Raw genomic sequence first — 131472 nt, 5'->3', positions numbered from 1 at the left:
ATAATGTTATTAATTTGAGATTGTGTTTTATTTCTGCCTAGTTTAATAATCTGAGTTCTTGATCCACTCCTGGACATAACATAATAAAGTTCTAGGACTCAAATGTCCTTAAATGCTCCCTGGTTTAGTACCGGCTTTGCAACAATGTTTTGATCTAAGCATATCCATTTTCAGTTCAGCCCCTGAGGGCAGCCATTGTTGAACATAGATTCTGATGGATGCACAGTGACATTGGAATAAACAGCAGCCGTGGCTGGTGATGACCCTTTATTGAAGCCAGGGGCACGCCTACCCATGGCATTACTCGAGTCAAATAGGAAGAAAAACAGTACAGTGAAAGCAAGCCTTATCTGCAGAGCAGGTCACTGAGTGCAAGAAAGCCAGGCAAGAAGAGTGATACTATCTGATCCATCGTGTGACTAAGATCTTTCCCAGGAGACCATTTCTGGATGCAAGCAGATGCTGTTGCTTTTGCTTGGAGTGTTGGTCGGCCCGTGGAGGATGTTATGTTTTCACATTGTCCCGCTCCTTTATTGTGCAGCTGGTAATGTGTGAAGTGTGATTTTCTCAACTTTTGACAACATTCCCATGCACAGTTTACTGGCAGACCAGCAAACAACCCCTGCTCAGCCTTGTTTAAGCTGCCCAACCCCCCATCCACACCAACCCCCTTCAATTTAAATCCTGCAGCGAGAGGGACCCCACCCCAAAATGTGGAGGCAGAGATCAGATGGCGGTTGTTTTTCTAAACATTTAAGCATTGTATTTATAGAAATGATCGAAAACAAACACACATTTTAGTTATTTTGCTAAATCTCCCTAACCCTCACTTTAGTTTTTAAACTAATTATGGGAAATTAGATAAACTGACGTATTGCTAATATAATTATTGCTACCTCTGAAACCAACATTTTAACCTTCTATTAAAACTGATAGTGTGTTTGTATTCATAGCTGGGGGAAAACTAGGAAATGTCTACTTAGTCATTTAGACCAACGCAAGATTCATGTTGCCATCAAGTATTAAACTTTCTTTCTGGTGATATATTTGTAATTTGAAGGACACAGACGTGCTATGTGAATAATAAGTAATTAATTCTGCCTCTTTTAAGCTTTGTTTTTTAAAGAATAAATAGATGACTGGAGCTGTATGAAAAAAGTCAGAGAAATTAAAAAGTTAAAAACATCAGTTGATGTTGTATTCAGTCATTTAATTCTACTTTAAAAATTAATTAGTGCGCTGTGTGCTGCATTTGGAAAACAGCGGTGAAAAAAACAAATCGCCCACAAGCATTTCATTGCTTTTTTCCCTCCCCTGAGTTCCCTTTATCAATAACTAATTAATGTTTCCAAACAATAGCTCCAGGAATAGTGCGTTTCAATCACAGTCAGTCCCTATTGTCAATGGACTCTGGGGTATACAGTAGTTTTTCATCAGTTAAACTGCAGTTTGGTGAAGTCTTGTTGTCTCTTTGAACACTGAGCTGTTAGCTGTTGTGTTGCAAATCAGATTTTTTCCCTGTTTTGGCAGAGAACATAACATGATGCGCTGTCAATGCAAGAGATTCAGAAACACAAACGTCACGCATTGTGCAATCTCATCTACTGTTTTAAGTCATTTGCATTCTTTTACTTTCAAGCGTGTGGCTTCAACCTCTTTGAAGAGGGAAAACAGTCTTTGTGCTGGCGCTGAACTCAGTACTTGTCATCTAAATTGAAACTTCCAGTACCTCTAATGTGTCAGGTGCAGCGGCAGACAATGTGTCCCAGCCCATTTTTATTCGAGCAATTTCCCCAGTGAGGCAGTCAAAAATTATCTTCAGTGAGTTATTTCTGACTGCGCGCTGCCAGCAGAGGTGATAAGGCTCTGGATGTTGAAATACTTCAAGTTCACTGCATAATGATACAATTTGCTTTGTGTCTTTTTCCCTAATGGTGCCTGACGTCCAGACGCTTTGTCTTCAATCTTCAATCCGTTCCACACCCAAACAACTCCATCAGTGTTTGTACTTGTACTCCATGCACTTCCGAATCACAATTTTATAGTTTCATTCCCGCTGCCATTTAATTATCTACCTAAATCCCTATTTTCGGGGGCTGTTTTGTCACATAAATTGATTGTGAAAATACGTGACAGAGATGCCAAGTTTTCACAGGTTATTGGAAACCACTGTCCTCCTCCTCCTACCCCTCCTCTTTCTGTATTTTCTCTTGATTTTAACCACAGGTACAGCAGGGGCTCAGCCAATGAACATGGCTCCCCCAGAGTTCACCTAAAGGTAACTCATTTGAAGCCCATACCACCCGAGGGAAAGCTTCCTCACCATTATGCGTATTTTGACACCACTTTAACCAATATAGTAATAATAGTGGGCATGTTTTGGATGAGGTGCTGTGTGGAAATACATGTGTTGCATTGTGTCTTTCAGTTTGTCTCATGTTCCAAGCTGCGATGGCGAGTTGAAGTAAATGAGCGCTTAATGATTACTGAGCGGCAGCATCAGCTCAGGAGGTAAACAAACCATTTGTCAGGCAGACTGGCAGCCTGGTGACACCTGCCCAACAACTAAAACAGCTCCTTGATCATATTTTCCAGGTGTCCTTGCTTTTTTGTATAGCCATATTTTATCATTTTTACCTCACAGTTAAATATTACTTGCCGATTTTATTCATTTATATCCAAAGTGGTTTTACTTTTGCCGATAGATCATTAAACAACATTTGTGAGTCAAGAGCAACCACATTTATTTTGTGTTGATTTTAAAACACTAGACCAACAGGGTGCGACACTTTATTTGTTAAATCTGATTGATTTACTACCATGTATTATGAATAAGACTACTAGAATTCTTCACCATTTCTGCTCATCATACTTGCTCTGAGGCATGTTTAGGGTTGCCTTGCTGTTAAAAGGTGACCAGACAAAAGAGTCGTTTTAATTACCAGTGCTAAAGTGCATTTGAACAAACAACCAGACTACAAATCAGTTCCCCTGTGCGGAAACATGCAACTTTGGGAATTCAAAGCATCATTTGGGGTTCATTAAATCTATTGAATAACGAACTCTCGATCCGAAAAGTAAGTACATTTGTTGTGATCTATCAATGTGCAAAGCTGAGGCTCAGAGTTAGACGTACTTCAGGGCGTGGCTGCCTTGAGCGACAGATGGATGGTGTCAACGGTCGCTAGAAGCTAACTGTTTGCTCTGCTGCGCCACCCAGGCCAGCCTATGCACCACAATTGCCCATTTAAGGTTTACTGCAAGTTAGCTAGAGTCAGCACTGCCAAGATTATGATGGGCGTAGCCACAAACAAGTGCATATTTTATAAACTCTATAACTCAACCCCAAGTTGCTCCCAATGAGCAGGTCACCATCAGGAGTATGATTGTGTGTGAATTGGTTAATGAAACGTAAATTGTAAAGTGCTTTGTCCGGTGAGGTAGAAAGGGGCTATAATAATACAGTCCTTTAACCATAGGCATGTATTGAGTTTGACTTCCAAGTATTACGGTCTTTCCAAATGTCAACAATCAACTAGATGAGTGCAATATTGTTCATACAAATAACAATAATGGCCAAAACTATGAAAGACACAAGTGAAACCAGAATTATCCTGTAACAATAAGCTATAGAAACACAAATAGTGGCTGCCCCTGAATCCAGTTTGAATGTAGCCCTAATATTGGGGTTTGTAAATTTGATATATAAGTGAGCATGTCATTTTGAGGTCGCTCAACCCTTCCTTGTTTTGTTTTGAGGGAAAATTAAGTTGGTGCACGGTGGTCGTCCGTCCACTCACTTGCTGCTCTCCAATTAAATTCCTGTAACTCGGGTGCATCCAAGTGGCAATAATGGGATTTTGGGAAGCCCATGTCAGATGTGATGAACTGCCTCCCTCTGTTAAAATAGAGTTCAAGGGGGGTGGAGGACATAATATGTTAGTGAAAGATGTGCCCGATTAAGGGTGGTGCAGAATAAGCTATTCTGCAAAAACACAGAAATTCAATCTTGTTACCTTGCAGTCTTGACATGCCTTAAACTCTGACAAAGCTCAACAAGTTCAAGTGGCACTGAACCAGATGTTCCTCAGCATGTGCTTCTTCAGTTCTCTATCTCTGCTTATATACAGGTCCTCTTCAGAGATGTCACACGGTTTTCTAAATACTTCATTGGCTGCTACAAGTGTTGGTAGGTAGGTGCTGTGCAGTGGATTAAAAAAAGAAAGCGATGATAAATCATTGAAGGAAGGAGACATGGATGGAAATAGAGTTGGAGTTGCTCTTGTTTCTACGGTAACTGTCGATGGGGAGGTACCATGGATGAAAGTGAAGGGAAAACAAACCTCCCCGCTCCGATGGCAACAGCACAGCAATTGGTTCTCGTTTCCTGCGAGGACAGGAAGAAAAAAAAACATAACAAGGTCCCCTAGTAGCCCAGGAGACACAGTTCGCTGTTGCATCAGAAAGCAAGAGGCAGGGCAAAATGAACACGCGCTTGCAAACGTGCACGCTCAACTTGCACATACACACACTCGCTGGCTCTCACACACGCACATGCAATCACATGCTCCACTTCACCCTGCAGCCGCCCCTCCCGCTCCTGCTCCCTCACTCTCCCGCCAAAACATCTACAGCACGTGAAACCTGCCTAGAAACCGGGGGGGGGGACTTCCGCCTTGCTCTGATTGGGTGAGCTCCATAGCAACCGCGTATGCCCGACCAGCCAGTCAGGCGCGTTGTGAGAGGCACACTGACCCAATGAAACAGATTATTCAGAGGCACGGGCAGGCGCTGTGACCTGGTAACAGTCAGGAGAAGAAGTCAGGCAGACGCTGGAGGGAGAGAAGGAAGGCTTTGTGTGATTGGCTGACAGATTTCCTCTTTGTACTGATTGGCAAGAAGCTTTCCTGTTTGCAGTCATTCATACATTTCTCTGCCTGCCTCAGCACTAGCTACTCTGTTTCCTCCACCTTCAGCCAGTTGGTTCAACTTCCACAGTGGCCACCCTGCCCTTAAGGAAATCCACTGCCAAGGTCAAGGCAAAGACTACACGGCTGAAATGAGATTGGTTTAGACAGGCAGGAGCAGAACATGTCCTAGTAACAAGTCTACCTCATCATATCTGCGTGGGATTAAGGCTTATGATGAACAACTTGTTAAACAACACAAGAGCTCTTGCTGTTCCCGCTGATGATGAGCTTGTTATTGTGTTGCTTGTAATGGACACGGGCCAGTGAAAGGCGTAATTAGCTTTTCACTCAATAATCAACTATTTGACAGGGCTGTTCTCGGGGCGTTTTGCAAGTCACAAATTAGCAAATGGTTAGTTTGTTTTGAAAAACTTTAGCTATTGAAGGCAGCCCGGGCGAGGCGAGTCTTTTTAAACATTCCAAAGAGCTGCCTGCTCCAGTAGTGTGGGGAATTAATGTCAATACCCTGCAGGATCAGGAGTTCACATTGAATAGTTAATGAGTTGGGGGAGAGAAGGACTCGAATAATTCTGCGATTTGAGCAAGCCATGCATACTGCCTAATTTAACATAACTGCGGGCAAAAACTCACTCAGGCAGGAACATTATACTGCTATGATTAGTAAAAACAACATTACCATCCAACACATACATTGCTCATAGCTCCCTAACAAATGAGTTTACTCGGTTTGGAAGATAAACTGAATCTATATTAGAGAATGTATTTTTGCTTTGAACAATAAATGCTGCGCCGTGTTATTTACTCTCCACTGAATGTTTTATTTTAAATTGTGATTTAGAGCTAATAAGTGTTTTAAAGCGACACTGAACAAAAATATAAACGCAACACTTTTGTTTTTGCTCCCATTTTTCATGAGATGAACTCAAAGATCTAAAACATTTTCTATATACACAAAATAACCATTTCTCTCAAATATTGTTCACAAATCTGAAAAAAATCTGTGATAGTGAGCACTTCTCCTTTGCCGAGATAATCCATCCCACCTCACAGGTGTGGCATATCAAGATGCTGATTAGACAGCATGATTATTGCACAGGTGTGCCTTAGGCTGGCCATAATAAAAGGCCACTCTGAAACGTGCATTTTTGCTTTATTGGGGGGTCTGGGGGGGGTCCGAAAACCAGGCAGTATCTGGTGTGAGGGGTAGGGGTAGGGTTAGGGGTAGGGTAATGTTGTGAATCGAGTGGCCCATGGTGGTGGTGGGGTTATGGTATGGGCAGGCGTATGTAATGGACGACGAACACAGGCCACTCAATTCACAACATTACCCTAACCCTAACCCTACCCCTAACCCTCACACCAGATACTGCCTGGTTTTCGGACCCCCCCAATAAAAGCAAAACTGCACGTTTCAGAGTGGCCTTTTATTGTGGCCAGCCTAAGGCACACCTGTGCAATAATCATGCTGTCTAATCAGCATCTTGATATGCCACACCTGTGAGGTGGGATGGATTATCTCGGCAAAGGAGAAGTGCTCACTATCACAGATTTTTTCAGATTTTTGAACAATATTTGAGAGAAATGGTTATTTTGTGTATATAGAAAATGTTTTAGATCTTTGAGTTCATCTCATAAAAAATGGGAGCAAAAACAAAAGTGTTGCGTTTATATTTTTGTTCAGTGTATTTACCATTAGAAGTGTTTTTTTTCCCTTTCAAGGTGGATCACTCACTACATGTGATGCAAAAGATATGCACGAGTCAAAGAATACTGCTATTACTGCTCTCTAATGCACTTACTTGACAGTTTATTTGGTACATCTAAACTACAGTCTTACACACAGGGCCGGCCCTAGACTTTTGGGGGCCCTAAGCGAGCTTTGGCTTGGGGACCCCCCTCACTCTAGCACGTTCTCACTACACCCAACCAACTTTTGTCTTATGATGTTAGCATAAGCACACATATTGTATACATAAGCATGTAAACACCGTGGACCTAACCTCCTCTAGGGGGGTCCAGGGGGCTGCTCCCCCGGGAAGATTTTTTTTTAAATATTGAAGTTAAAAGCATCAATCTGGTGCACTTTGAGAGCAACATTAAGAGATCTATGGATACATCTCTCAACACCCATATGAAACAGAACTGTAAACAGATTTTTCTTTATGGATATTTTACAAATCACTTAAACTGTATTCTTGTTTTGTCATATAGTATTTCATAACTGTTTTTCATTTATTCTCTCTGGCTGTCCATCTCATAATGTTCACATAGAAACTAGCTGTCAATAGGAATATCATTCAGAAGAATTATAATTGTCTTTCTTTTTCAGATTTTTATCTGTCACAAAAAGAGGTTGCACATTTAAATTCAGGTGTTGTTATGGCAACGTCAGTGGCCAAACAGCCACATTTACTGCTGCAAATATGTTCAAACATGCTGTCGACACGTAAAACAGTGGCAACTATGCCACCATTTCAGCTGACTTTTTCTCAGAAATACTGTCACATAACATCCATATATTTCAGTGCTAGGTTGATGCTTAGCTAAGCTAACTATGAAACACTTTAACTGACAGGACTCCGGATCAACTGTGTACTGTAAGGTAGCTTCTAGCTTCATGTCGAACAGTAAGTCAACATTTCCCAGAGAGCTTTCTTTGAAATCACCAGGTAATGCCAAAAAACATTACATTTAGATTGTATGACAAAGTGTTTATTTAACATATCTGGCTAGCTATAGCTACTTGCTAACGGTTTAGCTTACCCCCGCGATTCAAAGTAACGTCAACGTAGCTGTAATGTATGCTTTGCTTACATGTTCGCATAACTTGGAAGTTTACTGACATTTACATACCTTGTTTACCTGGCTCAAGTTGTGGCTCTGGGGTTGTTGTGTGAGCCACCACTTGAGAATTGTCGTCTTTTTTAAAGACATTTTTTTCTTATGTCCATCTTCAAAAATTCTGAGTCCGACTGACAGTTTATTTTAAACATTGTCACAGCTCACAGGATAGGTACCTGTCAGCCAATAAGACAGATGTTTATTTCCATTCAACTCTGGTTCGTCTGGTGTCTTGCCTCTGTTGCATTCACTGAACACGGGAAATTACAATCCTGCCGTCCTCTCTTGTGTCATGATGAGGTTCAGGTAAAGCACGGTTAATGTATTATATTATTGACTCAATAATATAATACATGACTTTGAGAGTAGGCAATCTAGGCATATTAACACAATTAATTAAACATACTTATCACGGCGACGGTGTACTGATATATATATTTTTAATAAAAAAATAATAAAAAGCGGCCGCTTATGTCGCTTAATGGGTCGGGCCGGCTCTGCTTACACAATAACACTGCAATGAGCCTGGGGAAATATATGAATGGACTGGATTTCTTGGTGAGATCTAAGATCAGTCAGAGGCACGGCTGAACACAAACACACATCCACACTCCCACAAACACCACTGGTATGGGGTTAACAAGCCTAAAGCTAACGGATGTAAATTGGGTACATTGGTAGTTTTTGACAAAAGGTTACTTATCCTTTCTGCTATGCCATGCACATTGAAGTAAATATTTTATAAATAAAAAAAGTTATTTGTACAGTTATCATAATTGAGTAACCTCCAAAACAGGCAACTTCCTCAATGGTAGCAGATAGACATTTTGTAAAAAGTTATTCATTTAAACTTGACTGAAACAAATACAAATATCATCAAAACCTTCTCTGTTAGTCTTGTCACTGTTATAAACACCAACTATGGTTTGAGAATTTGAAAGAGAGACTGAACAAGTAAATGTGACTAACCCTGCCTTCCGGAGCATTTTCTACGTTGAACATGACACATCGTAAGGAGAAACGTGTTAACTGGCAAGGGAAAAAGACTAGCTTTTTTTGCGGTATTTTTGTGCATTGAAATACATACATAGAAGGTTTAACTTTAGTGGGAAAGGGTTTTAGTTAGTTATTCTTGATAAATGGGCATGTTAATTATTGTGCTGTAGAGAATAGGTGGACTTTGTTATTTCGGTGTAGATCTAGGCTTACTGTTCACATCCAGTCTTCGTGCTAAGCTAACCTAAACAGCTAGCCCTAGCTTCCTATTAAACGTAGGGACATGAGAGAACTCTTGGAATAACATTGAATAATGTTGAACTATTGCTTCAGTAAAGAGTTTCAACAGTCCCCTGATAAAAATGGGACTTTTACTCATTTTTGTTAGTCCTGCCACTTTGCATGTGGGTGTGGGTGTGTACATGCATTTAAGCTAGTCTGTATGCATGCTCTGTTGTATGATGGAAGCTGACTTTGTTCCCCAAATGAATTGCTTAAGTCCCCTGGGTCCCTGGTAGCCTGAGGAATTACTAGATAAAGATCACACTGCATTTAGCTATCATCACAGCTGGATTTATCATAGGGAATTGGAGTTTCTACCATATACTTAATGTCAAGACCAATTTTAGCTCATGGGAGCTAAACAGTTACTTGGAGTGTATGGTTGAGATTAAAGGAATCATAGCATGCCGTAAATCATAAAACAAATCAGACATCAGAAGGTGTGATCTTCAAGGTTGAAATGTGAACTGTCAGCACCCCTAAGAAATGTTGCAGATGTTGCAGGATCAGCACTAAAGTCTTATTTTCAATGCAGACCTTTATCTAACTAAAGGTCGGCAATATTATTTCCTTTGCTTGTCAAGGCCTCATTAATGTCAGAGGGGATGACTGCAAGACAAACAACCCTTGAAGGCCTCTACAAATGGCCTGGAGCATCCGATGACTCACCTCATTTAAAGTTGCATTTCAGGGGGCTGTAAATCCCCCCTTTCAATACATGTCTGTCTTTCACCGTACTATAGGCAGTTCTCAGAGGCCCATATGTGTCATGATTTTTGAAGATTTTATGTGTCACATTACGTCACCCCCCCAAGCTATCAGTATTTACATATCTTTGGGTTTCTGGGGGGGATCAACCGTACGCTGTGCTCATCCGTGAAATGACCTATTCACCTTTTTTTCTCTTTTTTGTTTGGCCTGTAGAAGATCGGCTCTGCTGTCTGAAGCTAATTGGATAGAACAGAGCACCAAGCCAGGCTTCACAGCCAGGAGGAATAATTCCAGGAAATTAAAGCACAGAGGTATTGTCTCCATGAAAACATTGTGCGCTCAGCATTTTAAGCACATCACCGTCGCCGGAAAAGACTGGCAGAGAGAGCAGGAAAAATGAGAGATGTTGGACAGGTCTGTGAATAGAAAGCAAAATCCTCTCTCTTCCTCTAAACTGACACACACTTCCTCTGAGTTTGGATTCCACAGGATGTACTATTATTATGCAAATAACTTGAAAAATGCCAAGGAAGGGATTATCATTTGCAATATTCATTCCTATTGAAAGAAGTCCATAATGCCCGGCCTCAAATCTTCCAAATACTGCTCAGCCTTCTTCTTATCATCTTGACACACTATTGTAATTATGGTATAATTAAAAACTGGATGTACTCCTCGTGGAAAGAGAATTTTAAATCATCCAAATGCTGGGAACTTAGTATCGCTAATTGCCTCTCGTTTATTTATTCAGCTCTGCCCTACATAGCAACTTTTACAAAAATCATTTATCAACCAAATCAATTATCCTGTCTCGGATAAGTAGAAATGAAAGAGCCAGTGGAATTCCACAACATCACCTCTCTGACATGTTTTAGAGATACAGCAACACAAATCAATTGAGCAGCTGCTCGTTTCTTTGAAAATTCTCACATTTGTGCAGCTTCCTGGGCTGCCCCGGTGCGTCTCAGGGGGGTCAGCAGCTCTAAAGGATCTCCACTGTGCTGCTGGAGATTGCCTGGAGGTGTGACAGCTGCCCTCTGATCAGCTGGAGCCTCTAAAGATCTGAGGACAGACTTTGCCCATTTCGTCAGTTGCAAGCGCTCTTCACATTAAAGCAGAGGCACTTAAGCAAGCCAAGCAGGAACACAGCATGAGCCCTGTAATCTTGAAAATAAATAGCTTGAGAATAACCAATAGGGGAAGTCAGATTAATACTGTAACTAAATCAATCCAGGGCATGTTTTGAATGATTTTAAGGTTGTCTTAATTAGACTGCCATTATCCAGTATCTTAGTCAGTGCACATAGAGTGGTGGTGCGAAGCATTTTAACTAACACCCTCCATTTCTTCACACCTAAAATGTTTGAATATGCTGAATGCAGCTTTGTACCCCTCAGCAGCGGCTTTGCTGAAATGTGTGTTAGACAAATGATCCAGCTACCACTGAGGAATTTCATGCTTCAAAAATCTATTTTCTGGTCAATTTAAGGAATGAGGAGGCTGCATGACTGAGCTGCAAATCAATTTTACTGTCTTTACTGTCTCTGGCGTCCTTCCTCTTTTCCCAGGGGCTTTGCTTTTTGGGTGACTGAGCCTTACGCAGCCTCCTGTCACTGCTGCATACAGCAAACACATGGGCAGCAGATGTTAGGAGGCTGTGTGCCAGGATGGTATTGGTACCCTTTTACCATTTCGACAGATGTGGCTCCATTTCAGGAGTTTGACAAACACACCTGTGGCCGGGACCACCTGCTTTTCAAGACCAGCACATTCCTGCAGGTTGCCGTCAGTTGAATTAATGTTACCAATTTCACTGTGGGTGGGTGGGGCTATTCCACACTCCAAATATTGCTTAAAGAAATATTTCCCTAACTCTTACCTAACAGGGATCTAAAGCTATATGAATAGCTCTGTGAGACTATAGGCACAGCAGTTTGACTGCATAATAAATGCCTGGATGCTAACATCCATAACATAATGATGCTAATGTTGCATATTAAAAAGGGTTTATAAAAGCATAGATCCATCATCACATCAGAATCTGTAAAAAAAAAAAATGGTTGCTGATGGTATTTTCATTTGGTCTTAAACCAAAGTACAGGACACATTTAGGACATGAAGCAATTGAATGAGATATAGTGAAAATGTTCTTCATCTATTTAGGCGTAACAACTAATGTTAATTTCAATAATGTGAAAATATTGTGTGCCATTTTGATTTAAAATGTAAAAACATTTTCTCTTCTGGTTAATGATGTGTTTTCCTCAAAGGCGAATACAGGACATGGTATTAACAGTGCAGGTGGATGTAGCAAAAATGCCACTTCATTTCAGTTGGACTTTAAGAGATAATTAAAGTTATAACATTTCTCCTGAGGGGGGCATGACTAACTTCACGACAGCCCATCCAATAGTTGTAAAGATGTTTCAGCCGGGACTAATATAGTCCACTTCGGATATCTGGCAAAAAATATGTTACTTCACCTCGGGTCATTTCTTATCTGAGAGACACAGAGTGAGGGAATACACATTAATACAATCTAAGGATCAATGAAGTCAAGTCAAAAGAAGGTGCCACTTGTGCTCAAAGCTTAAGAATAAAATATGATGATTTCATGAGCTACGATCAGAATCTTACGATTTTCAAGAAATGGCATTAAATATTTATAAAGATGTTTCCAAGGCAGACACATTATAAGTGTAAGAGATATCTTCTCTGCCTAGTTAATAATAGAATACACCAGCCAGGCAGCTAACTAGCAGTAATGGCTGGAGACATTGTCTTGTGCCCAGAGCATTTTTGTGTGGATCAAACGATCATCACCCAGGAGCGCTCAGACAGCAGGGTGACAGCTATGCCTTAAATTCAGGAGTTCAGAAAGGCGAATATGTCTCTGCCTACTTGAGAGAGGATGAGTAGATTTTGGCATAGTGGATGTGAGCTGCAGCTGGCTGGTCCTCCATAGCCAGCAGTCACAGTCAGCCTCCTCATCTTCCCTCAGTCACCGTCCCAGGGGAAGCAGGAATTGACGTGCCATTAAAGAGGCTTTGAAGAGAGGCAACTGTCAGCATGACTGCCTCTGCTGCTTTTCAGCAGTGAAGGAATGGAAGTACAGATCTGGGTGCATTAAGGACACTGTGAACGGCGCTGGAAATACATTTCACTGTCTTGTGTGCTACAACCAACGGGAGATAGGAAGAGTTGTCTCTGAGGCAAAAGTGAGATGGAGGATTTCAAGCTTTTTCCACAGACAAAAGATACAAGGCAAGGCAAGTTTATTTATATAGAACTTTTCAACACAAGGCAATTCAAAGTGCTTTACAAAAAATGAAAGACATTAAGAAAATGGCATTTAAAATCAGTCATTAAAAAGAAAAGCTAATAAAATAAACATTAAAAGAAAAAATACATGGATAAAAGTTACAGTGCAGTCTAAGATATGAATAGTTCAATTAAACATTAAAAGAAAAAGTACATGGATAAAAGTTACAGTGCAGTCTAAGATATGAATAATTCAATTAAAAGCAGCGACAAAAAGAAAAGTCTTCAGCCTAGATTTAAAAGTAGTCAGAGTTGCAGCGGACCTGCAGGTTTCTGGGAGTTTGTTCCAGATATTTGGAGCATAATAACTGAATGCTGCTTTACCATGTTTAGTTCTGACTCTGGGGACAGAAAGCTGATCAGTCCCTGAAGACCTGAGAGATCTGGATGGTTCATAATTTAGCAGGAGGTCAGAAATGTATTTTGGGCCTAAACCATTCAGTGCTTTATAAACCAGCAGCAGTATTTTGAAATCTATTCTTTGACACACAGGAAGCCAGTGTAAAGACTTCAGAACAGGAGTGATGTGATCCACTTTCTTAGTGTTAGTGAGGACTCGAACAGCGGCGTTCTGAATCAGCTGCAGCTTCCTTATAGATTTTTAAGTGAGACCTGTGAAGACACCATTGCAGTAGTCGAGTCTACTGAAGATAAAAGCATGGACAAGTTTGTTGTGACATTAGTCTTTTAATCCTAGATATGCTCTTTAGGTGATAGTAGGCTGATTTAGTAACTGTTTTAATGTGACTGTTGAAACTCAGGTCAGAGTCCATGACTACACCTAGATTTCTGGCTTTATCTGTTGTTTTGAACATTGCAGGCTGAAGCTCAGCGCTAACTTTTATACGTTCTGACTTGGCTCCAAAAACCATTACCTCAGTTTTATCTTTGTTTAATTGGAGAAAGTTCTGACACATCCAGTCATTGATTTGTTCAATGCACTTACTCAGTGTTTGAATTGGAGCATAGTCTCCTGGTGAAATTGTTACGTAAATGTGTGTGTCATCTGCAGAGCTATGGTAACTTATTTTGTTGTTTTTCATTATCTGAGCCAGTGGTAGCATGTAGATGTTAAAGAGAAGAGGCCCCAAGATGGAGCCTTGAGGAACCCCACATGTCATATTTGTCAACTCAGATGTGTATTTACCTATAGAAACAAAGTTGTTTCCGTCCTTTAAGTAGGATTCAAACCAATTTAGAACTGTTTCCGAAAGTCCCACCCAGTTTTCTAGTCGGTCTAGTAATATGCTGTGGTCAACAGTGTCAAACGCAGCACTGAGATCTAATAATACTAACACTGAAGTTCTGCCACTGTCTGTGTTTAAGTGGATGTCATTAAAGACCTTTACAAGAGCAGTCTCAGTGCTGTGGTTTGGACGAAAGCCGGACTGGAACACATCAAAACAGTTATTTAAATGCAAGAAATTACTCAACTGTTGAAAAACAACTTTTTCAATGATTTTACCTAGAAATGGGAGGTTTGATATGGGCCTGTAAGTGTTCATTACTGAAGCATCTAGATTATTCTTTTTTTAAGAGCGGTTTAATGACTGCAGTTTTCAGGGCCTGTGGAAAAATACCTGAGTGAAGAGATTTGTTTACTATATGAAGTAGATCTGAGGCCATGCAAGGCAAAACATCTTTCCAAAAAATCCTTTTGGAATAATATCAAGGCAGCAGGAGGAGGATTTCAGAAGTTGTATAATGTCCTCTAGGTTTTTATCATTAATCTGATGGAATTGTGTCATGGTGTTTGAATTGATGTTAAGTGGACACAGAGACAACACATTTGCTGTTCCTGATGCAGAGGCACTGACTGCTTGTCTGATTTTCTGAATTTTGTCAGTGAAAAAGGAGGCAAATTAATTGCACGTCCTGGTGGATAGAAATTCAGAGGCTTCTGACACTGGGGGGTTAGTTAGTCTGTCGACGGTAGCAAACAAGGCACGTGCGTTGTTTTTGTTTTTGGTAATGATGTCAGAGAAGAACGATTGTCGTGCGTTTTTCAATTCCAAATTATAAAGGCCAAGTCTCTCTTTATAGATTTCAAAGTGAACCTGGAGATTTGTTTTTCGCCACCTGCGTTCAGCTTTTCGACATTCTCTTTTTTCTGTTTTCACGCTCATGGCCTTTCTCCATGGAGATATTTTCTTGCCAGACACTTCCTTTACCTTAGTTGGAGCAATGGCATCTATAACATTTTTAATTTTTGAATTAAAATGATCTACTAGCTCATTTACTGAGATGTTAGCAGGGGCAAGTGTGGAAGAAAAATTCTGAGTAAACATTTCCCTAGTATTTTCAGTAAAATATCGCTTTGTGGTTACCTCTTTTTGAACATTTTTGTGAACAGAAATAGAGCTCTCAAAGAAAACACAGGAATGGTCAGAGAGTGCAACATCAGTCACCACAACCTTAGAGATATTCAGACCCTTTGAGATAATTAAAATGAATCACGTAAAAAATAGTCTCCTGTTGTTGCTCTCAAGACATTTCTCTATTGCACATACATACAGCTATAACTAAAAAGTATTATAGATTAGTTCTGGGCATCAATAAGTTACGTAATAATTTAGAATACATCAACAATATAAAATAGTTTGTGTACCATATTAGAATAGAATAGAATATAATTGGGAGGGATGAAACCCTCTTTTAATGGTCACACATGCAGAGCACACAGCACACACAGTAACATTTGGCCTCTGCATTTAACCCATCCTAGTACCAGGAGTCTAGTACCATATTTTCAGATTGTCTATGATCTTGGTGACATCTCAAAGAAGTTATTATATCAAACACACAGTGCAGGGGAGCCAACCAAAACCCACAATGATGTCATGTGTTCAGTAGCTGGTGAAATGACTTGACAGAGGAGATGACCTCATTTCCTGTGTGGTTGCCATTGAGTAAAAAAGAGTTTTGGGGACTTTCTACATCCCTTAAGTTGTCATTAAAACGTGATTTATGGTTGCTTTTACATGAGATACTGGGACATTTGACCAAAATAAAGAAACTGAATATTTTCATGCAAGGCACACTTTTGTCTCTGCAAATTTCATTTATGCATACCTAGCCTACAGAAAATATCCGTCATTAGATTTAATGTCATGAATATATTTCATGCATGTCATGAAAAAACAACACCTAGAGCCATCTTGTCTCATAAGAAATGTTTTTATAAACGATTATCCGCACCACGTCAGTTCATGCCACGGCAGCATAGTATGCGCTGAAAAGACGTTACACTCTGAATGGTTTCAGTAACATTATGGCTGCAACCATCACGGCTGATTTTGCATACTGTTTGTTGAAAACGATTTTGCTCATTGTTTGTCTGCCGAGTGTGTCTCAATAAGCATGTGCCCCACCCCTCGCTACAAGCACTGCCGCCATGTCTGGTAGCACAACTGGTGTGGGATCAAAAGAAGTCGAGTAAACAACCCATGAAAAGGGTTATGTTACGGATGACACCATCACTTAATTACAGTGTCTTTTCCGCAAAGCGAGTCTTGTTGTTGCCATAGAAGATAATAGTGATGGATCCAGATGATGCCAGCTGTATTTGTTTCATAGTAAGACCAGTAAAATGTTTCATAGAGAATAAAATAAATCATGAGTCACCATTGTAGTAATGACCTCATCGCGAAACCTATGACTCACTATAAGATCCATTTAGCCTGCTTTGATGGCCATAAGTCCATGACCTAAGCCCCAAGTAGGGTTTAAATACAGAAGGAGGATTTGGATTCCTGAGGTCACATGCATCATCTGACCTTTGACCTTTTTTGTGTGACTGCCCCAGTCGTCAAGAATGAAATCAGAAACCATCGGTTCCATCTAGCTTGGAAATCTGCGAAATGGACAAATAGCATGGCTTTTGACATTTCATATCTCGTGTTACGTATTAAACAGACGTTTGCCATCTTTAACCATGTCTTTAACCAACAAAATCTTTAACATACTTACTAGTAGTGTTTATTATAAACCCCATAAAGTTCGTTGGTCTGTCATTCATAATCCTCATATCCAGAATCTCATCTCAAAGGGAACATGTGGTGTTATCTTTAGTATTGGTTTTCATACGTTTAGTCCTATACATTCCAGGAAGTGGACGTTATTTGAAGTATTCATACACATGCTGAGTTCTTGTTTCTGAAAAGCCCTACAGGTTTGTCTGACTGGATTTTCTTTAGAGCAATTGCTTTGAAGTTTTGACCCCGAATTAGCAAGGGAAGTTTTCTTAGTGGAAAGTCTAGGGAGAGGCATGCGGGTGGACAGAAATAGCTACATAAACGTTCCTCTTTTAGGTGGGCGGACAGGACTTTGGGGCAGAAGCGGGGGTAAACAATGACATCAGAATCACCTCCCACACACATGCATACACAATGCTGCACACAGTCTCTGCTCCTGTGATGATTTAGGCGTTGACACACCAGGATTAAGTGATGTCATCCCCTAAGCGGCTCTTCTGTGGTCTCCCTCTGGGACCTCTGTGACCCCTACCAAGCCACCTGCAGTTCATAAACAGCATTTGTGTGCACATATCAGGGGGAAAAGGCCACAGCCCAGATGGCCAACAATGGGCATCAGAGATGAAAGTGTCCAATGCACCACAACATTCCTTTCGTGTCCCGTCAGCCTGATCAGGGGAAATCCAGCTCAGGAATGAGTATGATGACAGCCTGGTAATATGTCGGCTGTGCAATCTGTGCGTTAGGATTTAATCAAATTGATTCAACTCCTCAAAATAGACTGTTATTTAATTTGAAATACTACATCCAAGCCATTTGTCATTATAGCCCCCTCACACATGCACTTCAACCCTGAAATAATCTATACATTATTATGTCAGAATGTAAGTGTCCATTAACCTGACTTTACCCTGCCATGTTCCTGGTAAAATGTCAAAGTTTCTGATTGAGCCAATGTGTAAAAAGAGACCAGAGAATTCACAGCGAGCGACTGGGTATGGGCAAATGCCAGGACCCTCAAATTATTAAACAAAGGACAAGATACTTGGTTGTTAAACACAAAAAACTAAACAGCTTTTTGACCATGGTATAATCCTCGTAGATCTGATCTGCCTTCTGGACACTCAACCCAAGCGCCACCCCTCTACCTCGTGAAAACTGGTGAAACACAGGCTGCAGAACATCTCAAGCTAAATTATTTTTGAAACTAATTAATAAGAAACTTTGTTGATGACTGCCTCAATTTCTATTCATCCATTAAGTCTGCTGTTAACAATTCATTTTAAAGTGGTCGTGGCATTTCTCACTTTCTAATAGGCTGTCAAGGTGAAATAATAAAAGTATTTTTAGTCTCCAAACTGCATTTGTTATGCATGTCTTACAACTTCAGTTCAAACACACAAGTACTTATATAATAATCACCACTAGCTATTAGGAGTAGTACCATTATGACATGAATCGATTACCTCAAAAGGTTAGCCAATAGCTCTAGGATGCACCTGTGCTTCCACTAATTGAATACAGGCCTAACTACAGGGACCCTGAGAGCATTTAGTATTACTGCAGGTATCTTCAGTGACACCTCATGTGCCGGAGAATGTCTCTACATCTTAATTAGTGTTCCTACTGCCTATCTGTAAAGGAGAAACGGTGTTGCAGCCCAGGGGTGATAGGCCCACTCCTGTACAGACATTGAAGCGTGTCTAATGAGTCCATCAGCCTGACAGCACCGTGTCCTGGGGGACCCTCCATTCACGATCTCCAGCGAGTCACAGATGAATGTTCCTGGATTGAGAATGCCATCTGTCATTAAATCTGAGTGTATGTTTACCAAACAGGGGCGCAGACTAATTCATGTGCAAGTGCACCGGTTTGTTTTCATGGCAAATTAAAACAACTTCCCATCACATGGCACACCTCTTTCATTTCCTCCATATTCTCCACAAGTAAAATGAGTGTGTGTGTCTGGGTTGCTGTGAATCCTTATAGGATATAAAGTCTAAAAAGTATTCTCATTAACTAACTAAAAAAGTAACTCATTAATCCAATAAAGAGGTCTTAATTGGTAGTAAAGTATATTTAATCAAGCCTTCAAAATGTAGTACGTTTTCTTGATTGTTTTTTCTGATATTACATTGAAAAATGTGAAAAATAACTGGTAGTATCTATTTGTGTGTGGGTGTGTATGTATGCAACGGACAGGGCTCAGTGCTCATAAAATGTAAGACTTTATATGTCAAAAGCCACCAGGATATGAATGATTTACCATCCATACTTTAATAGCACATACTTTATACTAACGTTTCAATAATTGATGATTCATCCCGTGGGAGCCCAACACAATTTTCACACATCAGGTGAGGCAATCAAACTGAGAATGATGTTGTCAACTTGACTTTGAATAAAAGGTTAGAAAGGGTCACCAGGGAAAACTGAGGTCGACTAACTCACATAAAAAATCTGTTGCACGCCACACATCAGAACCTCTTTTGCACTTATAGCTCTTCACGCTGAATGGTTTCCTCCTGTTCTGTCAACATTTGGAAATGTACCTCATTCTACTTTTTTCAACGTTTTTGATGTTATTAATCTAAAGCCTGAAGATGGAAAGCTTTTTTTTCCATCAGTCGTCATGACTAGCTAGCATGCAAACATCACATGAGATGTCATCATTCAGTAATTTACTTTTATCTCGCGCTGTGTACAGGTGCAATGCTCTTCGTAGTGATGAGAAATCTTAAAAACCAGGTCAAATGAGATGAGAAAATTACGCAAGTGTGGAGATAGGTGCGTTTGATTTGCCAAATACAATATAACCAAGTAAACGTCAGCTCTTTGACACCTGATATAAGCATGCATCCATTAAAAACCCTTTGAAAATACCCATTTGGAATAGCTGAAACTGTCATTGCATCAAAACGCAATACTGCAATGTATTATATTAACAACTTTTTTATTCAAAATGCATTTCTAAATATCTAAAGACCCTCAAAGTCAAATGTTACTCAAACTTTACTTAAAAAATTGCTGATGAATGTTGTTGCTTGAGGTCTTGAATCGGTAAAAATATTGCTCCATCCTGAGCCACAGTTTGTGTTTAAAGAAGAATAACAGTGTGTCATGTGTTTCATTTCTGCATTGTTTAGCTGCCATGCTGCCTTGTTATTGCTCATGTTCATATTCTGCACACACATTCGTAGACAGTTGTTCTTTCTACGGTGGTAACATGTGCTCTGGTTTCTGGTCGACTTCCTCTAGGTGCGAAGGGAAGCCTTCTGTGCCCTGTGATTCAAGAGTGTGACACGAAAAAAAGCAATCATATGATAAGACAGAAGCTTATGGTTTCAGAAAGCTCTTTTTGCCCAGATACAGCCTGAGTGTGTGTGGCGGTGTGGGTGGGGGGTGGGAACTTGTTTACAGCTCACACACGGTGCTTTGAGTCCTCTCGACAGAGGAAGAAAGACAGTGCACCAGAACTTAACTCTAACGGTGAGTTTTCAGGGATAAAAATACTGCCGGTGAGCAGCCTCCAGCTCAGCACTGAGACTAGAGGTACAACTGCCTTTAGGCTTTGAAGCATCACTATCTTTTGCAATCAGCCAAGTGTGCTGAAGTAGGTTAAACCAAATCTCCATAATATGCAAATGCAAGGTAAACCTTCGGATTTCACTTCCTGGAAAGTGAAGTTGCCTTTATGTAGCCTACCATACAGAAGTCATGTATTTGTGTTGAAGGTGTATTATAAGATTTTGCACACGTGTCTTGTTTCCAAATCCTTTTTGAATTTAACTACCCCCCAGCATGCACATTTTCACAGCCAGCACAAGGCTGTGGAGGGGATACAAACACTTAAGCCTTAACCGCTGACTGTAATACATAGTACAATACATTTCTGGGACGAAACAGGGTTTGTGTGAAGTCAGGGAAACCTTAAATGAGCAGATCCTAAGGGCGAGGAGCTCAGCGAGACTCTCGATGCCAACCAGCCCTGCAGCCTGGCAGCTCTCCGCCTGATTGGTCTCAGTGGGCAGCTGGGACCCAGGGCAGAAAACACACACACACACACACACACACACACACACACACACACACACACACACACACACACACACACACACACACACACACACACACACACACACACACACACACACACACACACACACACACACACACACACACACACACACACACACACACACACACACACACACACACACACACACACACACCACACACACACACACACACACACACACACACACACACACACACACACACACACACACACACACACACACACACACACACACACACACACACACACACACACACACACACACACACACACACACACACACACACACACACACACACACACACACACACACACACACACACACACACACACACACACACACACACACACACACACACACACACACACACACACACACACACACACACACACACACACACACACACACACACACACACACACACACACACACACACACACACACACACACACACACACACACACACTAAAATGCTGCAAGAGAAAGAACAGCCACATCATAATGTACGTCACATGTTAAAACACATAACACCCACATTCAAACCCATGACATCCACATCACACCCACACACATTAAGGGTATCACACATCGCCGCTATGAGCATGGAAAAGAGAAGGGAGGAAGGGGGGGGGGGTTTCAATAGCTAATTATTTTGCGCTGTAATTCAAAGAGCCCGGCCAGCCACCTGCACTGAGGATGAAGAGAGGAGGGAGGGGGAACTGGAGGGCAGTGGGGGGAAGAAAGGGAGGAGGGAAGGTAGCAGTGGAAGAATGACATCACCTTCCCTGAAATGTCACCATTATCTCAAGCCTCGGCTAAGCTGTCTACAGGGGTGACATCATCCTCTCTTCGCCCTCCCCCATCTGTTCTCTCTGCTGATTGTGGTGCGGGAGTGTTTGTTTTTGTGCATGTGCAAGCAGGCGTACAGGAAATCATTTTCAGAGGAAGCATGAGTGGATGTTTGTCTGCATTCCGTCTTTCATGCCTTTAAATTGACACACAGAAAAGCCTACTTCAATGACACTTAAATGATATTTGCCTCATTATGTGTGGATATAATTATCTGCCGGCAGAAATGTCAGTGTTATGTTGGTTTGTATGTTGATTTTCACATTTCTCTTAGAATCTAAAGCGTACAATCCATGAAACTGAAATATGAAGTCCATCATATACCAATAAACCAAGTTTTAAAGAGTCTGTTTCTCTACATTTTTGAAATTGTATCTCTATTTCCTTTAGTTTATTGTTTGTTTTTTTCTTTAGAGAAATGGCAGCACATTGACATTTTTTAGACATGCCAATGTAAAAATGCCATGTAAACAGCTCAAATTGAAAAAGGATACAACAGAATATGTAGTCGAATGGCACAAATAAAACGCAACCAATGCAATCAAATGATTATAAAACCAATGAGAGTCAATCTATAAATGCCAGATCATTCATGAGTACATCTGTGCGGATATGAAGCATGATTGAAATGTGATTCTAATCAAATTCCACGCATGCCTTATTATGTTGGATATTGCAAAGGTTTACTGCACTAATGGGAAATGTGGAATTCGATTCTGAATGGTATTTGGCCTTACATTTAGTTAATGGTTTTCATAAATCGGTCTCAGAGATCTCTGCCTCCACCACTATGCAATAGAGACCAGTTTAATATTGTTTATGGTGCACGAGCTACTTAAAACGTTAAAGTTAAGTTTAGATTCAGCAAAAGCATCTCATAGATACAGCGTAATTAATCTGGATTCTTGACAGAAACACATTTTCTTAGTGGCAACTAGTCCCAATTCAATTATAATTTTTAAATAGGGTGAACTGACCCTTTATAGGCACTTTTTGAGTCTAATACACAGTGGTTGGAGCTTTGTCCACACAGCCTGCCCACATTCCCTTATCTAATCACATATTCTAAAAAGGCATTGCAGGACCACAAATAAACATCCGATCAAATAAAACATTTTTCCATTAGGGATAAGAGCACTTATTATCAGTGGGACAAAGTTTACTCTTATAGAAGTAAAAGTAGTAATAGCACAGCGATGAAATACTCTGACACAAGTAAAAGTTCTGCATGCAAAAGTGAAACAGTATTAGCAAAATAAACTTTAAGTATAACAAGTAAAACTACTCATTCTGCACAATGACCCACTTCTGAATAATGAATGTACTAATTGATATTTATTATTGAATTATAATGATTAGCACATTATTGGGTACATCCCTTATATAATGCAAATGGCAAAGCAGGAGTTACAAAAATATACAGCTTAGTGGCTCAGAATCCCCTCGGAAGTGTCCTTTTCACAAATATGTCGTAGAAAAAGTCGTACTAATAAAAAGTGGCTAATAACATTGTCTATTTCCGATAAACGGCGTTGCACAGATGCACACAAACAACCTAACAACACCCCCCCTCCCCATTAGGCCACTGCCATAATAATGTGTCCCAGTAGACCACTACGAGGACTGACCTCTGTCATGTTATTACACCATCTGATGCCATCGGCAGCTGACGCTCATGAAATCCAGTGAAGCATGCCAGCCATGCCATCACTGCCCTTTGTACGCGTCCCCACACTCCCTGAATACACTCACACTGGACCACATCCCACAAATTCCTCATTCAGATTGTATCAAAGGAGAATGGGGGTGACAGGTAAATGTGTTATCTCCCATTAAAACATCTCTAGTCTATTTGGGGCTATACAGTATGTATTTGTATTGCTATGTTACAGTCAGTGAACTTGCATGACTCTGAGGGAAACCACTGACCTTGTGGTGTCACTGGAAAGTGAAATAAAGATCTGAAAAGGGCGGTGGCTTTGTGTAACCAGAAAGCTTTATGTTACCATGCCAAAAATAACTACATATCCAGGCATTTATAACAGGTGTATGACCTGGAATTTAAACCTAATTTGAGTGCGAGCTACCCAAGAAAAATCTCATATGTCAACTAAATCAACGCCCTGCTCACGTCATGTATGTAGCAGTGGCATTCTTAAAATGTTATTGAAACTTAGTGTGCAGTTTCTAAATAAAAAAGGCTAAAATAAATATTTTATCATGCAATATTGTAGTTACGAACTACACAGAACTATCACCCATCTCCGCTGGTCAACCGAGCTCATTTTGTTCTTTATAATTTCAGTTAAAATATTGAATTTTGAGAATATTGAAAATACAATTTCTAGTACAGAAACGTATGAGAATCTATCTTTCCAAATCTTTGGTTAAGTTATAGTAAAACAAGCAACAGTTCTTTTTTAATGCGTCTTCCTTTCACCGCATTTGATTTTGTGTCAATATAGAATAGCGTATAGTGTTTATTGGTAGTATTTTCATGCTTTATTTGTGTTTTGTATATGTAGTGTGCATAGTATTCTGTTTTTTAACTTACTGTAAAGTTTCTTTATGCTATGCATCTGTGTTGATCATTCTAAGCGCCATTGCATGGGATCAGTAAAGTTTATCTTGGACCATTTTATCTTAGATAAGGCTTAATGTTTTATTGAAAGTCGGACTAAAAGTAATGTTTTTTTCATTTATTTTGTAACTTCAGGTAAATAATTAGCATATTGCCTATACAAAAGAATCAGCTACATATAGTTAAGCAGGCTTATCTCTAAACACTACATCTCCACAACATTTGGAAGTCCGTGTGAAAATCCTAATAGCCTTTTTTGATGTTATCAAGTCTAACCTGTGTAGTTTCCAGTCTAACCTGTCTTTAATGACCTGCTGTTTTGAATGCTTTTACTTCCATTTAACCACCACTGTGACCCTTTATTCTTTCCTCCAGGAGTCTTAATTGTATGTCATTTAAAACAAAAGTTCTCTTTTCACACTACCTCTTTAAGGATACGCATGGGACATTCAGCTGCATCTTGTCCTGTTTGCAGAGCTGTAATATGGGGCCCCTGCTGCTTCGCACCTCTATTGTAATGCAGGCCAGGCTTTATAATCCACTCCTGGCCCGGGCCACTTCACACCTCGGTGAGCACTGCGGACCCCCGCTGAGTCTGCTTGGGATTCAATGACCACTCCTTTACAGGACACACACACACATAAACACTAGAGACCTACACACCTGCTACCCAAAGCAAATAACTCCCCCGTTTCTCCTCCAGCGCTCTGCTGTCCCATCTCTTTTGTCTTGCAGGTGTCCGTTCCAAGAGTCAAAAGGTGAGCAAATAGAGAACACGCCATGGCTAACCATTACTCAGAGAAGTGATGTCAACAAAGTTTAGACCGAAGAGGTCACCACTCGAAGAATGTGGACTTAATGACCATCAGGGGAAAGATAAATATTGTAGACATCATTAAACAGACAGAAGGTGGGGCAAAGATTTCTATAATGAGTTAGTAGGAGTTGGGGGGGGGGGGGGGGGGGGGGGGGGAGACTTGTAACATCAAAGCATAGCATGACAACCATTTGCACAGCGAGCTCTCGGGTGGGGACTTTGGTTAGGAGGGTGTTGTGCTTCCACAGGAGTGGGAGTCATCAGAGCTTTTACCACTTCATCCCTCATCAAAAGAACAGCCTCTAAAAATAATTCTAAATGGTTCAACCCTAAAAGTGTCTCCGGCAGGTTTAATAGCAATATTTGCTCTTCTGGGCCAAAGTGTCTCAGTGGTAGAATAAAAACATTTATTGAGGTTTTCAAACATGACAACCCCTATTTTATGCATCATCAGATCATTTCTGTTATGAATCCTCTTGTGGAGGGAGACAGAACTGCAACCAACTACAATGCATTTTAAAGGGGTAATGAGTGGGATTGTACTAAAAAACAATGTAAAGACTCGTAAAAAGTAATCGCTCTCAATCATCGGTGGCTCAATGTGCAGAAACACACAAATGTGGCTGGGTTTGTGACGTTTCTGGGCTTAAACTTCTATAAAAAACGTCTACCCCTAAAATGTAGGGAAAAGACAGATGCCATAGTACTAAGCACACATCCAAAAGGGAGGTACGAAAATGGTGGACACATCACCAAGTATTGTGATGAGAAGCGCTAAGCAGACAATGATCGTTCCAAAACAAGACTGAAAGACTATTAAGAGCAGTATTCATTGTAATGTATATAACAGTATAGGATCCTAGTAGGTCTACTTTTTCCACCAATGCACCTAGAGATACTTGCCCCTATATGCAAATTCAAGTTCAAGTATCTGATAACTGTTCATTCCAGCTATAAAAACAACTTAATTTAAGTTTCTCTCTGGACTTGGCTACCAAATCAACAAAACATCAGACAAAACATAACTGTGTAGTCTGATACTGCTGAATGTTTTTCGTTCTGTCATCACGATGTACACCCATGATGACAGAGTGACTAGAATAACAGTGAATCATATTATAAGCTGCCATAACATATCTGATACTTTTCCCTCGACACCTCAGTCTCCCTGGACAAGAGACGCTTTGCATGCCACAAAAGCCACCTGTGTTCCCCCAGTTTATGTTTCTAAATACTGGCAGGGAAATGGCATCCAACATGGGGAACAAGTGGGGGAGGATGGGATAGTGAGGAATTGATAGTTTCAGGGCAAGAGTGGTCTCAAAATGTCAGTGTTAATGATCACATAGAGAAGCAAACAGTGAAACCATTGTAACTGCTGAAGCTTACCATCGTAGAGCCGTGCCTGCTACTGTGTGACAGCCGAGCTTGACAGGCACCTGTTGTGGATTCTTGCCCTTGACACCGCTCCGGCCCGCTGGGTGCTGGGCGGTGTTTGGTCTCGGTCTGACCCAGACTTGAACTGCATCACAGCTGTCGCAGCTCCACACAGCTATTCCAAACTGCTCTGGCATAGAAAGCGGTGCTGGATGCTACAAGGAGAGAAAGGAAGGCCTGCATGAATAAAGATGCCTCTGACAAGTCTAAAAATAAAGACATTTTACATTGCATAACGATTACTCTCATTTGGTTGTATGTTTCTCATTATATGCTGTTGCAAAATTCAAAGCACAACCGAATGAATTGAAACAGAGGGACACTCCAGGGAGCAACTACACAACGTTATTGTCTTGTGAGTCTGCAAAAGTTACATTTGCATCACAAATGTTTGTTAATGTGAATATGCTGTAGTAATAAAAAGAACCAATATTTTGTTTGTATAAAACTGGATACTTTCTTTGCGATTTGTAAAAATATGAAACTTTGGGTGATCTGTTATAGGCCTACAGTGACACATACAATTTGGACAAACATGATGAAAATAATCTGTTGATTTGGAATGATGAATAAAGAAACTGCTTATACATTGTCAACTTGTATTCATACAGACATCATTCTACCCAATTCCACTTTTAGTATCTGGAACTAAGTCAGAATTGCTTGGCAATATAAAAACTGTGTGTGTGTGATCATGTATTCATCAAGGAATCATTTGTTGGACTTTCTTGTATTTTTTACATTTGTTTATTTTAACATTTGCATTGAATATATCGTACGTTAACTGTGTTTTTGCTGGAAATTATGTTCACTCAATAAAGTTTTATGAACATGTTATGATCTACATACATCCCTTGAAATTCTTATTGATCTACCTATGAACAATTCAAAGAAGGCATCTAAAGTTAGTTAACAAGTCCTGTTTTATTAGTCTTTGTACTAGTATGTAGTGCCATCTGCTGTTTAATCGGTGTAATTACTTCACTGTAGACCCAATAACAGTTTTCAGTGAAGAGATGACGACTGAAAATAGAGGGAAAATGTTGTAAGGTGAGGTAAAAATCTAACCAAAACTTTAAATTAAAACTCAAACAAAGTGACATATTCCTCCTAAAGCAGGACTAGATACGTTTGTAAGTTAACTAGTGGTAATTAAAGTCGTTATTTTAAAATAGGAAAACTAGTTATTTTTGAGCGTTTTGCAACTAGCAAGGACAACTAAGTCGCTCGTGCGTTCGAAAAAGCGCGACACTCTTTCGAGACTCAGACGAGAAACAGATACAAAAATAAGTTTGGAAAAGTTTGAAAACTTAAACAGACAGCCATAAACTTAAGACACGAGATTCAAGAAACACGGAAGTGGGCCCACCTTACCGCAGAGTTGCAAAGGTGAGGGAGTGGCCACCTGCCGCCTGCTGCTCGACTACAGAGAGACAATCTGTCAGGCCCGGACTCTCGAGAGCAATAACACTTTCTGCAAGGCTTTTATCCCTACAAGAATTACACCAGAATCAGGTAAGGTGAAATATTAATATACGCTTAGGCTATGTTTATTACAGCAAAGGGATTTACAACTTCTGCTGAGGTGAGCTTTACAATTTACACAACTGCTTGCAATGGGCCCACTTGCACAGGGGTTAACGGCAAAAACGTATACGCCTGAATTACAACCACTTCACGAATTTAAAAAGTGTAGATAATTGCTGTTTGTAAAAAGCAAGTTTTTTCCTCTACTCTTATTTCCAGTCTTGGTGGGATAATGGAAGTTTTTGGATGTCAAACTTGGCTTTTAAGCTTGAATACTTGTATTTTCTTTCTCATGGAAGTGGTAGTGTTTATAATGGCACAATGTAAAGAGCTAGCTAGCTGCCATTCTCTCCCCAGATAGAGGGAGACATCTTCATTATTACAGCAAGTCTGTGCAGGTGAAGCAGCAGCAGCAGCAGCCACATTCCAGTGCCTGGGGTCATGACGGTGCAGTGTGCAGACCCTCTGAGCACAGCACTGTTTAGAGAGCTCAATACCTGCCTGTGTTGACAAGAACCTACCAGGAAAACCCTTTTGCCTTATCTACTGCTCTCATTCTGTCTTTATTAGGGAAATCGGTCTCTTAACAATGCCCTGACTTTCAGGAGATATACTGGTTATAGGCAATTTTGTCTCAAAAACATCCTTTTTTGTGAGATAAGCTTAATTCAGCGTGGTTTAAAGCTACTTTATTTATATAGGTAGTGTCGGTGTAATTTGATTTCTGAGAGTTGATGTTGCTGACACAATGCCCACACACACTATTTGATGACACTTTTTTGTGGAATTACAGTCATGACTGCATGTCATGACAGATTCTGTCAAGGATGTTCATTTTCACTACTATGCAGTTTACAAAGAGAGAACAGGGTTACACCTTTGTAGTCAACACTGGACTTTTCAGATATACAAAAACAACCACTATTGACTTTTCTCCACTAAGTAGGCTAGTTGACATGTTACAGAACAAACATAAACAAAAACATGTTTTAATTCAATCGCTGAGATTTGAATACATTTGTTTTAGGTTTGGATTTGCGAACATACATACTTAGGGAAGCATTTCCAAGTTGAACAAATATAATTGTCGGACATAAAGATATCCAATTTACAATGGAAAATACCCCAGAAAAGTGACACATTCTCAATATAGAACTATAGCATTTTGGCAGTTTTTAGTTATATTTACAGAATACTATATGTGATCCAGTATTATTTGCTGCAGCTATAGATATCAAAGTATATATCTACAGTAAGCAAACATCCGTTGTCATAAACAGCTTGAAATGTATTGATGTCCTCTCTCTCTCATGTACAGCCTTGTTGAAAGTGGAAGCTTCTCCGCCAGCTGCTGTGGAATTGTAATCTCATTTTTCACAATTTGTCATCCTGTATCAGTCCCTGTCATTCACCTCATAGAGACTGTATGTTTTGAATAAGAAGCAGGAGTTAAGTTAGGGAAGAGTGGCAGCAGTAATGAGCAGGAATAACTCCTCATCTAGACAAATGTTTGGGTGCTGAATATTCCCGTTGCAATGTTTGTGGTGGCTGAGTGTTGAAAGGGTTCGTTCACTCCACCTTGGTTTCAGTTTTGTGATAAAAAATCTCCCTCGGGAACAGTCGTTACCATAACAACTCAAGTGCCAGCATGACAGTGTGGAGAGAAGCAACATCACTGTGTGCCTGGAAAGTGTCTCTTTTGTTCACCTAAAAAAAACTAGAGGGATGTTAAAAACACGTAGAAGAAAGGACTTCATGCCCGTCAGTGAATTTAATGATGGGCTTTTGTTGTTGACAAGACTGTCCTACTCCAAAAAATAACTAGAACATTATTGTCCAACTGAATTACAGCAGCATGGCACGATGCCAAAAACATGCCTTATTTGTCCAACTTATTTGTAAAAAGAACTTCATGAAATATTCAGCAAAATAAACCAAACTTCTCATATTATAAACGTCATCTAAAATACAAGTAGCTGCCAAACAATTGAACAAGAAACAGTATGGGAATGGCAAAATTATTAATTTAATCCATAAATACCTGATTTTAAAGAATAAGTAACCAAGACCCTGGATCTTACTATGCATTTGCTGGTAACTTTAAACACCAGACTTTGACCCATATCTATCACACTTTCCTCAACAAACACTTAATACAAGCAAAGTTATGAGTTTACGTGTTCTTTGCTATGTGTGAGAGCAATAAGACACATTTATGGAGCAGCTTACTCCTTCTTGTTAGTGTAAGAGGAACTCTCAAATGACGGACCCTAAATTTGCCAGATTTAACATGTTTATCCCTTTTTAAAAAAAAACTTGTTCGGTAATACGTTTAACTACATTATTTTATTATCTCCTCTAGCAATTTACACGTGACATTAACAACGATCTAAAGTATATTTACGGAAGAAGAATTTATAAATAAGGTGGAAATAATTGCCAAATGACTCCAATGGAAACCGTTGTGTTTCAGTCCAAATTACAGTGTTTTCAATGCCCCATTTTCCTGTGTTTTAGTGATTAGGTGTTAGAATTAAGACTAGACAAAGATCAGGTCTCACACACAAGAAGTAGACTGGAGGTCAAATGTCTTTCTTTGTTGTTTTTTAACATAGCTGACAAACATTTTGGCACAACAGATTTTGCATTTCAGTCCAAGCACATGTAGCAATCTGTATGTATGTATGTATCTCTCTAGGTTGACTCATTGTTTCTCATGTGAGCCAAGGAATGTATTTGTATATCCACGACCCTACATGTTTCAACATTCATGGACGTTTTTCTTAGACGTAATCCTAAACTTCACCCTCTTCCTCCTCAATCTCCCTCTTGTCAGGCCTCCCACACCCAGGTGATGGTACAATGTGCCGGCCATGCTGCACACTCATCCTGTCTCTCTTTCCCTTTCTCACTACACACACACACACACACACACACACACACACACACACACACACACACACACACACACACACACACACACACCCACACGGCTCTGCTGGGGAATTCATGGCCTCAGGCTAACAAAACACAACCCTGTCCAACAGCGGCAGAAAGCCCTGAGAAAAACTAACACTGCTCAGCTTCCTCGCAGCAGTGTAACAGCATGGAGCTTTATTTAAAAGAAAACACCTTCTGACTCTTATCTGACGGACACTTTTGCGAGGTGGGTAACCAACAGAAATATTTACCTCAAAGCTAGGTGAGTTTTTAAAAAAATTTTTTTAGCTGAGTCAGCCCAGAGGTTTGAATGACAGAATATTAATTAGAGAGTCAATTTATGTTCAGGGCTTAAGGTCAGACCACGTCTTGATGTATTTCCCTGATTTTTTTTATTTAATCCATCAGTTTGTTGCTGCCCCAATCAATGTTTGATGAAACCTTCAAGAAAAGTTCAATCTAAGTTTGTGCAGACTTTCAGCTTTTCCAGTGTGCCTGTGATTGTGTGCTCAGCTTTTTATGATGTTTGTTTCCATTACCATGTTTGTTTAAAGCTAAGTGTCTGGAGCAGGATCTGCTGTTGCTGGGATTTCTAAAGTGGTATTTATGTCTTAAAGGAATAGTCACACATTTGGAAAGAGCTCATTTGTTTTATGCCAGGGGTTGGATTTTAACAAGACCACCACCCTTTTTTCTATTCATAATGTAGCTGTAGCTAGCAGCTGGTGAGCATAAGTTAGCACGAAAACAAGGGGCATCAGCTAGCCTGCCTCTGTCCATAGCATCTGGAAGGTTATAGCTAATGCGCCAAAGTGTAAATTAGGAAGTCACTGCTAACTAACTAAGACACAACATGTTTCACAGTGAGATTGAGCGGTGCTGGTGGGCAGACATTGAGATCCTGGGACAGGGCCAGCCTTAAAATACAAGTTTTTTTTCAACTGTCAGCCAGAAATATCCTCTTCTATATTTTGAAGGTTTTTACCAAGTGGTATGTCCATGTATCATTACTAGCCTGATTAATATAACATTTAATATGGTAAAACTGCTTTTTATTTGATTGCTGTTGACAGATTTATGGATGGATACAAAGAGATATCCCCGTTTTTCTAACCTTGCTCTAGCCAATGTTTATTCTGGAAGTGTATGCAAGTTTGAACATTGCTCAATTGCATATTTAGAAATACAAATGAACTGTGGAGGTTTCATGGTGATATTAGTTAAATATGTCACCCAATTACCCTTTAGACTCCCTTGAAGAAGGGCAGTAGAGCTGCTTCCCTGCTACATTTGGAGTTCTTCTCCTCACATTCTTGCATAAAGGAAAAATCAACAAAGGTTGCATAACGGCTCCGGTTACTACATATCCGGTTAGTCATAACTGTTGTTTGGTTTCCGAACAGATTTCAGGGTTTCCCACACATAGACTACTTGGGCGGGCCGCCCAGGTATATTAACGGCCGCCCAAGTATATTTCGCGACCCATTTAGTTTTTTGTTTTTTTTTACAAGTTTTTTTTTTATTCGTCCGTGACCACGACGCCATCTGCAATCGATTAACTTGTGGACAATGATCCCTCGCTCCCTTGCTCTGATCTCGCCTCCTTCTGGCCTGTTAAGTGGCCTGCCTCACACAGGGTGACTGGCTGTCCACATGATGTGGCCTGCCGACATGGCCACTGTCATACAGATCATAAATCAAAGCCCTTGATTGGTCTCTGTGTGTCATTCAAGCTCGGGATAACCTCAGCTCAGGTGAGGTAAAGCACTCTCTGAGTGTTTAGATAGTTAACTTAGTCTAAGTTCTCAGTGGGTCTCAAACGGTGTGGTCACCATTTATGTAAACACATATTTCCATTTGAGAGGGTAGTGATTGGTCTAATGGATAGTGAGGTGGGCTGAAGATCGGAAGGCTGTGAGTTCAATTCCTGCCAGGAACACCACCACTAGTGTGCCCTTGAGTAAGGCACTTAGCCCTTAGTTACTCCAGGGAGAATGTCCCTGTAACCGGTCATTATAAGTCGCTTTGGATAAAAGCGTCAGCTAAATGAAATGTAATGTGATTAGTAAAATATGCATGAATAAATAAATAAAAAGTTAACTAGGTGAAAAAAGGCAAGATACACTTTTAAAACTTGTTGAGAGAAAACTAGTCTTTGCTGCTGCCTCAAAGAGGAGCAGGGGGGAGAGGAGGGAGACAGGAGAGGCTGATTCAGGAGCACAGACACACTATAAATGAACCAAAAATAAATTAATAAACAAGTTTCAGTGTTTTTTTCATATTGGAAATGGGATGTTATTGGTTATGGCCATGATTTTATGATTATTGAAATGTATACAGTTCTGTTTAATATAGGTGTTTCCATAGATCTAGTCTCTTTATTTCCCCCTCAAAGTGCACCAGATTGATGCATTTAACTCCAAAATAAAAAATTAAATCTTACCGGGGGGGCATGCCCCTGGACCCCCCTAGAGGATTTGAGGTCGACCCCCAATAAAAATCACATGGATAGGTTCCTAAATACATTTATAAATACATTTTTTTTTTTTAAATAGTAACCCATTTCCATATGTTCATGTGTGGATAGTAGATTTAAACTATAGGGCTATCATTATGGGCCCTGCCTGTACCTGTTCGCTCTGCCATCGCGTGAAGTAGGGCTGAACGATATACCGTGTCATGGCGATAACCGCGGTATGCGCATGCGCGGTATTCACACCGCAGGGACGTGCGGTTTTATTATTTTTTTAAATGCTAACGCACTTTAGCACATAATTCAAAAATAAAGATATCCTTATTACTTATCGAAACTGCACATACAATGTATCCGATTTAAAACTGAGACTCCACAGATTATTTAAGTATAGTATCTCAGCGATCCGATCTCGCAACAGGGGAAGCAAACACAGACATCACAACACGTACCTTTTACGGAGCTTTTACGGGAGATCGTCTCACCGTAGCTGTCAATCTGATCAAAAGTCGTGTTCAATGGCATTAAAACGAGAAAGAAAAAACGCGGCTGAATCGGTTGATCCATAGGTTGATAATGTATCTGTGGCTTTGAAGCAATTGTTTATAATCCATAATTCCATTTTTATATAAAAATCTGAGCACAAAAGTTAGCCACCAGAGTGTATGCAGCTTCCGGTTTTGGCTCCGCGTCACTCTCACTCCTTATTTGTTCATGTGTTGGTGTGTGTAGAACTTCCCCTGCATGCACAGCAAACCACCAAGCACAATCATTCGGTATCAAGATTGATGCAAAACAAGTGATATTTGACCTTTTTAGACAGATTTAGCACACAAAAAAACTCTTTTGGGGCCATTTGGGTGGATTTTCCATATCTCTGGCCCACCTTGCTGGATTTTGACATGTGACATCTCTTTCTGACCGTCAGAGCCAATGGAATCGAGGGGAAATCACACAGTCCTTATTTGGTAATGTGTGTGTGTGAGACTTCCGCATCGCCAAGACCGGAAGCAGCAGCTACTCTGGTAGCTACCATTAGCAGCTAACTTTTGCTCTGCGATATTTACATACAAATTGAATTATGGATTATAAATTAAATAATTTTTGTATACAGAGACGTTAAAAACCTATGGATTAACCGATTCAGCCACGTTTTTTTCTTTCTCGTTTTAATGCCATTGAACACGTCTTTGATCAGATTGACAGCTACGGTGAGACGTCTCCCCTAGAAGCTACGTAATGGTACGTGTTGTGATGTCTGTGTTTGCTTCCCCTGTCCGAGTTCAGATCACTCAGTGATGATACTATATACCTAAATAATCTGTGGAACCTCAGCTTTAATCGGATATCTTGTAAGTGCAGCTACGATAAGTAATAATAAGGGTACTTTTATCTTGAGTTCTGTGCCAAAGTGCGTTAGCATTTTTCGCTCAGGGGTCATGTATATGCTTCTTATGAGACTTGTGTTTTGTTTTGGTAAAAATGGTTTGTATCGTCAGTTAGCTGAGATTATTTCCGTTAATCTGGTATAACAAATTAATAGGTTCTTAAATATTACGATCCCCTGAGACACTGTCGTGAAAAAAAAGTAAAGTACCAGCCGGGACTTTGGGGTTTAACAGGTTAAAAAAACCGCAATATATACCGCAGGGGGGGAGGGAATCGCGATGTCAGTTTTTTTCAATACCGTGCAGCCCTAGCGTGAAGGGTCTGCTAACAAGCGACCAACAGAAAGGTTAATGTTAATGTTGTTGCACGTCACCTCAACCCCCACTACCACCACCCCCCCAAGTATATTTCAGATCTGTGGGAAACTCTGGATTTAAGGTGTTGTTTTGTTTTACAACACTCTTCTGTCAGCCTCTGTTTCCCTTCAACAGCACATACTAATAACGTTTAAGTTGTGTTTGTATTTTGGGAGAAGTGGTGATTTCTAGGAGTTTTTCTCGCTGATTTAGAAGATACAAGTCTCCACACTGACCCAAGTTTTCTTTGTGAATCACTCAGGCCCTCACTTGAAATCACGGTTAGGAAGGAATGTAATCAGCGGATCTCAGAATGAAATTATATGAGTCACTGCATGGCACAACATCACAGCAGAAATGTTAAGTGTGCAGTGCTATAAAGAAGTCACAGTACTCTTGTGTTAAAGACACATTGTCAGTTCAGTTAAACATGCTTTACTTGGAACACAGTCTTAACAGCACATTATTATACAGAACATGCTTTGTAAACTTCTGGATGGAAGTGTTGGAGCCCTGATGGTTGACTGATGACTTGTTCCCTTTGTCTTTCGAACAGAATGAAGTTTATATGATGGTGCCAACCCAGCCTTGAAAATGTATGAGGTGATGTCCGGGGAGACCCTGTCCTGGAAGGTGCCAAGTCCAAGACCGACCAGCGCAGAGTCCAACCCTGATTCTCTAACGGCCGGGGAGGGAGGCCCCATCAAGATCCTCAAAGTGTGCTTCTGCACCAACAACAACCTGGGCAAGAACTTCAAGCTGGTTAAATGTGACAGCTCCTGGCAAATTAGGGTAAGAGGAATCGACAGAAATATGGGGAAAGGAAGTGTAGTTTCAGATGTCAGTGATAGGGAAGTCGTGTTTATCTGATATATTTTAGATTACAAATTCACATTTCATAACATACAGGAAAGTAATACATCCTTTATCAGTGCACAAATAATCTTGTTCTCTTTCAGTGAATGGGAACCACCAGAAATGATGGTCTTTCGGTGCTTCATCTCACAATTTGTTATCCTTGAACCACTAGAAGTAGCTTGAAGGGTTATTGAATATTCATGATATTAATTATTTTAAAAATAAATGCTGATTCTGCGTCCTTCAGGCCATCATCCGTTCGATCCTGATCTGTGGTCGGTTGGGGCCGAACATCGAACACTCGGGATGCTACGGCCTCCTGCTGAAGCACCTGAAGTCAGATGAACTCCACTGGCTGCACCCAGATCTGACGGTCGGGGAGGTGGAGCAGCGCTACGAGAGCAATCACATAGAAGCTGAGTGGAGGTACAGGCCCTCTACCAGGACGTAATGTTGCTTTATTTATCGACAATGCAAAGTCAGTTTATGCAAGTAAACACAACATTAAAGTGAGTTTAGCTAGTTGAAAGAATCAGTAAAACACTTCACTTTAACTTTCCTCGTGTGATCGTTTCAAACTTACATTCCTTAATTTTTTCTAATTAAATAAGAAATGAGTTGTTTTTAAGCTGAGTTCACTTTAATATCTGTCTGTTTATCGCAAATAATATTGTAATTTAGATATTTTCCAACCTATTTGCACATTTTGACCATATCCTTTAATGATATTGTGTATCCCTAATTTAAAAGTTATCTGTTGAGAGACAACGTAAGTTTTTATATTAAAGTATGGCATTTTATAAACATGCATGGTGTATCTTTCTTTTCTCAACTGCAGGTATGACCTTCGTATCAGATACGTTCCTGTCAATTTCTTGGAAAAATTCAAAGACGACAGATCTACGTTAGTGTTTTTTTACCAACAGGTAACAAGCTACTGTATTTTATGTTTTACTTTTGGGCCTGCATAGAATTATTTTTTTGTCAATGGATATTAGCAATCATGTTTTCATACCTGAAGAGCAGCTGTCAGTGTGTGTGTACTGGAGTGGTTTTGTGTGGATAAGGTTTGATTTGACTTTAGGTGGCACTCTTTTTGTTTGAATCAAATCTACAAATCATATTATAAAACCTTCAGTTCTGTTAAAACAGGAATGGAAACATGTCCAGTATAACATTGCTATTTATTGTTAATCTGATTTCTCGGTTTTATTTAATGGCAGGTGCGTAGTGATTACATGCAGTATCATGCTTCTAAGGTCAGTGATGGGATGGCGCTGCAGCTCGGTTGTTTGGAGATCAGGTCAGTCACCTCAGTCCTTTCATTCTTCTGCCCTCAAATTTCTTTACGTTCGTTATATTTCTGTAACTTGTTACTTGTTTTACCTTTGTCAGGAGGTTCTACAAAGACATGAATGCAAAAGGTCTCGAGAAGAAGTCCAACTTTGAGCTGCTAGAGTAAGTGCAATTCATCTTCTCACTGTCATTTTTGTGAAATACAACCTAATTCATTATTTTGAGCTTTGAGTTAATTAACTCTGATGGATCCTGTTGAATAAACCTTTAAGAAGCTTGACTTTATTTGTGTAGTTCATCAAAATAGGACATTTAAAACATGACGTTTTGAAAAAAAATGTAAGCACATTTCTTTTTGAATTTCAACAATTTTTCTGACTTTTCCTTTGCAAATCTAGAAAAGAAGTGGGCCTGGACCTCTTCTTTCCTCCACAGCTTATAAACAGCATGAAGGTAAACCATCCTTACCATGACTTCAATTCTTAATGAGTTGAGTCAGACCTAGATCTTCATCAGTGTACCTAAAATCATATGTTTAAATCCCCCCGCTTGTGATCCAGTCGAAGCAGCTACGGAAGTTGATCCAGCAGACGTTTCAACAGTACGCAACACTCAAGGAGGACGACTGCATGATCAAGTTTTTCGAGACCCTCAAAGAGTTTGCCACTTATGATGAAGAGGTTTTCCCATGTGAACTTGTGGTGAGTGGCCCCCTTAATCCCATGCTTATAAACAGCATGTTCTCCAAGCCTTAATCGGCTCGGTTTCACATTAATGTTAAAAACATTTAAGAACACTCACTTGTCAACAGCAAGGTTGGAGTCTAGCGGTGGAGCTGGTCATCGGTGGGAGGGGGATTCGCCAACGCACACAGAAGGATTCAGCGGTAAGCACAGCAAGATTTCAGTATAGCTTGTGAGGAATCAGAAATCCTTTATTTGACCAGAAACGGGGAAATAAACATGATTACAAAAGCAGAGGCTAAGTATGCACACGTTATGTTATGTTTTTGTGTATTATATATCTAATCTATCTAGCTAAATACTAGATTTTTTTTATAGAATATTTTAGTTATGTTAAATGAGAAGAATGATATTGCTTTACTTTTCAGTCGGTTAGCTTAGCTTAGCATACAGTCTGTAAACAAGGGGAAACAGGCAGCTTAGTCCATTATAAACTAAATCTACTTATCAGCATCTCTAAAATGTAATGATTAACAGTAACTTCCTGAGGTCTACTCTGACTAGCAATTTCTCGAGGCCAAGAAGTAATCCAATGCATAACCCCTCATCAAACCACATTATATTTCTATACATTTTTTGTACTCATGAAACAAACCAAAATAAGATACAACCTATTACTTATGATATTGATACAAATCTGAGAGTTGTTTCAATCCTCTCATTTCCAAAGATGTCGAATTGTTCATTTAAAGCAATCCTATAATTTATGGAAATACCATATTTTCCCCTTTAGTCTGATAGCATAAATTAAAGCTGCTGGATATTTTGTGTCCAGAAATATATTTTCAAAGATTATCTTGCCATCAGTGGACAGAGTTGGGTGTAACGCGTTACAAAGTTACAAAGTAACGCGTTACTGTAATAATATTACTTTTGTTGGTAACGGAGTAGTGTAACGCGTTACTTTTGTAATTTAGTAATCGCACTACAGTTACTAACATTGCCCCGACACGCGTTACTTCGTTACTTTTATAAAATAATCACACTCACTGACAGACAAGAGGGGTTTCCGCCGCAGGTTTATATACATGTAGGCCTATGTCATCTGCGCGATTTGCGAGACCACATCTCCACGTGCAGTGCTGCATAAACATGGCTGAGTCTTTTCATCTGTAAACTCCCTCAACAGGCCGCTCGCTCTCTTTTGTTGATCGCCCTCTCACGGGTGAACAGTTCAATGCCCCGCTTCATTGTAGGAATTCTGCCATGTCTCTACCACTTTAGTTTGACCATCTCTGTTACTAAGTTATGGAATACTAAATACATAAGTAATTAGATACCTTACCGTTATGCGCTCATAAAGAATGATAAGAATAATGCGTCTTGAACTGGTTTCATTAATTAGTGTCTTGACGTTTCACAGACTGTTAGCTTCTTGTGGTAGGCTGGTAGCCTATTTTAGAGCATATCAAAAGAAAGACTTGTGTTATGTCTTCCTTAATGCAATAGTAATTGGGGGTGCAAGTGGAGTCTCGCAGAGGCAAAACTGTGGCGCGCACACTGTAGGTGCGCCGCAGTCTGCGTGATCTGCCTGTAGGGAGGGGCGGGCCGGCCCTGCGAGTAAAGTAACGAGTAAAGTAACGAATAAAGTAACGAGTAAAGTAACGAGTTACTTTATGTAGAGAGTAACGAAGTAGTGTAATATATTACTTTTTTTTAAAGTAATATGTAATATGTAATATATTACTTTTTTTTAGTAACGACCCCATCTCTGTCAGTGGATGCTACATCATTATAAATCTAACAGAGCTTCTCTAAGATAATCAGCCATAATGATCATCTTTGTGCATCGCTTTTTTGTGTGTGGCTCAGCCTTCTTTCCTAGCCGACTTCAAACAGATCAAGAAAATACAATGCTTATCTCAGGGGGACGGCAAGGCTCTCTTAGACCTTTTCATAGAGGGGGCCCGACAAGTAAGTACACTATCTACCTATAATACAATATTACTCTGGACAGTGTTAAGAATCACAATAGCTGAATAAGTAAATATCATTTCTAAAGAGAGTGTCTGCACAGGAAATTTGACATGTGCTTACATCGCCCTTTTTCCCCGTTATCTGATAGCGTCTGTCAATCAACGTGGCCACCGTCCCTATGGCAGAGAACATGATGGACCTTATTGACGGGTACAGCCGCTTGGAGAATGACACGGATGAGTCTATTATCTACCGGCCAAATAAAGGTGTGTACGTCTCTGCCACTTCCCCTGTTGCAACATCACCTTACAACAGTTATGATGGAGCTTTAAAAGCTACATAAAAGTAAGAACATTGCATTATGTAAACTAGAATCATCTCATTTATCTGATCTCATTTCCCTCCTAGATGCCAATACACACGCCCTGCCTGAGATTCCCACAGAGTGAGTAGATGTTTGGCTGTTTTACAACTTTGAATGATTTGTGCCCTCTATCAGCCTCAGTAGCTGCAGAGGCTGTGCTGTTGTAATATGAAATGAGAAGATATTGAGTTATGAGAGTTATTGATGAGAAAGGCTGTTATATTGAATTCTGTCAGCGCTCTGAGGAGCTATAAGTTGGCAATTTATGAGCGGAGCTTTCTCTCATTCTGTCTTTTCTCTGAAGCAGCAGAGACACCAGCTCGATCAGACACAGCATGGGTGAGCCGACAGTTTTAAAAAGTTGTACATAACTTCTCTGTTTAATACAATATGCAGAAAAGTCCACACTTTTTGTCCTTATTTTACCGAAACAAAGAAAAACACAATGGTCTTTTTTTTGTATTTTCAGGGTCTGATATCTACTGTGAGATTATGGATGAAAGGCCCAGATCAGGTTAGTTGAAAGTTTGTATTCATATATTTTGCAGAATAATAACCCTTTTGAACTTTCATGAATGTACATCTTTTTTGGTAGTTGTTAAGTATGGGATCGACCGAAGCGACATTGTTCTTGGCCGAATCCTTGGTGAGGGTTTTTTCGGGGAAGTCTACGATGGAGTTTACAAAAAACTAGTAAGTGTATTTTCCTAGTTGAAGAACATAAATACCACATCCAAAAATAAAAAAAAGTAATAAAACAAACTATGAACTAACTATAATTGATTAATATAAATAGTAAAATACTTACCAGGAGACATAGTTGCTGCATTAATATGTAGTTATAGAATATTTGTAACTCCGTGTTAATGTGCATTACATGTAAAGTAGGGCTGCAACTAAATATAATATTAATTATCAATTATCCTGTCATCTCAAACCTAAATTAATATTTACAGATTAATCGTTTATCCAATTCCAAATTACCAAAAATACTAGTTAACTGTCGCATATTATATAGAAAATCAGTACATTTGTGACAAGAAAGGCAGGAAGAGGAAAATGTTACATGTTATTGCTTGAAAAATGACTTAAAATATCAATAAACTATTAAAATAAGTCACACAATATTTTTCTGCTTGTGTAAATCTCACTACTTCCCATTAAATTGGTATTATTGATTCAACAGAATGGAGAGAGGACCAATGTGGCAGTGAAGACCTGCAAAGACTGCTCACCTGATGTGATGGAGAAGTTCATGAGTGAAGCAGGTAATTAAAGAAATGCATAGAATATAATGAAATAAATGTGATAACAATAACGCTGTGAACTTTGTGTGTATGCCAGTAATTATGAAGAACCTGGATAACCAGCACATAGTCAAACTGATTGGCATCATAGAGGAGGACCCTGTGTGGATCGTCATGGAGCTGTATGAGCATGGAGAGGTAAGTGCCATGTTCATTTACACTCAGCGGCAACTTTATTAGGTTCACCTTTATACATTTAGATCTGGTGACTGTGGGGGCCGGTTGAGTACAGTGAACTCATTGTCACGTGAAACCAGTTTGAAATTATTTGGGCTTTGTTACATGGCGCATTATCAGAATATGGGTACACTTTTCAATTTCATTTCAAACCACCTACCCAGGTGTATCCCATTGAGATCATTGATCTCTTTTTCAAGGGATACCTGCTCAAGTAGGTTCCACATGAAACATAAAAACATAAAAAGGACATCTTTCAGCATCATTACAGGGATTACAATTTACAATAACTATCCACATGAGCAGGTACCAACAGCTTCCGATTGAGTAGCATCCAACCGAGCTTTAAAAACATTTAGTGGCACCAGATTGCTCAGTTTCCATTTCAATTGCAGACTATTCCAAGACAGAGGAGCTGCGCATCTAAAAGCTATCTTCCCTAAGACAGTCCTAGCAATTGGCACATTTAATAAAACTACAGCATGCGATCTCAGGCAGTAGCCACTTACAATTCGCCGTGAGATCAGGGAGCAGATGTAGGATGGAAGTTTCCCTAACATGGCTTTGTATATAAAAATGTACCAGTGACTGAGCCTCCGTACAGTTAGCGAAGGCAAACCAGCCCTTGCATACAGGGTACAGTGATGGGTTAATGCTTTACAGTTTGTCACAAATCTTAGTGCACTGTGATACGCAGCATCTAACTTGATCAGGTAATTGGCAGGTGCATTCATATACATCAGATCACCATAGTCCAGCACAGGTAAAAAGGTCACAGTGACTAGCCTTTTCCTGGCCTCAAGCGAGAAACAGGACTTGTTCCTGTAGAAGAAACCTAGCCTAACCCTTAGTTTTTTAAGCAGGTTATTTACATGACGTTTAAAAGTGAGACAATCATCAAGCCAGCAACAGAACAACACTGTGGTCACTAAGGGATGGACATGGTCAGCAACAATACTCAGGTAGGCTGTGGTGTTTAAACAATGCTCAATTGGTACCAAGGGGCCCAAAGACTCTTTCTTTCTTTCTTTATTGAAAACCACCATTAGCATAGCTTCGGGATTAGCTGTACATATTAGCTTCCTGGGGACCATATACAGTAAAACACATCAGATAACACAGCTCATCTCATTGAAGTAAAATTCAAGTACAGGAGAGAAACAAGTGTTTTCACACATCACAACTCTAGTTTATAGTTACATATGCCTATCAGGTGTCCATTTTAGGTAGCACTTTCCTGGAGCGTCAGCTTCAGCGTCAGACAGAGTCCTGCTGGAGTCACGAGGGTGGCAAAGAGGAGACAAATCCTACTTTGATTGAGCTAAGTATCTTTTATTTGGTTGTTTAGCCCCTCCTGCTATAATCATGTGTATTTTCTCCATTCCTGGGACCTCATTTATAACGCCGTGCGTAGGATTCACGTGGGAAGGTTGCTTACGTAGTAGAAATCCAAAAAATAGGTACAGAAATGTTCCGACATTTTCCGATTCACCAAACATTGCGTACCGGCGAGGAAAGTGCGTACAGTACTTCCTACGCCGGTTTCCCTTTATAAATCACAATCGACTCGAAATGCGGTGCAGCTTTTGCGGGCTTCACGTAACGCCCATATTTGCCTATAAATAGTCAAAGAAACGCCCATTCATTCATTCATTCATTTTGACTGACTTTATGAAGAAGATAGCAGGAAATGACGACAGAACAGCTACAAAATACATCTCAGATTTTGGTTATTTTGGGGAGGTTGAGATAAATCATATTGTTTGGTGGATGCCGTTTGAACCAGAGTAGCAGCATGGAGGTCGGATCGTCACCAAAATAAATAAAGAAGTGGTCCGAAAAAGGTTCATGACAAAAAAAATACACATAGCCTTCCTCAGGCAGTGTGTTTGTACCGGGGACAGGAGACACCCCCTTGATGAGAGACTGTAAGAAATGATCGGGGAATCCCTCCGGAGTGGAGTCATGACGACTGGATCTGAATTATGTTTTCGTATTTGGTGGTTTGTGTCCCAGCTGTCGATCAGCTGTGCGCAGCATCTCCACTGCAGCAACTCTATATCCACCAGTTAAAGGAAATACAACTAATGTGTTGTGTTATATTAGCTGTACAATTTACCACATATGGTGTTCTTAGTTTCCATACCTCCTGTGTTTTATGAGCGACTTATCAAGTCTTAGCAAATGGCATAAAACATGATTAAACATGGTAGTAGCCTATATAAAACCATGCTCATACAACCTATAGAAATGCAAAACCACATCATTTATGAGAAAACATTTCATAACATTAACACAACATATTCGAGGTGGTTTTAAATAACATATCCGTATTTATTTATTTCTCCAAGTTGTGTTTTTGTGTGCACTGAGGAGTCTCAAACAGGCGTTTGTTTAATCATTTTAAGATTGGCTTTAATCAATGTTAGAAAATGAATTCTTCATATGATAAATGAGAGGTAACATTTTTTTATGGTATTATTTCCACATATTTCTCTTCTTCCTTCTGCCAACGCGGTGTCGCAGTTTCTCGTCTCTCCCGTTTTTGTGCTTAGTACGTACGCATGGGTTAGATTTTGCGTGGAGGACCGCACGTTTTCCCGTCAAGTTAGTATTTTATAAATCGCAAACATTGCGTAGAAACTGGCGTACGCCATTTTTTGAGCGTATATCCCTTTATAAATGAGGCCCCTGTTCATGTGTCTTCTCGCAATTATCACTGGCCCCGTGTATCTCGTAATCGATATAACCGGCCTGCTCTCGTCTATCCCACGTGCTCCACTGAGATCTAACATCTAGTTTCAGGCGGCCTGTGGAACTGCCAGTCAGCTGTTCTTAAAGCTGACTTCATCTCTGGCTACGCCTCCCTGCAGTCTCTGGATTTCCTTGCTCTCACTGAGACGTGGATTACTCCATCCAACACATCCACCCCAGCAGCTCTCTCCACAGCATATTCCTTCTCCCATACACCCAGACCCACTGGCAGAGGAGGTGGCACTGGTCTCCTGCTCTCACCCAAATGGAGCTTTTCCCTCTTCAAGCTACCTAACTTCACTTCTTCCACCTTTGAATTCCATGCCGTCACAGTAACCCATCCTATACAATTAACCATTGTTGTTCTCTACCGTCTACCAGGCGCCTTGGGGGACTTCTTGGAGGAATTAGATAATCTCCTCTCACACATCCCTGAAACTGGCCCTCCCGCTGTACTTCTCGGAGACTTCAACCTCCAGACAGGGAAGATAGACGAACTAACATCTCTGTTAACCGCCTTTGCTTTCTCACTGTCTCCGTCCCCACCGACTCATAAAGCTGGCAATGTCCTTGATCTCATATTCTCAAGGACCTGCACTACTTCTAACCTCTCTGTAAACCCGCTCCACACATCCGATCACTTCTTCATTTCATTATCTCTACCCCTTTCCAAACATAACAAACTAATCTCTTCTCATCCTGCACCTGTCCGCCGTAACCTTCGTTCCCTCTCCCCCTCTGCCTCATCGGTGCTCTCAGCCCTCCCTTCCTCTGACTCGTTCCAACTCCTACCTCCAAACTCTGCTGCAGAAACTCTCCTCTCCACTCTCTCATCCTCTCTGGACTCTCACATCTCGGCAGGCTTGTCAGTCCCCTCCTGCTCCCTGGCTAAATGACGCACTGCGTGCTAATAGAACCGTCCTTCGGGCAGCAGAGCGGAAACGGTGGAAATCCAAACACCATGACGACCTCCTAACCTATCAGGCTCTCCTCTCCTCTTTCTCTGCTTCGATCTCTTAGGCAAAAAGCACTTTCTTTCAAGATAAGATCCAATCTTCCTATTCCAATCCCAAAAAACTATTTTCCATCTTCTCCTCCCTCCTGGACCCCCCCAAAGCCCCTTCCCCCTCCTCCCTTCTGTCAAGCGACTTTGTTAACCACCAAAGGTTGATGATATTCGCTCTTCTTTTTCTGACTCACCTTTACTCACCACTGGGTCACCAGACCCTCATTTCACCCACACACTGACCTCCTTTTCCCCTCTCTCTCCAAGTGAGGTTCTTACCCTCATTACCTCTGCCCGCCCTACCACCTGTCCTCTGGACCCTATCCCTTCAAACCTCCTTCAGACTATCGCTCCTGATATTCTAGCGTTTCTCACCCACTTCATCAACACTTCTCTGACTTCTGGTCACTTTCCAAACAGTCTCAAGGAGGCAAGAGTAAACCCTCTCCTAAAGAAACCCACTCTCAACCCCTCTGATGTTATAAACTACAGGCCTGTCTCTCTCCTTCCGTTCCTGTCTAAAACACTTGAACGCGCTGTCTTTAAACAACTCTCCTGTTATCTCCATCAGAACAACCTTCTGGATCCGCACCAGTCTGGTTTCAAGGCAGGTCACTCCACAGAAACTGCCCTCCTTGCTGTCACTGAGGAACTGCACACTGCTAAAGCAGCCTCCCTCTCCTCTGTCATCATCCTTTTGGACCTGTCTGCTGCATTCGACACGGTGAATCATCAGATCCTCCTTCGCACTCTCCAAGAACTTGGAGTTTCAGGCTCTGCACTTTCCCTCATCACCTTATACCTCAAAGACCGCACCTACAGGGTTACTTGGAGAGGGTCCGAGTCCGACCCTTGTCAATTAACTACAGGGGTCCCTCAGGGCTCTGTTCTTGGTCCCCTCCTCTTCTCCTTGTACACAAACTCGCTCGGATCTGTCATTAGCCCGCATGGTTTTTCATACCACTGCTACGCTGACGACACCCAATTAATTCTGTCCTTTCCCCGCTCAGAGACCCAGGTCGTCGCACGCATCTCTGCTTGTCTAGCTGACCTCTCTCAGTGGATGTCTGCTCATCACCTCAAGCTCAACCTTGACAAGACTGAACTGCTTTTCCTTCCGGGAAAAGATTGTCCCACTCTTGACCTAACAATCAACATCGGCACCTCTATTGTTTCCCCGACTCAGACTGCAAGGAATCTGGGTGTGACCCTAGATAACAAACTGTCCTTCACTGCAAACATAGCTGCTACAACCCGCTGCTGCAGATACACGCTTTACAACATCAGGAGGATACGTCCCCTGCTGACCCAGAAAGCGACGCAGGTTCTGGTCCAGGCTCTCGTCATCTCACGCCTAGACTACTGCAACTCCCTCCTGGCTGGTCTACCTGTATGTGCCATCCGACCTCTGCAGCTCATCCAGAATGCAGCGGCTCGTCTGGTCTTCAACCTTCCTAAATTCTCCCACACCACGCCGCTCCTCCGCTCCCTCCACTGGCTTCCGGTAACTGCTAGAATCCACTTCAAGACAATGGTACTTGCGTACCATGCTGCGAATGGATCTGGCCCTTCCTACATCCAGGACATGGTTAAACCGTACACCCCAGCACGTGCACTCCGCTCTGCATCAACCAAACGGCTCGCTGCACCCTCGCTGCGAAGGGGACCCAAGTTCCCATCAGCAAAAACACGTGGGTTTGCTATCCTGGCTCCAAAATGGTGGAATGAGCTCCCCATTGACATCAAGACAGCAGATAGCTTACACACCTTCCGGCGCAGACTGAAAACTCTTCTCTTTCGACTCCACTTCGAGCAATAGAACTATTAACAAAGCACTTATATACTAATAAAGGACTGGCTTACCTAAAGCCAGTTGAGTAGCACTTGAATGTTTTTGCTCTATGAAACCTGATGTACTTATATGATTCTGTTTTCTTCAAGTTTGTATTTTGTTGGTCGAACGCACTTATTGTAAGTCGCTTTGGATAAAAGCGTCAGCTAAATGCAATGTAATGTAATGTAATATGCTTCCTATGCAGATTGTGAAAGTAACTTTCTGTCTTGCCTGTATGTTGCAGCTGGGGAACTACCTGACCCAGAACCAGAGTACGCTGACTGATATTACGCTGGTGCTGTTCAGCCTGCAGATCTGCAAAGCTCTGGTCTACCTCGCAGGGGTCAACATGGTACACAGGTGAGGGGCTCCACTTCTTATTTTTATGTTGCTATCCAGGAAGTAGAGAAGCTGCTGTAGGCTTTAAGACTTTTACATTTCTCAAATAATAGTCATGATTCAAAATCCATTTTTCCAATCACTTCACACATCCTCCATAAATTGTTGTATATAAACTAGTGCTGTCAAAATTATGGCGTTAACGGCGGTAATTAATTTTTTGAATTAATTGCGTTAAAATATTTAACGCATTTAACGCATGTGCAGAATGGCCCGCCCCATACGTGCCACCAGTGGCAGCGCCAGGGTATGGCTGGGGTAGGCTACACCCATACCAAGAAATGGCTTAGTCCCACCATGAAAAATGATGTTAAAGTAAGCAAAATAAAGTCTGCCAACTCGCGGAGTAAATTGCACAGACAGCAGTTAGTAAGATTGATTTCAGTAGCCACGGTTTTGAAAACTTTTGTCACGTAGTGATCGTCTTCTCAATAGAACATCTTTGATAACGGCGTGGTGTTGTTGCATGAAGTCCCGACGGAGAATACTTTTGCTGTAGTACAGGGGTGCACATAACTGGTACGCAGGTTATGTGCGTAATCTGAAATGCGTACCGTCACTTGTGTCACAAAGCGCATTTGCGTACTGATGTACTTGTGAAGCTTTTCCAGAAGGAGGTTAGATCACCGGACGACAGAGTCGGTCTCCGTGTGCACAGACAGGGCTGCTGTTAACGTCGGTCTGTACAACAGAATTGTGCCAAAACTACGCCAACCGGCTGTGGAGGCAGACTCCCCCCCCCCCCCCCCCCCTTCACTGGAGAACTGCGCTAAAACAGCTGATCACAACGTTTACACTCTGTGGTCACGAAGTAATCCACTAGCCGCCCCCCCCCCCCCCCCCCCCCCTCTGTCCGACTTTCCTGAAGTACTCCCCCGTTGATAGAAATCAACACGTAATGAATTAAGACCTCACGGTTTGATGATTGATAGGTGTGTGGGTTGTCTTTCATTTTGACATGCAGAATTTTTTTATAATAAACATAGATACTGTATGTTAAATGGATATATCCGCCTTCTTTCATTTATCTTTCCATTCCCACAACAATATTCATAAATAAATGGCATATTTTGGACATAGTTTGAATGGTGATTAATCATGATTAATTAATTTTTAAGCTGTGATTAATCTGATTAAAAATTGTAATCGTTTGACAGCCCTAATATAAACGTATACATACTATACTATATTGCTATGTTTTGAGTTTCGGGGTTACAGTATGTTCCTGGAATACTTTCGTAAATCTGAGCCTGATTAGTGCACAGTGTTGATTCACAGGACAAAGGCAAGTTGACAGCTCAATAGATGAATACAGCTAGAAAAACAGCATCTGGAGGCAAAGTGGAGTCATATAAGGTAGTGACAATAGAAGAGAAAAAATGTCATTTGAACTTGAATTATTTATACTAACGCCAAACATTACAGAATGTTGATGTCAGATATGTTTCGCTGAGTTGTTTCTGCAGACTCCTGTCAGCAGATTTCAGGCTTTAAAGCAGCCACTCTGGATTTAATCTGCTGTGAAGGGAAACACAGACAAAGGAAATTACTTTCTGCTTGTGTGGAAAATGCAAAGATTCCTTTTTTATTGTTTTCTGCTACAGTCGTGGCAGTACAACAGTGGTTGAGAAGCGAGTTCAGGTTCATTTGAGAGGGCTTAGGGCCAGTGAAGACCCTCTGGATCATTTCCACTTCTACCATGTCCATCTGTAAACTTTGGTTTTCTGTTTCAATTGTATTTTGTCACAGAGACATTGCTGTGCGGAACGTGCTAGTTGCCAGTCCAGACTGTGTGAAGCTCGGGGACTTCGGTTTGTCGAGATACATCGAGGATGAAGAATACTACAAAGGTAACGAAGGCACAAACCAGTATAGAGAAAACGATAAATAATATAGTTGCCATTTTTAGAAATTGTACCCCTTTGTATCCCTGTTCAAAAAAGAAAAATGTAGACAACTAAATATTGTCATCTCCTTTTTTCCTGCAGCGTCTGTTACTCGGTTGCCAATCAAGTGGATGGCCCCAGAATCCATCAACTTCAGACGCTTCACCACAGCCAGCGACGTCTGGATGTTTGGTGAGCCTGTGATACATACACACATTGTGCACAGACAGGAAAACACACACACACACACACACAGATGGCTAATGGCAGGCAGCTGGTTAATCTTTAATCCAAACAAGCACTGCTTGAACCGATGTCAGAACTTCACAGAGGAGTAGTTATGAGTGTATGAAGTACTGTAGGTGTGTTGGTGAGCTAATGTGGAAACAACATGTCATGGACGCTTCAAAGAAGATGTGTCCTATTTAATTGCTCAGTGTGTTTAAACAACACAATATTTGTTTTTCTAATTGTCCCAATTTGAGGAGTGCTTTCAAGGGAATTTCCCTACCTTTGAACTCGTTTTTTTAGATTATTCTGAATGCAGGACAAATGCCTTCTCGCAATGGTAGCTAAATGGATATCAAATGTATGTATCCGCATTGTGACTCCGAACTGCTCTAAATGTCATGCAAAATCGTGCCTGTACTTTTTCCTTCATCCTGCTGACAGACAAACCGAGATAAACCGATCTGAAACATTACCTCCATGGCGGAGGAAAGATTATCTGGTTATTGAATGAATCTTTACCTGTCTCCACTTCATCAGAACTATGTTGTGCTCCAATACGTAGCCACGCTGTGATGGCCTTCTCTGGTCCATTTCATACAAATAGATTCATCACAATCAAATAATTGAAAGTAATCATTCTGGATCTACTACATTTTTATTATTTTATTCAAGGCAAAAAAAGGCATGAACAATCTGATTGGATGGTCTTTAAAGTAAAGCATTAAGATAAAAAAACTTAAATCTAACATTTTGTTGCCCTCTCGATTGAGCTGGATCATATGAACTATGTTAATGTAATCGTTTTTAATCTGTGTAACACACTTGAGATTCATTTATTGTATGGATTCTCTGAGCTTCAATTCAGAAAAGTACTGTGTGAATAAGTAGGTTAAGATTGAGTTTGAGTCAGTTTTGTTTCTCCTATAAAAAAGGGAAGCGTATACTGATAGAAGGAGAACCAAAGAACATAGCCTTAAACACAAACAAGTGTACTCGAGGGACCCAAATATAGCAATGGGATAATAATATAATGAGGAACATAACATGTGTTTTCTCTGTTTGCATTCCCTGATAGCTGTCTGTATGTGGGAGATCATGAGTGTTGGACAGCAGCCGTTTTTCTGGCTGGAGAACCGAGACGTGATCAACCAGCTGGAGCAGGGCATCCGGCTGCCCAAGCCCGACAACTGCCCCCCCGCCCTCTACTCACTGATGACCCGCTGCTGGTCCTACGACCCCAGAGAGAGACCCAACTTCACCGAGCTGGTGGTCAAGATCAGGTACCTCTTTACTCAATATCAACATAACTGAATGGAGTGAAATGTATTAAGATTGGTTCAGTTTGATAAGCCATCAAAGTTCAATACAAATATATTTGAGGTGTTTTGCTCATGTAAATTGTTAGAGATTCTCAGTCTGTAATTTCTGATGACACACGAACAACAAGGAAAAGGTTACTCTGTTTTATTGTAGCCTTTTGCTAAAATGCAAGAAATGGTCTATATTGATATGCTTCATCAACTCCTTTTCAGATTAAGTTCAAGATAGAATTAGAGCCGTTAAATATACAAAATGAATGTGATATAATTATAATAAAAAACATTTCGAGATCAGCTGTTCATAAAGAAATGGATAGATGCAAATTAAGTGATTTAGAATGGTGTAAAGTTATCTGCAATAACAGTCTATAAGATGTGTTTTTCTACATCTCTTAAGACATGATATACAATAATGTGTTGTCTGAAATGTGTCAGCGATGTCCACAATATGGTGAAGGAACAGGAAGTGGAGAGAGAGAGGGACAGAGCACGCTCCACTAAACTCTTCGACCCCAAATTCAACTTCAATGAGCCTCCTCCCAAGGTACTGTCAAAGTCAGCCACATTTTCAAATGATTAAAATGTAATGTTTTGAATTAGTGCGTGTTTTAATACCTCTCCTAAATAATTGCTGTAGCCTTCAAGGATGAAACCAGGGCGGTTCGGGAACATGCTCAGTATCGGTCTGCACATTCAGGTACAGTAACCTCTCACCTGTTTAACCCAAGATCACAGGCTTTACTTCAAAAAAGTATCCATGTGTTAATGTGTGTGTGTGTGTGTGTGTCTGTGCAGCTGAACGAGGCGTTATGTGCCAGCTCCCCTGACCTGGCCAGCCCGTGTGAATACCAGACCCCCGTCGACTCCATGAGCACTTTCACGCTGCCGGGCAGGTCCCCTCGCCGCCGCAGCATGGCGGTGAGAAACCCAGCGCGTTGTCTAACATTTCTAAAACGTATCTGAGTTTGTGTCTATTTTCTTACATTCGAAGTTTAGTTTTAGTTTATTTGTTTATAGTGTCGTGGACAGCCCCCATTGATCAACTGTCACAAAAAACAGTGAATGGGGCAGCTTTAGCAAACATTGCTCATTTCCAGATGTTGTCCCTGGCCAGTTGATTATGGACATCCTTACAATCACAATACATCAACAGCATTTGTTATAAAAAAGGATGAAAGATAAGTAGGTACAGGCGAAAGGATAAAAGAGAACAATAAAATGCAAACAACACACGTTACTACATACATGTCACATATAGCACATCACAATCACATAACAGGAACATCCATGATCACAACATGTAACACACACGCCACATCCAACACAGACTAGTGTGTGCAGGTGTAGCTCTCAGTTGTGTTAAACAGCTAAAGTTAAAAATGAATGCATAAGAGACCCAAAAAAAGGCTGTTTAATATCCATCATTTTTCTGTTATATTCACATTATTTGTAGGAGGGCGAGTTTTTCCGAGTGGAGCCGAACAGCAGGGAGGACGCGGCGCACCTCTGGCAGAGGGAGCGGCAGGACATGCAGCACACTCTCCGCCGGCAGAAGGAGCAGATGATGGAGGATGAGAAGTGGCTGGAAAAGGAGGAGAAACTCCTGGTGGGAAACAGAGCATCATTCTCTTTTGTCAACCCCCTCTCTGTGTCTCAGTGTCCCCCAACTCAATTCACTCTGGCCCTGGAGGCTACGTGGAACGAGGCATCATTAAACAAAATCCACCCACTCGTTCACTCTCAACGCCACACTAGCTTTAAATTGAATGTCCCCCTGATAACAGTTCCAAAGAGGGGGTCCATGACCTTATTCTATCAAATGAACCTGCCTGTTCTTTTACAGGACCCCATGGGACCAGAGGACACTGCGGGCCCAGCGGTAGGTCCCCCCCCCCTTCAAACTGTGATTTCAGTCGCTTTTCTTTCTAAATATACTATTTTCTTCCCATTTGAAGATTGTAAAAAAAGATATAGGTTGTTCAAAGCTACACTACTTTTAACAGTGTATGTAAACTACATGATATTTCCAATGCAGCTATAATAAGTTAGAAAACTTTTTTAAGGTACTTGTAAAGTAAGCTATATTGTTCAAATTGGAAATAAAACCAATAAAGGTGCAATGAGGACAATTTGTGATCACTGAAAAGGAAAAACAAAACAAACACTTTTTAAACTCCAAAATACAAAACATGAACACAAATGTCAATCTTGTTTTTCTCCTCTAGTGATCAAATTGACATATAGAAATGTGCAATACAACCTTCATTCTTGTCAGATGAAAACACAAGATACTTAATTCATACATTGCTTTTTTATGGTATGAATATTAAAGAAGCATTATAGGAAATAGGAACAACTATATCCCAGGGAAACAAGTGATATATAAGCATATTGTTTTATTTTCTAGTCCTCATGAAATTAATCTCTTTCTATTCTTTTTAGTCCCCTGAAGCTGACACTGAGCATGGTAAGCGCTCAGAGGAAATGTATAAATTCCCATTTTATATTCACGTAGTCGTTCTGAGGGTTCATTTCTTTCTAAACCCTCCTGTTCTCTCTTTCTCACATTGTTCATCTTTCTGCACTGCAGCCCCTCCAGAGAAGCCCCCTCGGCTCACAGCACAGGTAGTTATATTAATTCATCTTTGGGATTATAATATCTTTTAGCATTCTGAAAAAGATCATTTAAATACATTAGCTTGAATTTTTAGATACTATATATAATAAAATCAATCATCTTAAGAAAGTAAAATTGCCCTTCAATTGAAAGGGGATTGATGCCAAGTAATGAGGATGAGTTCTTTAATGATGAAAACACATTATTCCCTCAGGCTGCGCCCACAGCTGAGCTGGACCGCTCTGATGACAAAGTGTACCTCTACGTCATGGACCTGGTCAAAGTGGTCGTCCAACTCAAGAATGACATCATTGACGCTCCGCCGGAGAAATATATCACTATTGTTAAGGTACATCAAAGAAAATAATCACATTTTCATTTAGATTTTATGTTTTCTTTCCGCTTTAGAGGCAAGGTGTATGAATGGTGATGGAAACAAATCTCTTGAGTCATACAGCTAATCCATTCTCTGCATTGATCTCCGCCCACAGTCTGTCGGGATGGCTCTACGAGATCTGATCCGCAGTGTGGATGACATTCTGCCCACCTTACACGAGTCTGTGAGGACTGAGGTACACACAATGTCTGTCTTTCTACACTTCCTTTATTGATTTTTCTTCCTGCCGTTTGTTCCTTAAAACTAAAAGTGACAAAACTCTTCTTCAAACACAAAGAGATGAAGAGCAAATGACCATTTCAAGTTACGTTAAAAAAAGTACATTTGTTATGAGCTGCAGTTTCTTCACAGCCATATTTATCAAACAGAAATCAATGCATGTGTTGCTCACTTGAAAAAGCAGCTGTGGATATGCACACGGGGTCAACTAAATGTAAAAAAGGACCATATATGTGCTGTATATGCAAAATGTATGGACACAATTACAATAACAGTTGTTAATATAATGCAGTTGAGTTAAATCATTACACACCTATTGCATTTGTGTTATTATTTGTTTTGGTTACATAATATTGTATAGGTGTGTTAATAGATGTTTTTCACCTTAGAATTATCACAATGTCGGGGTGGCTGTGGCTCACAGAGGGAAATGGGAATTCAACCGTCATTGACTTTATTATTTACACCTGATCCCTTCTGCCACATGTAAAAATGTCTTCCAAGAAAAAGGCCAACAGTGTGTTTCCCCCCCCCCCCCCCCCACAGATAGGGGGTACCCAGAAGCTGCTGAACAACGACATGGCGGAGCTGATCAGCAAAATGCGACTGGCCCAGCAGAACTCCATCACCTCTTTGAAGGACGAGTGTAAGAAACAGCTGCTCACTGCAGCACACACTCTGGCTATGGATAGTAAGAACATGTTGGATGCTGTGGACCAGGCCAGAGTCAGGGCCAACCTAGCCAAGCCAGTGGCCCCCTAGTGGACGGTTTACACATCAAGCTAATGATTCACATTCTAGTCAGAATTAACATTTGCACACAGTTGAACATTTTAGATGTCATCAAACTGCTTTTATTCAGGCTGTGGCAGGACGTCATCATACCTATATGTGTTGCTTTGTTTTAATATATGGTACAGCTCAGAGGATAAGGACAACTTGGAAAAAAGTGTGCGTACTTCTGTATGCCAACATTACTCATGGTCCATTGGCATCATATTTAGGATGCCACCATTTCACACTTCTTTTTATGTAAACTTTTCTTAACGATTTAATTATCTGCTCAGATATTGAAAAACCTTGTAAATATAAAATGTGCCTTATGATGAGTACTATTGGTTTTATAGCAGAGAAAATAAAAGTGAAATGTAAAGTTGACAAAACCAAACAGTCGGCCATTCAAATGTTCAAAAGTGTTTTATATACAGTATGAATCCCAAGTTTAACTGTGATGCATTTTATTAAAATGATGAGATGAAGACTACAATGGCATGAATATGGATTGTCTGTCAGGAACTCTCTAATATTTCCACTATCATTATAAAATATGAATTTCTAGCACGTAAATCAAGTGATGTAAAAATGAATATCAAGATGTATACCTCTGTAAATGTCTACTCATTGAATCTAGATTTAGGAAGGCCAGCTGTAGGAATCATAACCTGACACTGCTGTTAAGTTCATTTTCACATCACTCAATAAATGCTATAAAGACGGCTTTTTAAAGGTTTCATGAGCTTATGTATTTCATTGTATGATAATGACAGTATGGCAGAAAGAAAACCTGTGTGAAAAAGGGAAATGCTTTCCAAACCAGCACAAATCACAGGTTAGTGTGTCCAGTATATTCTGGATTTCAAGTACAGCATGCCAATGACGGTCAAAACCTGTTTCCACATTTATCTCATCCAACATTTGAATGATATTGACAACATGGAGGACCATGGAATATGGTTCATTAATATTACCCAGAAGAGGAATCCTATCAGCAACAGGTCTGACCTTCAGGTCACACCTGTAGACCTCTAATTACTGAATTAAGTCATTCCTGATAGAATCATCTGTATTCATACTAAACTAAAGCTACTGACTGGTGACTTGTAATTCAAAGTCATTTCTTGTTGATAATTGATAAAGTCATCACACTACTTTACTAGTAAATAAACAATAGCTGTAGTTTACATTTCAACGTTTGTGATTTTGAAGGAAATTAAGGCATTACTTTGCTTGAAAGACATACATCTCATTTTAAAAACTGTTAAAACAATAATTAACATTGATTTGTGTCTCAATCTATATTGTGTTAACAATTGAAAGAACTGAACATGGGAAATCATTAAAAAAGTGTCATTCCACAAACAACGGTTACGCCTTACACTGATGCTGGTGCCATCCCATTTACTAGCAAGTTACACCTAACTTACATGCTGAAAGATACATTGTACTAAACATTGGTACATTAGCATACTGCCATTGGTATGCTAATATACCAATTCTCAGGTTGTGCTAACCATGAGCACATTACCAATTGCCAACTCTGGGCCTGTTAACATGCTAATGTTAGCATTTGGGTCAAACTCAACCTAAGTACCATTACACCTGAGGCAAAGTGCAGCTTAGATGGATAAAAGTTGAGCCAAGTGACGGGCTGAGTCTGAGATGTCCGCTGTATAGAAGATGCTACCTTTCGGTTTTTCCACACTTTTGCTTTGGTGGTGCATCAAGAGCTTTATAGCCTCATGAGGCCTTTAACGCAGTACATTACACAAACGTGAAGTAGAGTTCAGCTACATTTTGAATGTCAAATTCACTAACTAGTGGCGGTTATGGGTTTTTCACACATTCTCCCATGAGCAGCTAGATCATGCCAGCTAGCCAAGGGGGTAGGAAGAGGCCGATGGTCCCAAGCAGGCACACAATAATGAACATCCACAGGAAGATGCGGTCAATCACCATGGCGACATACTTCCAATCCTCTTTCACCTGTGTAGAATAAAAGCAAAAAGAGACAGAGAGAAAACAAGAAATTAAAAAAACTAAGTAACACCTCGGTTATTATTATGATGTCTTAAATCTGTCTTTGTTTTTGACAAAAGGCTGATTTTCATCTTTAGCCTCTCAGCGTATTGCAGGTGTTAGTCATGGGGGTGTTGATGAACTTCACTATGAAATAAATCTTAAACAGGACTTCATATTCACTTGGCTGGAGAATGGAAATGTGTATTAGTGCTATAAAAATAGGCAGAAAATAATACATTATGGTTAGGATTTTTATAACAAACTATACAAACAATGTGGCGTTTAAGTGCCATTCTGATAATAGTTGATGTAGCATTTGGCTGATACTCACGCTGAAGTCAGCATCCTCGGCCCTCAGGTGGTCTGCGATGTAGTGCACCCCTTCCAGAGCACGTATAACACTTGGTGAGAGCAGGAAAGTTGAGTCTGATACTGTGTTATCTCCTTTAATGGCCCTCTGAATGGTATTGAGTCTCTGTCTGTTTGCCCCCGTCGCCCCCTCCGGCTGGTTCTGGCTGTTCTGTTGGTTTTTCTGTTGGGTCGGGGGAGTGGACCCCGGAGGTCTGGGCGAAGGAGGGCGAAAGGAGAAATATGATGTCAGGGTCCCCAGCTCTAAGTCCTCATAAGAGCTTCTCTCGGGGTCCTCTGAGGATGTCCCGTCTCTTAGCCAGTTGGCCGAGGTGCTGAGGCAGTTGCCATGTTTGAACCCGGCCAATCGGGCCTGCCTCCGGTCGGCCGCCGCCTCCTGCTGCAGCAGCAACAGCCTGCGACGGCGGACATCTGGCGCGGGCCGCCGCATGAAAAGCCAGCGCGGGATCATGTCCAGGAACACGGAGTGGACCCAGCGGGGCATCTTGTGAGTGCTGGGAGAGCGATGGTGCACGTTGAGCACGAACACAGTGATGACGATGGAGAGGGTGACGAAAATCATAGTGAAGAGGAGGTACTCTCCGATCAGCGGGATGACGAGGGAGGTGGAGGGGATGATCTCGGTGATGAGGAGGAGGAAAACAGTGAGGGACAGCAGCACGGAGATGCACAGGGTGATCTTCTCCCCGCAGTCTGAGGGCAGATAGAACACCAGAACAGTGAGGCAGGAGATGAGCAGGCAGGGGATGATGAGGTTGATGGTGTAAAACAGGGGCAGCCTCCGAATGATGAAGAAGTAGGTGATGTCTGGGTAGATCTCGTGGCAGCAGTCGTATTTCTTGGTGTTGTACGTCCCCACTGCGTTGATGATAGCCCATTCGCCGCTCTCCCAGTAGTTGTTCAGGTCCACTGCTTCAGTTTTCTCCAGGTCAATCTTGGCCTTGTCGTACGTCCACGAGCCAAATTTCATTTTGCAGTTCTGTTGGTCGAAGGGGAAGAAGGTGACGTCGATGCTGCAGGAGCTTTTGTAGATGGCAGGAGGCACCCAGCGGACTTTACCGTTGTGGAATAGGTGAGCTTTGGTCATGTGGGTCACAGCAAACTCGCCATCAGCGCTGGAAAGGTAGTCATAAACCATAACAGTTTGAATATCTCAGTTCAGAGGCTAAAAAAGCAAATCAACAATCTGATCCTACCACACCCTGTGCTGAGAAATTATTTTATCTTAATTTAGAAAAATAGTATTCCCACTAATAATCTTCTCCAGTAATCTCCCCTTCACTCATCGCTTTAATGGTGATAATAGCTCCTGCTGAAAACCTAATGATGAGCCGTTATCATTTCATCGGCTTCCCACCTTTTTTAATTTCACTTACAGGTTGTGATTAGACTGGTTTAATGGAGCAGAACCCAATCATCAACTCACCGGGTTTAATCTCCGAGAGGTGGATTTAGGAGATTTATTTAACAATAGATTCTCACTGAGGCAATTCACATTTCAAGGCTGTCTTCATTTTGAAATAAATAAGAGTCAACATATATTAGCAGAGATTCACAATGTATAAATATATAATTCATGGAAAACAGCTTACAATTTGAGACAGGAAGAGCTGTTCATGGTAGGTGTAGAAATGTTAAGAGCAGTAAAAATGTATTTGTTGTATCACTAGATGGCACCATTCTCATACCATACACCATCCAGCAAAGAGGCATCAATTCACTGGATGAGTGTGGCTGTTACTCTTCTTTTAAATGTTTCTACAACTCTGTTACAAGCATCCACTGTGGTATTCAATGAACAGTTTTAGTATAAATTGTTAAAGAATTGTCTAGACCTGATCACAAATGAATTATAATGCTTATTTTAAGTTGAGCCGAAAATACATGTCATTAATACACTGACTAAAAATATAAACGCAACACTTTTGTTTTTGCTCCCATTTTACATGAGATGAACTCAAAGATCTAAAACATTTTCTATATACACAAAATAACCATTTCTCTCAAACATTGTTCACAAATCTGAAAAAATCTGTGATAGTGAGCACTTCTCCTTTGCTGAGATAATCCATCCCACCTCACAGGTGTGGCATATCAAGATGCTGATTAGACACCATGATTATTGCACAGGTGTGCCTTAGGCTGGCCACAATAAAAGGCCACTCTGAAACGTGCATTTTTGCTTTATTGGGGGGGGTCCGAAAACCAGTCAGTATCTGGTGTGAGGGGTAGGGGTAGGGTTAGGGTAATGTTGTGAATCGAGTGGCCCATGGTGGTGGTGGGGTTATGGTATGGGCAGGCGTATGTTATGGACGACGAACACAGGCCACTCGATTCACAACATTACCCTAACCCTAACCCTACCCCTCACACCAGATACTGACTGGTTTTCGGACCCCCCCAGACCCCCCCCATAAAGCAAAAGTGCACGTTTCAGAGTGGCCTTTTATTATGGCCAGCCTAAGGCACACCTGTGCAATAATCATGCTGTCTAATCAGCATCTTGATATGCCACACCTGTGAGGTGGGATGGATTATCTCGGCAAAGGAGAAGTGCTCACTATCACAGATTTTTTCAGATTTGTGAACAATATTTGAGAGAAATGGTTATTTTGTGTATATAGAAAATGTTTTAGATCTTTGAGTTTATCTCATGAAAAATGGGAGCAAAAACAAAAGTGTTGCGTTTATATTTTTGTTCAGTGTAGGTTAAAGGTGGGGTAGGTAAGTTTGAGAAACCGGCTCGAGATACACTTGTTGTTATATTCCATGGAATGCTCTTAACATCCCGATAGCAATGAATATCTTAAGTGCTTTGACAAAAAATCCATAAAGAAATGTCATCTGTGGAAGCTGTAGTACTGTAAAAAGCACGACCAATCATTTGAGCCGGCCCGACTAAAATAACTGGATGGCCTACCTGCCTGTCAGCCTTCCATCTGTGCACAAACTTATCTCGTGCCCTCATTGGTCATGTGCGCATTCGTGTGTGTTGGAGGAGGGGCTCTGTAAGAAAGTGGCAGATTTTTTCCGGTTGTGTATTTTCAAATTCTAGCGCACTCGAGCTGGTTTCTCCAAAATTACCTACCCCACCTTTAACTGATCCACAGAACGTTGATTAGTAACTATTTAAATAATTAATTTATAATTAAAGCATAAAATGGATTTATAAAATGGATTTAAGCTTCTCAGATGTAAATATGTATGGTTTTATCTCATCCTTTATGACTTTAGGGTTTGGACAGTTTAACGCTTTAATATGTCATCCTAAACTCTTGGAGATTTTGATTGTTAACCTTTTTTTTAAAATGTTAGACCAATGGATTAATCCGTCTATCAAAAGAATTGTCTCTTGCCACACTTACTTGTTGTAGAGGACGATGTCTGGCACCCATATGAGCTCTGACGGCACTCTGATGGACGTCACATTGTCGTAATCGGACGGTTTCCAGCGAAGTTTGTAGTCATTCCACTCCTGAGACATACAAACAAGAAGGGTATGATCCTTTATTGTCCTATAAACAAATCAACGCCTCATCATCTTTGTCAAATGAGCACTGTAGATGTAGGTTTGTATATTCGTAGTGTTTGACATGACGAGATACAGTTGAAGAAAAAGGAATCTTGTTAATAAAGCAACACTGACACATTTTTCTGACCTGTTTAAGCCACACGTTGGTTGTCATCATTTGGTTCTTCTCATCCTAGAGGACAGACAGACGGAGAGAGAGAGAGAGAGAAGAGGAAGAGAGAGAGAGAGAGAGAGAGAGAGAGAGAGAGAGAGAGAGAGAGAGAGAGAGAGAGAGGAGAGAGAGAGAGACAGACAGACAGAGAGACAGAGACAGAGAGAGAGAAGGCTGTTAACTCAGGCCAGAGGAATATATGAGAGAAATTCTTGGAGTTTTGTCAAAGCAAGACCCAAATATAGCTTGTAGCAACTTTACTTCAATAAGGTGATGGATGTGAAGAGTTCTGTGACAGGGCAGAGGGTGGTGCATAATCTAGTTTTCCTAAATTTGTTATTGCTACTGTATTAAAAAATGCCAAAACATACTATTGCAAAACACACATTTGGTGTAAAAACTGTCAGGGAAAAGATGGTTAAAAGTGGCAGTGTCATAATAGCGAGAACAAATGCCAGGAGATTGGCCGGTGTGTGCTACCACGGGAATATTAAAAAAAAAGGAGCCCTTTGGATCCAGTGACGCATCATGAGAATTTGCTTTGTGATTCATAATTAATAACCTGAAATGACTAAGGCACACGCTTTGCACAAATCTTTAATAAATGGTCTTAGTAACTCTGTGTTTCAACTCCAACTTCAGTTGAGTAAGTGAGCACCCCATACGAAAGGATACATAATGCTTTAATTTTCTACCTTATTATTTTTTATATTATCGTCTTAGATTTCAAATGTTATTGATTCTTTATGATGGACTTGCTTACCTTCCAGATATTGATCCCTTGTTATAAATTGACCCTATTACTAACACACCCACTTTATTGACCTGTGTCATTTACCCCGTGCTTCTCTTATTTCCTGTGAGCTGTCACCTGTCTTCACACGCCCTGAAGAAACAGTCCATTTATCAAAATACAAAATACATTTTTTTTTGGTTGAGACTTATTGATTGGAAAGTAAATCTTTTCTCGTTCTTGTAGCCTCATTAAAGTGCCATACGTTTGGCTAGTATCAGTTAATCATACCAATGAAAGCTCCATGGGAACATTTTGCTCCAAAATGTCTTAACTCTATTAATGTCTTAAGGTTTTATATGAAATGGACGATTGACAACTCACCACATCTATGAGCTGTGCGATGGACAGTCCGAACTTGACGATGACCACGTCAGAGATGTTGGGCACGGGTCTCGACCACTTGTTGTACCCGGCGAACAGCGTCTTGAAGAGCTCATCCTCAGCGTGCGAGTGGGTCTTCTCAAAACAAAGAACTACAAAAACATGATATATTTGAAATGAAAAATCACTTCTCTTTTTTAAGCAATAGACATTCATAGAGAAGCCACTGTACAAATACATTGAAGAGTACATTTCACTCCTATCTTTGTTTTAATTGAAGTATGCATGCAATAGATCTGTTAAATATTTCATGAAACTTCTCATGGAACTGCAGTATTTCGTTTTTTAACATTTAAATAATCTAATATGAATATGACTAAAGTAGCCTATTGCAAATATCCTTTGACATCAAGGTCATTTGGACAGTTTTAACTTTTTATTTGAATTGCTGACATTTGATGGTCTGATAACAGCTCTATGAAGAGTGGGTTTGTGGAAGTTGCACACTAGATCATATCCTTGTTCTCTCATCCGTGTCTCCTCTAATCCTCACTTAACAAACTGCAGTAAATCCGGCTGGCATGATAGTGTGGCTTTTGGGAGTGAAGGTTAGTGTTGTGCTTCAGCGCTAAACATCTAAGACCTCTCTTGGTAAAGTCTTATTGACCTTTCCACATCTTAGCAAATCTTTTGATCTGATGATCTGAGCTCCCCAAGTGGGTCTGATGAAACCTCTAGGGGTGAGCAGGTGGAGACGGGAAGTATTTCGCCTTGCATCGACACCATTTCATCTCTCTTTATCTGTCAAATGGTATTATAATGTATGTGTTTTCTCACAATAGGGGGCGGCTTAATCAAATTGATTTTGAATGATCAGTCCAGACAGATTTGCCTACGAGTTCAGCCTGACTCAGCTCACTGTATTGTTTTTCTGCAGCGTGAATAGCATGGATATGGACAGGAATCCCACTCCTTGGGGATTACCGCCTTCACCTTCATCAATGTAGTCAGAGTCAATTACACACATCATTGCTTGCTTGTGTTTAGTAGAGGTGAGCTAATTTCTCACGAGTGAAGGGTGTTTATTGCAGAGCTGTCTGTCACTCTGTGTTACAGCTGATGCATGAAACAATTAACTCACACTTTTCACTTAGAAGCAGAGTGTGACTCCGGTGTGTTAACATGTAGGAATAATATATCCTGACCTAACCCATATATGATATTTAATCTCATTAAAAAAACAGGATGATAGTATAGCACTACTGTTCATGTTTTCATGTACGAACTAAGACAATTACTGAACACTTAAATGTGTTTTTTTAAAGAATTGTGAGGTAAGATAATGTCCTAAGTGGGATACCTTATATTTAACTAAACCAAGTGATGGCTCCACTGTGTATAAACTACCTAAAACATATAATTGGCCTTACTGTATTGACATTTTGTGTCACCATTACATTGACTCATGGTAACACTGATAACTGCAATAACTCAGATGTATCCATCCAGCTTTAGTAGATTATGTGTGTACACCTGCATCAGTCATTCATTCTCCTATAGGCTAATGATGTTTTTTTGCAATGGCTTGGAATGTATTCAATCTTAAATGTACAGAAAGAGAACATATCTCATAAACAAATATCTCTTGGCAGCTCCTCTCTAGAGATTAATGTAAGGAAATGTTGAAGGAAAGCACAACACCAAAGCTTAACCTCAAGAATCAATATTTTAAAAAATCAATAGAGTCGGCAGTGGGTTTACAAGGCATTAACACCCACTCCCTCTGGGTCTCTGTTAGACTGTGGAAGGTAGTATTGCAGCCTAATGAAGTGTGCTTCCATCAAAGACCCTAAAACCACACCTTAGACCCTCTGGCAGCAGTCATGGTAGCTCACCCGAGGCCACATCATTACCTGGACTATGGGTGAGTTGCACATTGACAAGTACTCACAACCAATAACTGCAGGATAGTCCAGTTGAAGATCACCAGGTGCTTTGCTTATGCTAACCTGGAGGGATGCATGGAAATCTGCTGATGATTTATTACCTATGCTTTGGCCTGAGGGTCTTCGACAGAAGGCCTGGGCAAATATGCAAATTCAGTCTCTATGTAACACTGCTGTCTTAGCATGGGCTGTGGATATCATGTGAAGTGACACTTTTGGCAAGGCATAATTGTTTTAGCAATAGCATGTAAAACAATAAAAAACAGAAAGGAGGCGTCAGAGTTAATTTGCCCATGGTGCAATTGGGCTTATCTCGTGCAATCATGAACTAATTTGATTCTGGCAAACAAGCATACACCAGAGACTTCTTATCTGCTCTTTTGACAGCCAGGGCAGTGCACGTTCATCTGGCTGTGCATCTGGGATGGACCAGATGTGAGGCTTAACAAAAAAAGAAAAAGCTCCAGGGGGCCATAGATCAAAGCCTCCTGCCAGCGGAGTCTTGAAATGAGATGACACCTCCAACATCCTGCACACTGGGCTCTGCATGCTGGACCGGTGCCAGGCCCCTTGGCGAGGTTTATGAAACACTGACCAGTTCAGATGACGGAGTCAGCAGCTTCTCAAGCCAGGGGCGCTCTCGTGAAATTGGGCTGTCAAATATTTAAGAGTAAAAAGTTCACTAAAATAACTAAATGTGACTGTTATCTGTGAGGTGAACTCAGTGACATAATGAGATGTACGGCACAAGATCAAGAACAGGCACACCTGATGCTGTAGCATTTTGAAATGGAGGGAGGAGTTTTTCTAATACAATTAATTTTGAAACCCTCTCTCACGTCACGTACGGCACAGAAAAACTCCTACTTGCGTTTCAGAACTCATAAATACCAATTTAGAAGCTCCTTAATCAATAAATGCAGTTCTAATGTGAAGCCTGATGCATTTGAAGTAAACTGAAATTGTTTTACATAATTTTAGACACTGTATTCACAAGCATGTCAATAAAATAGGTGTTATCCAATTGAGAAATGTTCAAAAGGATGCAGTATAATCATGAATAGTGAAATGTAGCTCATATTTAATGAAACCATATTACCTGCTCCAAATTGTGACTAGGAATATGCATCTTGATAATTTTCTTTTGTTAACCCTTCATCATTTACCACTTAAACTACTAAGGAGGAACGTTTTTTTCCACATTTAAAGGATTTTCAAAATGTTTTTGAACTGTAAGGATACAAACTTATTTATATTTAAGACAGCCGAAGACTGACAAAGACATTGGAGTCCTACGGGAGTCACGAGGGAGGCAAAGAGGAGGCAAATCCTACTCTGATTGAGCTGGTGTCTTATTTCTCTTTTCTTTAGTTTTCTAGCCCCTCATGCTATAATCATGTGTATTTTCTCCATTCCTGTTCATGTGTCTTCTCGCAATTATCACTGGCCCCGTGTATCTCCTAATCGATATAACCGGCCTGCTCTCATCTATCCCACATGCTCCACTGAGATCCAACATCTAGTTTCAGGTGGCCTGTGGAATTGCCAGTCAGCTGTTCCTAAGGCTGACTTCATCTCTGGCTACGCCTCCCTGCAGTCTCTGGATTTCCTTGCTCTCACTGAGACCTGGATTATTCCATCCAACACTTCCACCCCAGCAGCTCTCTCCACTGCATATTCCTTCTCCCATACACCCAGACCAACTGGCAGAGGAGGTGGCACTGGTCTCCTGCTCTATCCCAAATGGAGCTTTTCCCTCTTCAAGCTACCTAACTTCACTCCTTCCACCTTTGAATTCCATGCCGTCACAGTAACCCATCCTATACAGTTAACCATTGTTGTTCTCTACCGTCCACCAGGCGCCTTGGGGGACTTCTTGGAGGAATTAGATAATCTCCTCTCACACATCCCTGAAACTGGCCCTCCCGCTGTACTTCTCGGAGACTTCAACCTCCAGACGGGGAAGATAGACGAACTAACATCCCTGTTAACCACCTTTGCTTTCTCACTGTCTCCATCCCCACCGACTCATAAAGCTGGCAATGTCCTTGATCTCATATTCTCAAGGAACTGCGCTACTTCTAACCTCTCTGTAAACCCGCTCCACACATCCGATCACTTCTTCATTTCATTCTCTCTACCCCTTTCCAAACATAACAAACTAATCTCTTCTCATCCTGCACTTGTCCGCCGTAACCTTCGTTCCCTCTCCCCCTCTACCTCTACCTCATCGGTGCTCTCAGCCCTCCCTTCCTCTGACTCGTTCCAACTCCTGCCTTCAAACTCTGCTGCAGAAACTCTCCTCTCTACTCTCTCATCCTCTCTGGACTCTGTCCTCTCACATCTCGGCAGGCTCGTCAGTCCCCTCCTGCTCCCTGGCTAAATGATGCACTGCGTGCTAATAGAACCGTCCTTAGGGCAGCAGAGCGGAAACGGTGGAAATCTAAACACCGTGACAACCTCCTAACCTATCAGGCTCTCCTCTCCTCTTTCTCTGCTTCGATCTCTCAGGCAAAAAGCACTTTCTTTCAAGATAAGATCCAATCTTCCTATTCCAATCCTAAAAAACTATTCTCCATCTTCTCCACCCTCTTGGACCCTCCAAAAGCCCCTCCCCCTCCTCACTTCTGTCAAGCGACTTTGTTACCCACTTTGAAAAAAAGGTTGATGATATTCGCTCTTCTTTTTCTGACTCACCTTTACTCACCACTGGGTCACCAGACCCTCCTTCCACCAACACACTAACGCTCTTCCCACAACTGTAAAGGAAAGTAAAACTATACTTACCTTCAAAACCTCTCTTAAAGAGCACCTTCGGGGAGAGCATTGCAAAACTGGCCCCGGTAATGGTACAAATCTCAACCTGTCGTTCAATGGACAGCTTCCCCCCCCGCCATCTATGTATATACTCGCATTTTAGACTCTGTTACTAACTGTATATCTGTAGACTTGGTATGTCTTAAATGTCCGGTTAGGATGTATTAGAACGAAATCTAAAATGAAAATTGTAAACAAGCAATCTGTATGTAAAAAAAACATCTGTATGTAAATTGTAAATAAGCCATCTGTATGTCAAATATGTCTTATATGTCTTAAATGACATGATGAATTGGAAATGGGGGACCCTGATGTAAACAAGACGAAAGTCTTTCTCTGGTCTGCATCCCCTTAACAATTGTATGTTTTGAGCTGTACTGTACTGTACCCAATATACAAGCTGTTAATAAACTTTTCAATCAATCCTTTTCCCCTCTCTCTCCAAGTGAGGTTCTTACCCTCATTACCTCTGCCCGCCCTACCACCTGTCCTCTGGACCCTATCCCTTCAAACCTCCTTCAGACTATCGCTCCTGATATTCTACCGTTTCTCACCCATTTCATCAACACTTCTCTAACTTCTGGTCACTTTCCAAACAGTCTCAAGGAGGCAAGAGTAAACCCTCTCCTAAAGAAACCACACTCTCAACCCGTCTGATGTTATAAACTACAGGCCTGTCTCTCTCCTCCCGTTCCTGTCTAAAACACTTGAACGCGCTGTCTTTAAACAACTCTCCTGTTATCTCCATCAGAATAACCTTCTGGATCCGCACCAGTCTGGTTTCAAGGCATGTCACTCCACAGAAACTGCTCTCATTGCTGTCACGGAGGAACTGCACACTGCCAAAACTGCATCCCTCTCCTCTGTCATCATCCTGTTGGACCTGTCTGCTGCATTCGACACGGTGAATCATCAGATCCTCCTTCGCACTCTCCAAAAACTTGGAGTTTCAGTCTCTGCACTTTCCCTCCTCACCTCATATCTGAAAGACCGTACCTACAGGGTGACTTGGAGAGGGTCTGAGTCCCACCCTTGTCAATTAACTACAGGGGTCCCTCAGGGCTCTGTTCTTGGTCCCCTCCTCTTCTCCCTGTACACAAACTCACTCGGATCAGTCATTAGCCCGCATGGTTTTTCATACCACTGCTACGCTGACGACACCCAATTAATTCTGTCCTTTCCCCGCTCAGAGACCCAGGTCGTCGCACGCATCTCTGCTTGTCTAGCTGACATCTCTCAGTGGATGTCTGCTCATCACCTCAAGCTCAACCTTGACAAGACTGAGCTGCTCTTCCTTCCGGGAAAAGATTGTCCCACTCTTGACCTAACAATCAACATCGGCACCTCAGTTGTTTCCCCGACTCAGACTGCAAGGAATCTGGGTGTGACCCTAGATAACAACCTGTCCTTCACGGCAAACATAGCTGCCACAACCCGTTGCTGCAGATACACGCTTTACAACATCAGGAAGATACGTCCCCAGCTGACACAGAAAGCGACGCAGGTTCTGGTCCAGGCTCTCGTCATCTCACGCCTAGACTACTGCAACTCCCTCCTGGCTGGTCTACCTGCATGTGCCATCCGACCTCTGCAGCTCATCCAGAATGCAGCGGCTCGTTTGGTCTTCAACCTTCCTAAATTTTCCCACACCACTCCGCTCCTCCGCTCCCTTCACTGGCTTCCGGTAACTGCTAGAATCCACTTCAAGACACTGGTACTTGCTTACCATGCTGCGAATGGATCTGGCCCTTCGTATATCCAGGACATGGTTAAACCGTACACCCCAGCGCGTGCACTACGCTCTGCATCAGCCAAACGACTCGCTGCGCCCTCGCTACGAGGGGGACCCAAGTTCCCATCGGCAAAAACACGTGGGTTTGCTATCCTGGCTCCAAGATGGTGGAATGAGCTCCCCATTGACATCAGGACAGCAGATAGCTTGCACATCTTCCTGCGCAGACTGAAAACTCATCTATTTCGAGTCCACTTCGAGCGATAGAACTATTAACAAAGCACTTATATACTAATAAAGGACTGGCTTATCTAAAGCCAGTTGAGTAGCACTTGAAATGTTTTGGCTCTATGAAACCTGATGTACTTATATGATTCTGTTTTCTTCAAGGTTGTGTCTTCCTGGTCGAATGTACTTATTGTAAGTCGCTTTGGATAAAAGCGTCAGCTAAATGCAATGTAATGCAATGTAATGTAATAATGTAATATTTGTTCATTACCAAAGATAAGTGCTGCGGAAGTGAAACATGGAAGGAACTAAAAGTCGTGGGGAAACGAGTCTGGCAGAATTCATTTCTAAATGTCACTTAAAGAAAAGGATAGTCGCACGAGCTGAGGAAGGTAACGTCTTACTACTGTAATTTACAGTAAGCAAACTGTTCTCACAGTGTAATTTACAAAATTTGAGAAATGCATTGTGGTGCGTTGAACACGCGCAGGTGTATAGATTGAAAGGTACATTTACGTGCTGCCACTTTCACGCCGGTAGAAGCTTATTATTATTTCAAAGTTTAGCTCTATAATGAAATTAAATGTTTTGTAGCACTCAAGACTGTAAAAGAGTTAGCGTAATTTAAGTAAAATGTCGACTTTAACGTAACATTTGGCTTTTCCATGCCGTTTCGACAAAGGTACTTTGGCTACTTCACTTTATGGAAGCCCCGGATTACGTTTTAAAAAGTGCTTACCTGACTCACAAAACAGTAGGGAGCAGAGAAAAGCCGTCCCCACGGAGAACAGGTTGTTGTGTCCCATGTTGTACTCTGCTGGTAAGAAGTCCAACTTCACTGGAGAGCATGGAGGTGAGTCCGTCCGCTGTCAAAACGTTAGCTTGAAATCGTGAATTGTGAGCAATATCTGTCATCTTCGCAGCCGGGAGGCATGTCAGGACAACTTCACCACTACTGTTAGTGTGGGCGGGGAGTGACAATCAAGATACTCTGACTGAAAAACTTCACTGTCTTTCCCATTAAGCTCTGCATTGATGAGTGTCACTATCCACACGTTAGCCCTGCCTCAGAGAGAGTAACGTGCATGTTGTTTCAGCGATCCAACAGCCTGTCCGCGCGCGAGGTCCTCGAGCCAACCGGTGCTGAAGCAAGGAGCGACACTGTAGCTTACCTCTGGTGTAATTGTAGATTTCAATTCCAGTTCATAATACTGCCTCAATTCTAAGTATAAAATATCCCGTTTTTATGCCGAGTATATAACATCCAAACACATCTACCCATTTACGCACGGAAATTACGCGTCCTTGGTGCCCTAATCGAAGACTTCGATATCCATTTTATTTTAGTTTTAGTATCCCAATTTACATCATAAGTAGCGTTGTAAGTGGCCACAGAGGTTTATAAGCTTCGTAAAATACCACCCGGAGGAGACAGGACACATCTGATTACTGAGCATCTTTCATCTGGTAGCTATAACAGTCCCTCCTCCACACACACACACACACACACACACACACACACACACACACACACACACACACACACACACACACACACACACACACACACACACACACACACACACACACACACACACACACACACACACACACACACACACACACACACACACACACACACCCCCACACACACACACACACACACACACACACACACACACACACACACACACACACACACACACACACACACACACACACACACGAATTTGGCATGTATAGGAAATAACTGACCAATAACTCAAATCTGCTCCAAGTTAGTAATTGTTTATTTATTTTATAAAACATTATAAAATGTGTAAATGAGTGACATGTGCAACTGAAACGTCCATGGGATAATTCTGTAGGAGACAGCTAGAGGGCACACTAGGTGAATGAATATGCCTAGTGAAGTCCCCCCTAATTATTAATATGAGTAGAAGAGGTGAACGCATGGCAACAATAAAAAAAAACAAGACTGATACATTGCTTGTTGATCTTTACTGGTATACCTTTGTCATACATTTCACACATTCACATTACACCTTTGTATGATTTAAAACATGATTGAAAGTAGGGTTGAAGACAGTATAGCACAATGAAGCTGGATACACAACAAAAGTGTGTTTCTCACATTGTAACATCTTAATCCAGTTAAGAGACCCACAAATAATGTCCTCCTGATGTAAAATCTCAAAAACACTCCTTTAAACAATGTACAGATTCAGAGGTGCTTTGTTTAAAGAGCTTCATCATGTTTTTGAAGGTGTGTTTCCTGCTTAATTCTTCCTTTTCACAGTAAGGAATTGTCTAATTGTTGATAAAACAGCTCGTCCGTCATCTGCAGATTTGTGCATAGTTTCTCAAGAACCCAAAACAATACTTAATAACGATGCAGTTCTAGTTGCACTTTATCCTTTTTTTTTTTTTTAATTGCAAAACAAAATGTCTATTGGAACACACTAGTCCTCCTAAACGTATCCTGGCCTCCATCCTCGCCCTGGAACCAGATGGCCGACCCATAGTTTGTTTCTGGAAAAGACTAACAGAGCCATTATGTTTGGTCTCCGATGGCCAATCTAATTTGAGCTATAAACACTCAACTTGGCTAAAACCTGCACCGCATACTGTTACTATTATTGACCTCATGAATAAAGCCTGGATGGAAAATAATATTTTATGGGTTACGGGGTTTTAACTCGAGTGAAAGGGAAACTTGTTTTTTTCACCCAACAATCCTTCTCTGCTCTCCTCCACCCTTGAACTTTCCCGTCATCTTTTAACCATGTTGATTCCTACCGTTGAGGCTGATCTTGACGCATTGTTGCATCTCTGTAAAGCACATATATTTTGATTCAATAAAATATAGAAATCTGGAAAGTTATCATTATTTTGGGTCTCACAAAGGATACCAAAACCTCTTCACCATGTTGAAGGATGACATGGGGGCAGAAAGTCTCTTAAAACGTTCTTAGCGACGAATTCTGCCAATGTCTTTCAGCTGCTTGGTGAACGAAGCATGCAGGGCCTGCGATGAGATCTCCAGCCGCTTGGCGATGTCCACTGCAGCGCGGTGCATGTCTTCAAAAGCCGAGGACTCTTTTCTGATTCTGCTCCGGAAAGACAAACAATCCAAGTCACCAGGAGTGAAAGGAAGAGGAAGAAATGGGACAGATGTGGAGAGAAATGGTAAAGAGTGGCTCAGGACATCAAATACACTGTAAGGCCAGTACATTACACTGCATTGCATTTAGCTGCTGCTTTTATCCAAAGCAACCAGGAGCCTATCCAAAGCGACAATATGTAAAGGACAGAGTTGCTATTGAAGCTGTTTGTGTAATGCAAGATTCTTTAGGAGAGGAGATATATTGTATGAAATATAATGCAAAGCACAACAGAGACGACAAGAGGGTTATTTTGCATTTAAAAAGTGTCAATTTAGAGGTGCCCCATACTGTGTCTAATATCTATAGTGACGTGAATACTCTTTAGTATTAAAGTAGTAAACAGAAACCTATAGGCCAATCTAGACTGCAAGCTGAGACCCAACGCAGGAGCCTTGCATCATGATAATAATAATAATACTGCTCATCTCCTGTGATTGACGTGTGCATTATGAAAGACGAGAAGAAACAGCAGTCCTCACCGCAGTCGCCTATTCCCGGATAAAAGACGAAAGATTGCCTCTCTCTGCCATAATTGAATACAGGTCTTTGCTCACACATTTTCCAATTTCTGTTAACAGCATGGGGTTGTTTACCTCTTGAGTAAGCCATAACAACTGGGCTTTTGTAAGGCGCTCTCTTTACATTTAAACCTTGACCTTTTGGGAAGACCAGCACATCAACTTCTTAACTTTTTGAAAAACACATTTATCGCACTCACTTCTGCAGCCCAGCATTCAACACTTCCCCCTCCAGCTGCTTTGCCATATCGTCTTCTGCTTTCTCCACCGCCTCGTGGCAAGTCTTGTGGTCCCCTTGGATGCCGATGACATTTTCCTTAATCACATCTTCATAGCTCTGATCCCCCAGCTCTGCCCCCACAAACTGCACCAGGTTCTCCACCACGGCCTTGTTTCCATGCTGAATGGCCTGCAGGTAGGCCAGCTCCTCCTTCTGGGCCTTCAGCCTCCGAGCCGCAGCGGCGCTAGTGCTGAAGTGGACCGAGCATTTGTCCGGTTGGGGCTCATAATGCATTGTGGGGGAGGGTGGTGGTGGTGGTGAGGAAGTTGCTGATGTGATCCAGTCTTCATTGTTTCTCATCTTCACAGGCTCATCGCCAACTGCCTGAGACGTGTCATTGGTGGCCATTAACGCCGGGAAGATGTCAAAGCCTGAACCCCAATCTCCACTTTGGCAGAGAGTCGGGGTTGGCATGGACACCCAGGCCAAGATGAAGGGCATCCAACAATGCCACATTGTGACCTGCGAAGAGTAGATGAGGTTAGTGACTGTGCATAACTTGATCAACAGGTGAAGAGACAGAAGGTTTTGGAAAATATACTTAATTGACTTCCAGCAATTGCTTCCACTCTGACATCTTAACAGTAAATTATAAACAGCCAGTTAGCTTAGCTTAACATGAAAACTGTAAACAACTGGCATCTGGCTGTAGATTTATGTCTAAAGGGAAATGAGAGTGATGTAAAATGTATATTTAATGGGCCTTGTTCAGCCCAGATAATGTAGAAGTTAGAGTTTTAGTACGATTCCCTTTCACATGCTAGTCTGCAATCTATTCTATACATGTGGTGAATGAGTTCCTTCACTTAATGTCTCAAGATATCAATTTACCAGATAAGACACGATGCTTAGATAAATACATTTAAAATTATGTTTTAAGGCATCTTCCAAAGAATCCATATGTCTGCATACTTTGGCGCACTGACGGAATATTAAGTGTGGACCCTCATTTGGCCACTACAGTTGCAAGAAAAAGCATGTGAACCCTTTGGATTCTCCACACATAGCGTTGTGTATTCCTTCCAAACAACTCAGCTTTGGTTTCATCTGTCCACAGAATATTTTGCCAGTAGTGCTGTGGAACATCCAGGTGCTCTTTTGCAAACTTCAAACGTGCAGCAATGTTTTTTCTGGACAGCAGTGGCTTCCTCCGTGGTGTCCTCCCATGAACTCCATTCTTGTTCAGTGTTTTACGTATCGTAGATTCGTCAACAGAGATGTTAGCATGTGCCAGAGATTTCTTTAAGTCTCTAGCTGACACTCTAGGATTCTTCTTCACCTCATTGAGCATTCTGCGCTGTGCTCTTGCAGTCATCTTTACAGGACGGCCACTCCTAGGGAGAGTAGCAACAGTGCTGAACTTTCTCCATTTATAGACACTTTGTCTTACCGTGGACTGATGAACATCAAGGCTTTTAGAGATACCTTTGTAACCCTTTCCAGCTTTATGCAAGTCAACAATTCTTAATCGTAGGTCTTCTGAGAGCTCTTTTGTGCGAGGCATGGTTCACATCTGGCAATGCTTCTTAAGAATAGAAAATTCAAAACTGGTGTGTATTTTGTATAGGGCAGCTTTAACCAACACCTCCAATCTCGTCTCATTGATTGGACTCCAGGTTGGCTGACTCCTGACTCCAATTAGCTCTTGAAGAAGTCTTTAGCCTAGGGGTTCACATACTTGTTCCACCCTGCACTGTGAATGTTGACATGGTGAAAACATGAAAACATATAATTGTTTGTGTGGTATTAGTTTAAGCAGACTGTGTTTGTCTATTGTTGTGACTTAGATGAAGATCAGAACTCATTTTATGACCAACTTATGCAGAAATCCTGGTAATTCCAAAGGGTTCACACTTCACATACTTTTTCTTGCAACTGTATGTCTGTTTTGAATCCAAACCTCTTCCCTCTGCTCAGTAATCAAAGATCAACATTTAATTTGACACAATTGAGCTGTGAATGCAAAGAACCACAGGCTGATTATTATGGACATTAGCACATCTTTAAAGTGTAATCTGCTTGTCTATTTAACATTCTGCATCTTCATGTTGAAAAACGCTTTCATTAAATCACGCAAATATTATGGATATTTAATAAAATGCACTTTCGGCTTTAAAGGCAAATGCGTAATGGGACTTAACTCTGACCTTTAATAACTTCCTTTATTGTTTGCTTTCTCAGCCGTCACTGCACCTTACAGTAATATAGAAATAGCTTCTAATTCATCTTTAATATTGTAGTGACTACAAAAATGTGACACTCTGAATGTCACACTGCATATTATAGTGTTGATAATTTTATACTAATGTATAGTTTATGAGCTTACATTTCCTTTTTCTTGATTTTTAAATAATATATCACTGACACTTTATATAAAGTTGTCTGAATGCCATATATATTTAGTCAATAAAACAGCTTTAATGATTTAGTCATATTGAAAAATGGATATAAGAAGGACTTGGCAGTGGTATTGAAATGTCAACATTTACATCTTCTGTAATGTTTAATATTCAGTTTATAGGGTTTTAATTATGATATCAATGACTTACTTGGCTAGAAATCAACATGACATCTCTAATGGTGCTTTTAAGGAGAAAATACACGTTTTTCCTGGAACAATTTCTTGCCTTTTTCATATTTTTCCAACACCAGTGCTGTAAAGATGTTGTGAGCTGCCTGTTATGTTTCCATTAGACATGGTCTCATACTCTGTGGTTGGGCCCTGGCTTAGCTATAGCGTGCGTTGTGTTAAGCTAGTCCTGTAAAAGCTGAAATAGCCCCTTTGCAGGAGTGTTGTTTTTGGAAACTAGTGGCTGTCTGGGGTTCTTTCATAACATCTTTTCACCTTGTAAATCTTTAAGAGTACACTGAGGACGCTGCTTTTGCACAATTTCTCACATCATATGTGACTTAGTCATGAATGGGGTTTGTTTTTCTCACAGTTTGTGCCCCTGCTCTCTGCATGGGTTACAGTCACACAGCAACAGTGTCACGTTATCATTTTGCAGACTGCCATTCATTTTTCTCTCCTGGGCATCTGGAAATACATTTAAAAACATGAGCCAGGACTGTGAGATGAAGGTCTTGCAGAACTCTTTCTGCTGCCAGAGCACCTTTTGGTTTGAGCTGCTGCTATTACAGCAGCTATTTCAACCTCTCATCACTGGAGTACAAATGTGAGCTGGTTGGCTTTCACCCTTTGCTATGTTTGTGGAGTTACGCTGAATTAAAGCCCAGTCATGCTTGGTAAAACGGACACAGTAAAATCTTCTATTTATTTTAAGATGAGTTGTGGTGTGGCCCAAACCCATAACTTGTTAGACGCTTTTATCCAAAGCGACTTACCTACTCAATACTGTGGACAATCCCCACAGGAGCACTTTGGGGTGAAGTGTCTTGCCCAAGGACACAACGACATGCTGACTGCAGTGGGGTTTGAACCTGATCCGAACACCAATGCACAACCCACTACACCACACGCCTCCATAAAACAACCAACTGTTGGCTGCTCTCCTCCCCTCCCTTCCCTCTGTTTCTGATCACTTTAAATGGGGACCTCCCATTTGTTACAGCAGCTGTACTAAGAGTAAAACGGAAACCTTCATAGTATCCGGACTGCAAGAAGAGACACAGTCCAGGAGCTGTGCCTCAATTGTCAATCATTACTTTTAAAATATAATTGATGTCACTAACTACATTTCCAGAGTCATGATGAATGAATGAGCTTTGTTATTGGGACAGTTAAAAGAAATGTCCGACCCACTACTGTACAGTTTGTGAATGTTATGCAACCTTTAAAAAATACATTTTATGTTAAACCAACTTTGAAATTAATTATCAAGATTCACAGTTATATGTGATTTTTATTATGAAGCTTTCCATAAGGTGAGTGCATAAACCACTCGAATGCTGAATGGCGTCTCAGTCTTCTCATTAGATGTCCAAAGCTTTTATTACTCCCAAGTTTTACTGCACTTGTTTGGGTGTGTGTAAATCAAAACCTCATGGCAGAGAGTGACAACACTCTCAGCCCAATGACAGCCAAATATAATTCATCCTAAAATACAAGTTTTATTCTCTCTGTGGTGCTTTCCTATCCCAGCAGTAAAAGGCACCAGTCAAAGGACATTTAGTGACATTAACTCAGTCTCTGATAACTAGAAACACACATGCTCCTCTCTGTGTCACACGTTGGCAGCAGCAGTGGCCTTTGTCTTTAGAAAGTGACAGCACAGTTTCCACGCTGGCGTCTTCTGGTTCAGTTGAAGCAGTGTTTGTGTTAGACTCTCCGAGGCCCCTAATGACCTTCTTTGGCTTTGCTGAGAAGGATCTGTCATTGTGAAGTGGCTTTTTTATAGGCTGACTTTTCTTTTGGCTTAAAATAGCAGGAGTTCGCCTGCAGAGTGGAAGAAGTTCACCGCCAACAGCTCAAACACCAAAGAGACATTTCAGCTCTTGTTTGTAATCTTTAGAGCACTTTTATTTAATGGTTCTTGAGAGAACAGCAGTCCAGTGATTATTGACTGATTGCTATACAACTAGGTTTAATTCATATTCATTCTTCCAATCTTGCTGTCAAGTGGACCTCAACTTTTTCATATGACTTTGACTGTGGCTGCACATTGACAATAAAATAAGAAAAATAATCATGATTATTATCCCACTTTGACAGAATGAATTAATCTGGACTAAAACTAACAATTACTTTCTTCATTAATCGATTTATTGTTTAATCCAGGGCTTCTCACCCTAAATTAACCACTATACCCTAAAGCTCAAGCTGACGTCTTGAAAAACGTTTTTTTGTATGATCAACTATCCAAAACTAAACGCTATTCAATGTATCTAAAATATATCGAAGCACATTTAGGAATTTGTCCCAAAAATGTGTAAAGTAATTTGATTATCATAAAAGTTACCATATTCTTTTTATTCCGCTCAAATAATGTACTAAATAGTGCAGCTTTAAAATGAAAAGGATGAAATGATGAATCAAGTCTTTTGCAGAGTTGCGTGGTTGTGATATATTTACAGAGGAAAGCTCTTGGTGCTCCTTGAATCTGAGACTCCTCCCTGGCAGCTACCTGACTGGAGCAGAGCTAATCTGAGTGTTTTGTGATGTCGCTGCGGCTCAACCCTGTGGCCCCTCTTGTCGAGTCTGAACAGGTGTGTCTCACAGGTGTCACAACACTCAACCACCTCACTGTTGTTATGAAAACATGCTCTTTGGCAACATGCCAGTACAACATACAGAGGCCACACAGGTTCAGTGATGACACACAGCTCAATAATAAGTTATTGTGTGAATTGGAAATACTTGGCAGCATAATAATGTGAGAGATACTGTACACACCATACACACCATATAAACACAAATATATATATAGATATTAACATGTACTGTTCATTAGTACCGTACAGAAAAAGGTAATTTGCCTTATTTTCTATTTAACTCTAAAGCAACTATCCACATCAATTACAGTATTCTATAACCAAACAACCATTTCAAGGGATGTTTCTCTTCTTTTACCATCAGAATGTCAGGTAAGAAATCCCCAGCTTCCCGTTACACTCTCAAACTAAGTTTATATAAATCCATAAAACAAACTTACCAAACTCCAGTACATTTCTCACAGCTAAATTCTCCACTTTCTCATTAAAGTGAAACGATTGAAACGGCTCAGGACTACCATTCACAGGCACAGAGCACAAAATACTCACTTGGTTTCCTTCTTCATGTCAGGGAAAAAAATGCAGACACACGCACACACAATTAGGGTTTGGCTGTGGAGTGTGGCTGCTCTGTGCCCCTCTCTGCTGCTGGGAGGGGGAGCTAGGGGAGGGGGATGCTGGTAGAAAAGGCTGAAAGTGAATGATTTCTTTCTTTCTTTGCAGTGGAAAGAGGGGCTGTTGAAGGGAGGGAGAAAAAGGGGGAGTAATGTACTTCACATCTGTGGGTTCTGGTGGGGGACAGAGGAAGCATGAGGGTTCCTTAGTATGGGGGGGAAATGTCTTTTTATGGCCATGCCGTATATACATCTCCTATTGATTTTAGGACTGGCCACATTCAAATATGTCTCAAGTATGTACTTTAATTTAAAACGTAAAAGTGCAACACCATCTATGTTCCCAGCTGATCTCATGAAAGAGTACAGTAGTGACGGGTTAACAATGCACTGTAAAGTCAAGTTGGCAGGGTTGCTTAATCTCCGATATTATGGCTTGATTGTATTTGCTCTTATAAAATGAATTCTTAAAGACACAGAGCATTTAAATAGGGGGATGAAGTTATCAACTGATATCTAATTTTGACTTAATTTAGAACGTTTGTATTTTATGACACGACAATCGGATTCTTTAAACTTCTTAGTTTTGCATTTGATTTGAAAACCACTCTTTCCATTGTAATGTTAAGATAACCGTGATCTATCCCTGTCTGTAGCCAAATGCCCCTGGTTTCAGAAAAGCCACAAAAGACAATGCTTACAATTCAGAATACAATATGGTTGGAGAAGCTTCTCATCTGTTGGAACAGCATCTCATCTAACGACCAATCTGTTTATTTTGTCCGCAACGCTACATCCACCAAATGCTTTTTAACGCCAGGTATAAATGGGATCACTTTAATTTCCTCTCCCGCCTACTTACACAGATGTTTTTGTCTCTTCAATGCAGAGTAATAGAGAGCAGAAACGGCAAGAAACGCTAATGCACATGTTTCTGGAATAATGCCAGAGGCAGGTGGGTTCACTGACAAGGAACAAATAAATAAATTCAATTCTTAATCTTGGAGGTACAAATCCATGACAGCTGCTGATGGCTACCAGTAATCCCGATCAGAAACGATTGAAATGATTCATGAAACCTACTGCAGAACAATGTTTCCCCAGAGGCTGAATTTCAAAAGGGCGTGAGAGAGATCCATGATTTATATCAAACTCTTATCGACAACTGAGGCATATCAACATAGACAGTTGTCAGGCGCATTTGATTTATCTGAGAAGCGGATTAAACATTTCAAGTCATGGATAATCTGATATAGACATGATTATATGTTTTCTGGGTTGCTTATTTAGGATGATTTTATAATCATCACTGATTATACCCACGTGGAGCAAACTCACATGACCATCAGCAACTCACTCAGCACTTAACTGTTATCTGTATTAACAGTCATCAGTCTATCGCTCAATCTTGACGTCTGTGTATTTAGAGATCTAATGATATAAGCCTGGTTTCCATTCACATAATAAAGTCTTCAGGCTATCTTAAGCTGTTTTTCGCCTTTCTGAGAGTTTTCACCATATTCTTTTTATTTGTTCTCGTAGATTGGTTGGATGAGCAAGCCGTTGTGCATCTTCTACATATTCTACTCTGTTTATTGGCTATTTCAGCCTCACATAGCTAATAATTGTGACAAAACTACTTCCCTAGTTCACCTAAAATGTGTTTGCCACTTGAATAGAAAAACCTCTAATGCGATACTGCATTGATGTAAAGAAATGGGTAAAAATGTGATTCATTTGGGAAACTGACTGCTTTTATAGCTGACACGCCTGTTACCATGGTGGTCAAATCCTTTGCATACAAGTATAGCCTCTTGTAAGGTTAGATTGTTTCCTTAAGAGTTCACGGTATTTTCATGCTCAAATCGCGTATCCTTTCACATCATAAACTGTCCAACTGGAAGCAGACCCGTTCTTCCAGGTGGTCTCAATCTGAATTCCTTCTTGGTCTGCTCCAGAGCTTTTACACCAGACAAAATGAAACATACAAATTAGGCACAGAATTAGTTTTAAACTAAACATTGGGTGTAAAATCCTTAGTCATCTAAATCAACTTAATGATCTACATACTATTGCAATGGTTGAAGTTTTTTTTACATTTGATTTTATAAGCCCTCTCATTACGCAAAAGCAGAATAACCCATTTCCTTTCAAATAAGTCATCTTTTACAGCATCCAAATCTTCCTGCATCATTTCCTATTTATCTTGTATTTCTTCATTATTTCTAAGTATTGTTATTAGTATTTTAATTTCTAAGTGTGTCAGAGAATCTTGAAAAAGACATGACAACATATTTGAGTCACACATGTTACCCTCGTGTTGCAGCAGACCAGATGGTGCTGTCAAACATCACGGTGTTAAAAGCGCTCGGCCATATTTAGACAAGCATGCAGCATGTCCAAGATGCTCCGTTTTACCCGGGATCCGGCTCCATATGGGAGCTGTTTTTCATTCTCAATGTAAACCATGTCACACAACTGATTGCAAAATCCTTGACATCTGCACTGAATGTCACATGAAATGTAGCAGCTTCCATTACGTGGGTTGAACAAAAATGTTTAAGAGATAGCTCTTTGAAATGTCCAATAGGTAGAACATCCAGATATCCACAACTGCGCAAGGGAAATGGATTATTCAACCAAAAAAGTTTGATTTGCTTTTAGGAGACGTGGATGAATTCTCTAATGGGACATGTTCTGACGGTTGAAGCTTGATAATCATATCTTTTGAAGAAGAAATGAGAATGCGAGCCATAGTTAATGATTATTAAATGATGCAGTTTTATTGTATTTTGGTCCAATTTGGCCTTGAAAGCAACATGTTCTACTATACGTTCTTTGATGTCTAATGAAAGCAGAATGTGAATTCACACAACGTTCCACTGGAGTGTTTACACAATTCATAGTACATTAGACTGTGACCGTGAATATATTGACCAAGAAACTGTTTCAACGTTTTCTAATTGCCCGGCACCTTGTGTACCCCGAGGGCTGTTATTGACCAAGGCCAAGGACTCAGAGCTCTGTGCAGCCTCTTATTCTCAGCAGTGTGCGAGCAATGAGTGTGCAGCTGCTGATAAACTCTGCTAATCCACTCTGGGAGCCTAACACAGTCCAGGCTTCTCTTACTGCTCACAACCAGTGTGCTCTGCCGCTTTATCCATGTTCCCCTTCTACAGATTGGGAAGCTTTGCAAGTAACATGCAGGAATTTGTGCCAACGTTCACTTTTTAAATCTGTCAAATTTGGTGAAATAATTAACAAATCTGTCACTGTAGATGTTCTTTGATATTTGGGCTGTTGCCATTGGATATTGTGTTACAGTGACATTGTTTTTCGGAGGACCCTGACAAGCACAGACAAGGCACACTTATAAAGTTACACTTGAACGCACCACGAATCTGACATACATTCTGATATGCCATGCACACTGAGAGGAAATACAGTATGCGACAAAGCAAAAGTTGAATCCAAAAAATCAAAAGGAAACAAAGAAAAATAGTGACAACTTGGTAGCTGGTACAGTCATCTAAAAGGCTGCTTATTTTGGGTTGAAAACAAGTGGTTTCAACACGTGCTCATTGTGGCCAAAAAAAGGAATATAAATTATATTCAACTACTCATTTAATTTCTTTAAATCACTTGCACATCTTATGCCTGTTTCATTCTGATTTTACTTTATGCAACCAGTGGGCATATCTAGACGGAGACCCTGCAAAATGCAATTTACCCCAACAATGTTATTTTTGCCAGTAAATCACACTGTCGATTGTTTTGTAATTCTTAGCGACATATTGCTACAGCAGCTTGTTGGCTTATAAAGACTTCAGTGGATTGACTCTTGAAAGCCAGTTCCAATGCCTTGCCTTGATTAAATCTAGTGCAGCCGGCGTCAGCATGTTGTACAACTCCCAAACTAACTTTTGGACTTCTGTGTTTCACACAGATTCTCAGTTTTTGCAATTTCCTGTCTGAGATGGTGATGTTGTTGAGATGCCCCAGTGTTGACTATAATGAGGATTGTTGTGATCTTAAATGAAATGGCCTATAATTTTGCTTAGTATGCACATTTGTGCCTGTCCTTAGAAAAAGTTAATTAGACAAGTGAATTACATATATGGACTTTTGAGCTGCCGTACGATAACATTGCACATTTTGACTCTTTAGAAAATGTTGGCTAGGACTCTGCTGATGCTGCATTACCAAAATGTTGGTGTGCTATGGTAGCAGGATGAGCTGTGATTGGCTATGATTGATGTAAGCTCCAACTCACCCACTGCTACCGTGTGATATCTCTTCAAATCCCTCACCATAACCAAGAGTGCCACAGGTCACAATAGACACCAAAAGGGCCATCACGCCCTCTGCAAACGGGGCACTTGACTGCACTTAATGCTGCACATCTTGTTCCTCAAAAACAGGACCTTGAACCCTCAATGGCGATTAAGGGGAAACAGAAAGAATATAAGTCTCATCCGGGTGCAGCCAAAGGGCACGTGGTTCAGCACAAGCTGTCTGGGCTCTGTTAAGTGTTTCCCAACAGATGTCAACCGCGAAAAAAAGAAAAGGCAGACCTCCCTCCAGACCTCGTTATATAAGTCAAGCAGCAGGAAATGAGACGGCCTGAAGATATTGTGAACACTGATCAATCAGACTGGCACTGATATGGACCAATGGAAACGCAAGTATCTGCACATATTAAAGGCAGTATTCTTTTACATCCCAGCTTAGGTGTAATGTGATTAAACATCCCTGGATAAATATAAGATAAATGGTTTGAAGGCAAGTCAAAATGTAATCAGGCAAACATAATTACCCGGTTTGCATGCTTCCTGGAGACCATGAGGACAGAATAGACGTCTGCATAATGGAAGTCAGTGCAGGACTCTTACAGTTATTTCACCACTTACCCGAAAGGCAACCAAACAATATTCAATGTAAATTCAATGATGGATACAAATATTATATTATGGGGAAACAAAGCACAGTGCTACAAAAAATAAAATATATTAAGCTTAAATATTGACTTCCTGTCTGATGTTTGTTTCCTATTATGCAACCTATACACATATTTGGAACAAATTCAACACTGAAATTGTGCCCTTAATCAAGACAACTCTGCACATGTGGAAAGTGCTGTTGACCATTAAACTGCAATATCATTAAAAACTTGGACGTCTTCCACAGTGTTGCTCGCTGGTCATTAAACTCAAGAGAAATAACGCACTGTTGAATCCTTGCTCACCGTTTTCCTGTGGTTATTTTATTGATTGATGTGGCTTAGGACAGTTGTGTTGTTCCAGCAGGAGGGGAATACACTCCTGAAGAAGCCATAATCACGTCCTCCACACAGAGGTGTAAAGTAAATGGACTGTCAGATGTTACAGATAAAACATTTCACAAGAACTTGTTTTCCATGTTGGTAAATGTTAGTGGGTATTTAACTGACAATATATTGTCTAGTCCACATTAATGTTATCTAGGTATTGTCTGCAGTTTCACTGACCTTTTTCCAGACTATGACGGCACAGTGTTGGACGAGAATGAAGCAGGGAAATAGACATGACCCCTATTTAAAGAATGACCATGAATGAGAGAATGGTACATCAGATTTCAGCCTTTAAAAAGTATACACATTTTAAACGATCTGCAATGAAGTATATATCATTTTAATCTTTAATATTTAAAGACATTACTTTCGATAAACTGGGATGCACAGTAATTGTATTTCTTCACCAAACATTCATTGAGAAAATAGTGGGTCGTTGCAGCCTTACACAGAAACATTGTATTTTTATAACGAACAAATGTATTTCCACCAAGTAACACAAGCATGTATAGCCGTGATGTTTTGTTTTCTTCAAGATTTAAAAAATACAACCTAAGAGAAAGTGGAGGAAGCTCTTTTTTGTAATGCTTGAATTTGTATTATATGCACCATCATACTGTACTGCTGGGCTGCAATGCAGGCAAGGAGGTTCCAGTTAGCGAATATGAATGGTTTGATGTTCAGTCACAGAATCACCACCGCTGGTGCCTGAGGCAATATGTATAAAGCAAGGACATTTGCAAATGTTATCACTGGAGTTGGACAACATTGAAATAAATGTAATGCAGCGTGGAAATATGTTCTGAGAGATTACCATAGATGTCTAAACGGCACTCTGACAGACAAAAAAAACATCACAAAGACAGCGTTGTGTTGGATTGCTCTCTGACTATAGAGATGTTCACTCTACATCTGCCTTGTGCACAGTATGTGATCACTTTACGGGCCCATTGCTGGTGGTTTTAGTAGGACTTCCTGTCATGGAATTAGCCTCGAGCTGTGCATCTAAATGCATATCTTGCATGTTTTGCCAATTTGAATTAGCTGTGACATCAATGATTAAAGGCCTGGTGATTAAAGGGATTTCTCTGATGAATATTTATTTTTCTGGAAATGAAAACAATGAAAGCCTGCACCTGATCATATAGGTTGTAGGTTGTATCATTAATTCATATAACGTATTTTGTAGTGCAAAGTCATCCATAATATCTTAACAAAGCACTTGTGACCCAGTCCTCTGGCTGAGATATTGAAAAATAAATTAAAGTAATATAAGACAATTACAGTAATTTAACATAATTAGCTGTCAAAAAATACAGTGAGATCCACTCTTCAGTACATGTTGCCATGCGAAGCAGTTTTAAGCAACAGAACACAGCAATACTGGAAAAGAAAGATGAGTTGTGCTAGGCCACGGTAAGAAGTTGTGTCCTAGTTGGACCAGCTTCCCCCAGTTCAACAGTGAAAGAGAAGCTATTACTGAAGTCCTTGTTTGTCTCCATGCCCCCCCCCCTCTCCCACCCACTGGCAGATGTTAAGTGTACTGTCTGACCTTTTTGCCGTTGGTTGTTTGATGTGATAGTGTCAGTAAAGCGGCCTCTGGCCACTTACTGTAGCCTGCTGTAGCCCTTGAAGTAAATAGGAGAAATTACAGCAGGACAGGAAAAACTTTAGGAAAACAACATTTAAGAACTCTTGGAGATCATTGTCAAGCTAAGATCTCGAGTTTAAAGAAAGTATTTCTTTACGCTTTGCCAATGTTTTTTCTTCTTTCTTTCTTTCTTTTTTAGGTTTCCTGCAGTCTCCTACACGCTTATCCCTATTTGTTATCATCCTTTTTTCTCCCAGCTCTCCCTTTTCTTGCAAATATCCATGAAGTTAAGAATATTGTTAGAAAAGCGATAAGGGACCTTTAGGCAGCAATTTACTCAATATAGCAAGTAAAGAACTAAGTCTGTTATACCATGTAAGTCACAGTTGGAGATTCACTTGCTGAGGATGTTTGATTAGGTTGGACACATGTATCTTTTGTACCATTATGATACTTTAATCTTTTCCATACATGTACTGTACATGAATTGAATTTGAGGAGCCGTACTGTATCAGAGAGAAGAGTATGATTCCAAGAAAAAAGTAAACTCAACTTTTTTATTAAACGTGTGCATCATGAAATGTATTAGATTGTTTTATTTTAATATTGTAGTTGCCTGTAGAGGTGAGATATCTACTATTTTACAAGAAAAGATAGTATTTTCCTATACACTTTTTATAATGATTGATACAAATCTATATCTCATCAAGTATTTTCTGTCTATTTACATTTCAAAGCCTAATTTCTTTAAAGTGGTGAAAATATATCTACAGTAGTTACACATTTAAAATATAGATTCAAAGGGTTCCCAGCAGACTGAAACTGAGTTACAGAGTTTTTTATAAATGAGTGTTTGCTGCTGTATAAAAGAAGTATAGATTTCCTTTGGAAGTAGAAGTATGTAATCCCCAAAAGGCAGACATTTCTAAACCCACAGCAAGAAGGAGAAATAGGAAATGAAGTTAGCGAGTCAGCTGAGGTGATTCCCTCTTGTATCCTCTGCATGCTCTCTCGCTCTGAGCCTCTGTGGTTGGTAATGGAGGGAGGTCAGCAGGAGAAAAGTGAGAATCGAGACCCCAGCTGTGTCCTCATCCAAGCAGGAACTCTTAATCAATACCAGGTAGCCAAAAGAGGCACGTGGAGAAAAAGTGCGGGTCAGGGTCACAAATATCAATCCAGTCTTCTGGGCCAAATTGAATACTGGGGATTCTGGGGGTGCCGAGGGTCTTTGGGTGCAAATCCACCGGAATGAAGACAACGAATAGAAGTAATCTATTTATTTCTCCCCTACAGCTCAACAAGATTAGGGTTCAAGTTTCAGCAGAAAGAAGTTATCAAAGAAGTTTTGGGGATTTTACTTTTTTATTCTCTACCAAGTTTTTCTTCAAACGTGAAACTTGATTGAAGAGACACGTAATAAAAAAACACTTAATAAAGTTATCTTTGACTTATTTGTTGGCCGAGCCAGGAATTAGCATCGCAAGGGCTCCTCCCACAAAAAGACAATTGGAATTTTCCATTGGCTTTTGGGGTATTGCAGAATATTTGAACTGTGCCAGCACACATTTATGATACTTTCAGTTTTTGTTCAGCAGGATTATATCCACATATTAACACCAGTTGGCGCTATGCTGTAAACAAACTTTTCCAATGACATGACTTCACGTCGCCGCCGCTGAGCTATAGGCGGACCCGTGTTCGATATGATCAAATGTATTTGTCTTATTTAGCCACTTTTTAGCAACCACATTTTGTCAGATATCAAATCTTCAGACAGTCACAAGCTGGGTATTTACTGAAATATTTTGAAGATAGCAGAAAAACGTAACCTTATTTCAGGCACCTCACCAAAAACTAGTTAAAAAAAACATTGACTTTGAGTTTTCAATTCCGCATTAAGGACTCATTCCTGCACCTCTCGATTCAACCCTTCATAGATTTTTGTTCTTGGTGTAGCTTTCCAAACGGGCGCTCTGCTCTGCTTCCTGCCATTGGCATTCAGATCACACCGGGGCTGAATGCACTCAAGATAGCTCAGAGGGAATCAGGCCGTCCTTCAGGCTCTCGCCAGTCTGCCTTTAATAATGGGATTTCCACACATTACATACAAACTCACTGGGCGCTAATGTGGGGGAATAATATTTCCAGGAGAAAAGTGCACTCGAATCCCAAATTGAATTTACAACGTTACATTGAGTTTAAAAAGGGGCTGTGGCACGTGTAATGCCCAGGAAATAATAGTCTGCTCCACTGAGCAGCAAAGTACCGAGCGGAGGATTAAACGCTGGTGCTGCTCTGGTTTTGTCACACACTAATGAACTCTTAGTCCTTCAAACATTAAAACTGACTTTAACAGATATGCTTACTGTAAATACGTTGTAGTTGAACCCTTTAAGCTGTTATCTACAAGCACCTTGGGTCTGAATTTTCTTATGTTTTGTCTTCTCGCTCATCATTTCCTTTGTGTTTCCTGTTCTTTCGCCTTTGCACTAAAACACACACACATAATTACACTCGCACGATCATTAGTGACAACATATTTCATGAGATTCGACAGCAGCTGAATTTGCTCAGTGATCGCATTAGCACATGGACATTACCTGTCCACAAAGCTCTGTCTACTCTAAAGCATGGCTGAAATGTATTTGCATAAAAGATATCTGTTGCATTTTGATGATATACTTGATCTCTCAAGGGGGAAAGTGACTTTCCAAAGAATTGTTGAGTGTGGAACCTATCAGCATAGAAATTGCTTGATTCAAATTGCAAATAAAGCATTGTCCAAACAAATATATGTGAGCAATTCCTTCATGCAGCCTTTCAGGTGCATGTGTCACTCATGCATCTTTCATGTCGTAGTTGATGATTCCAGTGAAGCTTTCCTGCTTATAAATGTTGTTGTATGCTGAGCAGATGGGCTGACTGTGTTGTGTCCAGATACCTCCACCTGCTTATTATTAGGTTTTTGCATTCCAATTTCAAAAGGCATAAAACAAGAGGGTCGGAAACAGGAGACAAGAAAATGAGTTTGTCATCTAAAATGTATTTTATGGGCTAAACAGAGAGAAACCTTGCGTGTGTGTCCTGAACTGCGTGTGTGTCCTGAGCTGAGGGATCACTCTGCAGACCATTACTGGACGATGAGATGCCGTCACTGCCGGTAATAGTTTTGATTCTGCTAAAAGTGACTGTAAATGCTTTTTCGCATCAGTACATTTTTAGTCATACTGTAAATAAGCATTTCAACATTAGCAAATCAATGACATGTCCTTTGTTTCGTCGTCCATCATGACTGCTAAAATAAAGTTTCAAATCAGGATACCTATTTTCAACAAACATTTGTATAATTCTCTTATTGAAAATAACCTTGAATTTGAATGAACAATGTTATATGTGTAGTACTGATGATTTGGTAAATATAAATGTGAATTTAATGTTTTGTGTTATAACAACCAACAATGTTAACCAATGAATATTGGCTTTTTGTGGGGTTAGTCTTTGTCTTCAAAGGATGCTTCTATTAATTTGGACCCTTCTGATATTCATTTTAGCACTATTATCCATATTTTAATGTGAACAAAAGATGTTTAAGAAAGGAAAAATACATTTAAGATGTGCAGCGGCTTAGTAGATGTCAGCTATAGCAGAAAGAGAGACACTGATGATTCTTAAGCAGTTTCACATTGCAGGGACCTGAATCTTTGCGATCACAGGTGGCTAGCTGCTAGCTTTCTGTGTAATCCAAGCTTGCCTCAGCTCCAGCAACGATAGACCTCTGACCATTTTTGGGTTGAAATGTTTGGATTTTGGTGGTGTCGGCAACATTGAGTTTACCAGCTCTTTAGAAACCTATAGGTGACATCACAGAAACTACAACCATCATTTATAGTCTATGGTCCCAGTGTTGGCATGAACGATCTATTTCTGGAAATATCCCACTGAGCTTTTGTTTAGACCAATGTAGGTGATGAACTTGAGCTGTAGGAAACCATGTCTTGCACACACAAAAGTAATATTCGTTTTCTAGGGCTGGCTGCAACTTTTCTTCTGCAATCTCTTTACCGAGGTCAACCTGCCAAGCTGATTTTCAGGCGTTCAATATAGTGACAAAAGACATCTCTCACAAATAACAGTTTATTCAGAATTTTTGTTATAACCTTTCCACGGTCAAGAATGTGCCTTCTAGCTCAGCATGACTGGAGTTACCTTCAAGAACATATCTGCTGTTGAGTGAATTGCAGCTTCAATGGGCTGCTAGCTTTAGACATTTCATTTTTATATGAAATGTTTGACTTCAGCTCCGGAGGCTTTATTTCTCAGTTAATGCTTGAAGCTACTAGCCATCAGTGACAACACACTGCAAGGTTCCCTGTTGTTGACGGCAAAAAGTGAATAGGTCATTATTTGTTGCATCTACAAATAACTGTTTAACATATTCGTTCATTAACTAATGTTTGCTCTTACAGTATAGCCTCAGTTGTGTCTCAATACCACACAAAAGCAGTGTTTGCTGACACGTTTCCGTTGAATCCCTTAGTTATCCTTTCAAGGTTAACTGCCTCACTTAGGCATAACCACATTTGTATGTGTGGTAATTGAGTTGAAGCACTGTGGCCATACAGTATATGCCTAATTGAATTATATTCTTACAATTATTTTACTTCAGTTAACGCTATATTTATCTATAAGTCATTGCCGGTTATTGCTCAGGACTTTAGGAAGCACAGTGTCGAGCATGGAGTTGTTTGGATGAGCAAGAGAGAGCCGCAGGCAGCTATTCCGGAGGCCAAGTGATCCCGTTTCGAACAGGTATCTTTTTTAATTGGCTATGCACTATTAAGTCAACATGCACAAAGAGGTTTTGGCTTGGAGGGCGAATGCTCTTGAACCTTGAAGGATTTCTCTCCAACTACCTATAGTGTATACAGTATATAAAAATATATCCCCTATATATTTTTTTCTTTGTAGCTACCATTCTGCCCAAAGAAATGTGTCAAATGAAACGTGTTTGCAAATGTACTTCTGCTATCCAAGGACTACCCTCCCCCACGTTATACTTTCTGAATGAACTGTGGTTCTCCTTAATACCCTTGTCCATTGGTGACAGTTATACAACACATTTCCTCAACAGTATGGTCAACAGCCCATCTGTCTGTCTGCACTGTTCTGGGTCAAGTGCTCAGTTCAGGACAATGCTGTCGTGCTCCTCTCACATTACTGTGCTTGGTTACAAAACAAGCTGATGGCATGGCTTTAGTCAGGGTCAAACACTCGTCCATCTCTATATATCAAATTCCATGTTGATGCAGAGAACTATGATTTAGCTCTCATTGTGCCTCAATGCTGGCAGACAATAGATGTACAGTACACGGCATTTGTCCAAAACTGCTCAACAGTCAGTGATAATCATTGGATAGATTGTTTTTTTCCACCTCAAAATATACAAGTGGTGAAAATGATTGTGCTCACGTTTCGGGGTGAATTGAAGATGAAGGACAAGTCAGTGTGTCAATTGGGTATTTCCTTTTGCGTAATACAATGCTTGCTGGTATGGGAAGAGTTAATATGTGTTGTGTTTTGCATGGGGCTTTTGTTGTTTTTGTGTTTTACTTGTTGTGTGCTCCTTTTACCCCTCACGACTCTGTCTTTCTGTCTCTGCAGGGCTGGTGTGTGACAGGGGGGGCGTGGCTGGTTACTCCTGGCTGCAGATGAGGCACACCTGTCCCCACTCACTTGATTACCTGCTCTTTAAGAGCCTGGCCCTCACCTCACTTCTCTGCCAGAGTATTTTTCATGCTGTCCCGCGGTCCGGAGTGCCTTTCTGCAGCTTGGAGTCTTTTGCAGTTGTTTAAGGAGTTCTTTTTTAGTTTTGATCGGGAACGTCGTCCATTGAACCTGTCGTTCAATGGACAGCTTCCCCCCCCCCCCCCCATCATGTATATACTCGCATTTTAGACTCTGTTACTAACTGTATATCTGTAGACTTGGTATGTCTTAAATGTCCGGTTAGGATGTATTAGAACGAAATCTAAAATGAAAATTGTAAATAAGCAATCTGTATGTAAAAAACCACCTGTATGTAAATTGTAAATAAGCCATCTGTATGTCAAATATGTCTTATATGTCTTAAATGACATGATGAATTGGAAATGGGGGACCCTGATGTAAACAAGACGAAAGTCTTTCTCGGGTCTGCATCCCCTTAACAATTGTATGTTTTGAGCTGTACTGTACTGTACCCAATATACAAGCTGTTAATAAACTTTTCAATCAATCAATCAATCAATCAATCAATCAATCAAACGTTTTCCCGCCGCTTTGTTTTGAATTACTACGGCCAGCCAAGCTCCCTGTCGTCAGTACCTGCCTTGGATTACTTTGTGAAATAAACTCTTTGAAACTTTATTTTTGTTCAGTCTCTGGGACCCCATCCCAGTAGTATCTAACCGTCACAATATGTTTGGTTTGTATTTGTCAGGACTTTCTGCTTACATTCTCCACAGTGGCAGATTATAGTGGCTGTAATAATAGCGCCTGCTAGATGCTCCGTGCCTGAGGCCCAGTTCTCTATTAGAGTGATTATTGGGACCGAGGCTAGTGGCAGGCTTTGGTCTGGTAAATGGCATATCAGATTTCATTAGCCATATTTGGTCACTTTAGAAATTATTCTCGTTTTCTCAAACTCTACAAAACGGTCAAAAGCAATTATTTCAGTGGTGTTTCTATGTTGACTTGGGGACTGATAATTTTCAGTGTTGTTACCTCCATGTTCCCTAAGGGAAGTAGCAATGGCGGTATAATATTGCAGCAACATTAGCGGCATAGGCGATAAGTCAGTCCATCATAAATGTGCAAACTGTATACCTAAACCATTATAGACCATATAGGTCAGGACATAGTCACAGTGGCATCGCCCATTAGTTTGTGGACTAGGTTTTTTTTCTAAGAACAGCCTCACAGAGCTGCTAGCTATTTATTAATGATTTGACCAAGTGCCGGCAGTGTGCAGTGCACATGCTGATTTTTCATCATCACTCATAATTAATTTTGCTCTGTGTTTCTCTGAATAATGGAGTGCAAAAATCCACTCCAAAATAACCCTCAAGTAGATGTTGAGGGTAAGCCATTAAAATGTATTTTCAAAAGACTGACCCAGCCCAGAAATGTCTTTGTATCTGTATATTAATATGTAACATAAATGACTATGTCAGTTGGCAGCACGATAGAAACTAAAAGACACAAACACAATATACTTTACAAGAATCTAGCAAGTAAATGAGGCCTAAAACGTGTACAGGAAGCGTGGCAGGAGTTGTTTAAATTCACCTTTATCATGGCTGATTGCTGCTTAGCCTGGCAAGGTTACAGTACTCTGTTCCAGTGTCATGTGTGTTTACTAAAATGTTTTCATTGCTTTGAGCCCCATGTTAAAGTCACGGAAAACGTTCCAATTATGCAAATATGCTCCACGCTTATTAGTTTTGAAGGGTATGATGATCTGGGTTTGTTTGTATAATGTCAAATACACAAACAATGCACTGGTGACTAGAGGGACAGAAGCTTGTTGGCAATTATTAAAAACAAAAATAAGTCAATACTACTTCACCAGAGTCTCGAAGAAAAAAACGTGTCCCCCACCCTTTAAGCTTACTATTAAATGTGCTCTCTAACTTTTTCACTACAGTTTAAAAATGCATTTAAATGGGTGTTGAGGAATGATGACGGCAGGAAACAGACGAATGAAGATAAATAACTGGACAGTTAAATAATGAGCTTATTTTCCTAAAAGTAACAGCAAGCAGCGTATGCATTTCAATCAGGAGAGACGATTTTCTTTTGATATAACGATATATATTTATTGCCGGGAATACACAGATGCATGTAATGGTGTTTGGCGATTAGACCCCGTTGTGCTGGAATATTATTCGGGGGGGGAAAAACCGAACCGATGAATCCCCCCCTGGAGTCTAGACACTGGTGGTGGTGGAGGCATGAAGGGATTGATGGAGGTCGGTCTGAAGAGGAGTGGTTTAAAGCTTGACCCTAGATTTGGAAGAAAGGAAGGCGGAAGGGGTGGAGCAGGGCTGCGTTGAGTCACCTGAAATGACAACTGTGAGGAAGGGGAGAGAGCAGATTTAAAGGTTAAGCAATGCACTATGATAGGCTTGTGGGAATAGAGGCGAAGTGATAGGTTTAGCTGGGGAGTGACGCCCCCGATCACTGATTGAGAGAAGAGAAAGTAGTAAGCTGGGAATATGAATGACTCAAGATGGTCTTCCTGGTTGAACTTGCGCTAAGCTTCATTTGTAATTTCCACTATGTATTGTTGCCCTGCGCAAGAAAACACTGATTCATTCATCAGAGCTACGGTGCTCTTGAAAATGGTTTACAGCATTGCATTCGACCAAGAAGATACAAACTTGAAGAATAAGTACATTAGGTTTCATAGAGCCAAACCATTTCAAGTGCTACTCAACAGGCTTTAGATAAGCCAGTCCTTTGTTGGTATATAAGAGCTTTGTTAGTATGTAAGTGCTTAGTTAGTATCTACGTTTTCGAAGTGGAGTTGAAAGAGATGAGTTTTCAGTCTGCACCGGAAGATGTGTAGGCTTTCTGCTGTCCTGATTTCAATGGGGAGCTCATTCCACCATTTTGGAGCCAGGATAGCAAACTAACGTGTTTTTGAACTTGGGTCCCCCTCGCAGTGCCATGTCCTGGATGTAGGAAGGGCCAGATCCATTCGCAGCATGGTACGCAAGTACCATTGTCTTGAAGTGGATTCTAGCAATTACTGGAAGCCAGTGAAGGGAGCGGAGGAGCGGCGTGGTGTGGGAAAATGTTGGAAGGTTGAAGACCAGACGAGCCGATGCATTCTGGATGAGCTGCAGAGGTCGGATGGCACATGCAGGTAGACCAGCCAGGAGGGAGTTGCAGTAGTCTAGGCGTGAGATGACGAGAGCCTGGACCAGAACCTGCGTCGCTTTCTGGGTCAGGAGGGGACGTATCCTCCTGATGTTATAAAGAGTGTATCTGCAGCTGCGGGTTGTAGCAGCGATGTTTGCAGTGAAGGACAGGTTGTTATCTAGGGTCACACCCAGATTCCTTGCAGTCTGAGTCGGGGAAACAACAGAGGGGCCGATGTTGATTGTCAGGTCAAGAGTGGGACACTATAACATTTCACAAGAATTGAGCTAAAATACGCAGACATGTGGGTTTGTTCTTTTCATACATTTCTTCTGGCTTTGCAGATTTATATTGGGGCTCCTTTGAAGATCCTATACATATTATATGTAGGCTGTCACACAGTTTATAGAGGACTTATTTGTTACAAATACATTTTCTACTTCCATTTGACACCAATTTCAAAACCTTATTTTAATTAAGTCTAAATGTTTGATCAAAAGTTCTCCAACAGCACTTTGTCAATCCTGCCATCCTCACTTAGAAGAGCTTATGTTACCATAAAACACAGATTTATGAAACAGTTTCAATATTAGAATAGATATAAACCAACCATTTATTAACCTTTTGGCTAAGAAAACATATTGATTATATCAAATATGTCCAAATCAATTTGACAAATGAACTATGAGTTACTACGTATGAGGCTTGTCTAATGTAGACCAAATAATTACAGATGTTGTATTCAGATTAATGATGCTATGCTTTCATTAAAGCTTCAGATAATATTCTACTTACAGACATTGTACAGTTGATACAAGTGGAAAAAATCATGGAGCAAAATATTTTAATATGACATCTAGAGTTACTTATAGTTATGAAAATTCTCCCAAGCCTAACTGTTGACTTAGCTTGGTTGACGTCTATCAAAAAGCATGCAGCGTTACAAATTAGTTGGAAAAAATGTCAAAATCTAAGAAGCAATTATCTTGACTTTTAGTCCTGAGAGCTCCAAAAATGCAGGATGTTATCATCAAAAGTTATTTTCTCAACATTTGCATTTTTGTTGCCGTCCATTCACACCAAAAGGCCAATTAGAGTTTGTGTGTCGTCAGCTCAGTCTCAGAGTTTCGCTCAACCAGTTTGTTCTAGTAACTTCCTGGAGTTCTCCTTTTTATAATGTCTCTATTTTCATTCAGTGGAAACATGAAGTGACCCTTCAGTTCATACTGTGCTGTAACTCTCTTAAACAGTACCCACTGTAAAATATATTATCCAGCGACAAACGCATGACCTAACTATTCCAAATGACACAGACCAAAATGTTATTTATAAATATGCAAGTTGGAAATTAAATAGTTGATAATTCTATCAAATCTCAGATCAAATGTAGACGACAAAGTAGGACAAACTGCTTTTTTAACATGCATTAATCACAGTCTATCAAAGGTCTCCATGCTCCTGTAGTGTGACAAATGGACCTATTAAGCGCTAATTAGGCATGTATTAAGATGATGGAAAGCAGTGACAGAGTGAAAGATGTACTTTCGCTGTGACGAGGCACAGGGGGCATGACTAATAATGTTTTTAGCCCTCAAGCCTCGTCGTGACTGACAGTTTTGATAGCCTCCGGTCTTCATCATCGATAAAAATGTTTCACCACACCCCAGAGGTAATTTCTCCAGAGACTGATAAATGAATTTAACGTACAAAGGGCCCCATAACAGTGAACCAAGATACCTAAATATTTTGGTTGTGCTTCACAAATTGAAAAACTAAGCAGGCTTAAAGCCTCAGTTTCTCTGTTGGAGGCCTGGGAAATCTCTCAGACTGACCAACCGAGGCACTAGTGCAGACTTAATGGAGGTTTTCTCTGGTATTATCTGGTTTAGAACTTATTATACCAAATACCAGACCAAACAACTAAATGTTTACATTTTTACCAGCCTGAGCGCTCTTTGTGGTTCAGGTTAATTTGCCAATGCTAGCAAGCTAAGACGCTACACTTAGATGGTGAACATGCCTAGCATTGCATTATATTAGTAAAAAAACGAAAGCATACTACAGTAGCATTGTATTTGTGAGCCTGTTGTCACGCTGATGTAAGCATTGAGCTCAAAGTCCCTCTGTGTCTTCGTTCAGCTTTTCACAGCTCCTAGCATGGCTGTAGATTGTTTTTAATAGCCTATGTACGTATAGCCTGCATTAAGTGCTACTTTATTTCAGAGCTTGAGGGCTGTATTCATCATCTTTACAATAGAGGTGATTTACTCCAACAGTTACTACTTCCATCAGATTTAAACGAGATGAGTGAAAATGACACGAATAAAAAAAATGTCCCACTAAATATCGAACGGAACATCGTTTGACTTTTTTTTATCTTCAAATTTAGTTTTGCTCTGACGAGATGAGTCTGGACTCTTTTGCAGCGGGGCAACATTTTATTTATTGTTGTACTTATGCCAAATGAGACTTTTTAGAAATGTTGAAGTGCTGCAGCTGTGCAGGGCGGTGAAGTCTCGCTCCCTTCAATGACTCAGCCTACAGAAATGCATTACCTTGAAAGCAAGCGTGGCCAAAACCATGGGCAGGTGGTATGGCTAATTTCACATTTCTCCTGTGCCCTGTGAGTGAAGATGCCACTTTGTATTACCTCTCTGTAGTGGAAGAGCACATTGGCGTGGCCTGTCCAACTGTCAGTACATCTGAAACGAACCAGTGTTGATGGCCATCTGATGAGAAGAGGAGCTTTAAGGTCCACTGCAGTAATCTGTCCTCACTTTCTAACTGCAACTCTGATTGGAAATCCACGCCAGCAAATACTTTTCTGATTGGGTTTCACAAGTGATTGTATAACAGCTTTTGTCAAGCCTGCAACAATGGTCCCAAAAGGCCATAAGTATTTTTGTGGAGCTGGTGAAGTGACCTCTCATCAAATCTCTCTGTTTGTAATTGCGCACCTTAATCCTAACACAGAGACCCTTTTAGAGGCATGTGGAGTGATGGGAGCCATATTGAACTAATCTTGGATTTCAAGGAAAATGGGGGTAAGCTTCTTCTTGCCCCTGTTGAACATGACAGAGACTATTTGAGAATGTATTTAATTTTAATTTTTTCTATTTGTAATAATAATTATTATAAGCAAAGAAAAATGTTCAATAAATTGACAAAATAAATAAATAAATGAGAGCCATATTGATTGAAGAATCTCTAACATTGCAGCTGCATGTCATCACTATCTGAAGTTGCATCACAGGAGGCCGAGCCCCTTCTCTAACAGGATATCTTTCTGAATTCCCAGTTAGTAGTGCACTCACACAGCGCACGCCTCAGGTAGTACAAGACTCCTGATGTAGTTTCACCCGATACACATGGTTAATGTGTTGCAGAACATTTTAAAAAAGACAAAATAAGTAACCCATGTGTGAGGAACTGGCTCACCAAATCCACTGTATTCTGAGATTCTATATTTGGCTCCGTGACGACGACGGATAGCAAAACACAGATGTTATCATAGATTTCCGCAGTTATCTTGAAAGCTGTTTCCTGAACAGCATGACAACATACTGTTTTGTACCTCAGGTGCTCATTGGAGAGCCATGCTGTGTGCTCACAGTTCATCACAGGTGGGGTTTTATTTGCTGTCTTTCAGTCAACAAACACACACTGAGCTCTCTCTCTGGCTGATGCAGAGTCGGCACCATTAAAAGCCACTTTGCTATCCTGGACACCTTTTCATAGTTTATACTGGAGCAGCAGGGCGCTAATCAGGTGAGGGTATACCAACTGCTGCTGAGGAATCAATTAATGAATTCGAGGACAATACTTTACTTCCAATCTCCTATTTCCTTGCTATAAATGGGAATCTAATTAATTTCAGATTCTATATGTTGTCTCCTTTACACAAACATCAATATAAAGCATTTGCGTGGTGTAGCAACGTTTTTAGCTATGTTTAATACTGGTGGTGTCGATTAATGGTTATGTTTTGTGGACTGCTTTTTCATTTTTTTGCAGTTTATCTTGTAGAGCAAAGCAAGGTTAATGAAATGAATTCTTGTGAAACACTGAACAACTCAGACTAGCCATTAGACTGGTACGTTCATTTATTGGCAGGTGATGTGTGTTTCAAAACAATATTTATGGGTTTTATATGAATGCATTATTTTATATAATAGTGAATTAAAAATCCCAGAAATGGATAGGTTAGGTCGGTGATAAGGAAGTATTCTGGGGTGAAAACATAGGAAAAGGAAAGTCACAATGTGTACGTTATATTAGAACAGCCAATCTAAACCTGGCCTGTGGCAGATGGAAAATAGCAAACACGGTTTCTCATTAGCTCGGTGTCTCTTCACCCTCAGTGGCTATGTAAATAAGGAACACTGCGGGGGGGAAAAAGGAATACAATAATAATAATAATCAGAAGCTGAAATTAAAATGTGTTTTCTCAATATCATATCTCTGTATGCCAGTGTGCCGTGGTTTAATATTGCAGGACATAAATTAATAGTGTCGTGTCTGCAATGACTCAATCTTAGAACATAGGCAGCGGCTCTACCAGGTGAGCTAGAAGCATATACAACAATTATTCAGGGTAAAAACAAGTGAATAAATTAAAGTTTTCACAGTTTGTATTTTATAAGCAACCTCACCAAAATATAGTACAGGACATGTCAGCTGCTAGTTTCTTGTAAACAGACTTCACAAAGTGATTTTCAAAGACAGGTTTACCTCAATTTCACTGTCATTTTGAAATTCATGTTGGTAGCATTATAGTCTCCAATCATTACATACGGTATTTTGTTCATGGCTGATGAATAGGAATCATCATTCAGCAACAGTTGTGTTTATAACCAATTGGAAAATTGACTTAAAGAGCACGTTTCTACCTTACCTTCACCAATTGTTACACATTCAATGCATGGTCCAGCCAATTGGAGCATCTTAGGGTTCAGTGTCGTGCTCAAGGATGCTTCTACATGTGTATAGTAGGAAACTCACAACCTTGATATTGAAAGACTACTCGCTCCACCTTCTGAGCCACAGAAGGCAAGCAAATATGTGTTGAATAAAATGTGTAGTAATTGGATGTTGAGGTTCTGCAGGGAATGAATCAAGCAAGAAAGTCTAACGTGAGTGCTAGAAATGATTTTGTTAGGATCTGTAGTATGTAATAAAATGAGCTCTAACTAGTTGATTAATACATTAGTGTAAACTCAGCTAATTTAAACAACTCTGGATCTGCTATATATGGGGTGTTCAATGACTTAATATGTAAAAGAAGGCAACAAATACAAGGCGTTGTTCAGAGAGTGACTCCCAGTTTACTATATGGTGCACTATACAGTATTTATTGCACAGATTTATTTTCAGTGTCTGATTTGTGAAGTCTATGAAATGGAGTCTCAAAATGTTTCTCAAAGTACAGGTCAGATTTGTATCTCACCATACGATATAAATCTGTCGTAATGGGAGACTTTTTCCTTGTTACCTCGTATCTCATCTTTGTTCTGATTTGCACTCACTATCATTGAATGTATTGGCCAGTCCTTTTAGAGCAATTTCCAAATAGCTTCCAGCTAGGAATCTGAAATCCAACAACAAGAATCTAAAGGGAACATTTTTCACCTAGGACGAGAAATGTCTGTTATTGTTTTGGTTTGTTGGTTTGTTTGTTTGATGTCCGCAGAATTATGGAAAAACTAGCAGCCCAATTGAATGAAACAGGTACGTTTGAGAGCAAAACCTAATCACAGCGCAGAGACACGTAGTATCTGTCACTTATGTAAATGGTCTGCGCTCTCCCACTGCCTTTCTAGTTGGGAGCGTGTTTAGCTTCCAATGTGAGGGCAAAACGAAAACATGTTGTACTCTTTATTTAATACAAAAAAAACAGTCTCCATTTTTTTGTAACGCTAGTAATCATGACCATGGCTTGATGGCAGTTAATATTTCTACCTTTTTTAATTTAACAAGTTCAAATGACCTAAGGCTAATTTGACTTTATCCTGATTAAGGTGTTCATGCCATTCTGCTCTTAATTATGAAGGTTATTTCTCTGAAACAGATCCAGTTAAAAATATGATGTCTATTCTCTCTTCCTTGTAATATTCAGAGCTATTAAAAAGGTCATATTTTCCAGTCATATGGGCAAATGACATTTCCTACTTGATTTTGATGGCTGCAGTCAACACTGAAGAGTTTATCCATTATTCTGACTGCCATATTTGTCGGGCATGAAAGTCATAACAGCTTTTATTAAATGGACTTTGCGCTTTACAGAGCACAGGACATTAGCCTGTACAGATAAATCTTGTACCGTTAATCGATAACTGATTTATTTTGCATCTTAAGCAAGGACAGAATGTCAGCAGATGTTCACTTGCCAAAAAACACTCATCAAGTTAAAGTCACTCTACTGTTGTGATTGTAGAGGACACATTGCTAAGCTCAAATAATGAAACATCAAGAGGTTTATGGGAGTAATTGTAATTGTTGCTGAACCCAAAGTTTACAATCACCTTGAAGTTTGTCCAGTTTTTTGTCACCTAGGTGACATGAAATGGCTTTGTTGCAAAGTAATAGACGGACATGGGAAGGTTATCTCCTTCTGAAACACATTGCATTCCTGTAAGTTAAGGGCATCCTCTCAGGGACGACAGAGCATGTGCTCTGCTGTCACATGTGCTGAGGAATGCCAAATATAGTTTTGGACTGCAGAGCCTTGAGAGAGGCAATCTCCTGCAAAAATAATCACATGATGGCAGACCTGTAAATGTCTGTGAATCACTGCCTCGTAAATCTCTTAACTTCAGAGGGGGGAAGGAGGATTAGGTTATATGTCATGAGTGAGGGAAGAATGTCAATTATTCTTCCCTCCCACCTACACCTGTTTTATGATGTGGCTACTTGCCGTAAACACCGCCAACCAACAGCTATCGCAGACATCTTGAATCAAGGCCTAAACACTTTTTTTTACCACGGCACAGACTTGATTGATGTACAGTCTGCCTTTCTTCCTCACCTGGGGCCAGGATTACTCTTGATCTGAATAATTAATTCAACTTGTTTGTAATCTTCGTCACTCTAACTTTGAGGCTCGGCTGCTGTTAAATTGGAAAATCGCCAGTTGCTGGACACTCATTTATTTCCTCTGACATGTGGACAGCTGTGATTATAATTAGAGGTAATTGCTTCTTTTAAAAATGTGTGCGGGAGGCTGTCGATATTGACCGGCAGACGTGTCATCAAGGCCACATCACAGTCGGTCAGTGAGGTGACTGGTGTCTTAGCAACACACCACATCAAAACTGCCCCCTGTTTAAAAAATGCTGCTGTTTGCAGTTTGCTGTAGGTATGCTTAGCTGTCATTTTGTTTGTACTGCTGGCAAGGGAAATGCAATTCACCAAGGGGAAATTAAGCGACTTAATACGCTGAACCTTGCCAAACAAAACTCTTGCCTTTATTCATCCGGGATGCAATCGAGACATCAATTTAAGCAGTCCTGTCAAAGCTTTTTAGGAGCAGTTTATTGCGAGCACTTTTTAAATGTGTCAGCTCCAATAATAATTAGATGCTAAGGTGGAAAATTGGCAACAGAGACTTTTAAAAAAAACAACGTAATTATGCAACACAAATTCAAAAATATTCTTCTTGTTCACTCATTTCGCTCAATAGTAATCCCCCCTGCAGCAGCTGTTTTCTGTTATTGATCAGTGTGAAGTTGTATAATGTCTGGTGGCTATGACATAACTAACTGCTTGAATCGGAGAAAAGCCATTCAGGATGAAGTATTATTAACATGTTGATGATCGCATATTTTATCCCCCTGCCCACATTTCTGCTGAGACAATAATCAATGGCTTAACCAGAGGAGTCGTATATTACACGACAATCAATTGGTGTGTACCCTCAATCAGTATCACCATTATAAATACATATTGTAGAGAGATACCTAAACAAACGGCCGTGGCTTTTAAGATATCTATAGCGAAATAAGAATCTTATCGTCTCTTACCTGTAATCACATGATGTGAATTCCCTGAAAAAACAGGTTTTTAGTATACATGTCTAACATGTGCTCTCAAGGCTCCTGGGAGATGACGGCTATTCTACCTAGCTTCTACTCCATCATTCACTTAACAGATGAAACACTGTCCAATATCCAGCCACTGCTATACTCAGTATTAATCAGAGGCCCAAGTCGACAGAGAGAGAATCATCTGTATTCTCAACTGCCTTTTCAAAAGCATCCCCCCCCCTATGTAATTCAATACACAGACAGTGACGCACCTATAACCTTGCCAAAGGGATTGTAATATCAACATTTACAGGAAGTACCCTGAAGTCTGTAAAATACAATCTCAGGATATGGGAGAATTCCTTTGCTGAGGATAAACCGATAAACAACTCTATTAACTTGAACATCACTAGGGATGGAGAGTCTGTTTTTTAGATTGTTTCATATTTTTATAAAACGATGTAATTGAAAGATTGAAATTCTTTCCATTCCTTTTTTGTTGCACATATTTCCATTTTATGTGGATAAGAAGTCTTGAAAACAAAAAGTTTGCACCACACAATACTTTATTTTTATATACAGTTTATGTCTGGGACAGGTTGAAAAATAGGCTTCACCACCTGTCTTCACAACCATCTCACCGACAACCCATCACATCAGTAATGCCACGGTGACATGAACAGAAGAGGGCCGTTTAGCACCAAGGTCAGGCCCCAGCCTTGAGTCACCTCTGCAGACCCCCCGGCTAACACGTATAATTCTTCTGCCAGAGGCCATGATTTAAGACCAAACTGTCACTGCAATTCAGAAAAGTGCCAGGAATACTTATGACCACAGGAGATGCTGACCCAATGTCTGTAGTGCTGGATACCTCAAAACATAAGGTGCAGTACAACAATGTGTTGTTACAAGTATTGGCAATTTAGTTAGAATACTTGTGCCTGTTTTAATGTTGACCTGAGATAATGATGATGAAGATGGCTTGTGTCTTAGTGGACACGCACGTTTGCACGGCCTTTTTCCGTGACCTGCATGTCTGACGATATCTATGAAGATAAATTAGCAACCTTGTAACCCTGACAGCAGCCAGTCATCACCTGTTAGTGTGAAGCTTATCCCCCCACACGTCCATGGATCACATCAAAGATTCTACTGAAGCCCCTTTAAGCATCAGTTAATCACAGGGTGGTGGTCAGAAAAACATAATAGCCCACTCACACAAAGTAACCTATAATCAAATAATCAACACATAGCAGCATGTAGCTTAAGTATCTACAATTTAAAAAGGAAAAACATTTGCAGGTTAGTACAGGAAAAAATATGGTTACATACTTTAAAAGAACACACTGCTATATGCATAAAACAAAATGTTTATGCAAATCTGAGTATCTTTATTACCTCCTGTAACATCCATTAGCAGTCGTTTTTGTGAAATCTAAACCAATGTCTATCAGAAAGATTTCTTACAATCTATAACGTTTTATAAACATAATCTAACAACCCTAATTTGTATACCTGCTGAATGGAAGTTCAATATTGGCTCCCCTTTTATCTCCGTTTTGGCCTCCTCCAGAGATAAGGATGCGAAACAATATTCCTTTTTAATCGTCATTATATGTGTAAGGGAATATTTTTGTCTTACTCCTAAGTGTCAAAGAATAATTCTTCCTTACTCCTAAAATATCTAACCTTATTCTGTGTGTTGACATTTACGACCATCCCTGCTTCTAATCTCCCGTAAGGAATGTGTTAATGCAGTCATATGTTGATACTAGGTTTTATGGCCTGACCTGGTGGGCACAGGGGGGGTTTTACGACTGTGAGAACGCTGGCTTTCTAAACTCCACAGATGTGAGAGACATCTCCTGTGTCTGCAGATGTTTACGCCCATCCCCAATATGTGGATTTGACTCTCTGTAAACTAGTTAAAAGGTCTATCGAGAGATAGGCTGATCAGAATTGACATGACAACCCACCCGTGCAGTCAGAACCTTTTGCTGCTGTGACTTGTGATATGAATTCTCCGGCCGTTGACTTGTAATAAACTACCAGTGTTTGACATCAAAGCTCCAACTCTCTTCGTGTCTCTCTGAGTCCTGACTCTCCATTGCTGCAGAAGTTTCCCTTACAATATGTAAACCTTGTTTCTCTCTTACTATAACAAAGTCACATTTGAGGTCACTCGGTGCTGGTCTGATTTTAGTGACGGGCTCTAATTTGGTCATCAATTGCTGATTACTGAATGTGATCGATGGTTGCCGTCGGCTACAGCAGCCTCTCGACAGACTGAATGCACCTGAATACAAATGGGAGGCTTTTGTTAAGGATCTGAATCAATAACTGCCATGGATTTATTGTTTTTCCTTTATCTTTATGGATGCATCTAATAACCTCTTCAAACACACCCACACCCACACCCACACACACACACACACACACACACACACACACACACACACACACACACACACACACACACACACACACACACACACACACACACACACACACACACACACACACACACACACTTTACTTAAGCAGGAACCACCGTGCTGAGTCATTTGACATGGCAATCTTTGAAGTCTATTAGGGCTGCCAAGTCGACAATGTCAAATAGGGAAAGAAGAAGTTCCTGGAGTGTTGCTCTCATTTAATCATATTATAAAGAGTTTCTCAATAAGCAGTTTTAGCTTGTTGCTGAAGAGTCTATTTGTTTTCACTTTTCCTTTATACTAGAAGTGGAGGTGTAAATTGTACTAAATGTGTTGATGAATAAAACAAAACAAGCTGCTGCTTGGATTACAATGATTCAATCCAAAATCCCACAAGGCACACTGCAAGGTTTTGTATTTCTTTCTTTTTATTTGAAAGACAAAAAACTGTATTTTATTTAAAGTACATATAAGGTCTATCATAACTTTGGTTATATGTCATAATTCTTTAAAAACTTTATATAAAAGGACAGTTCACCCCCAAGAAACCCAACATATTTTCCCTCCTGCCTGCACGGCTATTTATCGATCTGGATTGTGTTGTTGTGAGTTTCAGGGTATTGGAGGTGTCAGCTATAGAGATGTCTGCTTTTTCTCCAGTTTAATGGAACTAGAAAGCACTCGGCTTGTGGTTCTCAAAGTGCCAAAAAAAATGCAATTGGAAAAACTCAACAGCAATGTCTCTTTCCAGAAATCCTGTCCCAGTTACTCGCGATAATCCACAGACCTTGAGCAACTTCATGTTGAAACAATTTCCCTTAACACAAAGTCCTTTTTAGTGCTTTGAACACCAACAACTGGATGCCATCTAGTTCTGTTACATCTAGAGGGAACAGACCTCATACGGTTCATGTATCCAACACTCAGAAAATAAAGCCAAAACCATATAGATTGATAAATAGCACTACGGCTAAGAGGGAAAATACGCTTTTTTGATATCATATATTTAGTTTTTATGGGTTAATGTGGATCTTTTTTAATAAACTATTATATTGTTATCAGATTGTTTTAACTCTTAAACGTCAATATCAGTATGGGGCTCAATTATCCAGTATTGCTTGACATACTGCTTAGTCTTTTATTTTATTTTTTTACAAACAAGACAGAACAAAACTCATGCAAAGTTACATTATTTTACACAGCAGGGTGCATTTTGTTCGGAGCAGCGGAGACGCACAGTGCATGCAGCCGCCACACTTACTCACACTTATTGTTGACAGTTCATTCCTATTCTGTCTCCCAACTTCTTTATTGTGGAGAATCAATTTGAACCAGCCGTCTTCATGTTCCAGCAGGCCTGTAGAAATGAGAATAAATAAACATATTCAAGGTGACAGCCTGCTTGCCTGTCTCCGAGAGCAGTGGCTATGCTTGGATTGAACTGGCCACTGGCAAATGAGACTGGCGCTCAAACAGCAGAGGCCCCTGATTGGATGACAGATTGGAACCGAAGCTTATTTCTTTCTCTTCTTGCTCTGAAGCCGTGTCTTCACTCCCTGACCCGATGCCACAGAGTATCCCACTCCCGTCTTTCACAGTTATATTCTATTCAAAAACTTGATTGTACTCATCATTAGAGGAGCATACTACTAATGTAGGCAGCATTTACATAAATATAAGGAAAATCTAATATGTCATTCAAACCCATTCCTGTATGTCCTCTACAACATACTAGTAAAAATAGCTTGACCTTGTCATGTGTCACTCAGTTTAGTGTTTCTGAAGGTAATCTATGTATTGATCTCTGTGCTACTTGATGAATGTTGTAAGCCTATACATGGGTGTTGAAGGTCAATAATGACATTCCACTGAATGACTTCTTAATGGTGCAGACTTTACTCTGTGTCATCTACTGGTTCCTTTGTTAAAACTGGGACAAGAGTGATTGCATTATGTTGTTTCTGTACTGTATGATGAAAGATATGCAGGCGATGAGGTTTCATGTTTATCTGAACCTAAATGGAAATAGATGCAAGAAGAAGTTTTAACTTAGTAGATCTGTGAGAATGAAACATTAAGATCATTGTTATCCTTGATCTTATTAGACAACTATATTCATAAGACTTACTAAAACAAATGTTTTTTAGAAGAATAAGATTAGTAAAAATGACGATTTCAATGAACATAAACCATTTAATTTAATTCTGCTGGAACAAAGACATTGTTTCATCGAGAGTGAGCTCACAGATTTGTCTTTTATTTTTAGTTGACAGCCTCAAAATGAAGTATTTCTGTTCTCACTTCAATGCCACTGAGCTGTTAAGCGGCCAGCGGAGGCCAATTTCCCAAACAAATTACGTGATATCATCCTTCCCCTGCATTAGGTAATAACCCCATTTAAATTAAATTACCTGAATTGAAGTAGATTGCAACCCACAGGATGATATAGCTTTCACTGTTGTTGAATGAAAATGGTTCTGTGGAGCAAAAGCAAAGGCTGCTGAGCTGTAAATAATCATTCATAGCTCACTCATAAAATGGGCTGCCACTGCAGTATTAAAGAAATTAATTTGAGAAGGCTGCTCGGTACAGTTTCAGGCAATATTTCGCTGATCCAGACCATATAAAATATACAATTTACTGTATACCAATTTGACTAAATTGGAAAATATATGTTATTTTCACAATTGATTTCACAACGATTCTGTAACATTTTTGGCATTGTATTAAACCTAGATGTGTAAAACCTAAATTACAATCATTATGGAATATTTCTTAATTAGTCAGAATTTGCGCGCTATTGTCCTTATGAACTTTTTCCAGAAACCACGCTCTTTCATACCAAGGCAAGGAAGCCGTTTTAATAAAAATGTGGGTCATATTATTGATTATTGGATGATAATTGGTTTAAATAAAGTGTCATAGCTGCTTGCTTTGAGAGACATCTGGCATGTAACGCTAATGAACAATTTAATTAATTTGATCCTAATCACTGTATTTAGTGTTTTCAGACTTAGCCCTACAATAAGGCAGGCTTTAGCACTGATATCTCATTATGGATACAACATTTTGTTTTTAGAAACCATAGTCATTCATTAACACTTTGCATGGTTAAATAAGAATTATCCTTTCACCTTTTTTATTATTATAATTTTTTTATTTAACCAGATAAAAGCATTGAGATCAAATCTCATTTACAATGCTGACCTGGCAAAGAAGGCAGCAACGTTACACGTTCTTACACATATCACAGACATATAAAATACAGAGAACACAACTAAGTAAACAAAAAGACGAAAAGCAGTCACTACATTGTGCACATTTAGGACAGAAAGAAAGGTGCACTACTTATTACTGCAAGAGCAGAGGACCTCAGACAACTTCAATTTAAAACAGGCAAGTGCCATCAGTTTGAGGCTTGATTGAAGGTCATTCCAAGACCAAGGACCATAATAAAAAGACAATTTCCAGCATCAGTCCGCATGGCAGGTACCTGGAACCGTATCCAGGCACTGGTTCTGAGGTTGTAAGAGTCACAAACTGGAGCAAATCTGGCACAAATATACAGTGGAAGCTTACCTAAAATGGCTTTATACATGAATAAAAACCAACCTCTTGATAGACTGTAAGTGTATGTGAGAGGCAATTGTTTCAGAGATTGCTTGATAGCAGTACAACGAAGAAGAGCCTAACTAAATTCAGCACTTTTATTGCACAGCTGAGCCGACCATCCTCCACGGTTATCAGACTGTGCAAAATGGATTGGATGCAGTCGGAATTCACTCTTACTTCCATTTTGCAGCTATTTTTAGGGAATAGGGTCACTGGAGCTGATGCTAAAATGTATTGTTCCCTTGGTGGCAGCAATGTTGTAGCCTGGAAAGTTGTAATTGTATATTTGTTTAGAATAACAGGGCAGGTGACACTTGAAGATACATTTAACTTGTAGCCTTGTAAACCTGTAGTTATAAAACAATATTATATCAACCTTGTGATATGAGACAATGTATAGATTTAGGTTTTCAGTATTGCATTTCCTGGTTTTAAAGGTTGCATTACAATAAAGTTACAACAAGTATATATAAAAACTGTATAGAAACAGGAGTTAAGATCTCCAGCGATAAACAGTATATCAAGTGGAACTTGAATTGAGATTTAATGTTGTTGTTTTTTTGTCAAACCTGTGTAACCAAGGTCATGAAAGATGCCTTCCAGGCGTGTTTATCAAAATTCAATTATCAGGGTAATTTTTTTAAATTACAACTACATCTTGGTCATTAACAAATCCGGAATCTATGATTATGCAAACATTTTATAATTCACTGAAAAGTCCATTCTCAGTGTGTACATTGTGCACTGAAGGCTTCAATGTGCCCCATAAGAATTTGTGTAAATTGCATGTTGGTTACAGAGGGGTTTCTAAAGTAGGAATCATGAACTAAGAAATAATGCTTGTAAATACCTGATGATGGGCACAGAGAAACTTTCCTACCTATTTATAGGGAGTGATTTGAGTACAAACAAAGCAAAAAGCCCAACATTGATCATACAGGGTCATTCCTTTTTTTAGGAGCCGCTATTTACCAGCTTACAACTTTAGATCTTAATTATATGTTATTACCTGTAATAATATAAAGACATAGGAATAACTGGAAGGATGTTTGTGTTTGGTGTGAAAAATATCCTCTCTTCTGCATATTGGAGGTTAGGAGGTGGACAAAACAAGCAGTTGTTTTCCCTTGACAGTAATTATGCTCCCTGCATGATCAGTCACAGTGAGTTGATGGCCGAACCCACACAATAAAATTGAGATTGATTGAAGTACCCATTTCCTCGGGGATCCAATTATTAATTATCGTCTGTCTGGAAAACTTGGAAGGGTTCAGATTTCATAGTTTCCTGTGACCTCGCGAGCTGATTGGCGGCTGGCTGACGGCGGCTGTTGCTGGTGTGTTAAGTGTGGCCGCTGGGTTTCATGCCAGTTGATGTGTTCGGGGTAGAGACTTGTGATAGGCACTGACAGAGCACCTGTGCCGACACACTCAACAACCATTATTCATAGCTGTCTCACCATCACATCCGCAAAAGTGGCAGTACACAGCCTAAAAAAACATGGTTATTGTACTGCTGAGTTAGTACAAGTATGGATTCTGTGCATTCATGGTAAGAGAGAGACAATTATGAAGCACATTATTTGAAAAGGATGTCATCATCTTCTCTACAAAGAGTCTAATTAAGCCTCACACAGCCCATAATATCAGCTTCTCTCATATGGAAGACTGAAGTGTATTTTTTCTCTCTGTTATTAATTCGATATTGACCAGTAGAAATTATTTCTGTCACCATTTTTAATTAAAGACGCCAATTGTTTTTTTCTTCCATTATTATTGCTGTGGACCAAATAATGACCATGATGTTTGTATCTCTTGTTGTGCTTACACTAGCATGGGGATGACATTATACTTTAAACGTTTCTGTTTTCCTAGCTAGTGACTTTTGGTGCCTGTTGAAAGTGTATTCATTAGTTTTAACCCATGCTGAAGATTCCTCACTTCCCCAGCCTAAGTAATTTCATTCAAACTACATTAATTAACTCAACATAGCCTAAACATAACCCTAGAGCTGATATATTAAGGTAAAAATACACCAATAGAAAAGTTAAGTCTGACAGGAAACCTAAATGATCCAGGTTTCAAATAAATGTATTACATACATTTGTAAAACCAAAACAATACACACACTGCATGCTTTTGAGGGATGTTAATGTTGAAGCATAATTGTATTTGTGTACCATTATCAATCATATAAATAATTTGTGTTTTCCAGCTACAACTACACCAGCTGACGTAGAGACGATGGATGAGTGTTTTGGAGGTGAGTCATCATCGCTGTTGTTCTGGTCATGTGGTTTTTTCTTTGCTTTTGACACCAACACAGACCTTTTGAATTAGTACATGGTTTTGCTGACTCATTTTGTTCCTCTGTCACTTGTGTATACGACCTAATGATGGAGGCAGATGTTAATTTGGAAGTTCCACTGAGTTGTATCCGAGCAGCAGCTATTGTGATAATTACCATCTGTTGAGGATCATACCAGTATGTTGATATTTTTGTCAGGAAAATCCAGATGGTGTTCCCACTGCAAATGTCAATATCAAATGTGGCTATACACATTGATCAAATGTATTTATAGAGAAAATGGAAATATTGTTGTTAAAATAAAGTCTGGGTCTTTTTGCAAATGTCTGCTGAAAATAACTATTAATCCAATGATATAACTAGAAGAAAAAATACCATATTGGAAACAAATGTAGCTTTTGTTTGACCTATTTGCAATATGTGTGACCTTCTTGATATTTCACCTGGTTCTGAGGATACAAGAAGACAAGATGTCACACATGTGTGGAACAGGAGGTGCTGCCTGTAATCCACTTTTCTTCTACTTTGTTCTCTTCTGTCTTACATCATGCTCATGCAAAAAAGTTTTTTTACAAAATGTGCTTCATCCATCATATAGCATGATGGGAAAGATGTCACTGCGATATCTGCTGTGACTTTCAATGAAGTGGCAGCATTCAAAATGTTTGCATCTGAACTCTCAACTGCCAAGTTTGATTCAAGCTGCCATCATAATGACAATACAAGGTTTTAAGGTGTTGTTATAGAAGGGGAAATGGAGTTCATTAGTGGATGTGCTCCCCCTCATAATGGGCTCCAGTTACTTCCTAGTCTTGTGGCTGTCATGTAGCCCTTTCTTTGATCTCTACTCAGTGTTTGCACTGGATACTCTAATTGGCCTGTGATGGGCTTCGGCTTTGATCCTGTCCTGAAGGCACACCAGCTTCTTATTTCAACAAGAAATGAAATAACAAACCTCCTCAGTGCCACATATTGTATCATGAGTGTATGTGTACCTTGTAGGTGATCATACCCATTGTCAGATAGGCACCAATCAAACACAACGTTTTGAGGAGGAAGATCAAGCCTCTTCTCCTCCTGCGGATGAGGGTTGATTGTGGACGGTCTTTCAGACGCTCATATGGTTTCAGCCCCCCCTCACACTGCTCTGCCACAAGCTGGGTACATATGCCCACTTCTGGCCGTGGGGAAAAACATTATTCATCCTTTATTGGACCTGTTAAACAATGCATTGTCTTGGAGTGGCTCATAAACTATAAAAAGTTTACAGGTTGACAGACTTTGCCGCACTTGTAAGTCATCCTCCATCCCTTGCCTGTTGCAGTGAGCATTAGCCATTAACCTAATTAACCATGAACTCCCACATTTCAGATCTGAGATTCTTGCTCCTACTTCTGGGAAGAGAAGAGGCAGGAAGCAGATAAACCTCTGGTCCGTCTCATACAACATTTGAAATATAGACAAAATGCAAATCTTTATCTGAACAAACATCTTTAAGAGAGAGGGAGAACCACAACAAAACCAATACTAAGCATTATTGATGCAGCTACAACTAACTATGTTTCGACAAATTTTGAAAGTGTCCACATAAATGTAAGGAATCAGTACCTGCAAATCCACAATTGACAGGAGGAGTATAACCTTAAGATGTACTCTATTAGAGGAGTACAGTACACAACTGCCTTCCCTGCAGCTGTAAAGAGCAATACAATGCTATTCTTCTCCTTTGTTGCTGTTTAAAATCAGCCAACGGTGAGTGTGAAAGTTATCTATTGCAATGAAAAGTGAGGCCCTGAGATCAAATGCATCTGTTGGCTTCAAAGCACAGCTTGTGAATAAAAAATGGCTGCTATTTATTTATTTCATTATTTCTTTGTTGAAATATTTATCAAAGAAAAACATGTTTTGTTTCTGTTTCATTGTCACATCTTTTAATGAAGCTTTCCAAAAATAATGAATACATGACAGCCTCATTTAAAAAACATTATAAACATTACAAAAAAGACATAATAATATACAATAGTGATACAGTACTACAAGTACATTATTATGTATTATATACCATTGGTAGGTAATAATATTTATCAAAGAAGGTTCTCATTTTCCACTACAGTATGTGTTGAAAAGCACATAGTGGAAAATTAAGCAAAGCAGTTGTACAGTTTCAGATATGGATTCATATATTTTAAATGTTCTTATTTAATATGTATACCAATGGACTGTGTCTTACGTGTGTAAGACACAGTCCATTGGTATACATATTAAATATGCAAGAGGATCCCCAGATATACATTAAATATAAATAAAAAATGAGAGTTCATAAGAAATAAGTCACCTGCCAATCATACGAGGAGCTAATCTGAAAAAGTCAGACAGTCACAATATCTGGCCGTCACATAACTTTTGAAGTGTCTCAGAATGTGTGATTAAAGCCTCTCTCTGAAAGTAGGCAGGCTCAACAGATAATAACGTCTTTTGTCCTTTTGTCAGATTTAGATTGTCAGATACAGTGCCCACTTTATCTTTAGAAAACATACGGATGAGCTTATTTTTTGTTCTCAAGCACACTGGCTCAGGTAAAGTGGAGAGCAAAGTCCGAGCACAGACACCAACTGATAAGAGAATCTTTTTTTATGGACCTATTCCCACATCCACAGTATCTTCTGAAAATGGATCAGAGTTATCTCAAATGTAGGGTCTACGCCAGGGGTGCCCACACTTTTTGGGCTGGTGAGCTACTTTTGAAAGGACCAGCTCACCGAGGTCTACCAACCAAAAATAAAATCCCAAATTGCAAGGGTTGCTGAATAACACGTTTTATTTATACATGGGATAATAGGGCTGCAACAAACGACTCATTTGATAATCGATTAATCTATCGATTAATTAAACGACTAATCGACTATTCAGACTATTATTGTATGCCTTGCACAATTTCTCAAACGCTCTTGTTTAGCCATCAACTTTTAGATTTAGCTTGAGGTTGTTTTAGGCATGTGGAAACTAACAATGAAGACAATAAAGATGAATACTTGATTCACAAATACATATATTATTAAATTAACAAATTGTGAACAAAACTAACATTGCTTTTTATTTAAATTAAATAAATAATATTTCGCATCAAAAGAAACAACAATGTTTTAACAAATCGTATTAAATAATCTGATGACAGAACTGTTAACAGAATAGCTGAAACTTTAACAAAATAAAGAGTAACTCAGTTTCCTATAATCATGAACCCATGTTTGAATCATTGAGTTAACTGCGTGTGTTGCTGCTAGCATACATAACACCTGACGTGGAAACGTTACTCATGGATGGGGCTACAGAGCTGCTAGAAAGACGGTGGAACCCGGTGCATTCCTCCGTCTGGATGTGGTGCACTTTTGCTAAATGTTTGACACATTGCTCGTGTTACCGCCCTCACATGCTGAACTCTCTTGGCAAGGAGCATTGTCCACCTCAAGACGGGTAACATTTAACCACACCTTGGAGCGCTTCTCTCCGCCATCTCCTCCGTGTGTTGCTGCTTGTAGCAGCCGCGTGTGTGTAAACTGCCCCGCCCCCTCGCGCACAGACTGGGGAGAGAGAGATCTCGTCTCGATTGGAAAGATCGAAAATACACCGACATTTGTTTGTCTTTTTGCATGTTAGAAACGAGTTGGCGACACTAAGACTGCAAGATAATGTTTGTGTAGCAATAATACATGACCTTTCTCAACTCGCTACTCGGAGGGAAGTCGCTGTCATATGCCTTGTGAACACTCCGATAATGCCTCTCCACGTTACCTTTCTTTGGCAGAGCGACGCTTGCTTTACAAATAAGGCAAATAATCTTTGAATGTGACATCACAAACAAATATTCTTCCTCCCATTCTGTGTGGAAGTGGTTTGTCTTTAGCTCGGTCCCGCACTCATTTTGTTGTTTGTTTCTTGTTTGTCTCTTTAACTTAATTTGAGTTTTCCCGGCACTTGACTGATTTTGTATCGCTTTGCATTCTGGGTTAACAGACTGGAAAGCGATAGGTCGCTTTTTCTGTCAATCAAGTAAACTCCTGAATTAAGTGGCAGGGAGGCCAAGGGAGGAGGGATCAAAACCTCTTTTGTCTATTTTAACGGAACAGGATTTTTTTTTTATGAATGACTCGCGATCTACCAGCATTGCCCCCGCGGTCGACCGGTCGCCCGCGGTCGACGTACTGGGCACCTCTGTTCTACGCTATAGCTTATTTGTCAAGATGTGAAGCACAATTACATGTAAGCTCCCTGTGAGTGTATAATGTCACTAAAATATTAAGTGGGAGGAAAACTCAACTGGAAATGTAGACTTAATCTAATGTCTGGTGCAATATTCTCGCCAAATGTGTAACTATCTCTCTTAATGAGTTTTGCATTGCTACAACTTGAATGTTGCAAGACATTAAAATATCTTTGATGATGCCTGACGCCGCCCACAGTTTAGGATCCAAGTCAAGGAGTCAAACTGACGCCTGAGCCATTGAAGTTCAACGACCGTCCCCTAGGATAGTGCACTTTGACGTTGTAAGATGAGTAGCAACATTTTTAACACAGAAGTTAAATTAAATGTAGGTTATCTGGAAGGAAATCTGTCGAATCTTGGAGAAGTGGTGTTGCAGAGTTGTACAGCTTTAACTATATCCATTGCCAATGCATTAGTGTTGAAGTGATTTAGTCTCAATGATGCCCGAGTTCAGTACGAGACACACTGCCCTGATTTATAGAGATGGTTTTAAAAGACGCTGGTGTTTCCAATTGGCAAACTCTGGGGCTGAAAAATGAAGCTAATCCTTAAACCTGCATTCTTACTAATAACATGGTGGCGACTCCACTTGTTGTTAAGGAAGTCATATTCTATAGAATTCTATGACAACATGGCACTTTACTTTATGTCCTCAGTAAACATTGATCTAATGAGTAAATGGCCTCAATCGCTAGATCAAATCTTGAATAGAGCATGATCTTCCATTGATAAATGATGTACCAATTTAGAGTGCAATAGACTATAAAGCTGAGGTTGCTTTAGCGTGAGGCTACCCTGCTGTGATTCACAGATCGCTACTTGGGTGTTGTCTGGTTTGGTTGATGTCCGATTTTACGTCTTAAACTTAATCCCTTTCACAGTGTGAATTTAGAGTTTACATTTTTGTTGCCTTAAATTGTCATGTTCAGGATTTAGTTGTAGACTACTCCAACCTCTCATGTCACTTCTAGTTCCAAAAAACTAGATGACGACAGCAGATATACCGTAGTGAATCGTAGTGAAGTCTAGTTATATTCAGCCTACTGTCAATACAACTAAAGCTTTAATATTTGCACTACTGAAATATCCAAATAAAATGTTTATTGAAGAAAAGGAGACATGCTATAATTATGTAATTCTTTAGCTCCTAGTTCAAGTAGAAAATGTGTGCTCCTCCATCTCCAACACAGCAGGCCACAGTGTAATACCCCGAGGGCAGTGTTTGGTCAGTCGGCTCGAACAATGTACAGAATGCTTTCCAGAGACCCACTGTGACCAATAGATGGATCAAAACCAGAACAATAAGCCCGAGCATGTTTATGAGAGAGGCTCTTAAGATCAGTGCCCTTTCAAAGCAGCTTTAGTTGGCCCCCAGCGGGCAATCGAGGGGAATTGGTGTTGTTCTTTTTCTCAGAAAAAAACCCGCCTGTTTTGGAGCGTTAAAGCTTTGTGGGCAAACAGTCAAATCTGCAGCTGCACTGAATGGAGTTCCCCTTTCCACAATGGGGATTATGGTGTGATAAAGCTGCTATAACACACATTGTTTTGGGGGTGGATGCAATATATAACAGGCTTTGTGATGTATCAGGATGAAACGGAATGATGCAGAGTATCTTCCGCTAAAGGGCCTGACTTAGAGACTTGCTATGATATACGCTGAATCCAATGACAGACAATCTTTGTTGGAGCAATCTGATTTTGCATGTCTGTATATCTGTATCAGTTAAATACAAATGAGTCATCTAGAGAATCCCATAGTCACTGTTACTACAATTGGCAAGGTTTCTTTTCTGGCATGGCACATTTACAGTGGCTGGTATACGTTTGAAATCCAGCTAGCTTATAACACCCACGGTAGTCTTTCATACATACTTAGATAAACCTGCATGAAATTGTGCTAATGGTGCCAGCATCCTTAGGTTGGCTTTGTAGTCGTTTAAACATTTGTTGTACAATCACCAAATCATTCACACCCAGTTCCACTTAGCACATTTGACTAGAAGCTCTACATTTGAAGTGTCTAAATTGATTTCTGCAGTGAAATAACAATGCCACAATGTAACAGTCATTCAAAATGTTGGATTTATAGCCATTTACTGTCACGGGGGAATTTCTTCGGCACTTGTGTTTTTCTAAGTGACCCAGCATGACCTACTTTATTCTTTTCAAAGGCTTTCTATTTTGAAAATAATACAAAAAGATTTTAATGTCAGGCAACTCAAATATGTTTGTGAATTTATAGGGAAGAAGTCAGCCCTTCAATCTAAACTTATTGGTATGCATGTTATTTGGACCAAAATACTTCAGAGGTACCATATGGTAATATTTTGATATTTTAATTGGGCAATATCTATTACATCAGTTGTGGATACAGAATCATTGTGGGATATCTCCCACTTTTTACACAGTTTTGAGAGCAAAAACATGATGGTTATTAAATAATGTCAATATCATGGTCTAACCAGTTGAGATGATAAAAGGTTATTATTCAACTATTCTGGGACATAGATTACTTTTTAAGGATAAGACGACTACAGGATCTACTGACAGAAGTGGAATCTTTAACCTTAACATCTGCTGGACCTTCATGTTTATAGATGAAGACTGAAAGACATTGTTGGACATCTCCTCTCCTCACATCATCAAACATTTGAAAACCTCACTAACCAACTCTCTTTAATCAGCTCACATTACATGGGAGCTATCGAACTTAGAAGTAATTTTAGCATTCGATAAGATAAGAAAAACACTTCAGGATTCTGATTTTTAAAACCCTCCAGCTCAGATATTAATGTCAGAGTTAAATGTTTGATTTGATTCAGGTTGCAGTCTTTGAGTGTTCCCATAATGATCTCTACCTCAGTTTGAGGTATGAAGCCCCTGTTGGGAGGCCCTTTTTGATTTATTCAGCTTTAAATTATGTTTTTGATTATTGTTTGATAGGAATGCTATGAATTATTTATCACAAGTAGTTTGAACTATATTTGGTCTTTCTAGCATACGTATTACTTATCTTCATAATTAAGCTATACGATGCCTCAAAAAGGTGGATTGATTATTCAAGTTATCAGAAATATTTATAGGACCGGAAACAACTCTCAACAATTCAGTACAGATGATCCTGTACAATGCTCATTTTCCTCTGGCACACTTTACAGAAGTTGTGATGGTATGCATTTCCACTATGGACATTTCCACACTGTGAGATTTCATCAAAATATATCCAGACATAAATCCAGCAAAAAGGTGTTATTATGAGCTACCATGGTTAAACCCTGATCTTTGCACGCAGACGGTCTGTAATTTCAGTTTCAGGGCGAGACATGATGAGCTTCAATAACCCTGATTTTCCTCCTGATTGCCTCACACTGATTGCTCAATAGTGCACAGACACTGTAATTAGGTTAGTTAGGCAAAAAGTTATTCTGTACTCGACCAAAGAGATTCCACATTTTAAGCAGACAGAAATGTGGTTGGCACTTGTATTACTGTGATGCAGGTGATTTTACTCTGTGGGTTAAAAAATAGCATACATATGTTTAAAGTGAGTTATACAAATGTGGTACAGCATAGATTTGGCAAAAATCAAGATTCAATCAAAGTCACTCTCTTATCTATTGTAGCATATCCCTCCGAAATATGGTCGTAGACTTTACGGATGATTTAGAATTGATTGAAACTCCAGCGTCAACGTAAGAGCTTGTGCCTCTTCGGGGGGTGCTAACACTTAACTTTATTACACTTTATATACACTTTATTATTTTCTTTCTCCATCTTTATATGTAGAAGATATTACTTTTCTCCGTTACGTTCTATAGCAACAACAACTTCCTGTCAACAGCGTAAACTTACCTTCAAAATAAAAGCATCAAAACAGGAAGTTAACTTAAATTACATTTAAGACGTATATAAAACTGCAACAAAAACAATGGAACTTCCCCTTCAGTCTCACAGAACACAAATTGGGACCTTTAAATTAGGACCAGGTGGAGGGATTATATCTCTTCGCTGGCCTGGGAGCGCCTTGGGATCCCCCAGTCAGAGCTGGTTGATGTCGCCAGGGAAAATAAAGTTTGGGGCTCTCTGCTGGAACTGCTACCCCCGCGACCCGACCACGGATAAGCGGGAGAAGATGGATGGATGGATGGACATCTATGCTTACATTTTCATTTTGCTATCTGGTTGTTGTTGTTTTTGGGTTAAAAATATGATTTGTTTAAATAGATTGGCACCTACTACAGTAACCACCAAAGTCAGAGAGAGAAATAGAATATAATCAAATGTGACTCACGTTGACATCCAAAATGACCTCTAACCTGAAATGGTATTATTTTTCAGACCAAATTACAGATGAAGTCAATGATAAGAATGCAAATGAATTATTGTTTCTAACATACTAGTTAGAAAACAAAACCCCATTGTTTAAGGCTTGTAGTAAAGAGCTCCTCTCTCCCTCACATCTGTCGCTTTTAGAATAGTCAAGATGTACTGTATAAATCAAGCACAACCCAAGGAGAAGTTCTGAGTGATGATTTCCCGCTACAAGTCATGTCTCATCATCCTATCAGTGACTTGAATCTAGACGTACCTGTTACATTTTGTCGCTCCAGGGAACACTGAAGGGAAACATTATACAGCACTGTCAGATGTGGAGCTGCTGAAGCTCTCCGCGAGCATTTCTGACAGAGACGATTTGGGATTAGACTGTCACATGGCTGTGTTCCTTTATCTTAACAGCTGATCTGAAAGAAATAGAGAGTGGTAAGCCACAATATTATTTTTCAAAAACTCTGTCGGACTGAGGGGCAAAAGGGTCAAATAACATCCTTCAAAATGGCTGCGATTAGTATGGGAAACTTCAATGAATTGATATAAAACCGATTATTTCAGTTGAAATGCTTCAAGAGTACAGTACACATCTATAAATAACTTGTTTGTATTCATCTTTAACATTAATATCAGTGTTTCTGTCTGAAAAGCACTGTACTTTGCATATTTTGGACTAAACTCATAGCTGCTGTGCTCTGTGAATTCTGCAACACTGGAAGCCTAATGTTGACATTTGCACAATAACTAATTATCTTTTTGAAGATAAATATAGATCACTGTTGATGTAATGGATTAAATGGAGACCAAGGCAACAGCACCTCTCCCATGCAGCCATGTCTGGTTAATTGAACTCCAGCTCGATGTGCCCTTTGCACGTCTCCCCTGGCACATTCCCCTCCATGCGTAGGTTAATTGAACCGCACAGAGTGATGGTTCTTCTAACATCTGCACGTAAATGGGCCGTATTTCACGATCACATGGCAACTTTATAAGAGCAATCATGTCACAGGTAGATGAACCCTGTTTTTTATAGAGCCTTGTAATTGTGTGATAGTTAACCAGTGAAGTGACAATCTTTAGCCTCTCACTCATTCAGTCATTTTAATTTATGGAGCATTTCCACAGGGCTGTAGAGAGCCGCAACAATTAATATTCAGACATATTTTCTGTAAAACATTTGAATGGATAAGGAGTGATGATGAAGATTTTTCAAGCCTCCAAAGCAAAGGACAATGAAATAAAAGCTAAACATTATTCTCAACTCTGACATGTTTTTATAAAAATAAAAAATGAAAATTCAATTAGAAAACACAAAAGTGGAAGTAAATGTTCGGTAAAGTTGTACACACAATTCAAAATGTTCAGTCTATAATGCTGTGCAAGCTGCTGTTGCACCAGCTATTCTCTGTTGAAGAATCAATCAAACCACTTATCAGTCTTTTAATGGTGATAAAACGAGGACATCGTATAAAGTCCACAAGGGATCATTTAAACATGTCTGCATCAAGACAGAATACATGCCCCGCAAAATCCTCTTGACCCCACAAATTAAAGACAGCTGTTCATGGAAAAGTAGCGTTTTCATTGAATTAATGATGCTGAGATTCCAGTGAGGAATTCTGGTACTGTTTTACACATGGCATTTCAAACTAAACTAGAGTTATACAAGTGGCTTCAAGTATAACTTATACGTAGCTAAATGTACAGTATATACGATATCTGTATAGGATAAGGAATCACTTGTTGTATTGTATTGATTGTGCTGCTGTGGAAAATGTTTTTTTATGGAGATTATGAATTATGGGTATAGTATATGCACTGTATATGCAGTATGTATAAATGGCATACCATAGGTAAAGATTTAATTACCTTACCCATAAGCAACCATTCATAAAATGCCCAACGGTTAAAATATTGTCGCTGGAAAGTGATCAAAGAGAAGAGAAGGGTGATGCAGAAAAACATGATGTAATGAGACACATTTTTAAAGCAATTACAGTAAATAGATGGCAGCAGGGTATGATTAGAGGCTGAGTATTGGTCCTTTTGACACATCAAAGCTCAACAAGATAGAAGTTAAAGAAATCGCCTTTAGCTAATAGTGTTCTTAATACATGAAGAAACCGCTGGCCATCATAGTGTTCATTGTCTGTTTATCAGAATCTATTATGAAGTCTGTTTGATGCTGTTTGAGGTTTCATTTATCAAGTTTTAGCTTTGCTAAGTGGAAAAGTTTGTTTTCAACCCTTAATTGGCATCGCTCATCAAGTTGTCAATGCTCCGTCATGTGTGCCTGTCCTCCATCTCAACTGCCACTTAAAGGTAATTTTTCATTTCTGGCTTTAATAGCAGGCTTTTCAAGCTTTAAGTAAAACTTAATTATATTAATGATATTGGCACCTCATGTCTTATTGGAATCTGAATCTGAATTATTGTCATGTCCTCAGATGTATTGCTTTGTTCCTAGAAGCTGCAATTTTAAGCATTTCCTCTTTCAGAAGCCTCCAGGAGCTATTTTTAGAGACACCTGTCTGAAATGACTCTGCATTTAGTTAGTGCCATCAGAAAGGTAACAAATGTGCCGACACATGAAAGCTTTAGCGCAAGTTCAATAAGGAAGACCTAACACGAGTCATTTACATGTCACTCTATGGCTCCCTTCCCCCCTCATCAAATACGAGGGCGTTACCCCTCAGCAGCCAATCGCTGCACATGCTAAATTCCTTAAATGCCTGCTCTTCCTCCCTGTCAGTTGTCATTGCAGATGATCACACGCAACCCGCCTCCACCCCTCTCGCCTCCCGTCTCCTTCAGGACAAAGCTAAACCTTCCTCCTTCAGACCGGTCTCACCTACTCATCACCACCACCAGTGTCTTGACCCCGGGGATTTCATCGGAGCGGTTCTTTCCCTCCTGAATGATTATCCTGCAAACCGGGACCTAATCGCCAAACACCATTACATTCTCCTGTTGTATTATCGTGGCAATCATTTCATTCATATGACGTGTAAACAATAAATATGTAATTCTTACATCACGTCTCTCCGGTTTGAAATCTTGGCAAAGCGGAGAACGGAGCTTGTGTCTGCCGCACCTTTGTTCATTACTGAAAACGGTCACTCTTGGCTTGTGTACCACATCATGTCGCCAGCCAGACGAGCAAGATTTATTTATGCACAGTCAAGTGCTTTCATTCCAGGTTTAATGACTAAGTGGGGCCTTTCTTCCTGCCCAGTGCTTTAGGTATCCATTACAAAGAGCCTACAGTATAAAGATGGTGGGAATATCTTGTGGAAAACATATAAAGCTCTTGTCAGGTGTAATGACCAGGACATTAGCACAGTGAGCCACACATCTCGCTTTATGTTGCGAAAGTCAAGCAGTAAAGGTCAGTAAAGGCACTAAAAGGAAAATGTCATTGTGCTCATCCCTCATATTTTGATAATAGGTATAAGAAAAAATCTGGATGAATTTGAGATGTTCCTGTTTATAAACATACGGCAATAGTTTCAACAAAAACAAAAAAGAAAGTGCAAAGCACAGTGTCACAGGTCAATATCACACTTTGACCAGAGCACCTATCTATCTAGACAACCAGTAGAGGAATTTACCGCTACCAGAAATAGTTTGTTTAACCATGACCATGATCTTTCCTCCTCTTCTTGTCCACGTTTTGAAGAGTCCTTGTGAAAGACACTGAACCCCAGGTTGCTCCCAATAGGGATGTAGGCCACTTAACTCAGAGAATATGTATGTGAATGGATATATGAGAGGCCAATTGTAAGGCCCTTTGTCGTTAAAGGCAGAAAAAACGCTTTTTAGTGCACATCATTTACCATTTGCTACAAGGCTACTGCAATACTTAATCTAACATTACAGGCCTGTGTGCTGGCCCTACAGCACTCCTGCTGAGGGCAAAGTGAACTGGTCACTGTTACGTTGAGATTTGACTTTCTTCCTCCCTGCTCGCAGGAGATGGAATAACCTTCCAAATGCTTTCAGTTATTCCCTGCTAAAGCATGAAAATCCATCTCTTCAGCACGCCCTTCACCTCCTTCTGAACCATTCCTTTCCTTCTCACTCATGCATGAACCGACACCTTACAAGTCTCACAAGTTTGCAGAGTTTTACAGAGACCAAATGTCAATAATCAAAAGGCTGCAGAAGAACAAAATCCCTGAGTTTGAGAGCCACGTACAGAATATAAATTCAGTTCTACAATATGGTTTAACATGATTGTTTGCAACATTTGTATGGATACACTCGCAAACCATAGGGCTGTCAGAGACTTCAGAAAAAGATGCAGGATCAAAATCCTTTTTTTTTAAACTGAAAAAGGGCCTTTGAATGGGAAGATGAAGTACTTGTTTCAAATGAATGGTATGACTCAAACCCCTACAATTACAAAATGGGCATACCACAAAGCTCCATTTTGGGGCCACTGCTCTTTTGCTTACACATTAACGAGTTACTGTAACAGACAGCTGTGAAAAGGTCTCTTCCAAATGTATGCTGATCATACAATTTTGTATGTATCAAAAAATATCCCACAGCAGTCTGCAGAGTAGTAACATAGACACTGTCTATCAATGGCTTTAAAAAGACCTTCCTTAAAACAAAAAGTTAAAAACTGTGATCGGTTATCGGTGTGCTTTCTTTAATAACACGAAAAAGATGCAATGTCTTAACAACTAGAAATCATCTAAACCTAATGTAAAAATAATGTTATCTTTCCACCTCAATAACTACCTTTTAGTCTTGCAACATATTCATGATTCATTTTGAGACTAATTTGTGTAGTTTCGCTTCTCTGTGGTTCAATTTAGGTCACTCTCTCAGCATTGTGTGTGACTGCAAAAGTAGTCTTTTGGTCTGAAAGCTGCTGTTCCCAAAGAGATTTGTCTGTTTAACCATGCAAACATGCAAGCCTACAGAGACCCAGTGTATCACGAACACAATATGTCCTCTGGCTTGTTGTGTTTGGGAAATGATAACCACAAGATGTTTGAATGAGAAGAGAAAACAAATGTTTTTGCTGTAACAATGAGCAAAAGTTAGTTTTGTTCTTTTACATTTGGCAGAGCTTTTTCATTGAGGTGAATGAAGGAATAAAGTTGCCATTTTAACTTAAAAGGGACCTATCATTCAAAATGCACTTTGGTACATCTTTTATACATGAATATGTGTCCCCGGTGTGTCAGGGAACTCACCAAGTGTCAGAAAACACTCTCTCTTTTCCTCCATACCCAAATCTCTAAAAACGGGGCTGCAACGGATCTGATACAGACTGATATAGATTTGAAATATCTCTGACGTCAGAAACGAGGAGCTCCGCCTATATGGGCAACTCTCCACCTATCAGGAGGAGACAGCCACAGCCATTGCCGTTCGAAAGCGCTGGAGACGCTGTAGTACATATGCCAGGCCTGTAGGTGGCACTGTAGTCTGCCACAAAAGCAGCGAAGAAGACTTATCAGATTCAGCCCTTGCAAAACAGGGCTAAAAAAGAGCAAATAGAGCGAAATGAGGCATGGCTAAAATGCATGATCTGTTTGGTATTTTGAAAAAAAAACTTTGCAGACATGTTTTATATAGGTATGGCCCTACAATATATTATTCAAATATAGCATGATAGGTCCACTTTAACTTTGCACACTCCAAAACCTGAGAAAAGTGTTCATTTACAATTCTGTCTGAACGATACTAAAAGAGATGTTTCTTAGTGACCTTCTACAATCTGTATTTTCACCAAAGGGAAATTGGACTGCAGTAAAGCCTGTTATCCTTGAAAAAAGGTCAATGACATATCCATGAGCAGAATAGTGTGAAAACGTTCCCCAACATTTTCTTTATCTTTCTTATCGAGAATGACGAGTTGGCTTCAATATTTTCTTACAGGAATAAAGAGTAGTGGAGATAAAGACAAGATCGCTTCAATAGATATTACGATCTCAGTGGGAGCCCAAACTATTACATACGTTGACGGTAAACTTGCTACAAACATCTCTCTATCCCACACAACACAATCCTTAATCACAAATTGAAGTATTAACTCACTTTTTAAATTATGAAATGTTATTTTGTGTGCATAGTTTAAGAAAATATTACAACACTGCATTAATGTGTAAAACCATTTATTACACAGCCATTAATACAAAAAAATATTGGGTAATGTTACTGTTTTTCATCAATATATTATAGGTCTCAGATATATACAAAACATGTCTCTGAAGTGTTTGGCTTGAAATACCAAACAGATCATTGTAGCATCCCATAATCCCCTCTGTTTCAGTCCTGTTTCAAAAGTGCTGATTCTCTGTCTGTTACTTTAGATGAAAATAAGGAGCCCCTCCCCACGCCCCTCTGAGAAATATTTGGTTAAAAAGAACACAATGGTGCTCCAGGAGGAGATTCAGGTGATAAGGTGGGGGGTGTTACCTTGGTTGGTTTTGGCGTTACACAACCCAAAAAAATATGATGACATCATAAAGTGGCCAAAATCTGATCTACTCATTTTCAGACAGGTTTTTATATAATGGCGCATTTCCACTGCAGTGCGTAGCACGGCTTAAGCGTGCCGTGCCAAACCCGGCCCGTTTTTTTTTGCTTTTCCACTAGGTTCCGGCTCAGGGCTACTTTTTCACCTTTTTTCTGGCCCTCCAAAATCGAGGTTCTTACAACAACCGGGCTAAATATGCTAAATTAGTGACGTATACACTCTCGACTGCTGGTCGAGAGTGTATCGAGAGAATCGCTGGCAAGGGGGCTACAACTACAACGAAATTAACATATTTTACAGTGATTTAATTGTAATACACGTTTCAAAATGATGCCGAAGTAACAACATACCTGTCGAGACGAAAGTCAATATTGAAAGAAAAATTATAATATCTGAGAAAAACGGACTGATGAATAATTATTTGTATGTATTTTCGTTTAGGTTATTATTGTGATAGGATTGTTCAATACCAAGGGGGTATTTGTTTTATTTTGAATAGCGTAGTCTTCTTTTCTTAATGATTTTCCGGTGATTCTAAAGTAGATGACAATGTATGTGTGTCGCTTAAGAGGAAAAGATGCCTGTTTTTTTTGTTGTTATTACTGTCAGGAAATGTACAACCTAACCCTGGTCCGCCCAGTAGTAGTAGTCAGATCGCTACTCCTGCTGATTTTAAAGCTAGATCTGGGTTGGGTTTCATCCACTTGAATGTGCGCAGTCTGTTAGGTAAACTAGATTTTGTCCGTATCTGGGCGAGCTCGACTGACGCTGACGTCATTGTTTTATCAGAGACGTGGCTAAATAAATCTATTTTGGCCTCTGACATTGCCTTAAATGGTTTTAATGTGTATCGTACCGACCGGCCTAATAAAGGTGGCGGCGTTGCCATTTATGTTAAGAATAAGTTCAGTGTAACCGCTGTAGTTTCCAAATCTATCAGTAAGCAATTTGAATTTTTAGCCTTAAATATAGAAGTGGCAAAGGGTCAACAGGTCATGGTCGTGGGCTGTTACAGACCCCCCTCAGCTGTCAAAGACTCCTTGTCTTCACTAGCAAATCTTTTATCACAACTAGACTACAAGGAAATAGTGCTACTTGGAGATTTTAACTGGGACTGGTTAACTGCAGTGTCAGAGGATTTTAAAAACCTTTGTATCTCTTTAAATGTTACTCAGATTGTTGACAGTCCTACTCGCCCTAATATTAAGTCCCCAAATAAATCCTCCCTAATTGATCTCATTTTAACTAATGTTCCCTATAAATACTCAGCTGTGGGAGTATTTGCGAATGATCTGAGTGACCACTGTGTTGTAGCCACAATTAGGGACACTAAGGTCCAAAAGGTTAAACCTCGTATTATCATCAAGAGAGACATCAAACATTTTGTGGAGCAGGGTTTTGTACATGATCTGTTTGGGTTTGATTGGGGAAAAATCGATCTGTGTGCTGATGTAGAAACCGCAAGGTCTTATTTGTATCTTGGTTTTATGGAAATTATAGATAGACATGCACCCCTGCGTAAATTTAGAGTGAAGGGACGAGACAATCCTTGGTTTTCTTCTGAATTATCTATTCTCCTACATGAGAGAAACAAGGCCTGGGCAAAGGCTAGGAATTCAGGCTCAGAGGTAGAATGGCTGCGTTTTAGGCAGCTAAGAAATAGCTTCACTTCACATGTCAAAAGTGCTAAATCTAAGTATTATCTGTCAGTTACCACAAAGAACCTGAACAACCCTAGAAAATTCTGGAAAGCCATAAAATCGATATCCACCGGTGATATCCGTAATGAGCTACCTCCGTGCCTTACCACAGTATCTGGCACTATATCGGATAGGACCACCATACTAAATTGTTTTAATGAGCATTTTGTGTCCTGTGGCTCTCTGTTTCATTCTGTTTCTAATTCTGCTTCTGTGAACACCACAGTCGGTGACTCAGAACAATGTGGTCTGGAAAACCCCTTCAGTTTTACTCCTTTTACTGTTGATGTTGTTCGTGAAGTCTTAACCAAGCTAGATCCTAAAAAGCCGGCTGGTCCGGACAACGTAGAACCTTTCTTTTTAAAGATAGCTGCAGATTGTATTGCTCCACCTCTTACTACTCTTTTTAACCTCTCCCTCAGCACGAACAAAATCCCAAAAGTATGGAAGTCAGCTTATGTCCTTCCTCTACTAAAAGGATTGTTATTAAACAATTATAGACCCATCTCTAAATTGTCAGTTCTGGCCAAGGTTCTTGAACGCTTAGTGAGTGAACAAGTAAAGGAGTTTTTATGTAACAATGACATCCTGTCTAAACATCAGTCAGGCTTCAGAAAGCAACATAGCACCATCACTGCCACAATGAAAGTGGTAAATGATATTACGAGTATTTTAGATAATAAGCAGAGTTGTGCAGCTCTATTTGTTGACCTATCCAAAGCTTTTGATACTGTCGATCATTGCATTTTGAAGCAAAGGCTGGTCAGTATAGGCATGTCCAGCCATGCAGTAGGGTGGTTTGTAAACTACCTCTCTGAAAGATCCCAATGTGTTCAGTTTGATGGGCTGTCTTCTGAGTGGTTAAACATCACTAATGGTGTACCACAAGGTTCAGTTTTAGGTCCGCTATTATTCTCTATCTATATTAATAGTTTAGGTGAAAATGTCGAAGGAGCAACCTTACATTTTTATGCGGACGATACCGTTATGTACTGTGCAGGTCCCTCGATTAACGAGGCTGTTGTTAAATTACAGGCTGTTTTTAACATTATTCAGGCTCAGCTCTCTGAGCTTAAGCTTCTTTTAAATGTGGATAAAACCAAGGTAATGCTCTTTTCTAAAGCTAAAGCTAAAAATACACCAGAGACTGCTTTGGATATTGTAACTACGCAAGAAATACAACTTGAAGTGGTTACCTGTTACAAATACTTGGGTATCTGGCTTGATGACTGTCTCACTTTTAAACTTCATGTCAATAACCTGCTTAAAAAGCTGAGGGTTAGGCTAGGTTTCTTTTACAGAAATAAGTCCTGTTTCTCGCTTGAGGCCAGGAAAAGGCTAGTCACTGTGACCTTTTTACCTGTGCTGGATTATGGTGATTTGTTATATATGAATGCACCTGCCAATTACCTGAGCAAGTTAGATGCTGCGTATCACAGTGCACTGAGATTTTTTACAAATTGTAAAGCACTTACGCATCACTGTACCCTGTATACCAAGGCGGTTATGCCATCACTTACTGTACGGAGGCTCAGTCACTGGTACTTTTTCATTTACAAAGCCATGTTGGATAAACTACCATCTTATATCTGCTCCCTGATCTCTCTGCGAATTGAAAGTACTTATTGCCTGAGATCGCATGCTGTGTTTTTATTAAATGTGCCAAGTGCTAGTACTGTCTTAGGGAAGAAAGCTTTTAGATGTGCAGCTCCACTAACATGGAACAGTCTGCAAAAAGAATGGAAAATTACCAAGCTAGTACCACTACATGTTTTTAAAGCTCGGTTGGATGCTACAAAATCAGATGCTGTTGGTACCTGTACTTGTGGTTAAATATGTAAATTGTAATCCCTGTACATTTTGCTGTATGATGTCCTTTTGTTGTTCTGTTGTTTATGTCTTCTTGTGGAACCTACTGCTGCAGGTCTCCCTTGAAAAAGAGATCATTGATCTCAATGGGATTTTACCTGGATAAATAAAGGTTTTGAATTTGAATTGATAAGCGAGCTGTTATTACAAAATATGAATACCGCTTCCAGTAACACGGCAACAAAAGGGGCAGGAATTGTGATGGCCGGTCTTTTGTTCCCAAAGCCACGGAGGGAGAAGTTGGCGACAGTGTGTGTGAGGCTCCAGAGATGCCGTTGGTATGTTTCTGCGGTGTTAAATGTATTTTGCGTACTTGTTCTGCTGCCTTATTGTGTGAGAGGGCTGTTGCGCAATCTACGGCTTTTACGCAGCATAGTTTGTGTGCGCTCCGTTTAGTGCATATTTTAGACAGCGCAGATGGTGTTCAGTGAGGTTTTCTGGGTTGCTTGGTTTCAAGTAGAGAAAGAGACTCTTATTAATTCATTTAAGTTGTGATGTTTTGTAAAATAACTCACAATTTATCATTTTAATTATAATACCCTGAAAATGGAATGTGACTGAATTATTATTATTATTATTATATGTTAAGTATTTTTAAAATAGTTTATACATTATTCGAATATAGGAATAGTAGATAGGATGACTTAAAATATAGTAGGCTTACCTTATATTTCATCTTTTTTCCCTTTAGACCCTTGCGGTTTATTCTTAAAAACCCTTACCCTTACCCACCCCCCATTTTCCCTCTGCTGGTCTATGGCCTTGTAGAGGGTAACTGGGTACAGAGTCGCTTATATAAGCGAGGGAGTGCATCTGATGAAGGGTTATCAAGAATAACTTTTATCCAATTACCTTTTCCCTCTCTGTCTGTGTCTGTGTATTCTCTTGTTCCGATTAACCCAGCCACATTTTTTCTTGTTTTGTGTCTAGATCTACGCCGGGATCCGGAGTCGAGGCTGATCCTCTTGCTGTAGTCCTGTGTCTTGGATCCTCTATCCTGAGTTCTGGATTAAGTCGTGGACTTCGGGTCGTGGCTGAACCTGTCTCTGCGGTCCATGCCTTGAGTCTCGTCATGCTGCTTCCCTGATGGCTTCCACAGGATTGTAGCTCACATCCTTGTGGATTCATATTCTTATTACAGACACATGCATTTCCTAACATTCGGTCTATATGCTGTACAATGTATTATCTCTTCGATTTACACACGGCATCTATTGTACGTCTGTCCGTCCTGGGAGAGGGATCCCTCCTCTGTTGCTCTCCCTGAGGTTTCTCCCATTTTTTCCCCTTAAACTGTGGGTTTTCTCTGGAAGTCTTTCCTTGTACGATGTGAGGGTCTAAG

At 40.1% G+C, this 131472-nt stretch overlaps 3 protein-coding genes across 14 annotated transcripts; 1 reads left to right on the top strand and 2 right to left on the bottom strand.

The window, feature by feature from the left end:
* The first annotated feature begins 27847 nt into the window (after positions 1 to 27847).
* ptk2bb (protein tyrosine kinase 2 beta, b) lies at positions 27848 to 56327 on the top strand. 9 transcript variants are annotated; one of them, XM_034197698.1, is made up of 31 exons: positions 28078 to 28334; positions 36061 to 36296; positions 36610 to 36788; positions 37201 to 37288; positions 37586 to 37665; positions 37758 to 37820; positions 38057 to 38111; positions 38219 to 38359; positions 38470 to 38544; positions 40214 to 40315; positions 40467 to 40584; positions 40727 to 40763; positions 40987 to 41021; positions 41152 to 41196; positions 41278 to 41375; positions 41869 to 41950; positions 42027 to 42127; positions 48005 to 48120; positions 49909 to 50009; positions 50148 to 50237; positions 51352 to 51556; positions 52031 to 52139; positions 52233 to 52292; positions 52391 to 52513; positions 53049 to 53201; positions 53439 to 53474; positions 54038 to 54062; positions 54186 to 54220; positions 54427 to 54561; positions 54704 to 54784; positions 55375 to 56327. In XM_034197698.1, the coding sequence occupies exons 2-31, from the start codon at positions 36099 to 36101 to the stop codon at positions 55588 to 55590; spliced, it is 2982 nt and encodes a 993-aa protein (XP_034053589.1). In that variant the 5' UTR covers positions 28078 to 28334; positions 36061 to 36098; the 3' UTR covers positions 55591 to 56327. The 9 variants fall into 9 exon arrangements, with proteins under 9 accessions (XP_034053585.1, XP_034053587.1, XP_034053582.1 ...); XM_034197694.1 differs by lacking the exon at positions 28078 to 28334 and adding an exon at positions 27848 to 27869 and having other exon boundaries at positions 53049 to 53474; XM_034197691.1 differs by having other exon boundaries at positions 28066 to 28334; positions 53049 to 53474.
* Positions 56328 to 56528: 201 nt separating this feature from the next.
* On the bottom strand, positions 56529 to 70932 carry chrna2b (cholinergic receptor, nicotinic, alpha 2b (neuronal)). 3 transcript variants are annotated; one of them, XM_034197701.1, is made up of 6 exons: positions 70259 to 70932; positions 62797 to 62948; positions 61656 to 61700; positions 61362 to 61471; positions 57959 to 59111; positions 56529 to 57591 (listed from the first exon to the last, which is right to left on the bottom strand). In XM_034197701.1, the coding sequence occupies exons 1-6, from the start codon at positions 70323 to 70325 to the stop codon at positions 57466 to 57468; spliced, it is 1653 nt and encodes a 550-aa protein (XP_034053592.1). In that variant the 5' UTR covers positions 70326 to 70932; the 3' UTR covers positions 56529 to 57465. The 3 variants fall into 3 exon arrangements, with proteins under 3 accessions (XP_034053592.1, XP_034053593.1, XP_034053594.1); XM_034197702.1 differs by having other exon boundaries at positions 70268 to 70932; XM_034197703.1 differs by lacking the exon at positions 70259 to 70932 and adding an exon at positions 69286 to 69328.
* Positions 70933 to 71503: 571 nt separating this feature from the next.
* si:ch211-142k18.1 lies at positions 71504 to 79331 on the bottom strand. 2 transcript variants are annotated; one of them, XM_034197757.1, is made up of 3 exons: positions 79206 to 79331; positions 73405 to 73946; positions 71504 to 72629 (listed from the first exon to the last, which is right to left on the bottom strand). In XM_034197757.1, the coding sequence occupies exons 2-3, from the start codon at positions 73938 to 73940 to the stop codon at positions 72491 to 72493; spliced, it is 675 nt and encodes a 224-aa protein (XP_034053648.1). In that variant the 5' UTR covers positions 73941 to 73946; positions 79206 to 79331; the 3' UTR covers positions 71504 to 72490. The 2 variants fall into 2 exon arrangements, with proteins under 2 accessions (XP_034053648.1, XP_034053647.1); XM_034197756.1 differs by having other exon boundaries at positions 79097 to 79217.
* Positions 79332 to 131472: the final 52141 nt, after the last annotated feature.

The sequence above is a fragment of the Gymnodraco acuticeps genome, unplaced genomic scaffold (genome assembly GCF_902827175.1).
Source record: "Gymnodraco acuticeps unplaced genomic scaffold, fGymAcu1.1, whole genome shotgun sequence".
Classification (NCBI taxonomy): domain Eukaryota; kingdom Metazoa; phylum Chordata; class Actinopteri; order Perciformes; family Bathydraconidae; genus Gymnodraco; species Gymnodraco acuticeps.
Note: the sequence above shows the minus strand (reverse complement) of the source record. Positions and strands in the feature narration are given on the sequence as shown.

Coding starts and splice junctions, on each gene's coding strand:
- si:ch211-142k18.1 (XM_034197756.1), bottom strand. Junction 72,630..73,404: donor TTGAATGCTGGGCTGCAGAA/GTGAGTGCGATA, acceptor TTTCCGGAGCAG/AATCAGAAAAGAGTCCTCGG.
- chrna2b (XM_034197701.1), bottom strand. CDS start 70,325: ATGGGACACAACAACCTGTTCTCCGTGGGGACGGCTTTTCTCTGCTCC. Junction 61,701..62,796: donor TCGCACAGCTCATAGATGTG/GTGAGTTGTCAA, acceptor TCTGTCCTCTAG/GATGAGAAGAACCAAATGAT. Junction 57,592..57,958: donor CCGAGGATGCTGACTTCAGC/GTGAGTATCAGC, acceptor TATTCTACACAG/GTGAAAGAGGATTGGAAGTA.
- ptk2bb (XM_034197694.1), top strand. CDS start 36,099: ATGTATGAGGTGATGTCCGGGGAGACCCTGTCCTGGAAGGTGCCAAGT. Junction 41,197..41,277: donor GGATGAAAGGCCCAGATCAG/GTTAGTTGAAAG, acceptor CTTTTTTGGTAG/TTGTTAAGTATGGGATCGAC. Junction 54,221..54,426: donor CCCCTCGGCTCACAGCACAG/GTAGTTATATTA, acceptor TTATTCCCTCAG/GCTGCGCCCACAGCTGAGCT.